This window comes from Typopeltis vanoorti, chromosome 18 (assembly GCF_054136105.1).
Source record: "Typopeltis vanoorti isolate ZY-2024b chromosome 18, IOZ_Tvanoo_1.0, whole genome shotgun sequence".
In the NCBI taxonomy this organism is placed as follows: Eukaryota; Metazoa; Arthropoda; class Arachnida; order Uropygi; family Thelyphonidae; genus Typopeltis; species Typopeltis vanoorti.
The window spans coordinates 10,204,130-10,326,025 of record NC_143566.1 but is presented as its reverse complement, the minus strand read 5'-3'; the positions used below and the strand labels follow the sequence as shown (position 1 = coordinate 10,326,025).

At 42.2% G+C, this 121,896-nt stretch overlaps 1 protein-coding gene across 4 annotated transcripts; it reads right to left on the bottom strand.

Annotated features, from left to right (window-relative positions):
* Window positions 1-1,361: 1,361 nt before the first annotated feature.
* Window positions 1,362-68,573, bottom strand: LOC150096485 (uncharacterized). 4 transcript variants are annotated; one of them, XM_090408223.1, is made up of 2 exons: window positions 68,400-68,573; window positions 1,362-3,364 (listed from the first exon to the last, which is right to left on the bottom strand). In XM_090408223.1, exon 2 carries the CDS (start codon window positions 3,110-3,112, stop codon window positions 2,258-2,260), a length of 855 nt encoding a protein of 284 aa, XP_090264349.1. In that variant the 5' UTR covers window positions 3,113-3,364; window positions 68,400-68,573; the 3' UTR covers window positions 1,362-2,257. The 4 variants fall into 4 exon arrangements, with proteins under 4 accessions (XP_090264349.1, XP_090264351.1, XP_090264350.1 ...); XM_090408225.1 differs by lacking the exon at window positions 68,400-68,573 and adding an exon at window positions 37,152-37,281; XM_090408224.1 differs by lacking the exon at window positions 68,400-68,573 and adding an exon at window positions 30,848-31,122 and having other exon boundaries at window positions 1,362-3,367.
* Window positions 68,574-121,896: the final 53,323 nt, after the last annotated feature.

Below are 121,896 nucleotides of genomic sequence, written 5' to 3'. Positions count from 1 at the left end.
CGGCCACAAGTTCCCTACGAAATGTCGGCAATGCATGACTAACTACGCGAAGTTAGATCCGGAATCTCCGATGCCCCTGCTTTGGCTGCCTGTGGGAGATACTCAGAAAACATCAACGAATTTCTTTCGCCCCCCCATCTGAACGTGGTAGCGAAATTAGACGCTTCACCATCTCAATAACTCAATTTTGTAGCGAGTCCACTTCTCGCAAATTTAAGAAAGTGTTTGAGGCTGTTTATTTCATTGCGGTTTATTTCGCTTGCACATGACACGACGCAACTGAATACGCGGGAACTTGTGCGGAACTCTGTTTAATAATAACCGCTTCGAATATTAATTAGAACTACTTCCCGTTGACCGCACACGTGACTAAATTCTCCCTCTGCAGTCCACGAAAACATTTCGCAGGAATTCTGGGAAGGCTGGTTGGGTGCCAGCAAAGCGTACGACGAATTCGCTCGGGAAACATTCATTTGCAAATTACGGAAGCTCATTCGGAATTACAATCGTGAAGCGTTTAAATCCGCTCGCAAGGACGAACGCCATTGTGAGGGGTGGAAAGCAACGACGGTTTGATTGATTCGCGAACTGCCGCGGAATTTTAATGGAAGCCGAATAATTAAGGCGACAAGATCGGAACCTGGAAAGGACACTCGGCTCGAAACTGTGGAATACAAAATTAATGGGAATAAACCGAAATCAGCGAGACAGAACAACGAGCGTAACATTACACCACCCCCTCACGCTGCTCCCTTCGCAATGCACCGATTTGCTCAGGGAGGATTTCGTAATTGTCGAGTTCTGAAGGCACGCGAATGCGAATTCATCGGCAATGCAGAAACACAAACTCATTAAGAAATCTTTCTGATCAAAATGGATGCTCGACTAAGCGATAAAAACATACCTGCGAAGCACACCGGTCGAATTCGTTTTTCTTTCACAAAATGGAGATTTCCGAAGCCACTAACTCGCCGACAATTTACGAATTAGGTTCATTGAGAACACACAAACGTTACGAACTCGCTGGCTTCCTCGATGAATGAAACTATCCGAGAACAGCCCGCTGTAGAGAAGCCTCGAACGAAGTTCTCGTTCGAGATTACTCTACACAGGTGGAAAAAAAAAAAAAAACGCTGAGGAGAGTAAAGAGACAAAATTCTTTAAACCATTTTTTCGTGCTTCCATTTCTTTCTCAGAGCAGCGTGTTAATCAAGCGAAACAGAAGAAATGCACAAATAAATGAAACTGTATAGAAAGGAGACCACAGTTGTGTTCTTGTGTATTTTTTCGTTTATTTATTGTAACCCCCCTTGAATATGCGTGTTGTCATCCAGCAGTGAGGGTGAACGAGACCACGCAGGTGCAAATATAATGGCTTTATTAATTACACGCACACACAGGCAGAAATATTACGCGGGCCACACACACAGTGACCCAAAATTCAACAACATTTTGCTTTACACAAAACTGCTTCACTGCATACATCTCGGGCGTGAAGTGTACACATTCGAGTCACAGGAATGTCGTTAAATGTCATGTTAAAGTCGAAATTAATGTGACTGAACCCCCCGCTGACTAGCCTTTCAGTGTTTGTCGCTCGCTTATCGCAAAACATATAGGGATTCGATTTATTACGTAAATTAATGTATCCTCTAACTAATTTCCCTCCGTACATATTCTGGCGTTTACTAGACGGTCTACCAAACACTCGACAAAGAGCGAGAAGGAATTTTAAAAAAATATAAGACAGCCGTCGCCTCAATTTAACGGTAGTTAGGAAATGAAAGTGTCATCTGAGCTGCCTTGTTCAAAGGGTAAGAAAAATGAACGGAACACAAGAACCGTTTGTCGTGTGGTTTATGGGGTGTAAATTCGTTTAAAAATAAAGATTTAAGTGTTAATCGTATAATTTATCACGTGAAAGTTAAGTGTGATTTTTTTTTCTATTGTAGAGGAATGGTAGCTGTTTCGAGCAACTTGCATTATTCGTCAGAGTATATCAGCAATGTCCTCACGGTTAATCAATGGACCTGCACCCATTTAACCACTTTGATTAAACCGTTCACCCAACTCCACAGTTTCTATTCACTTAACCAAAAAAAGAGGGAAATATTCTACAGTTCTACGGAGCGTTTATTTCGCTGGCAGCTGATTGGTTAATGAATTGGCAAGCGGCATTTGATTCCATTACAAGCAGGATTGGCCCCTAAAGTGTTGCCTACTCTCTATTTGAATATAGCAAAGGCAAAATCACAGATTAATTGGATTCGCTGTCATCCGGACTTCCTGACACCAAAGTGGCGAGGCTGTACAAGTGCTCCTTATCGTCCAAGGCCACGCTCGTCACGTGCTGAAACACGCACGGTTGGGAAATATCACACTTTTTCGGAAGTTTGACTTTGTCCTGCTTTTTCTTGCGACTTTTATTCTTTTTCTTTGGCGCCGACAAGCAAATATTCAGCGGGTCAGAGGTCAGCTGCTCCATCTGATCGTAAAACTCCATCGCGGCCGCTACATTATCGAAACTCAATCCGGCCATCCTCGTGTGGTCCATCGACAAGAACATCGTGTGGAAGGTGGCGTCCTGCACTTTGTAGCTGGTCAGATTGTCTATGACGTCGCGCCACAGGGGGAATCCGGTCCCTTTTTCCGCCAGCACCACTTGAAGCATGCGTTTGTTGCGCGCCCTCGTTTCTCCCTTGTCGAACAGCAGCACGGGGATTCCCGTCCGGGCCAAGTCCCACCTGCCCGGGGTGGAGTTCCCGTCCACTCGCGTGAAATACAAGTTGGCCAAACACTGACACACGAACACGGACGTTTTGTGACTCCCGAAGAAGGTTTCCACTTGGGAGATGTCCTGCTCCGTCAATTCGTCTTCATAGGCCTTTTTAGACGTGCTGTTCGTCATGAGAACGGAATCGTGCGACTGAGATGCCGATTTCAAGTTTTTGGTTTGTTCTATCAGTTGGCCGTAATGATCGCCATTTTGTACGACATGCAAGTCCAGTATTTTTGCGCCCGAAGAATAAACGATGTTGCGTTCGTTTAGTTTTCCATCGCAAGACTTGGAAAGGTTGTTGTTTTTGGTCAGCGGTTTCTCTAGCAACTCCATAATAAAAGTCACTTTAGCCGGTAGAGGGCAGCACTGCGTCGAGTTGAGGAACAGATGCAGAACGATGTTAAAGTATGACGGATATCGGTTGTGTCATCCTCTTTTTCGCCGCCATTCTTCTGCGATTCTTGTACATGACTTTGCCGTTGACATCGACTTAAAAGTAAATCCACAAGAGTCAAGAGTCCATCAGCTGTCCCGTCATCTTAATGGAAAAAGTAAAAGATGCTGGCGTCGTCTTCTTTGATAAACCTGCTTAGAAGTAAACAAAACTCTGAATTAGTTGAAATGCACTAAATGTTAAGCAATCTCTAATTCAAAAAATATAAACAAATCTGTTCAAAGCTTCGTTTGTCATCACAAATGATTAGCAGTTGTGACGACAGAGGGAGTGTCTGTCAGTTAAACTGTATTAAAGACAACAAAGCGTTCAACTCATAACAGACTTTGAATAGTTAGTTTATTATTAAATAATTAAAATCGTTATTTTGAGTTGTTGAGAAAGGTATTTGAGTCAGTTTTAAACTTTTTCTGTCGGTAAGTAAATCTGCGCAGCGTTACGGATTGCGTCTTGTGGCGAATGCACTTCGAGCGATGCAAAAGTAAAATTAAAACGAATTTTGTTTCATCATTTAAATCCTGCTGGAATTGGATTGCAAACTTGACCATATTTCAGTTGGAAGTAAAACTAAATATCTTTTTTTTTTCAGCTTTTCCCAGAATACTTTTATGGCTTTAAAAAATCTGATTTTTCACTACTAACTAAACAATAAAGATGATCAGAAGTAAGATTTGTCAGTAAGTAAGAAGCAGGTTAGGATTTCAGCACTCCTTTTCCAACTCGCAATATTTCTTTCTTTCTTTTCAGCCATTTTCTGTCCGCTGCTGGACGAAGGCCTCCTCCTCCAGTTCCTTCCACCTTTCTCTGTTCTTGGCAATGGTTGACCAATTTCCCCCAACAAACTTTGACAATTCATCACTCAACCTTCTTTTAGGACGGCCTCGTTTCCCTTCTTTTGGAATCCAGTTCGTTAGTATGGTGGTCCATCGCGCATCTTCCCTTCTGGATAGATGTCTGGCCCATTTCCATTTTAGTCTATAATGATGAAGAATGATGTCAGCGATGCGAGTCTGGCTTCTCATCCAGGTGTTTCGCTTCTTATCTTTTAATGCGATGCCTGCCACAACCTCTCCATTTTTCTTTGAGTTGTTGTTAGTTTATTTGCCAGTGCTTTGGTTAGAGCCCAAGTTTCACAACCATATGTGATGACTGGAAGTATACCCTGGTCAAATGTCTTCCTTTTTAAACAGAGTGGACATCATTGTTTCGAAAAATGTTTTTCAATTTTCTGAATGCACTCCAGGCAAGTTGAACTCTTCTATTTATTTCCTTTTGGAGTCCACAGTTTAGATCAACGAAACGACCTACGTATGTATATGAAGAGACTCTTTCCAAGAAATTGTTTTCTATTATTATGTTTTTTGGTGTTACAAAATGATTAAACATAATTTTAGTTTTTTCTGTTTATTTTTAGACCGACTTTCCCCTTTTATGATATAGGTCTTCTACCATTATATTTAGGTCTTCTGGAGTGTTTGCAAAAATTATATCTTAGGTGTGTTAAGTTTCTGTTATTAGTTTTTATGGCAAGGTTTGTCCAGTTTATATTATTAAATATTTCTTGAAGGACTGCTGTAAATATTTTGGAGTATCCTTGTCGGACACCTTTTTCGATTGATATTTTATTGGTACTCGTGTGAAGTTGGATTGTTGCTGTTGCAGTGTGGTATATTTCCAGGAGGAGGTCCATATATTCTCCAGGAATTCCCTGATTCTGGAGTGCTTTCATTATTGAGTTATTTTTGATGGAATCGAATGCTTTTTCATAATCAATGAAGGCTAAACAGAGAGGCAATTGGTGTTCTTCTGCTTTTTCTATTATTTGTTTCACTGCATGAATTTGATCAATTGTGTTAAAGCCTTTACGGAATCCTGCTTGTTCTACTGGTTGATTTGAGTCTAGAAGAGGGGTTAACCTATTTGTTACTTTTGTGAGAATTTTCTACAGATTTTTACTCGCAATATAGGGTTAGTTAATGCATGCAGGAGTCTAAGAAAAGAAATTTGACTTAAAAATAATAATTAAAAAAAAAAAAACTGAAGTGCAGCGAGAACAGTCGTCTTCAAAGTTTTGCGGGGAACAAGCGTAAATGTTCAGGGCTCACAGTTTACACACGCGCAGGTGAAGCATGTGTAGTGAAGAGCGTCCTGAACGGAACGCATGCGACTGCTTTTAATTATCATTTTAATAAGGAAACGCAGTATTAGCTAATAATGCTTTTGAGCCATTTTCTGGCTAACAGAAATGCTACTTCTGTTAGCCAGAAAATGGTGGATGATTTTCATCGCCCGATGTGAGCCTGCATCACAGTGAACTGGAGGCCTGAAGCGGCTTGATAAAGTTCCATGTTGGATCTCTAGAGAACAACTTTGGAATCATTTGGGGAGGAAGATTAAGGGAATGAATTAATCCATACCAACAGCAATTCAGCTACTCACGCGATATTCAGCTGCACCCGATTATGGCCAATAAAGAACTGGAACGAATCCCAGCCACCCTAATATTCCACTATTTTTGAATGCACTCAAACGTTTCCGCTCATTGGCGATCCCCTCGCCACCGCCGTTTTAGTGAGGGTGTAAGTAATGTTAAAAAATATTTCGGCGAAGTGAATTAAAAACTCACAGAAGAAATGTGGGCCGCCTTCGAGGTAGATGATGCGAGAGATAACCCCCGTACACAATCGTAATCGATTTAGAAATCTCTCCAGAACAGAAGGGTAGCTTTGAAAACGATTACGACAGTGCGTTGTCGTATCAAGCAGCGTACAACAACGAAATCTCTCTGCGAATGTTTCGTAACACCCTAAATTATCGCTACTTCCTTTGGACGAAAGCTATGCGTGGGGGAGGGGAGGGGGGGTTCCCAAACGTAAAGCGACTGTTAGAACTGGAATTATAAAATTCCGTTAGTTCTCGGTGCAGATGAACGCGTGCGGCCTCCTGCAGACCTCCGCAGATTTATCAGCCGGTGGTAACACTCGCTGAAATTAAAATTGTAATTGCGCGTCGCTTAAGGAAGTTCGGGGGTCCTTTCTAAGCCGTCGGGTTCCACTTGGAAAGCGAGTTTTCTTTTTAAGATCTCCTTTCAGGCTTGCAGCAACGAACGGGGCTTTCACCTACTTCTTAAAGCGTTAAGCCACGCGGAAGAAATGAACCTCTGCTAAGGGGTCACTTACGTAATTACACGTTTCTTGGAACTCCGTCGAATTGTTTCTTTTGTTCCTCTGATGATCAACTGGGGAAAAAAAAATGAAAAAAATGAAAAGTAATGATAAACTGGAAACTGTCCGATTTCTCACCCTGCCTCGGTGGTCATCTGGCTGACGATTAGAGCGCCACCTTGTGAGCTAAACGTTTAATACTTTTGTTTAGAGAAATAATTCTCATGACGAGAAGCCGCTGCGAACCAAACGACAAACTCATTCTGAGTTAAAATCCGGCTTTCCGATCATTGCAGAATGAAAACAGGCGGTTCGTCATAAACTGCATATCGCGGAGTGTTCCACGAGGCGAAAAATAACGGAGACGCGATAAAAAATTAAAATAGGTTTCGGTGTGCTTTGCATGCTAATTGCGATGCGGTGCAATCGTATTTTTGAGCAAAAGCGGTGATGCAGCTCGTGTCGTCGCTTGAATTTTAATAAGCCAGCGCTTGCCGCATGCAGATTTTTTTTTTGTGTGTGTGTGTGTTCCTCGCCCCTACGAAATGTAGCCAAGCGATTCTATTTTAGAGCTGGGAGTAGATTGGACCAGAGAACCCTCTGTACACATCAAACACAGTCTTTCGATTTTTTTTTTTTTCTGCGCCATTTCTAGAGGCCTTTTAGCAGGCTCGCAGTCTCACGTGACTGACCGCCCATCTCTTGAAAATATTCACAAAAAATCGCGTGTCCACGACAAGGATTCGAACCCGCGACTTGCAGTCAGAAGAGAGATGCCGTGCGCTAGCTGTCTTCGCCGTCCATTGCTGGGCCTTCGTCACTAGGTGCTTGCGAATGGAGAGGACAAACTGCGTTCACAAAGCCGAAAAGTGTGGACAGGAGACGGGCCTCTCTCTTGGTGGATGCTTGGAGGACGGTACGTTGGCGAATCATTCACCTCTCATTTCATCCTCTTGTTTTCCTCACCAAAAATTAAAGGTAATGCGGCTAAATGTGGTCTTACTGCGGATCACCAAAAAATCCCTCGAAAACAAACAAAAATTAAAAATAACAAAACCGAAACCATCACTAATACTTCTCAAAAAAGTGTTTTCCCCTCACACTTCACGGCCTTAACAATATTACGCAGGTTGATCAAAATTAAAGTATCCTGTTAAAAGCCTTTGGAGCGCCACCTAGTGAACCAAATGCTACGAAAGTTTGCAGGAATACATTGTACGGCATGCGGAAGCGATATATGGTGGTGGTGGGGGGGGGGGGGATTAGTGCCAAAATTCACCACGAAGGGGGCGTTGCAAACACCAATGTATTGAATTTGGATATCACGCAACTCGGCAGTTACAAAAAGGATTTAAAAAAGGTGGACTACGCAAAATCCACACGCAGTCCAATTTTCACACAAAGTTTCTGTCTGGTGTGGGTTTACAGCTTCGTTTATCACCGAAGCATCCTTCTTTGAGGTCAGTCGAGTCCTGTGACCTGCTCAGTTCCTGCCCAGAGGTATTGCGATATGATGTGCTACAGCAGCGCCCGTGATGGATTCATGCATTTTCATTCAAGATGGGATCCTCCACACATCGATCGATCCGCATAAGAGGTTCTTCGAGAACATCTCACGGAAGCCAGAGCGATCAGCCGTGCATTTCCACTTCATGGCCGCCTCGTTTACCCAATTTGACCCCTTGTGACTTTTAGCTGTGGGGATTTCTTAAAGTCAGGTATTATTGAGATCATCCTGATAACTCGCCAGCGCTGAAACAGCATAACGCAGCACGTGTGCAACATCAGTCCCGACCAGCTGCGTTGAGCGATTGAACACAATTTGAGGCACAACCAGGAAGGTCAGCACATTGAACAGTACAGCCCGTAAATGTATAACGGAAGTGAATGAAAGTGTGTTACTTATGCTTGTGTTGCTTTTCTCCTTACACACACACACACAAAAAAAATTACTCTAGCTACATTCGGTACAATAAACAGCACCCCTGTTGGTGAAATTTGGACTAATGCTTTTTCCCAGATTTCACTTCCGCATGACACGCAATGAACTTTCGCAGCATTTGGATCCCTGAGTGGTGCTCCAAAAGGCCTTAAACATGGATACTTTAATTTTGATCATCCCGTAAATCTTTTGCTCCACAATCACCCGAACCAGACTCCTTATTCCTTGAGCTGGCAACCTCAACTGCTGTCCAAAGTAACACGTGTGTGTTCATTAGGCCTAACATCCAATCTCACAGAATTGCAGACCATTAATCTCGTCCCCAGGTTGTCTGCTCTTGCTGAAAATGTCCTCGTCGCACTTCGCTGCATTCACTTGCTGCCTCTGTCGCTGTTCAAATTCTGAAAAGTACTGTGACCGCTTCCGCTAACGATTTCTATAAAGCGTGCTTTTCTGCAGTTTGGGTGGAGATTCCAAGACATTTGCTGTTAGCAGCGACTGACACAAACAGTCCGTCTGTCGACCACAATTATCTTTTCTAAACATACTGTAGACATTCTCCTTTCGTTAATTCCACCGTAACTTCGTCCAACGTTCTTTTACCACAGAAAACCCTTCACTCAGCCATTCTTGTGTCTTATACAACGAAGCGAAGCTGGATGACCTCAGCGACTTCTGCCCCTCCTTCTCATGGTCTGATTACTGTTACTGTTCGCAAATTTCTATTCCCTGCTTGGACCGAATGACAGCACGTGTTAATTAAGGCCCTCATTCCGCTACCCGTACCTCGGATCCTGTGTGAATGAGGTGCAAAAAGGTAACCGAGCTTGTCACGCGTGGTTCGAGATCAAAACTCAACTTCAAAGTGCAGCAAAAGAAAAGAAACAAAACCTCTCAAGAACAAATTTAAATCAGATTTTGAAATGCAGAAACTTCGCTTCCAATGGCATTCGAGCCGTCCGGCCCTCACTGTGGCCATTGAGTGCAACCTTTTCATGGTTCAGCCTTTTACCATCCTGATGCACGATAACTCAAGATGAGGACAGCTTGCCAGCATCACCCGTTGGTGATTATCAGCATAGATTCCGCCACTCTGTCTGCAGCTAATCGATTCATCCCCACCTACCTTTGGACACCAGCTAACTATGGAATGATCTTAAGAACTCATGTGGTCGCTTTTGATATCTCTACGGATCCTGAAAAGTACCACTATTATCTTGTTCTCCACAATTATCTTTCTTTTTCAAATTCTCTAGCTCATGACGGTACACTCCACCCCTCTTCTTGATTTCAGTGTCCCTTCGTTAGAATCTTCAAGAAGTTCTGTCATCAAAGCCTTAAACTCTGATCTCCTTCCTACTTTTCAGTGGCTCGAGGATGACCTTGGGAACTTAAATGCTATTCAAACACACGCTTGTCTACTTTCTGCCAAGAAATAGTTCCCCGCACTTCCTTTAGCTTGAGGACGACCAGCCTGTCTTTTCCACCCACTACAGGGTGAACGCCTCTCTCACTGCGGGAGGGTTAGGTCTACTTCCCCATGGTGACCCAGTCCATCTTGGAGAGTGTTTATTCACTTGGATGAACGAATGTATGAAGGTGGAATACAATCACCAACATCCATGCCCACGGCGGGATTTGAACCTGCAGCCTCTTGGCTAGAAAGCGGATACGCTAATCACTCGGCCAATCAGGCGCGCTTCTTAATCTTACTTTTCATAAAAATAACTAAACACGAGGAATGTTCCAAAGTCATTCGCTAAATATTAGTATTAATTTTGATGCACGAAGAAATGGTGCATTGAAACCTTCCCAAAATACTTGACGCTGCCTGCAGAAGGAAAATGCAATTACCGATAATCTCCTCTCTCTCTCTCTCTCTTTCTTTCTCTCTCAGAATCATTCTGCCAAAGAAGTTTCGTTTGTGTTTCCTGAACGGCGTTCTTCCAACTCGCTATTACAATCATCCGCGGTTGCCTTTCAACTTAGGGAAAGTGATGGCCTCGAGTCCGTCATTCTTCCCCACCGACACTGCAACGCGGAAAATTCAGGAGCTTAACCGTGGAACGCTTTAAAATACTCGACATTCTGTGCGCATGGTGATCAGAAAATCGCCACAGCAACAGGAAATGCGATGCCAACCTCTGTGCTTAGTATGAACTCATCGTCCACCCCAACGCGATTTCCTCGTTTTCTGCTCTTCGCCGATAACAACGGACTTCATAAGCACCCAACGGCGCCTTTCGTAAGAGGGGAATGAAGGACTTTCCCCTGTTACGTCTGCTAAAAGTTCTTCCAGAAGAAGCAACGTCAGCCACGAACCCTGCGATTCTCTTTCGTCTCCCGCATTCTCTTTTCTCCCGACTCCGAGGAAAAATTCCGATATATCGCATACGGTTGGGTGCTCTTAAAATACCGGGATTCGTTAAGCTTGATGAGGGCAAAGTACGAATGGAACAGTCACAACGAGACTCAAGTTCACATTTATGAAAACGTTTCTAAGCAATTTTAGTAGCCGCGAGGCGATTTGGTTTTGAAAGTTGACACAACGGAGAAGGCGGTCGTTCTGAAGCCATTTGAGGGGAAATCGAACCCATTTCTTTAAGGAAAAAACACTTCGCTAAACACCAGCTGCTTAAAGCTGAAAACCGCAAAAAAAAAAAAAAGTCTTTGAACAGCGAAGTGTTTGTTTTTATTTTGACCTTGGTGAACTCGTCTACACTTCGCTCTTTCCCTACGACCCGCATCGGACTCCAATACCAAAAGAAGAGATCGACACAGGAATTCGTAATGCGGTATTAGCGTCGAACCGCATCCAGAAATAATCGCCACGCTGACACTGGGTCAGCGTTGCTTCCAGAACGCACTTCCTCTCTCGAGAAGCCGCAAAGAATTCGCATTCACGAGGCTCGACGGGCGGATTACTTTCAATTCGATTCGTCACAGGAGAATTGAACTTCAAGTAAACAAAAACGTTGAACTCTCTTGTAAGTCGGATAGATGACGAGCGCGTCTCTAATGTACGTTTGAGGGGGCGACTTACCCGGCCAGCGAGGATTATTTTTCTTGAAGTTTCTTCCCACGTCTTTCCCAGCTCGTTCTGCGATCGCAGACGTGATTGGAAGATTTCTTCGCGTCTTTTCCCTCATCACAAACAAAATCGTTTCGAAAGCATTCCGTCTGCAAACAACGCCGTGTGAGTCGCCATAATAGCGCGAGCTTATCTTTTGTTAGCGCGAGAAGAATCCCCGACAATAAACCTGTTTTCGCTGCCGGCGACCGCAGAAGTGAGTGGGTGGAAGTTCGTTGGTCTCTCGCGATTTGCAAAAGTCCCTGAGCGTCGTCTGGCTCGAGAAGTGCACGCGAAAGGCGAGACTGAAAAATGCAATCGAAATACGATTCTCGCGCGATTTTAAAAAGGGCAAAAACAGCTTTTCCCTTGTTCCGAAGGGGGGGTTTGCCTTATCTAACAAAATCCGAAGATAAAAAGGAAAACACAGCGGCAGCAGGTGGTTAGGCAAACACGGCAGCTTGCGCACCTTATCTCGGATGTGTGTCTACTTCTATACGCCCACTCACCCACCCACTCCACCCGACACAAAAACACGAGCGCCGTGACTCCAAACAAGTGCTTGGTTGCCACGGTGGCTGAGATTACTGGACGGTATCGAACTCCCCGAAGTAGCGCGAGAAAATGAAAGTGGTTGCCTAATACGGCAACCCACCCATTATGCTGGAGCCGCATTTTCCACTTCACGTGTTCTCGCAGTATTTATTGTCGAGTGTTGATCTTCCTTCGAACTTCTTTAAGGCTGCTTCTAATGAGGGAGGGAAAAAAAAAACGCGATCGTGGACGCAAAGGAATGGAGAAGATTCAAAATGGCAATAATAGACGAAAGCGCTCCTACCAGTATTTTGGTTTTTAAATTATTATTTCAAATGAGAAACACGATTGCGAATTGCGTGGCGTAAACAGAAAGTGTTGTCGATTCAAAATCAAATAAAACAAAACTTTGATAAATAAAAACAAAATGAGAATCGGATGGCGGAGGTTCACAACAAAGCGAGAAGTTGAGGCGAAGGCCAAGCGTGCTGCTGCTGCAGGAGACAGAAATCCGGGATGAGAAAAAGTCTTCTACGAAGTGCATCCGTCCGCACAGGGGTGTCAAGAGTGACAAAGCGAAAGGAAACGAACTCCCACGAATTATGAATCGCGGACCGCTTCGTCACTATTTGCCTTCGTTCATTGATGCCAAGGACGACCCTTCGCCAACAGGTACGAATGGCCGAGCAGACGAAAGAGCCCAAAAAAGGGTTCCGTCTTTAACTCGTGCTTTTGCAACACTCAGAGGTCGGAAATTTATTGCTCGTTTGTGTTTTGTTGGTGCCGAGCTCGGTAAAACGGATTACTGTGCGAGTGAGATGGGAGGCGTTTCAGGGAACTCCCCGTTTCATTTTGATCTTTGCTGCGTCATCAGTTTCGACAGCGACGTAAGGAAGCAAGTTCGTATTTTCCTTTAACTGATTCTTACGTTAAAGGATCTACTAGCGAAAAGGGGACCGTCTGCAATTACCCCTCCTTAGTTCAGTGGGTTTCGGAGATGGCCTGGAAAGACCTCGGCCGGAATCCCCCCCCCCACCCTTAGTATTAGAAGAACATCTATCAAGGCTTTCAAAACGAATGCGAGGCAGTCGGCCATACACAGGGCATAGCGGGGTTTTCCTTCCTAAAAAGCGAGGTTTTTAGCCTGCAAAATGTGACCGGAGGAAAGCAGACAACCTTCATCCGCTCTGCAGTGCAGAAGGGTTAATCGGAACATTCAGCTTCACAGAAGCGAGTTCTTTAGCCACGACAGGCTTTGAGCCTAAAAGGGAAAAAAATTAAACGAGCAACTGTGACGAAAACTGAGTCCTCCGGTTTGTCTATTTTGTTTCGAAAAACCAACCGGCCCAGCCAGCTCACCCTTCACCTGAAAATGCAGTCCGAGGTAAAAGGAATTCGAACCCGAGTTATTCTAAACGAAGCGTTAGGTTCAGATGCTGACGGTTGTCCTTCGGTCAGGTCAGTTGGCTTTACTGAATTGATATCGTCGAATTTGGGCGCCTCCCCCACCCACGTCCCTCACCAGGCTTCGAAGAGTGAGCGAAATGCACGTGCCACAGTCGCCTTCATCATGCAGAAGGATTTAATTCTAAAATGCGTTTAATTAATTAGGAGGAGGGAAGTCCTCATCCGCTCACGGCGTGCATTTCAGTAGGTCAAGGCGACTCTCACGAGAGGGAGGACTGTGCTGCTTTGGAAATGGAAAAAATCGTATTTTTATAACACTGGCGTTGGTGAAGGGCGATACAGTTGCATAATAATAATAATAATAAATAGTTATTATTATCATAACTGCATCGGAATGATGTGCGAAATTATCCAAAAAAGTGAAACGGGATCTGGTGATTAAAAGATTGGACGAAATTCTTTCCCGAAGCCGATTTAACTTAAGCAGCCAACGGATTCCTGAAAAAATGTATTTGCCGATGGAAACAAGCGAATTGTTGTTCGTTGTAATTCGTCGAAATTAACTTCTTTCCAAATTCCAGCACAGCGCAGTCGTTGCTGTATTGAAAGTGTTTTCTCTTTTAAACCGAAACAGATTCGAAGTTCTGAATTAAATGCGCGTCCTCGTTGCGAACGTGAACTCAGTTTTCGAAAATTGTTGGAGAAAATGAGTTTTACAGAAATTAAAATTTTGAACGACAGTTCAGGATGACGACTGAATGGGGTTATTGCGAATGAACTCTGAAAACACACCCTCGAGTTAAAATGAAAAAGGAGCGTGCGATGCTGCAGAAAAGTGACCTACTTCACGAGCCATTTCGTCTGGCGCGGTGAATTCCTTTTCGAGGATTTCTGCGGGTCAGAATCGTGAACTTCAATGCACTGACTTACTGACCTCACTAATGTGAGGCCACGAGAACCGCTACAAACGGATTCGGGTCAAGGCGTTGCGCGAATCGAGGATGTGCTCGAAATGTTAGAAAACTTTGTCGCGTAAGTTCGCTGCATCTCGTTTGAAATGCGACATCGCAGATTTGTCAGCATCACGCACGAAGCACCGTCTCCTTGACCCACACTGCGTTGCACCCCGTGCACTAGGGATGCCATCTCTCCCTCCATTCCAAGTGTGGTTCGCCCTCTTACTTCTCAAGAACCCCAAAGAAATCTTTGATCTTTGGCGCGGGGTGATCTGACAGCACGCTTTCTCTCGAGATTATAAAGCGAGAGTAAAGCCATTACTTATATGGGTTAGTGCGAGTTGTTTAGTCTCCATCCTTCTCTCTCTCCTGGCGCGTTGCCAGTTTCGTGTCAGGATTAAGTAAGAAGGAAAAAATCGCCGAAGGAAAGAAAGAAAGAGTCGATTGCGTAAAATGCGAGTTTGTTATTTGAAGCGACATCCTGTTGCAGCTGCAGTGCGGATACTCAAAGTTCTTACTTGCTTGTCCGTGTACGGTTATGTGCAATACACGGGATTAATCCGGCGTTCTTGCGTTACACCCCAGCCCTTAACAGCTTGTCAAATACCTGTGCAATGAATGAAAAATGGCGGACAACATATTCGTGTAATCTGTCGAATTTGAACTTTCATTTTCTGATATTTCCGGTCGTTTACGGTTCGAGTTTAAAACTTCTTTTAAAACAAAAATGAAAATTAAGTCGAGAAAATTTCCACGTCTTAATTTCCGCTAGTCTTACGAACTGCAGAGAAATTTGCGAAGATTAAACTGAACGTGTGACAAACCCCGCAGCCTGCGTCAAACGCGTTTGTTGTTAATAATGAAGAAAGCAACTGCTGTAAGTGATCCACGGAATATTTTAATTAAATCATCGGAAGGGTCGAAATTTAAGCCGTGATTGATTGGAAATCACAAACTTCGCTATGCAAAACGTGAGGAAGAAATGACTGAAGTATTCAATTGTATAGTACGAAATTATAATACTTTTTCAAAAAATGATATCTGCATTAAAAACTTATTTTGTAACCACGATTTAAAAAAAAAATGTCGGGAGAAGCGACGGATCTCGCAGTTCTTGAATGCTTGTAAAGAAACGCGCAGTTTCATTACATGGCGCATAATTCACATTCAAACTATTTCGCATTTTTATTCCGAATCAGGTTGCATTTCGGATGACCCCACAATTCTTTTAAAAACCAGATTTCAGTGTAATCATTTCTGAAACTTTCAAAATGGCAACCTTTTTGTAATTAGGGCGGCGTTAGTGAAGGCCGCTTCTGCAGTGTTTGAATGCCAGAGGATCACGTGACGCTTTTAAAATGAAATAAACATAAAATCGAATTTTATGTGAAGTCATCGAAAAGAATTGTCGGAGTTTAAAAACAACAGTTTGGCACTTTTTTGTACTCTGCTGGTATATTTTTCTGTCTTTCTCTGCTACTAACGTGCAGTCTCTTATTAAGACACAATAACAAGGAGGGTCGTTGAGGAAGTTCCTTTTTAGCAGTTTGAAATAAGACTTCTGCGTAGAAAGCCATTTAAAAGAATAAAAGTCACAAAAATATCGCAAAAATCATATTTTAATTGACATCCGTTTCCTCTTTTGCTGTAACGAAGTACTGCGCGTTTGAACTTGTGACGGAGAAAAAACGCGTTTGTTTACATTAATACAAAAATGCAATCGCCATCCGGGGATTTTTTTTTCTTTTAATTAAAAAATTGGTTCCAATCATTAAAATCTTTTATTGTGAAACTTGTTCTTCTGATAAAGAAATTTAGGAATTATGCAGAAGCACTTTAAAAAAGATGTGAATGGCTAAGGAAGATTTCGAAATATTTCTCAAGTTGAATGGCTTGCAAAATCAAGTGAAGGAAGAAGATGAAAACTGAAAGGAGGGTTCGCAGCTTGTTTAGGAATATCGGACCGCCAGGGTTTCGTACACCACAAAGGAGCCTCTAATTACTCGGTATGAATTAAGGGGAGAGAGAGAGAGATCAATTTGCAGATGGGTGGCGGATAAACAAATTTCAGAATAGTTTGAATGCAACACGAAATGGCGTTTAAAGATCATTTCGCTTTGAGGTCGGCGCACGACTCGACTTAAAATTACATCTCCAGACGGAGAAAGAAGTCCGTCTGGCAGAGTCCCAACCAGAAATACTCGAAAAGCTGGACAATAATTGCACGTGCGATATTAATGAAGCCCAGTGCTCGAAGCGGCTGCTCATTTGCATACGCGCTTCCCATCAACTATTGAGGTCAGTAAGTGGACACGAGCAATTCGCGTAAACAGTCATGCGATTTATGAACGCAACGACGACAAGATAATAATAATTTGTTCGATTAACGGCATACCCTTTAAAATCCACGGGACACGAACATAATAACCAACTCGAGAGATGAAACTTTGCTAACGTCGAAGTGATGAAGGGGAAAAAAACGATGGAATCGAAATACGTCGCAGTGAATGGAACTTCGCCCGATTACTGATTGTCGCCTTTATCAAGTTCGAGACATGAGTAATTGGACGGTGTTCGTGTAAATACGGTGTATGACGTTATACGTTTGTTGAGGTCGCCCTCAAAGATAAGATACAAGTTTTTAAACAAATTCATGAGATCACTTCTCCGATGCTTTCGACTGCGCTGTTTAAACGCAGAAATGGGGGAAACGAAACTGCAGAGAAAGGGCAGTCGAGCGCTATTAAAAATGACTGACGCAGATCGTCCTTTCGTTGCCATGGCGAAATCAATGGGTGCACCACAGAAACCCGCATTGAGCAACCACAAACAGATAACAGAGAGCCAATAAATAAATAAGCAAAATCGCCAGCCAGAGAATTACGGAGAGGATTTTTTTTTTTTTTTGCGCAATGCGGACGAGCAATTAACGAAATGAAATTAAAGGAGTTCTGGCAAGTCCCTCCCGCATCTAAATGCAGTCATTGCTAAGCTCGGAGCAGCACGTACCTGACATTGGCAGTGACATAACATCCGGCGCCTGCGGTTTCGAGGCGTAAACGCGTGTGAGTCACTTGCGTTTTGTCATGGTGACCCTGAGTAAGAAACTGCGTGATTTCTTGGCCGCTACTTTCAAGGTCGCTACCAGTCGACAATATCAATTCTTTTTAAGGGCAATTCCGAGAGCAGTTCTGCGTGTTTCTTCCTACGGTCTTCGGCGGATCCGAAAAAATGAAATGATCGGGAAAGATCCGACAATCACCCCAAAGTTCCCATAACTCTTCGCAGCAGTTGAACCGTTTCTGGCTTCAGATTGAATGCGCGTAGGCCACTTAACGTAGATGGTTTATTTATAGTCCTTGGACGGGCAATTCGCCTTTAATTTGGACCCAAACAGTCAGAGAATTCGCAGAATTTCAGCAGGAATCCAAAACATGAAATCTTAATTTTTCAACCAAATCCATTATTTGCATTCGAAATGGCAGACAGGATTGGGTGGAAGTAGATGTCCCGTGCAACAAGCCATGGCCAACGTGTAATTATGTTTGTTAACTGCGTGCATTCTCTGGCAAGTTTGCCTGATTTTGCGGAAGCGGAAACCCACCTTCCCACCTGCCGAGACCTTCGCTCGAAAAGCCACTTCAAAGGTTCCTACAGAACAATGCGGTTCTGCTGCGTTGGTTGTTCGTGCTACACGGGATGGAAACGTTGGTTTTTCCATCCGAAGGACGATGTAGCGATCTCTCTCCCACTGCGCTCCTGTCGAATGGAGCGTAACTAACGGCTGTCTTCGCATCTAAAAAAATATATAAAAAAAAAAGCACTTAAACAAGAACGGAATAAAACGCGATGAACAACCGATGGAGATATTTGAAACAGCAAACAGCTTTGGCGAACTCTAATGCACGACTTGACGAACAGCTAATAAACCACGTAAGAAACGAAGGACCACCTCCTCGTCCTCGCCATCATTATTTACAAATGTCCGCTCCATCTTCCGAACATGACTAACACGGTGTTGCATTTCATTTTCCAGCGTGGGGTCGACGACCTAAAGTTGAAAACTGCCACTTGGATTTTCTATTAATCATCGGGGTCAGATTGTCCCCGGCAAGGAGAGAAGCTGAAAGCCATTACGACAGAATTAAGAGGAGTTATTCGCATTATGTTGACGGCGTCACTTCTTGTGAGAAAATGCTTTTTCACTTCTTAATTGTGAAACTTTTGAACGGATGAGTTCGTCCGGAAATGAAACCGCACCTGCCCCACTGGCATCGTGCAGTCGCTATCCGGGTTCATTGTGATTTTTTAAGTATTTGGCAGTCCCCGCGTTTCTTTGTCTTTGCACATGCGCAGTCTACAGCCATTCTCAACACTGTTACGATAAAAAAAATATGAATAAATAAATGATCCTGCTTTATGTTGGAAATTATTTAACGAACATTTTTTTCTTTCAGAAAATCTTTGGACTTCAAAACTACCGTTTCAAAGCATCGAACTCGTTGTGCGCGACGTGCAGTACAAAACCGAAGACTTTTCCAAAACGGAAATCCTGTCAATCGCTTGCCAGCCTGTTGGGCCGGTGGTCAGAGGGGCATCCGCTCTCCCAAACAGACCGTAAGTTACAATCCCGCCGTGGTGATGAACATTTTATGAATGTCATCAGGCGGGAGATGAATTTCCACAAGTGGCGCGAGACCATCACCCTCTCCAGCAACTTCACTTTAAACCTTTAATGACGAAAAGGGATTTTTTTTTAATCGTGAATTTCAATGATGATTTCCTACAGTGAATTCCGGAGATCTTCTCGTCGGTGTTTCTCTTTTCGGAGTTGACTCATGTTAGAGGAATGACAGAGCGAAGGATTGTCAAGGCAGCAAACGGCAGGGCGCAGGAATGATCGCCTTTTTTTTTTTTTTTTTTTTAAGCCACAGCAGAGCGATGGTCTGGCAATGGGAGATGAAATCCACCTCCTACCTACCAAATTCGCCAACGCGCATGCCCACAGGGAGATTCGAACTCCCATAGTCCACTGGTGTGAGCGCCGAGAATCTTCATTCGACCGGCATAAAATTAAATAAAAAAACAAAGCAAAACAAATTTTTACAGAATGCAACGTGACCCTTTTTATGGTTGTTTTAAGGTTTCAACGGTTCCGCAGGCCAGCAGCTAAATACGATGAGGGAATGAACTTGACAGTAACGAATCAGGAGGATTCCCGATCGGCTGCTGCTAAACCCTGCCGCCACTTAACTTGGCCAGTTCGCGTCAGAGGGAGTCCAAGTACGGTGTTATAAGGAGGGGGGATGTCGAGAGCATGCGTGAATATGAGACTGGGTTCCTTCTGTGAGAGAGGAGTGTGTTTTGCGTGTCCCTCACTTCCCATTACATGCCCCTATTCTTTTCTCCTCCTCCCCAAATGCAATGAAGAACTTAATGAAACATACTTTTCATGGGGATCACAAAACATCCCCATAAAAAAGGATCAAAAACAAAACAACAAAAATCTAACGAAAGAAATGAAAAAAGCCAAACAATAAAATCCAACTTACATTAATAATTCTTCAAAAAAAAAGTTTCCGCTTTAGGGAAATCCACGGCTTCGACAGCAATGTAAATGATGCGCACCATTAGCACGTGCAGTCATCCAACCCAGACTCATTATTCCTAACTGAACCACAGACCTCAATAACCGCTGTTCATCTCAACCGCCCGACCTACACCATAGTACACAGTTCCTTTCGCCACAAAAGAACCCCCCCCCTGCCCCAGTTTGATCTGCATTGACTCAAAACTTTCCAAGAAAACCACGTAAACACAAAAAATGTCTTCACCGCTCACCAAATTACTTTTGACGGTCTCTTACATTCTTATTTTCTGCATTCGAAATACTCCAATAGTGAGGTCATCTTCCTTAGAAATTTCAATGTCCATCCACAAACCATACTGGCTTCCTCTTCTAGTTCCAATGATGAAGAAGACAAGGATACACCGAATATTCGCCATGAGCTAATTCAGATAGTCTGCCTACGTAACAGACAACCTACTATTCTGTTAACGTTGACCGCTTTTTAACAAGCTCCCGTTCGAATACACCGACGAAGTACTGTTATCAGCCAGGCTGATAACAGTATACTCTCTCTCTCTCTCTCTCTCTCATTTGGCGAACAATGAAGTGCCCAATCATCAGAAGCCTCGAGACCCTTCGTAACAAATGCCTTAAATTCGAATTTCCTTGCCAAACTTCCATGAGGCGAAGGCAACATTTCAAACTTCTGTGCCATCAAACTCGGTGCTGTCTCATCTCGCGCAAGAAATGTCACCAGTTTCCCTAACTTCGATAATATCCAGATATCTAAACGTGATCAACTCCTTTCTTGGGCTGATCCACCCCTCCAGCCTTTCCTGGGACAAACACATCTTCGCCATAACTCCTGCAGTTGTCAAAATGCTTTTCCTCTCGAGGCGTACTTCTCCCCTATACAACAGTTGATGCTGTACAATCCCAAATCCGTGAAACGGTGCTTGCTCGCTCATCTGGGATGGTGCACCCGAATCATCTTTAAGATGGCTTGATGCTATTCAACAAGGGCAATCACTTTAACTGATGACCCCTCCTCGCATAGATTCACTCCAACCTCTCTCTCTCACACACGCTCAGTTTCTTCCTTATGCTGTTCAAAAGTGCTGTCATGGTAACCCTCTGCTTTTAATGCGAGTTTACAGTTCTTTACAACAGCCTCATTTAGTCTTCCCCAAAAGACTTTCCCAAAAGCTGCTCAAAAAATTCGTGTTCTTACATTCCTATTTTGTTCTTACCCTCGTGGCGCTGATGTGCTTTAGATCTTGCGAACTTTAGTGCGTGGGTCAAAACTTGTAAAAAATGCGACCCAGTGAGACGCTCTTCTGAAAATCTCCAGAGAAGATTGCAACTGAAATCTGGAAAGATGTCTGAAGCATCGTTAGGACTAGTAAAAAGATGATTAGAAAGGATGGTTCAAAAAGAAAGAATCACCGGGTCGAGGCAAGGATTCCTCTTTTCCCTGTATCAAAAATCTGCTGAATTCGTGTCCAAACCTCACAAGAACCACGAAACGCCCCTGAAAATTCTATGACGCCATCAGTTTGATTTTATCGCATAAGAAAAAGATGTGCGAGTCCCTTTACTTCTGTTTTCTTAGAAATTCTTGATTCACTTAATGAAAAAATTAAAGTTATCGTTGGTTTCGCCAGTAACATTTTGCGAAAAGGATCAAAACTCGCATTTAAAGTGGGTGGAACGGCGGTAGACACGCAGAACACAACTCGCATCATAACTCTCCGTCCGCGAAAACTTCCAGTACCCTTCAGCTACCTCAGCGGTCATTGGCTTCCCTTCACAGACCTCCCTTTGAACCACTCGCTTTGCATTTTCTTGGAAATCTGCCTACTCGCGCTCAGCAAGGGAAAAGAAAAGACAAGACAGGGCTGTCAACAGCGTAACCAGCACACTTTCAGGATCTAAACTGTTCTTTTAACAGTTGAAGAGTTGAATGTTGTTTTATGTTTCTTTGGCATCGGAAAAATTTGTCTTGTCTCTGAGCACAAGAAGAGAAAAAGGATCAAATGCAATGAGTATTTATTGTCGACTGCACCACTTACGAACTCCTTAGAGCATATTTCCAGGTGCACAGAAATGTGAAAAAAAATTATAATCCAAGCGAGTTTGCACAGGCAAAAGAAATGACAAAATGTGCTTCATTTTGTCCAAAAATCGCATCGTATCTTGAGTTACTTTCCGAGAGGGAAAAAACAAAACTAAAATAAAACTACTTCGCTTTATGTCTTGCACAGGACGTCAAACACTAGAAAACTTCAATGGACTCAGCTTCGAAAGAAGAGAGAGAGCGAAAGAAAGACTTTTTGTCTATCCAGAAAAACAAAAAGGTATTTTATGAATTCAGAAACGAAGAGATTGCCCTGAAGTAAGAGGGAGGAGAGCTGCTCGTGCTCGCAAGTTACTGGAGAACATACAATTTGCAAACTTCGTGAAACTCAATCAGTCGTTTAAGATTTTTAAACATTTATCCCGAAGACACGATTAGGAAATGTGAAGACGCTTAATAGGATCCAAAAGAAAGAAGAAATCTGTTACCTTTGGAGGGTTGAGTTCTAACTGGTTAAGAAGGAAGCAGCACACTACGACGCCATTTTTACTCGAATGAAGCACGCACAAAACGCGGGGATGTTAAACGTGGAGAATCGGGTTCTTCTCCTCGGAAGAGCAAACGTGGAACTGTTTCAAGTCGCTTCGGACCCACCAAGAAAACAGGGTGTTTGTTGTTTGACGTCAGATTATGAACCCATCATCCGCCTGAAGACAAACATCGTTGACTGCAGCGGGATTCGAACCCGTGATCAGTCATCTGACAGAAAAAGCATTGCCCACTCGGTCAACCAATTGAATTAGCAGCAGTCAAGAAGCGTCGTCATTGCGGTTGTTCGGAAATAAGCCAAAAGCAACCGAGCTACGTGTTTATGTTTATGTGTGGCCACGTGACCTTAAGAACAACAAAACCATCCACCAAACATTGAGTGATGGCAAATGAATCACTTTGTGGGAAGCAAAAAAATCTTTCTTTCAGTTCCTCCTGCACGCAATGACCCTTTTTAAAACTGTACAAGGGTTGACAGCAGTAATGCGACGAACAAAAACAGGAAGCATTTAAAAAAGGAGTCTGCTACGGCTAGATGAACGAAGACGGGACCAAGAAAACTTTGCTTAGGATTTAGTCAAAGCTAAGTCGTTTGCATTTAGAAGGAAGTAGGTGAAGCACAACAACCCTGAGCTCCACCAACCTTGTTATGCTTTGGAGGGGGGGGGGGGGGAGGATCCAGTACACGAGAGGTTAATCAACGTATAATTCATTAGACCATTTATTCTTAAACTTCAGATATCTGCGTACCCCTTCTTAAATTTTCATTACTACCAAGTACCCCCTAATTAATTAATTTTAAAAAAAATTAATTCATTAATTAAAAATTAAATTAATTTTAAAAATTAATTAATTGAAGTTAATAAATTAAATTAAAAAATTAATTAATTGAAGTTAATAAATTAATTTAAAATATTAATTAAAATTAAATATCAATTTTATTTGAATTTATATGTTCATGTAAAAAAAATATGATATATTTATAAATTTTGGTTCTCTAGAGATGTCAGACGACACACTCTGATCAAATTCATTTGATCCAGATGCAATAGCAACGTTTTCTTGTTGCTTATTTGTTTGCTATATTGCTCTCTTTTGGGGGTTTTATAAATCTAATCTTTAACCAATGATCCATACGTAAGAATTTGAAAGCTAAAAAAATACTGTATTTACTCGAATATAACTCTAATTTTTTTCCCAAAATTAAAAAATCGTGTTGCGAGATACGTGCGGGAATTTTCGGAAACTAAAGTTTTCAGAAAAAAAAAATGAAAATGATGCGACTTACCAAGAAGCTCCTACTCGCTATCGCTACTTTTGGCATCGAGAACAGTTTCTTTGTGTGCATCGTCAAAGTCATCTATCCAAATAGGGTCATCTTATTTCCCATTATTTCAAGCAAAAATTACCAGTCATTTACAAGACTTGAGATACGGAGAGCAGCGAAGAACTGCATATGATTGGTGCGGTATTAACAAAAGATCGCGCGAACCGAAGACAAATTAGCATTTCAACAGTTGAGTTGAAATGCTAATTCCCTTCAACCGAATTCCATAATATCTGAAACACATTCACTAAATATTTCTTAGTTTTAACACGTTAACGACGGGGATGGTGTCAAGCAAAACCCTATTTTCCACTGGCAACATATGGTTTGGTCTATACAGAAGTTTCTGTTGGAGAGGGGATGTGATTCATTCGTTAGTGCTGCCGTTTTATCTCGGTTGTCTCTAATTGCACTGTTTGTTGAAAAATATAATGACTCCTTTAATTATGCATAGCCGAAAATTGCCACGTACCCCCAACGACCTTTCGCGTACCCCAGGGATACGTGTACCACACTTCGAGAAACACTGCATTAGACCGTGGATGGATCGGGTGATGAGTTTACTAGCATTGGATTTGAAAAACTAAAGATTCCATGCTTTAAGAAAACCCACAAGTGGGAAGACTTGCAAACAGCAGCAGCAGAAGAAATAAATTAATAGAAATTTTTTTCTGTGAGTTTGAAGTTGGACTGTGCACTGATTAAAAAGTTGCTGACGTGATTTAACATTAACATCTCTCTCTCTCTCTCTCTTCAGCATATGAAGAAAGAGGGGGGGGGGGAGAATCGGATGTTAGAGCGTTCCCTCGAGTGTTTTCCAAAAGTAAAACTGGGAGAAAATATGCGTTTCTCATGAGAAAGGATTCAGTTTACAAGCACCAAAATTAAAGCACTTGGAAAATTATGCGTAGACAGGACTGGAAAAATGACAATCTGGAAATTTTCCTGATTTATATAGCACAAGGTTTGTTCGATGAAAGAGAGGAGTGCGGGGGGGTCATTAGTAAAACTCTGTACTGGATTTGCAATCAACTACGGAAGGTTGTTGAAATACAGAATGAAGCGAGCGAAAGAACAGAACATTGTGGAACGCCATCGGCATTCGCAATGTTTGAGGATCCACAGTCCATCCGCTATCACACGTGATGTGCGTTTAGAGAGAAAGATGGCATCCAAGTTGCAGAAATCAGAAGATAAACGTGCCAGACTCAATCTTGGATCGGGTTTGCCCTTTGGGATGTCGAATGCAACCAGCTGAAGTTCCTCGATATTTTCTATGGCACTGGTCCTTAGGGGAAGGAAGGTCCCTTGTCGTTAATTGGTGACAGAATCCATTTGGCGAGGGTTCGTTAGTCGAGATGCTTCGTGGAATTAAGTTGCTGATGGCTTTCTGCATTGCTAATCCTTCCTTCTAAAGGAAGGACTGCAGTGAGAATTGAACAGTACTTAGATGGCGAAAATTTGTCGCTCTACGTTGGAATTGGACGAACGTCACCAGTGAGAAAGAGATTTTGAGTGGTTAGTGGTTAAACGTGCTGAGAGTTTTGTTACATTTCTGGTAGGCTTGTGGACACTAGTGCATGATTCGTTAGCGACGCAAGCGTCTCGGAATCAAAGCGACCGTTGAAAACGAAACCCAAATTTGCTCACATCTCAAATTTCCAAGAAACATGACCTCATGACCTCACTATTTGAAAAGTTCAGAATGGCGTTGGTGGTATCAGAAGAGCGACAAATGACTGATGGAATGAATGTCCATCCCTGATCGACAGTTGTGGATACATGACGACAGAATTAGTTCGGAGCGTAAATTGAGGTTCTCTAAAGAAATCTACCCAAATATGAAGACAGCTGGCAGAACGACATTGAGAAATGACTGCCGACAATCATGAACATCACTGCGACACCATCCCTCTCACAAAAAAGTGCACCCAAAACTGTTGCTTGATTTAAGAAAATGTCTGGTCAAATTGCAATTTTATTTTTTGCACTTTTGACCCTGAAAATGGTCCCATTGATACGAAATTGAGAGGAATACGCGTTGCAGCAGCCCTACGAGCAGATAGAGGCAAAAAATAATATAACGAAGATGGAGAGAGAGAGAGAGAGAGAGAGAGAGAGAGTTGAAAAACAAATATCGGGGACAAGTTGGATAACTTGTCCAAGATGAATAATTAAATTAAGTAAATGCAAGTTGTAGAAGTTAACGGAGGAGACGGTGGTGTCTTTAGAAGCAGCGAGCAATAACGACGCATTCCTAGCGAAAAAATAAAACCGTAAAAGATAGCAAAAGGGCCCCGCAGAGTGAAAATTGTTCACAGTAAGGCGACGCAAAAGGTGCGATGAGTTCAAAGGAGCAGTTTTGAGTGTTTGAACCCCGCCGTAGGCACGGATGTTTGAGAGTGTCTTTATGGGATAAGCGTTTTTCGTAGCCTAATGAGAGATCACCCCTTCGTGTTGGAGGCCTGAAGTGGCTTGAAAAAATTTCCACGTTCGGTCTCCAGAGGGCACGGTTTCTGGCTTATTTAACTCTTGGCCCAACGACGTTGTAAACCTGCAGCAAGCGAAATTCGCCACTCCCACGAAAAACCAGACGACTGCTTCCACCGAAACGCAAATGGCAGCGCAATTCCCTCGTCATCAATTATGTGTTGGAGCTTCGCTACGTTAATCCGCTTGGCGATTTTAAACATTCACTTCTTGATCTGCGAGGGACGTGGCCTGTAAAGGACAAATTCATTTGCGAATAAAATCATCTCCTAATTCCGAGTGGATGATGCTCGTTCGATGTTTACTGCTTACGAGAATCGCATCAGCGAGTAGATGAAAGCCCTCATTTATTTACTCCGGAGTAGCCATTTGGGAAATGTTTTTACGTGGAAACATCTATAAATGTGATTTATAGATGTTTCGTTTCGTGACATGCAACACCCACAAGGTCACAGCGGGAAGGCTTAATTTCAGACATTAAAAATGAAAGGAACCCTGGTTGACTCAACGTGTGTCTGTCTGTTATTAGCACATCAATACGTAAATATCAGAATCAGCATTTGTTTGTATCGAAGTGCGTTTTATTATTTATTTCACTGCAGCGCTTATTTTTTACTTTGGAATAAAAATTTAAAGTACTTCACTAGTTTAGCTAAACTATAAAAAAGCAAAATAACTTCATCGGTGTTGGATACGAATCGGTGAAACCACGTGACAATCCTTCGGAAGCCAAACAGGTTTTTAATGTCCCATATTGTACAACGGGCACACAGCTTCAGTGCACCAGCTGTCGTCACCATGCTACGCGCTTACTGTTCTGAAATGGTTTACTTTTAAAGCGTTTTGTTCTCACTTCGTTTCATTCTGATACTCTCTCTCTCTTCGTTAATAATGGCGCTCGAGTTTGCATTGTGACCTCGAGTTTGGGGTTATATTTGGGCGTCACAATTGCAGATTTGCACTTACGAAACTGATGTCGAAATCGTAATGGAGTTTGGCATACGCCTTTCGAGGGGAGGTTTTTTTGTTTGTTTGTGGTGTTGTGTGTCTTCTGTGAAATGCATTAAGCGTCGCTTCGTGATTTCTTCGGATGTGTTCACAGCTTAAAGTAATTCTACGCTGCAATAAGCAAAAACTACAGAAAAACCGCACGAGCACATTTTTTCTCCCCTTTGACCTAATAACTGAACTGAGCTGGGCCAGCACATGCAGGCCTCAGAACGCATTGATCGCCCTCGTTAATGAACAGCTGGGGCTGCTCGCGAAACACGAGACACATCATCGCAATGAATTAGCAAAAACGAAGCTCGAAGATGCAAATCTTAAAACTGAATGCAAAGAAATCGTTAAAAGTGCGTCTCTTACGTGAGAAGGCGATCGCCAGGACATCACTTGATTCAATGCAGGCCGAAATCTTTCTGCAACAAGAAGCGCTCCCAGCGACCATCCACACGGAAAGTTTCTTCTTAGGTCACAGTAACGTTGCGAACGTGTCCACGTACATTTGTCGATGTGCACTTCAGGCTCGCTTCTCTCGTTCACGGCGACGCACGCAATCACTTCTAGAAATCCTTAAGAATAATAAATTAAGTGGGACGATAAACCGGGACAAAAGCAGCGCAGAAAACCGTCCCGGAAACGAACTGTTTTCGCTGACTAATTTCTTCTTCTGCGACTGTCACAATAAAACATCCTAGAAACAAACGTTTCCTGTGACGTCACAAATTCTAATAATTCCGCAATTTTCCTACTTCCTCTTGATTCATTTCACTCGTCTGCTCTCATTAAACGTCCCCAATGGCGACGGAACATTTTCATGCAAATAAGGATATCGTTAAAAGCGCATCCGACGTGCAACGAGGCCTTTACGCAAGCATTTCATTTGCTATTCCACCCTATAAAGCGTCCATAGGCCCTTCGGGGAACGCTGTTTTTTTTTTCTACTAATATCGAAATGTTGCATCCTTCTTTTGATGGCAGCAACAACAGGTTGCTGCTGTTAAGTTTAGCCCGCCCTTCACAAGTCAAAATAAGATTTCCGTTCACTGCGTTGTTATATCGTGTCGAATCAACACTCATGACTCGACTGACCTTCGCGTTTCTCCTTTTATGTGCATGGTTTAGTAAAGCACCTGCTCGCTCCTGTTAAAAGAAGAGAAAAAAAAACTGGTTTTGTAGCGTTTAATTTAGTTGAAGATTTTGGAGGTGCAATTTGTGAGTGCAAAGTGGAAAACGAAAAAAAAATGAACTCCTTTGAATATTTTAAGTAATGTTTTAGCTGCTTGCGAAAACTGGAACAAATCGCCAACGAGGGAAAAAATAAACGCCAAAATGAAAAAAAAAAAAAAAATCGTATGAAAGGGTTCCTGAAAACGGAGACTATTTTCCTTCGCACCACTTTGCTAAGAACACGCGGTGACCTGTCAACGGCAGTGGTTTGCGCACTGCTAGCCTCATTATCCTCGCTGAACTGGGACAAACAAGGAGCTGCAAATCGGATTGAGAACCAATTTTGAACTTCGGAAAATCATTCAATTGTTTGTACGCAACGCGAACACTAATTTCAAAATCCTCTGCTTTACATCACGTGTTTTTGTGCTTTGATTTCAATTCTACGTTTACTTCGTTATTATACTCGCTTCGTCCACGAAATTCTTTCGCATCTTTTAATGCTCCTTTGGAAACTAATTTACAGAAAATTTGATTTTTTATAATTAAGTGCCATCCTTCAAATGATTTCGTACTGTCTCCATAGCAACGGAAATACTTTCAAAACAGAATTTCCGGTTGCGAACTTAATAAAATGCTGTTCTACTGGTGGTTTGTTGGATTGCGATTTTTCCGGAACAGTACGGCAGGCTGTTCGCTTGTTTATTTTATTTTTTCTTCTGCAATTCATGGCCGCTGGCTAGGGAAGTGGGACATCACAGTTATACAGGGGAGTTCCCAGTGAAGGCCAACCACAACAGCATCGCCCAAAGACTCGGAGATTGGTCAGCTGGTTCCTACACGGTCACTATTGTGCGAGTTTAAGGTTGACCTTTGTGTGCGCTGAACTGGGCCCTCTGTTTAAGCTCTTTTCGGGAAAACAATGCGGAATCGCATTTCCAACTTCGAAGGCGTTTGCTGTTTGATGGGAGAACATTCAAAGTTCGCTTTTATGGCGTCATTAATGCCGTTTTATTTTTACGGTAATGACGGGGTGAAGAGAGGAATGAAGTGACGCACCGGTGCTGTTAATACAGACGTAGTTAGTTACAGGAAATTTATTATCATAATGGATTTGGCCCTCGCGCTTTTGTTACGTTGAAAAACGAGAAATATTAACCTCAGGTCGGTCCTACCTTTCGATAATTAATTTCTGTTGTGTGCGATTATTTCCCACGTGAAACTGCTTCATGCGCAGCGCAGCCAGACAATAACAAAGCTGCAGCGAAGAAGACGGGACACAAAAAGCAGCTTCGAGGACAACCAGAATTATCCCGAACTTAAAAGTGGGATTTACTTGGCACTGCAGTGGGCAAAGGGGTCTTTCTGTAACTCGGGGATCAAAGTCCTGGTGAAACACACAGATAAGCAAGAGTGAAAGCTTGCGGCGATAAGAGGAAGGACGACCAACACCCTTGTCGGCGTGTGATGGAGAAAGAACCCTTTGGAGAGCTTCGTGAGAATGAAGGGAATAACGAAAAGAACAACCAGAATTATCTTTGAACGCATTCCCACGCGATCTTTGAACTAAGCAGTCATCGAAATTATAAACGAACTATTCTCAATTATCACCTCGTCATTCCGTCCTCCGCGGGATCTCTTACAGGTCGCGCGTCTAATAGCACAGTCGGTTAGAGTGGAACTTTAACTGCGGGTGTTATCGCTTGTGGCGCGGATAAACACTTGGGGGGGGGGTGTCCAACAAGAGGATCCTGCTCATCGAGAACAGCTCCTGTTCCGCACGCCATCAAATGGGCTGATTTCGGTTCTGTTCGATGTTCGCTTAACGTTTCTTGATTCGTCATGCGGGTGTTTGATTTATCGCAGAATGACTCACGAGCAGGAAATGCCCGCGTGCTCTATCAGCAACGCCGGTTTCGCTCGTGGCAACAAACACCTGCTAATTTATAAGATCTCCAACTATTACGGTTGTTATTACTAACACTATTACAGAGGCTTCTTAATGCCGTCTTAAGAATTCCTGCCAGAAACTTCTCTCCTTATGCATCCCCTCCTCTCTTAAACCTTCGTCCAGCAAGCGGCGTATTTCTTTTCTCTTTCTTTCTATTTCTTTCCCCTATTCTCAGTAACCCCCCCCCTGATTTTTCTAATTAGAAAAGTCCAGCAATAACCGAGCGGCTGTTATTAACCCGAGGATCTATCACCGCTTTCCGACTGTCGACAGGACCGCGAAGAGCCGTTTCTCACGTGCATAAAAAACTCGCGAATTCGAAGGATCAGTAAGAGAAAGTTCGTCTCCCCACACTCAACAAACACCGATAGAGTGAGCACGACGCTAGTTGCGAACCGAGGCTACTTACCTGTTCAGTAACTGGCGAAGTCCTCGTGGATCAACAAGTAGCAAACTCCAGACGCTGTGGTCGGAGCGCGTGCACTTCACTACACACACACACACACACACACCAGCTTTATCCCGACTGCACGGTCGAATCTTCTGAAGTATAATTCATAACGAGTCGTCGTTTGTAAAACCGCGCGACACTTTCACATTCTCACCTTACGAGTTGTCTGGCGAGCACCGAGTATACCTCGCAGCCACCCACACTGACAACTAACGCCACTCCGCAGACCGAGCGCGTCGGGGCAGCGGAAGAGTTCGAAGCAAGCAACCAGTCGCTTGTGACGCAAGGTTTGAACCCGTCATCCATGTACAGGTTGGAGCGTGTGTGTGTGCGCGCGCGCGCGCTCGCTGATGCCGAGAGAGAGAGACAACCCAACTACACGAACGCAGTGCAGCGTTGCACGTGAGCAGATGTTTTGCGGTTTTCCTTCGTTAGGAAGGTCGGAAGTGCCAGCGAGGATAAGAAAGCACGCAGGAAGGACTTACTCCGGACAAAGTTCGATCAGATGCGCGGGCAGGTGCTTGAAACCGACACTTGAAGCCGAGCGATCCAGGGCGAACAGGGTTTGGTGCAGCCCCTCTTCAAAAGTAAGCGAACGTCCCCAGCAAAGTGCTTTGGTGCAGTTTTAGCGAGCGAGCAATTTCTCGATTTTCAAATTCCGCCACATGTTGGCAAACAGCAACAACTCACACGACTGGTTTTAGGGGTCAGGAACTTGGAATGCTCTTGCGACAGAACTCGGTCGACTAATACCCACAATCCACGCTGGAAAGGGATGCATTCATCGGCAAAATGAAGATATAAAATAAAAGGCGGGGCGACATCCGAAACCTTTAAAGTGAAGTTCGACGAGTTTGCCCCTCAACGGCACTCCGTGGGGTGATTTGAAAACTTTGCTTTTCATTGGTCGATTTGTGAACAGTTCGCACCGCACAGTGTTAACGGGCGAACTCTGTGCGGTGGGGTAAGAAAACGTGACCTTATCCTTCCTGGAGTTGCCCTTTAGCAGATTTATAACGCGCAGCATGTTTTGCCCTCCGTCTACACGCGCTACAGCCATGCTGAGGTTTAAAAAACGCTGACGAGTGAAAGGAACCCTCGTCATTAGAAAACGCGAGGTTTTCTAATGACGAGTTTCTCTCGTTGCTGTTTTTATTTGAGCAGATTCCCCCGAAGAAAGATTGCGACACCTTAGTAACCCCAGCGAATTTTTCACATTTATTTTTTACGAGAGGGAGAGCGCTGCTCTAGGGACGAAACGTGAAAGTTTCTGAAGCCACTTCAGGCCTCCAGTAAGCAGGGCCGTGAAACACATCTCCCGCAAACATCCCTGCCTAAGGAGGGATTCGAGCCTGCGGGTCGGAGAGCAGATGCGCTAATCCCTCGGTCAACCAGCTTCATTTCGCTTTATCTGTCCGAATGCAACCCCCGGTGACCTGACGGGCAGCTTCGGAAATTGCGGTTCAGTTTAGATTTCTTGAGCAGTCGAAGAAGTTGCAGGAATTTCTTCCCGTTTCAGAGCGGGTTCACTTTTGTTGTTTGCTACCCGAAGACCCTCGAATGATCGGCTCGGAGGAATTTGATTCGCGCCGAAGGGAAGAGAGTTTCGGAAGAAGAAGGCGAAGATTGATATCCAAATGAACCGCCGGCCCAGTGTGACGATCGTTACACGTGGAAGCGCTAATAATAATTTTATTAGGGGGGGGGGGGTTCTCCTCAAACGAAATGGTTGCTGGGGTAGCTTTCTTAGGGAATGGGTGCGGAATCTTGTTGCCCTCCTTTTTAATTAATATTATTCCATGTCTGCAGAATACTACACGTGTGTGTGTGTGTGTTCAGGAGCTGGTTTGCTTGTTTTGAAGGAAGTTTTCTTCTTCCGAAAACTCGAGTTTGCGTGGGAAGGAGAAACCACTTCCTTGCGAAACCTGCTCGTTCATCAAAAAGTCCTGATGCTATGGATAGGATTCGAACCCAGGTTTTTCCTACCGAAGGCTCCGTCGAAACCAACTGAGATGGGGAGGCTCGGTTATTCTCATTGAGTTACGCTCTTTTCTGAGGAACGAGCATTTCTCAAACGGCGTCACAGACTGTGACGTCATTCACTTTCAGAACTTCACGAAGTGTCAGAAACACATTTTATGTTCGCAATGTCGGCCATCCTGTTTCTCGCATCCTCCGGAAGCATTTCCAGGGATGATCGTTTCACTTTCTCTCACTTTTTACGTCCGTGACGTCATTTCCCTGACAGCGTGTTTCTGGTTCAGGAAGTCTCTGAGTGTCTTTGTTTAGGGGATTACGGCTTCCGGATTAGATAGGGGGAGGGGGGTCCGTGTTTTGGGATGCCGTATGTCAAGCGCAGAGAGTATGAGAGGAAACGAGCATATACGAAGGGCCCCATCCTCGGAAATTAAGGAAACTGAGCCCGCTGCTCTTGTGCTTGCCCGTCGAACGTGAAATGCCATTTTAGAAGCAGCCCACGTCTTCTTACAGCAACAACCCTCTTTGCTAATCGCAGAAAGAATTTTTTTGGAAGAAAAAAAGCACTTTTTTTCTTCCAAAAAATTGCCAGCTGCTAAATCACGAAACCGATCGTGATTTAGCAGCAGTGGACCAGGCGCTCCCCTGGTCCACGGTAGCCGCTAGAACGCAACCAAAATTGATTCTCAAACGCCGCACTCGATTAAGTTTGTTTCGGCCACTGCATTAGAGCGCGCGCGGCATCTTGGCATCTCTCGAAAGCAAACAGAAAGAAGGCAAAACGCAGGTGGAGAAGCTCTGAATCTTCACAGTTAGGCTTGGAATATCCACGTGATCTTTCGCTTCTTTATGCTTTCTGACTGTGAACGCTGTTATCGGGCCACTTTTCTTCTGGTGCGGAGAATGCTAAAAAAAAAATGAACTCCTTTTAAATCCAGCTGTTTAGAGTGAAGCGCTCTCTTACAAATCCGCAGCGGTGATTTGTTCAGCACGTGCGACTGCGACATTCGTTTTATCACCTGATTTCAACCGCATAGCTTTGTGTTCTTCTTTCTCTCCTCTGCTAATCTACATCAACGCACGCCCCCAATCTTTCGGCTGCGCCATCGCTCGGGGCAAAACGTGAACGCTTCTTAAACGCCGCAGAACGTTTAAAAGAATCCCTCTCACACCAATCGCAGATGTCGACGACAAATTACTCGGGTGGGTCATTTTTGATAATCGAAGTGCCGGCCTGGCGATTCCAGCGATTGGCGTAGCCCCTCTGGATTCACAAGGTCAAGGGTTTTTGAAACTCGCCCCATGGGGAAGGATGTTTAGGGCGGGGGATGAATTTCGCTTGCATCGCCCGCTATTAGCCGAGGGTCGTACATTTTCCAGGTTTTGTTCTCTCGAGAAGGGTTTGATTACATAACCCCCTCGCCATTAACACTAATAGTGAATCGTACACCAGGACCTGTTTTCGGTGGATTCGCTGGGGAAAAACCTTTCGCGCTGTGTGATAAACAAACCGACGTTGATCTTCACGCGGGATTCCCTTCGAGAGGTGTTTTTACGTGAATTTCTGCACAGGAAGAAACGAAGTCGACCTGAGGAATTACTCTCGTTAATTCTATCATAAGATGGCTTAAATTCTCTTCATCTTAAATTGGTAGTCACAAAGCTTTTTGCCTTATCGACCACCACCCTCCTACTGTTCTTCGTGTTGACAAATTTGCGAAACTTGCATCGCACTGCGGAATAAAACTTATTTTCTTCTTTTTTTCCCCTTTAATCAGTTGGAAGGTCTTCTGTTTGCAGCACTTCGGTTCTCTTCTTAATCAGCAGCACTCCTCAGCGGGAAGAGGACCCCCTGTAATTCGGATCATTTTTCTCCTCCGAACAGATAGCGTGCGAGGAGGCAACACGTGTGGAATCCTTTTCGTTTCCGGTGCTCATTCGTAATGCCTCGCCAACTGTTAGACTCGTGGAGTCGAGACCGTTTTCTGCCGAGCTGATGTGCGAAGAGTCTCGAATGAACTTTCACATGCACGCGCGACATTCGTTTAGTTTCTTACGCTCTGCCGTAATGCGTTTTAGTGCGTTAAACCAGCAGGGCTGGTCTCCGAGCGGCTCTCAAGTTCAACGTCCGTTAAAGAACATACGAAAGCAAAGTTCGTCCGAATGGTCCCTCCCAGTCCAGAAATTTGACATTCGCGTCGGTGATGTTCGATGGCTTTGTCGTGCAATGCTCCTTCTGTATAACCAGAATTTCGTCTTCGGTTGGGAATATTTCTTTCTCCTCTAAACCCAACAATTTTCGGCTTTCTCAGGATTGTGGCAAAGATTAAAAATATCTTAGCAACGCTGCAATCACTCGAAGGAATAAAGAAACTAACTGCAGTTCATTCATCGACTGCGATGTCGGTTAATTATAATTCAAATAAATAATAATAAAAACTAAACCAGAACGCGCACTGGACTTTCATAACAACAACAAAAGTAGGTCGCAGGCAGAACTAAGTTCAGCACAGACGAGGGCTTTACAAAGAGCTCAACCATGTCTTGCATAACACATTCGTGTCACTCTCCTGACATATATTAGGCCGATGATCGATGGCGGTAGCGTCACAATTATTCCCTGAACCTTCGAGGCATACTCTAAGTTCGCGGAGGTAGTCACCCCTGACTGGCATCGGGGCAAATGACTTGGCACTTATTCAGTTCTCGAGCTCGAGATAAACCCCGTGGAACACCTTGATTGGATACGGAATCTATAAATATGACCTGCGTGTGTTGTTTCAACAACCTAACGTTCGCGGACATTTCTTTTCCAGGTAAACTTCAGTCCGTACTTGTTGGCTATTTGCGCATTCAGTTGTGAAGAATTCTGTTGGCTTACGTTGCTTGCGCATGCGCGTACACACTTACACACACACACACACACACACACAATTGCAGTGTGCTGAACCTTTGCCTTGCGTTGTAAGACCGCTATCACCAGCGCCAGTTTTCGTGGCAGTTGACAAGCGCAGTTCCGGACCATGATTGGGGGCACTTCGTCTGCGGTTCAGACGAGGAAACCCCACCACAAAAGAAAACTACGTGAAAATAAGCGTTTGAAGAAACGTTGTGTGTGTGTGGGTCGGGAGGGGGGATGAGAAGTGTATTCGTCACCGAGAACCACAGTTGCTTTAGAATGCCGAAGAGGACGAATCTCTATCCCGTGGACGCAAAACAATCAACAGCAAAAGGATCGCATTCTCAAAGTTGAACCCCATTCGGTAACCCTTGGGGGAAAGAAAGGGAGTTTTATTGCAGTCCGACAGTATGTTACGATGACTTCTTCTTCGACCGCCTCAAGTGAATGCCACGAACCGTGTCATTAACCTTAAATGTTGTTCGCTATGGCCGTGGCTGCGACCCCGGTTAAAACTGCAGCCTCTGTATTCCAGAAAGGATTAAGATCCGCTGAAGTGCAACGGCACACTCCCGCCTATAAAAGGAAAGGACAATAAAAATTCAAAAAACAAAACGAACGCCTGTTTTCACCCTTACGATTACGGCGTACTGCGAATCAAATTGTAATTTGATTCGCAGTACGAACCATTATCCGGCCTAATTGCGTTAAGAGGTCATGCGGCGATATACTCCAGTTTTCAGAATAAAACAGAAAAGGAAATAATCTCCTCGTGACTCCCATTCAGAACCCTCGTGCAGCGAACTACTTAAACCGCAAATGCGAGAATCGGTGGCAAAAAGCGGGATGTTGCGTCGACTGAGGAGATTTTCTGTAAAACTCATGAAACAAGTCGAGTGACACCGTGAAGTACCGTGACGGATCATTAAAGCGATAACCCACACGGCGAAATAAATTGTCAAAAGTCATTTTTAGTTGGAGGTGAATTAGCCGGTCTCGTGTGGAGGTTGAAGGGTTTTTTTTTAATCCCAAAACAGAGAAATCCGCCAAAGAACACACGCACTTAACACCTAGTGCACAACCTCATAAGCATTATTCAATATCCTTTAATTCCAATCTGCCTCGTGTGCGAAACTTCAGAGAACGACGTTGTCTAGTTACGACCTGAAAAAACTGCTTCTCTGATTACAAGGTAAGATTTACGAAATGGCGAAGGAAAAGCTTGAAAGCGACAAAACAATAAGAAATTCAGTAAAATCAGCAATATAAATGAAACAGTAAATGCACGCACCCACACGCAGTCGATGCATGTCAAAAGACACATTTTGTTAAAAACTTCGTTTCGTTTAGATTATTAAAAATTAACCTGAATAAACCCGCACTTACCTGCGGCAACGAAAACATGAAAGTTCAACTTGGGAATTAATTGACGGACATTTTTGCAGGTTGATTGAAATATGCGATAAAGGGGAAGTCAGTTTAAATAACCGATTAGTTACGGAAACGAGCAATCTTGGTATGAATGTTGATAATACGCGATGCCACAAATATGCATGGAAAAAACAATGGAGCGCAAAAAAAAAAAAAAAACAATCAACTTAAATCCACGTGCATTTTATGATCCAAGCATAGCGTATTCTAGATGGCGTATTTCAAAATAAATAAATAAATAATATTTACTCATATTTAACAGTAAGATTGTTTTGAACACAATCAGAGATTGAACCAATAAAAAAGACTGATTACATATCAGCTGGGTGAATTGTGCAACGCTTGCGGTGTGGTACGAAAGGGACCGAGTAATAAACCCACTGAGCGAACAACGACAGCAGATAAGAACCGACAAAAATTTAAATGATTAAAATTTAAGTGCCGCAATAAAAATTCAAGTGCAGTTAAAAAAACCTTCAGAAAAGGCAATAAAAATAACGGAGAATTCATTGCTAACACGAAATATTAAATGTGAAAGAGTGAATGAATTAAAAGAAGCAAACTATTATGCAACAGCACCTGCGAACTTCTCGTAGCTCTGTCTTTATCGAACTCATATTCAAAATTAAAAATCATTTGCCATCAACAACAGCATTGACTTATTGTAAAATATGTGGAACTTTTATTAATGAAAGTAATAAATCAGATCTGTCAGTTCAGACCTTCACGAAATATTAAACTGGGCTCATTAAAATTAACGCGAAATCAAACTTTCACAGAAATAAATCCAAATTTAACTCCAACTTTGCGAATATCATTCCAGTAGGCATATTGGATCTAAGTACGTGAATAAGCAGCCTGCAGGTCTCGTCGGCCAAGTGGTTGGCGGATCCGCTCTCCAACCAACAGGCTCCAATCCCGTTGTTGTTATCGTATGAGGTCCCCCCCCCCCAATTTTCTTCATCAGTTCCTTAGGACTAGTTGAGATTGTGCTCTCCAATGAGGGACTTCTAAGTAAGTATTTTTCACTGCGGATCCGTGTGTGTGTGCTCACGGGGCCGGTTTGCCTGGTCTGACGGACGAAAAACTCAAGTTTCCGCCTGAAAAACCCCCCACCTCCTTATAAGACCGGCTAACTCACCTTTAGTCGAAAGAGACCAGATAAAGGTTTCTTACGTCAACGGGAATCGAACCCAGGTCTTTCCGACCAAAGGGCTTCGTCTATAGCGACTGAGCTGTGTGGCCCTGCTCGAATCCCAGCATAAGCAGGAGAGCAATCCTTCATCCCTCGTGGGGTGTGGAAGAAATCGCCTCGTTTAATGAGAAGCCTGAAATGACGAAAAAGCTCCGTTTTTGATATTTCCGATTCTGTTAAAAATAAATAATGTTGGTGAAGAAATCGTCCGCCCTTCCAGGATACGAAAGGTTCGTAACGATCCATGGGTGGAAGTCACAGACGGGGGAAAAATGGTATAAGATTCCGATCTTAATGTCTCCAGTGCGTTAAATTGCGCAGGAGAGAAAAGAACCCCGTATGACTAAATCATCTCGTTTGTGGGGTAGCCACGTTTTGTAAAGCCTTTGGTGGGTCTGTAAAACTGGCGGTTGCCCATCTTATGCTCCCAAGTGACCTTCCTCTTTTTTCTCGGCTTTCAACAGGGGGCGTTATTGGCTGAACTGCTTTGGTTTAACCGTTTCGCTTTACGCGATACTTTCAAAGTCAACTGCGAGGAATCGCTCGAAGTTTACTTTGGGTACGAGTTAGGTGAATGGCGTGTTCGTCTACTGAGCCAAAGAAAATGTTCCACCCCCAGCAAATGTAGCACGCAAGCCTCGACCTCTTTGTCAAGTGATTTGGAAGAAAATCAGAAGAAAGGAAAAATCAAGTTGTCAAATGAGAAGCAATTCTTTAAGAAAACTTAAATCATCCGAAAAATAAATTACGAAAGAATCAAAATGGCTGCTAAGGGACTATCATTTAATGCAATCCCTCCTCTTTGAGACATTGACACTTTCCCTTCCACGGCACACACTTAACCATAAAAAGAAAAGACAGAAAAGCACAAAACTTTAGCTGGAAAATCAGCTTATTTCAATGCTTATTTTAGCTTCGATGAAGATTGCAGTTGTTAAGGGAGTTTGTGCGATGAATTCCCTTTTGTGCTCAGCACTCCCCCTCATTTCTCCACGAATTGTAAAATGAGTTAACGCACTTTTAACGGGATATTTTTCTTAAATAAATACATTTGTTTATCACGAGAAGTCATTTTAGAGGCATCTTCCCTAGAAGAGGGTGGCACCATTTAGAGATTCTGCCTGAGTGGAAGCTCTCTCTCTCTCTCTCTCTCTCTCTCTCCTTGTAGCACATTTTCGCTTGCAAACGGAAGCACCGCTAGAGGGGGAGGGCACATCATCTTATGAATATTAATCTCTCTTAACTTTATTTAAAAATACACTCACAAAGAAAAAGTGCATCCATGGCGTTATTTAACTAAGGAATATTTGCACAATAAGAAAGAAGATTCTTAAGGTGCGTATCGAGCAGGCCATATTATGTTGCTCGGATCAGTGACTCGCAGTAAGCGGAGACATTTCTTATGAGGGAATTTATACAAAGTGGGAGGAATTATCTTCGTGCACTTTTAACTAATTTAAAGAAAACTTCAAGAAGATCATTTGGTTTCAAAGGCACGAGACGAGATCCGGAACATTCCTTAGATATGGAAGAGAATTTAAAGCTCGTCAGTTCGGAGTTGCTTCCAGATTATTACGATCGCGGCTTGACTGTTCCTACTTCGAGACTTCGCAGTACAGGGGGGGGGACATTACTTAGGAAGTCCGATTAAAGTTCAAGGAGGTCCATTTTTAGTTCTGGGGTTTCCAAAGATGCGAGGAATGAGGCCAAATGGACGCTGAAAATGATGAAGATGAGCTGATCATCCACGAATGGAAGAACTTGCTTTGAAGTGATGGAAATGGTTCCTGGGGGTCTTAATTTAAACTGGTTCCTCATTCGATTTTTAAAAAGGGTGTCTTCTATAGAAAATAAGTAAATAATAAAAATCCACATTTCCCATTTAGTCAAAGAAATTCACGTCATTTTCTCTAAAAAGGAACGTGGAATTGAAAGTCAGTTTTAAGTTTAAGAAAAAACACTTCCATAAAAACACACTTCCAGATTCAAGAAAAAGAATGAATCGCATTCATTCATGCGAGATTTTTTCCTATCAATTACTTTTCTGGAACTTTTTCCCGAGAAGTGTTACGCAGATCTACAAATTGAAGCTAAAATCCGGTTTGAGAGTTCTTTGTGAGCAACCCCCTCATTTCGAGGAGGAAAGAGGGACAACTCGAGAAGCATCGACGTGTCCTTCCTGCAGGGCAATGCAAGGACGGAATTAAAATATCATTTGAACCCTAGAAGAATCATCCCGCAGCTAAATTTTTATAGGTACAACAAGTTTTTTTTTTTCGGGGAAATACAATTTAATTTTTGTTACTTCAGTGCCCCTTATTCTTCTGTGATTTCCCAATTTTTTTTTAAAAAAAGATTTCATTTGAAAAGTTCTTCTCAATCAACCAAAGATATCCCATCGTGTTCCATCTGCAGGCACTCGCCAGATAGGAAAATCTACGGACCCAAGCGATTGGTTGAGCCCTAACATGAAAAGATTCGTCCCTGGCTTCATTCGTAGCGTTTTGCTCTACGAATGAAGCCAGGGACGAACAAAGTTTATCGCTCTGAAATTAACGACTATTTCTTAGTCAGAACTAAAATCTTACTTCGAACCACTCCTTGGAATTCAGATTCAACTTTGGTATCTTAGATTTCGGAGGAGAAATCCTTCTTTCTTCTTTTCAATGAGCGAAGCGAGTTTCATTGCTCAGAGCCCCGTCATCCCCTCCCTCCCATTACTGGTGCGTCTCAAAAGTAGCATGCGTTTGGTCTCTACACCGGGGAGAGATTTTCTTATTTTCTAACTCCCCCTTCCCCGACGATCGTAAATTGCCGCACGTTATTTAATATTTCGTACATTGGAATGGCGGTAAAAAAAAAATAATTCTTTAAGAAATGTCTATAAATATACATACTTATGTCTTCGCCCAGGAAAAGTTACACGAGCGTTTAATACCGTGTGACTAGGAGATATATATGTGTGTGTGTGTGTTTGTGTTTTTTTGCATCATTCGGGAACCCTGCTCTAAAGACTAAACGTGCAACTCTTTTCAAGCCATCAGTGGTCCAATAAAGTGGCGGGGGGGGAGAGCAGGTTGCGCACCGAATGAAGGATACCAACATAATACCAAATATCTTGGTGGATAAGATTTGATTCGAATCTGCTACTTTTCGGTCAAGCCACGCGATCAACCAGGCCCGCGTTTAAGGATCTTAAGCAACGTACGAAACATTCTATTCAAAGTTCTTTGAAATATGGTTGAACGTTGCAACTAATGGGAGGGGGTCTGAGGAAGAAGGGATCTTTCGCACACCACTCGAGTCAGATTGAGCTGAGCTTTATTTTTCTAAATGGACATTCAGAAAAAAATGCCAGAAGTAACTCGATTCCAAACGTGGTGAGTCAGCAGAGGAGGACAGAATGAAGAAAAAAGATGCGTTGGGTTCCTCTCCCTCGATATTTTCAAAGTGCTCCACTTATTTCATTAACGTTCACTCTGAATCGAGTAAAAGTGCGAACTTCTGCTACGCAGCCGAGAACCGTCGTAATAGCACGTCGAATTTTGGCAGTCATGACCCTCGTAATAAAAGCAGTCAATGACTCGTTACAGCAATTCCTTGTTTTCTATTTTGAGGAAAGAAATCCGGTCTAATATTGCAGCGAGTTTTGTTTTGCGACAACCTCACTCGTCACCCAACTAGAACCACCGTAACCGGCATCCTCTATTCTCGAACAGAATTCGAACTCCAACTCAGCATTCTGCTAGAATTACAAGGAATGCTTTAATGTTGCGTGTTCGTTGGTACGAGTTTCGAAATCAACGGAGACACGACGCACTTGGGACGTAATCAACCGGACTCTTACCGCAGATGATCGCTGAATACAAGAATCCCATCAGAGCGAAATGTCGGTCTACTGTAATCCCTGTTGCGAGTTGAATGTCATCAGTCCGCTAGTTTATTCGTCAGAAAGTATTCACCGCCGGACTCATCTCGTGAGAATATTAAAAGCAATCGCGAAAGAGCACTTCGAAATCACAGCATCAAAGTTCTCCTCAGCAATTTCTGGTCAGATCGCGTCGCTCGACCAACCCTGACTTAATCTGCAAAACAGTTGGTTCACACACTCATGAAAGCGGCCCTCAAGAACTCAGACGATAGGGTGAAATGAGGAAGGAGGGGTGAGTGCATGTAGGCTTCTTCCGATTTAATTTCTAGCTCGCATGATTTGTACTCCTCCCCTTGATCTACAAAATCTTCCCGTTTCAAAAATGAAGGGGTTTCCCTAATTAGGCAGAAGGGATGGGAGAAAACAAGTGGGTCGCGTCCGCTAAGACCACTCTCTAGGTCTCATAACTGAATCGATTTCGATCAGCTATTTGTCGACCGTTTTACCTACTTCATTAAAAAAAAATAAATAAATAAATAAGCGTTGTCTCCTAAACACCATCTCATACAAAGAGAAAAACAAAAACAAGAAACTGAGACTGCAAGAAGTTAACTGCTGTTTAGAAGCTGTGCTTGGTTGCTGACAATGTAACACAACCTTGTAAAAGTCTATTTCTAGTCATTTTTAATCTGTGTTAATGATCTGCGCAACTTCTGTCCTTTGCTGATAACCCCGTTTTGATTTACAACGAAGTTCATGTCGACGCATCGAAAGACCACATAAATCAGGATATGACAGAATAAAAACAAATGGTTTCATATCAGCGATCTCGAAATAAAATAAATGTCACATTTAGATAAGACTAAATGTACGTACTTCAGCTTAACAAATAAGTTACATCACAATCTATCAATCAATAAAATGTCACGAGCTAAATTGTGATGGCAAACAAGTATGTCATTGCAGATAAAAAAATTAAAAAAAAACGCCTCGATAAGATCCTAGAGATCCAAATATCGACAGGAACTTGAAGTGATATATTTTTGTGATGTTTTTGAAAAACAAACAAGTATAAATCATCAACAGAATCCGTCGTGTTAAAAATGATCAGCGGAGCATTTTGAAATGCCTCTTCTACTCGCGGGTAAATTCCTCACTCCAGTATGGCGTCACTTGCTGGGGTGAAGATTACAATAATCCACTGCCCCTGAAAAGAATCGAAAAACAAAACAATAAAAGCGATTCTCACATCCTATCCAGCTTCGTACTGCACCAAAGAATGGTATCCCATCCTGGATGTCTTAGCAACCACATTAAGAATGTCCTCGTGTAGAATGCGGAATACAATCTGCTGTGGGAGAAACTTGCTGGCAGTACCGAAAGACAACAGAAAGAAATCCCACAAAACCTTTAACGGAAGAGCTGCTAATTACCGACGTCTTCTTCTGATTACGTGGTTAAAAAAAGATCGAGGAAGTGCAGTTGGAAATTAAATGGCGTTGAAGAAGGTTTAAAGCAAACCAAATATTGATGTCAGCAGATGATGCAGTGATCACGTACCTAAAGCTACACACAATCAAATGATTTTGTATTTAATAATCTGATAATTATGTTCTATCAACTAACGTATACAGACAAGTAAATTCTATACGTTCTTCTATGTAGCCACCCCTCAATGTGTTTGTATTCTTTTAGTAATTAATACGGCAATCGGCCTTGATTACACATTTGTATTGGCGTTTATTCTTGCAAATGTTGCCATTTGAATCAGCGTACTGTGCTGTGTTGTATTTCATGCCGCCTTATGTTGTCATTTATTTTGTATCATACAATACTGAAACTTTTATCTGGTGTGTCTCAGCTTGTACAGGATGTGTCGCATTTGTACTACGTGTTAACGTTAAGAAATTGAATTCAGTTCAAAAATAATTCGAGCGACGCCATAACAGCACCCATAAAAACAGAACTCGATTCGTGTGAACAGAGCGTCAGCTTCTGAAGAGCAGCCTCCTCCTGTTTCCCAGCGCTTGGCTTAATTTTAACGCATGCGATGCTTTTCATGAAATAATTTAAGTAATAAATGAAATACAAAAAGAAAAACAAAACTTCAGTAATTGATTCATTTTTGTTCGCATCTGAGCTTCTGTTGCTGCTTTTCTTCGAAATACCTTCTGACAAATTTAGCAAAATCGTCATCACGCGTTTTTTCTCTCACTGAGTCTCCAATTAAGAGCTCAGCAATCGAAGAATTGCTCAAAATGCTACGATAAAAGTGATGACCTCTGAGTTCCCCATCTTTCTGTCGCTATATATACGTTTATGATGCAACAACCCGAGGCACGAACAAAACGAATTCAACTCCCCCCCTCCTCTCTCTCTCTCTCTCACACACACACACACACACACACAGAAGTTGCGATATTCTTCAGCTATGGATCCCGACGCTCAACGGGCCATTTTCTAAGTGGCCCACAGATGAAGCAATTCTCAACTCTCAGAAAGAAAAGTAATTTATAGCAGCGGCACAAAACTAGCGTTTCGATGGGCGATTTTTCAAACCGCTTTTTACGGTGGTGCTGAGTGGAGACCCTCCAGCTGGAGATCGAAGTGAAACGAGTGCGAGCCTTCAAGACATAAAAGCATCAGACCTGATGCAAAGAGGATTAGAATGTGCACAACGGAAAGGGATATTTGTAAAGAGGGACTGGGGGGAGGCATGTGCATCCGATTCATAATCTGGCGCCACCAACACAAAACCGGTTTGTAATCAGATTTAGCGGCCCAACTTCGAAAAGCGCTCGAAGCTATCGTGAACTGTTCAGCCCATCGATGTGCGAGTTTTATTATCTGCCTATCGAAACATGGCGACACCGATGAGTGCAGTTCCCTCGGTGAAATTCGGTTAAATCTCCGCCTTCGTATAAAGCACAGCACAGTTCGCTGAGTGGGCGGGTGGTCTCGGTGATGCCATAATGCGTAGGCCGCAACCAGGTTTTATGAAGAAGTCGTTTTTCGAGATTTTAACTATTAAGAGCAGGTCGAGCCCATTAATCGAACTGGCATCACGTTGAAGATGCAAGTCTCAATGGCCCTTTCTGTGTTATTTTTGGATGGAAGCTGATGTTTTGTTTGTTTTTTCAGCTTCATCCAAGAGACACGTGAAGAGAAATTTCACCTTCTCAAAGCGCAATATTTCACACCCCGAAATTTGTAGCCCTTCATGTGACCGAGGAATATCAAACACATCGTGGAACCATTCTAACCACGCTTTTCCGCAGAAATAACAAAACAGCTTCTCTCTGAAACTGGAATTTCATATCCGGACATCATCTAGAATCCATTCCCAGAGAAGATAAAAATAAAACAAAAGGAGAGGTTGAGCTGCACCATTCTTGTTGCGTGTAGGATTGAAATCTACGCAGCCCTGCTGGAGTGTCACGCACGACAAGGTCTAGAGGTGTCCCAGAAATGTCAAGCGAAATCAGAAACGACTTATTAATATCAGTGGCTGACAGAGGGAGTGACTACGAGAATCTTGTCAATTAATAGACAGGACACTTCTTACTCCAAAGGCAGTGCAATACAACAGTGAGTTAAAGCCGAATAAATCGACATGCGCCATACGACAAAATTCCGTCAATGATGGGTTATATCTGTTGATGATCTCGGTCAGCTTTAAATAAACGGCTACGAGAGCAGTGGTTGCAGGAGAAGAAAATTTGTCGAAGAAGAAGAAAATTTGTCGACAAACTTCACACACACACTCGGCTGATCAGCGCTGAGAACGGAGCCAGGGTGCAGGGACAGCAGCAGCGCGAATCGACGAATGCATCCTGACAGATGTTTGGCAAAACTGCGGATTTGCAGGCACGGTAGTAGTGGCGTGTGATGGCGCTTGAAATTACGTGCGCTTGTAACAACCTATCTGAATATTGTTGCCGACCAGAAAGATTTTGATACACTATCCCAAATATGACAAAGTATTCCACAAATCGGAGCCTTCGCAGCTCAGTCGGTATAGACAAAAGCCCTTTGGTCGGAAAGACCTCGGTTCGATTTCGGTCCAAGACGTAAGAAACCTTTATCTGGTCTCATACGGGGGTAGGGAGATTGCACCCGAAAACTGGGGTTTTACGTGCCCCGGCCCCGTGAACATACGCATCTATAGACATAGGCACGCCGAGGGGGCGTAGGGCTAACCACGTTATCCTCGAGTTACGGTTGCGAAGTCCACAGCTAAGAACCGTAAGGTTCGTGGAAGCTTAAGAAAATTCCATGGGTCGGAACAATTTGGGATTTTTATGCTGTTAGAAGTTTTGCAGATGAGAAGTGGCACCTTGAGTGGAAAAGAGCATCGACTGTTTTAGAAGTTATCGCTGAGATATGTGTGTGTCAGGTGGTGTGTAGGTTAGCAGAAGATTAGGAATGTGATCCTTTGAAGATCTGGGTATTCTTTCTTGTGAGAAATAAGACGGAGCTGTGGGTTGGTAGCCTCGAAATTCAGAAAGTTATCCTCCTTCTCTCCACCGGAGAACAGCAAGGAGAGAAAGCACAGTTTATGGTTGTGAACTTATGCCATTGGTTCTGAAGCGTGGAATATTTAAAAACTAATGAGGTTTATCAGATGACCAGGAGGAACGGAGCGCGCTCACATCCGCAAATCTGTAGGTAGGATTTGAGATTAACTAAAAGAGGGGTGTTTATCTTTAGGAGGACAGAGCCCTCGAGAACTTCAACATCGTATGTTTGGGTGATCGTTATGAGTTTCGTCTGATGCAACTAAGGCGATGAGGCCAGTATAATTATATCGATTAATTTCGCGTGATTTCCTGACCCAGTTGTTCCTGTTTTTCGAAATTTTCGTCTCGAAAGCCTGCCATGTCCATACGGGACCGGCTAAATCCCCTTAAGCTAAAAAGGTATTTTAAAAGGCCCTTCGCGTCCTATTCAAAATATTGCTATGGAAATCTAGAGAGAGAGAGAGAGAGAGAGAGAGAGAGAGAGAGAGCCATCTATCACGATATGTGGTGAACAAACAGAAAAATCTGAATACCAGGCAGTCGTAAAGGGTACAAGACTGACATTGGGTATGCATAGCAGTATACCTCTGTGCGGACTTGATCAAATGCATGGGAAGTGGTAAGAGGAGCTCACACAAGTTTCTACGAATCTCTCCGTGATTTGTTTTCAGAAGTGGATGATGTAGGCAAGGAAAGAAGCCCATTTTAGTGGTTGCTGATTGATTGGTGGGCTTCCAGGTGGTGAAGAAGTTGACTCAGTCAAAATTCATGAAATGTCTTTCTGTAAAAAGACCAGCGAGACTTGAACCGGATTATTTCTAGTAATAGCAAAGAGACCATTTGTCTGTATCGTTCGACGACGCAGGAATCTTAGAAGAAGAAGAAAAAGAACCACGCCAGAGGATCAACTTTGTCACATTTGAAGAAGCGGAAGCAGAGAAGGTTTGAGCCTTGACGAGGACCAAATGGACACAAATGACCTCCGTACATTTTCCACATTTCACCCTTTCAATGGTCGACTCATCGAATATTTATTTTATTTTTGAATCTTGACACACTTAGTAAAAGGTGAGGAGAACGGATTTTGAAACCAATGAAGTCCACAATTCAGCTGTTAATAATTCGATCAGATTAAGGTTCGTAGCGGAAGAATGAAACTACCCCCTACGTTGGTTGGTCAAGCAATAACATTCTCCCTCTTCAACTGCATATTTGAATCCCACAGTGGATGTGAATGTTTTTTGAATATCTTTAGGTGGTGGGCGATTATCAGTGCACAGTGTAAGGTCATCATCCCCCCTCATTTAAGGCTTGAAGTGATTTGAAAGGAGCCTCCGTAGCTCTCAGTTAGCTTCTTCCACGATACCCTCGGTTAACACCACGTGGGGACGAAAATACCAACCACGACGTGAAGAACTTTTTTTTTTTTTTTAAGATTTCTTCCATTCAAAATTATTTATTTATTGAATTTATTCATAAAATGTATTGAGTTATCATCATATTACCTTATCATTTGCATATTATTACATCTCATTCATCTAAATTTTCTTTCAAAATGATAAAATTGCAAAACAATGACATATTATGTATAATATAACCCAAGAGCATCAGCTCATCCGGGTTACAAGAAGTGGAACCAATGCACAGCATAAATAGCACCCAAAATATTGACAATATATTTACAGAATAATATATATAGAGAGAAAATTGAATTTCAGTAATTACTGAACTTTAGTTTTCTATAATATTGTAGTAATTAAATATTTTCCAGTGGCTAATATTTCTTGGTATAAATTGGTTAATTACTTTTTAAACAACTATTCTAAACAAATTTTGAATATTTTTATGAAAATTTAGGTACTGTCTAATCAGATTTTTGTATGTGTTTATGATGTTTTCCTTCCATATTAAGACTTGTATACCAGCCACTAGTGACCAGATCAAGATCAAGATAAGATAAGGATTCGTGATGTGATTGGCTGTTCATTTGATGGCGTCATTGTGTGTGACGTCATGAGTGTGTAATGTTTGGAATTTCCCTGGGGGCATATGTGTCAGTGACGTCAGTTCTTGTGTTTAGGTTTGCGTGTGGAATTATGGGTGAATGGTAGAGATAAGGATTCCTGTTGTGATTGGTGAGGCACTTCTGACCAGATCAAGATTAAGATAACATAAGGAATCTTGTCGTGGGTGGGTGGGTGTTATTATCAGATGAAGATAAGTGATGTCATTTGTTATTTGTAAATAAGTGACGTTATTGTTTTGAATGGAAAGGAAGATATATTAGTGGATAAGAAATCGTGTCGTGATTGGTGGGACACTTCTGACCAGAACAAGATCAAGATAAGATAAGGAATCTTGACGTAATTGTTAGTTGTAAATAAGTGACGTTATTGTTTTGAATGGAAAAGAAAGATATATTAGTGATAAACATTCATGTCCTGATTGGTGGGACACTATGAACCAAACAGGAGTAGGATGAAAGGGGAAGCGATGTCAGTGTCCTGGATGTGTGTTGTTATGAGTTGTAGATAAGTAAATGGTTTGCATATGGCATTATGGGTGATGGATAGTGATAAGATAAATTTTGGAATTTTGCTGGGGCCCCTTCTATCAGGGAAATCATGTGGTGTGTTGGGTTCGCATCCTGAATTGTGGGTGTTTTTAGAGATAAACTATCATGACGGTTTGTGTTTGGAAATTTCTGGGGACCATGTCTCTGTGACATCACATGGTGTATTGATTTGCCTATGGAATTGTGGGCGATGTTTTTGAGATAAGATATCTCGGAATTTTCCCAGGGTGACAAACATCCGTCATTGTCATCAAGTTTTATGTTTGGTTGTCTATAGATGACTGTACTAATTTTCCAATAGATTTTGGGATATTTATTTCCTGTTAAAGGGTGGGAACTCTTAGAGTAGAGACGTGATGGCGGCAGTGATTAGGCTTTTCTGAATAATTTAATTATATGCTAGTGTCCCTCAAACACACAACACACACACACACACACACACACATTAGACATGAAAAGTCGCTAATATATCCATGTTGATACTCTAATATGTACCCTATGATTATTCTTATGAAAAAAAAAACTATTCAGTATTAGAATTAGGCTTACAAAAACGTACGAGCAGTGATTATTGAAATTAAAATTATCAATTGTTATGTACAAGTTAAAAAAATTAATTTACCTTTCTTTCCAGAATGGGAATATCTTGGTACTAGCTACGTTTTCTGAATATTCCAAATTGTTGACTTTTAACATATATTCACCACACAGAACACAAGTCTGAAAATGCAGTTGACTTTTTTGTTATAGGTTACTGGGGCTAACATATATTCACAGCACAAAAACACACACAACATAGCAGTTGAAAGATATTTCTGTAATTAACCAGAAAGGCTAGTTGACTACTTAATTAAGATTACTATCCGATTGGTTCTCTGTATTAATTCTTTCCCACAGTTGCTCATGCTGTTTTCCCAAGTTTGGTGGTAAAGTCTATGCGCCGTTTTGTTTAGGGTAAGTGTTATTTCCGGTTTCGAATTCAGAGTGCTGTTAGAGGATGGAATTCTGACAAGTGAAATGATTTTTTTTTCAAATTGATTGGTTATTTTTCTATTTTACTTTTAAAACTCAGTTTAACTACATATTCTAATAGAATAACTGAGCAAAATTAATAAATAAATAAAATGGATATGAATTTATTTTCCAACACTAGATTTCTCATTAAGTCTTATCTTAAAGATATCTCTCTTATCCGGTCGCCAATTTTGTTGTAAGTAGGTGAGAAATCCTGTGTTTAGGTTGGAACTCTTCGTTCCCGTGAGAAATTATTGCTGTAGTAAATTAATGCTTACATTTATGTTTTTTTTAACCAATATGGCTATTAATTTCGCCATCGATTTCTTGTGCTCTTAACCTATTTCTGTAACTGAAATTTATTTATTTATTATTTCTTTAGCATTAGTAATTTTAAGTAACGGATATGAGACAAACAAGGTTTTGAACTCCCCACAGTGTTTTCGTTTAGAAACTTCTTTTGCCAGCACCACAAATAAATAGTTATTTCTTATTATTTCAAATGAATATTAGCTCTGTAATATATATACTTTGTTAATTTCTATGTTACCTTTTATATGACTGTAATATTATTAACAAATTGTATTTACTGAATCTAACATACAGAAATTAAATAAAGTGAAAAAGACAGTATTTTTTTTTCTTATTTGTCTGATTTCACATTTGCACTGATGTTCATAGTGTGTGATTTGCCACTGTTCTTACGTGTAATTCATGAGATTTATCTCCATGTAACATTTCAAAACAAGTTGAACTATGGTTTTTACATAGTTCAACTATGTAAAACTCATTTCCGTGAGTCCCAATTGACTGTTGTCCTCTCAGCCCAACATTTATTTCACAGTAGATGTGTTTATATACATATATATAAAATTTATATATATATATATAAACACAATTATTATATTAGATATTCCTTCCAATACAAATAAATAATTATTGATTCTTATTTCAAATGAAAACTAGCTCAGAAAGAAATAAAGCAAAATTGTAAAGGAAAAAAAAATGTTTACCCTCAAATAAATATTTATGATCACAGCAAACAAAAAATTCATCAGCTTTTTCAAAGTTTTGAAATTCATGCAAATATTGTTTTCATCATTTGGAATCATTTAAATGAAGAACGGGTCTGGCTATTAAGTTCGTTAATGTTTTTTTATTTTTCTCTTCCAATGGCGAGTATTATTTGATATATGCATGTTGAATTCACTTCTTATCTGCATACTACAATACCTTTTTATTTTTTTGTCACTTTTCAGGTGAAATATTCTCCACTAAAATTCTGCCTACTAATTTAATACCCATTTCCTTTTGCTTCCAAGAGTTGACACAGTTTCACTGAGTGGATTTTCAAAAAAAAAGTCTCTGGTTAGTTTGTGGCATGAAATTTCACAAGGAAAAAAAATGTTATAGTCTTACTTAAATTTGTATAACACATCAACGACACCCAATTTGTTCATTTAAATTTACACATTTTATTTGATTGAAATATTATTTACAAATTGTATTTACTGAATTTTACATACAGAAAATAAATAAAGTGAAAAATACAATCTATTTTTTTGTTCCTTAATCTTCTTATTGTTAAATTTGCACTTTTGTTCAACAGTTCTTCCCATACTTGTGGAATTGCCATCATGTGGTTTTTGACAATGTGACTCTCATCTGAAAGTTAATTTTTAATTTGGTGATCGTTGGGAATTTATTACTGTAGATTAAGGGTTGCATATTTATTTTTTGTTTATTTATTTATTTATTTTCTGAGAATTATTAAAAGCACAGAATCTTTCGTTATGTTTCTAAAAAGCATTTAAAATTACACGTTATGTTTTCACGTTTTGGGCAGCCAATTTCATTTAAATCAAGAACAGGCCTTCCTATTAACATCACTAATGTTTTTGATTTTTCTCTTCTTTGGCAAGTAATATTTGATATTTGCATGTTGATTCTATCATCCAATTTCTTAGTTTGTCCAAAGATAGTGAACCAATTTCCCACTTCAGCTGATGGTTATATTTTATTAACCAAGAATTCTGTTTTTTTAACTCTTTCAAGTAATTCTTTCCAAATACAAGGTGATTTTGTCACTGCATATCTTACACTAATTCCATCAGAAATACAAATTTCTTTAGGAAATAAATTTGAAGTCTTATTTAAAAGAATTTGACAATCAATTATTCCAACGATAATTGAAAATTCGTACTTTTCACCCAATGTCGATTTTTCATATTCGTTTTCCTTCATGCTTCTTCTTAGATTACTTCATATGGCACCATAAATAAATAGTTATTCATTATTATTATTTCACTGATTATTAGCTCTGATCTTATATTTTATATTAACTTTCTGTTACAAAATTCTAAACAATTAGAACTTTTCACAAAGAAACTTTCAAAGAATTTGTGGCTCACCCATTATTTATAATTTACCGGACACAAAGCGCCACAACACAAAACAGCAGCTGCAGTGGATGAACGATTACTTTAAGTCCAAAGTCACTCAACTCTATGGTTTTTTTCTTATAGTACTGTTTACCTTTACCATCCCCAACCCTGACCGTTCCTTCAACAATGAACCTTTTGCACAGATGACTCAACGACATGCTTTCGCATACTGTTGGATATACTGTTGGTGTGCTTTTATCTTACTTTGTGTAGGGAAAGGTAAAATTTGTATATCTGTTATCTGGAGAGTACAAATATTTTTTCTATACCACACTTAAGAGTTTAAGTCATGTTTTGGGGTTAATTATCTCTGTAAAACAACCAAATTCTAACAGTTCGGATTTTCGATTATGTGAACGAATTGTTTTCAGATAACTCAAACAATGTCAATAGGTAGCATTAGACAATTTCTAAAATAATCAATTACATGGATATCAGTTTTCAATACTTTTTTCCCCTCATTCCTCACATTAATTTCAGAGTAGTGATTTTTTACAACAATTAAACAGAATGCATTAAGGTATAAAGTTATGGATTTAGATATCAAATTCTAATCAGAATTTGATATTTCTTACAAATTAATTTTATTAATTTTTATTGCTAATTAATTTTTATTAATTAAGTTTACAAATGCATATTTAATTTTGCTGAAATACAAGTATATTCACTGAGAAAAAATCGAAAATTTAATTACCTAAAAATATTTCACGATATTTAGTTTACACTGTTAACATTTTCCAAAGAGTTCAATGAATAAAAGTTTTGTTACTCACTGTTTCTTGGTTACATTACATCAAAATAGCTGGTCACACAAAAGTTTTTAAAGCAGATACCATGCTAATCACACCTCCATACATTTGATATTGTGTCAGTCTGGAAATGACACCATGCCTCCCTAACCATTCTGTGTATTCTTTTGTCACCAAATATACACAAACAGTTTTCGTAAAATGTTTGTAAATGTCCCAAAATAAAGAATCTTTATCGAATTGGATAAAATCTTTAAAGTCTAATTTTCCCCCTGATACAAATAGCTGGTAATTCAGTTTCCAAAAATAGAAAATGATTATTAATGTTGTATATTTTTGGTGAAAATCTGTCAGCCTCTTCACAACTAATAGAAAAACTTTACTTCCATCAGCTTCTGTATCATCAAGTATTAGTTCCCCATTTTGGCATTTCAGAATATAACACTCACCGAGGTCCATTTCGTAGTCAACTCTTCTTTGCAAGTAGCCAAGGATATCAGACCACTTCCTGGTTAACTTTTCCCAAGTGGTCCTGGATAAATACATCACAATGTACATATCTTCTAAAATCATGACAGGTTTCAATCCTTTCAGAGCTATATGAAGAGTTTTGTCTCGGTGCTATTTTCCTGAAGAAAGAAAATTTCAATGACTTTTGTGGCTCACCCATTATTTTACTTTACTTTCCTGGATACAAAACATCACAACACAATACGATACCTGCACTAGATGAACGAATTGCAAAGACACTTGACTCATTTGTTTTTCCTTACAGTACTGTTTACCTGACCCTTAACCCTGACCGTTCCTTACAAACTGAAACTTTTGTGCAGATGATTCATGGACATGTTTCTACATGCTGTTGGATATGATGTTGGTGTGAGATTATCTTACTTTGAGACATCATAGGGCAAATTTTATCTCTGTGGCTCGAAGGGTATTCTATATTATTTGTCCTTATTATGCTAAGTATTTTATCCTCAAAAAGTGTTTTTGATGTTAGACCATGTGACTATTTCTCTCACTCATATGTCCGAAATTGTTGAGAGGGGGGAAAAATAGCATTAGGTGGTGGAAGTGAAAAGGTCATCAAGAGGGTGACAGAGGTCTTTCCTGCAATGCTCCCCCACCTCACACCCTAACACCACCATCCCCCTATCCTCCCCGTCTCCTCCAGAAGATGTCTGCTCAGGCTAGTGGAGAAGAGCGAGCTTCTCATTTGCGAATATCTTTTAGTGATGTCACCTCCAACTGATACTGATAACTTTGGAGGAAAAAAAACCCTCTGACTGATACTAATAAATGCAGAGTGAAAAAAAGGAAAGAAACGCTTCCCTGCAATGCTCCGCCCCACCACATACTCTAACCCCTCATCCCTCTCTCCTCCAGAAAATGTCTGCTCAGCCTAGTGGAGATGAGCGAGCTCCTCATTAGCAGATATCTTTTAGTGATGTCACCTCCAACTGATACTGATAACTTTGGAAGGAAAAAAAAAACGCGTTTTTTTTTTTCATCATTTACCTACGTACAACAAAATTCTCACTCACCTATGTACAACGAAATTGGCGACCGGATAAGAGAGAAATCTACACTGTTGAAAAATAAATTCACATACATTTTATTTATTTATTAATTTTGCTCAGTAATTCTGTTAGAATATGTAGTTAAACTGAATTTTAAAAGTAAAATAGAAAAATAACCAATCAATTTGAAAAAAAAATCATTTCACTTGTCAGAATTCCATCCTCTAACAGCACTCTGAATTCGAAACCGGAAATAGCACTTACCCTAAACAAAACGGCACAGAGACTTTCCCACCAAGCTTTGGAAAACATAGCATGAGCAACTGTGGGAAAGAATTAATACAGAGAACCAATCGGATAGTAATCTAAATTAAGTAGTCAACTAGCCTTTCTGGTTAATTACAGAAATATCTTTCAACTGCTATGTTTTGTGTGTTTTTGTGCTGTGAATATATGTTAGCCACAGTAACCTATAATGAAAAAGTCAACTGCATTTTCAGACTTGTGTTTGTGTTCTGTGTGGTGAATATATGTTAATAATCAACAATTCGGAATATTCAGAAAACGTAGATAGTTCCAAGATGTTTCCATTCTGGAAAGAAAGGTAAGTTAATTTTTTTTAACTTGTACATAACAATTGATAAATTTAATTTCAATAATCACTGCTCGTATGTTTTTGTAAGCCTAATTCTAATACTGAATAGTTTTTTTTTTCATAAGAATAATCATAGGGTACATATTAGAGTATCAACATGGATATATTAGCGACTTTTCATGTCTAATGTGTGTGTGTGTGTGTGTGTGTGTGTTGTGTGTTTGAGGGACACTAGCATATAATTAAATTATTCAGAAAAGCCTAATCACTGCCGCCATCACGTCTCTACTCTAAGAGTTCCCACCCTTTAACAGGAAAGAAATACCCCAAAATGTATTGGAAAATTAGTACAGTCATCTATAGACAACCAAACACAAAACTTGATGACAATGACAGATGTTTGTCACCCTGGGAAAATTCCGAGATATCTTATCTCAAAAACATCGCCCACAATTCCATAGGCAAATCAATACACCATGTGATGTCACAGAGACATGTTCCCCAGAAATTTCCAAACACAAAACGTCATGATAGTTTATCTCTAAATACAACCCACAATGCGAGACGCGAACCCAACACACCACATGATTTCCCTGACAGAAGGGGGAGCACAAAATTCCAAAATTTATCTTATCACTATCCATCACCCATAATGCCATACGCAAACCATTTACTTATCTACAACTCATAACAACACACATCCAGGACACTGACGTCGCTTCCCCTTTCATCCTACCCCTATTTGGTTCATAGTGTCCCACCAATCAAGACAAGAATGCTTCTCCACTAATGATCAATATAAGATAAGGAATCGTGTCATGGGTGGGTGTTGTTTTCAGATGTAGATAAGTGACGTCATTTGTTATTTGTAAATAAGTGACGTTATTGTTTTGAATGAAAAGGACGATATATTAGGGATAAGGATTCATGTCGTGATTGGTGGACACTTCTGACCAGATCAAGATAAGGTAAGGAATCGTGACGTGAATGTTTGTAATTATCAGATGTAGATAAGTGATGTTATTTGTAAATAAGTGACGTCATTTGTAAATAAGTGACGTTATTGTTTTGAATGGAAAAGGGAGATGTAGTCTTTAGGAAAAGTAGCATCCTGTAAATATGTAGTTGTCTAAGTGGAATTATGTCTAATACGGTATATTTAGCGTTCACTTCAGTGTCTCTATATTTAATGTTGTTTAAAATGCGTATTAATTTATTTTGTAAAGAGATTAATGGTGTCAGTGTGGTATGATACTTTCCTCCCCAGCTTAGCATACCGTACTCTACAACAGATTTTATCCAGACGAAATAGAATGCTCTTAGCATTGTCAGAGTTAAGAATCTCTTTAACAAGAAGACTCGAAATAGCATAAATCGTACTTTGTTGCATACTTCGGTAATATGTAGTTTCCAGCTTAAGTTGCTGTCTATTTTTAAATCCTAGGTAGGTTAGAGTATTCTCGTTTTCTATCTCCATACAATTTCAATTTAGATTACTTTTACAGTTACGTAGGAATATATGGATGGAAAAATTGGCTTTACTGTTAGGTGTATTTTTGAATCTAAAAATGATAAATTTTGTTTTACCAGCATTCGGAGTGAGTTTGTTCACACGAGACCAATTTGTCGCTATTTGCAAATCTGTGTTCGCATTTTGCATTTCATTTACAGAATTTGCAGTGAATATCAATGTGCTAACATCTGCAAACGTGTTTGCTTTACTTGATAACTGAATGTCTCACAAGTTGTTGATGTAAATTATAAATAGCCCAAGCACAGAACCTTGAGTAACACCACATTTTACCTGAACGAAATTGCTGTAACTTTTGTTGATTTTTACTGCTTGTGATCTAGACGGTAAATGACTATTAAACCAGTCACGTGCACAGCCTGTAATTCCTATTTTCTCCAGTTTTTTTTCTTCTTTTTTTTTAATGAAATATCGTGGGGCACCGTGTCAAAAGCTTTCGGCAGGTGTAGAAAGACTGCTAAAGTTAGTGTGTTGGTCTTGTGATGAATAAATCAAGTTTGTGAAATTTAACAGCGCGTGCTTCGTGTTTAGTTTCTGTCTAATCCCATAGTGGTTCTTAGAGAAGGTTTTTTTTTCTAAAAAAGTTACTAATCTATTTTTTCTAATTTCTCCAATATTTTGGGGGAAAAAACGGGAGTAGGGAGATTGGCCTGTAGTGTTTAAGATCATTTTCGCATCCTTTTTTAAATATCGGTATCACCACAGCTTTCTTAAATTCTGTTGGAAACACACCAGTCATCACAGGGGCGCACCAGTAGTGTCCGGCGCCTGTGCGCAAAACTTTAGTTGGCGTCCCTATACCCCTTCCCCCAATAAAAAATCACTTTATACAAACGTATCAGTGAGTTAAAATGAAATAAGAAATATATTAATTATAAGTTTATTGAACAAAAAGCAGAAATTACAAAAAAAAATGTATAGAAAACAATAAACATACAAGAAGGCTAAAAACAACAAAAATAATTTGGAAAAAAAAGAAAAAAGTAAATAAATAATAAGATAAATAAATAATAGTAACTGACAAGTATATGAAACAGGAACATATTAAACATTATTGGGTAAAGAAATAGTTAAATAAATATTTAAACAGAAAGAAAAATCACTTAGTGAATTGAACTTTTCTAGCTTTATTAATGAAAATTCTCGAATAAAATCATGTATATCAAGTTGATCCAAAATATCTGACTCTGTTGATATAACGGCAAGATTTGAAAGTGTCTTGTACCATTGTGGAGCTCAAGTAGTTTTTAATAATTTTAAGTTTAGAAAAGGACCGTTCCGCAGATGCTACAGATGCCGGTAATGACAAAAGAATCGAAGAGCAATTCTAAAGTTTGGATAAACTGTGATTAAGCCGTTTGAATAAATATACTGAATTATCTGATATTTATATCGTTTTTAAAATTAGAAATAAATGGTTGACAGTGTAAGATTTCTTCCCATAAATCATCTGCGACAATGTCTGAATGATTCTCGTGTGTTAATTTTTGTCGTAACTTTTTACAACAAGATAATAAATATTCTTTGTTTCGTGAAGTACTTAACAAATACAAAACCTGAAATGAATTCTTTTAATAAAGTAAATCTTTCCTGCAAAGATTGTAATGTTTGATCAATTATGCAGAGAAAAAAAAAATACTCTAAATGAAATTTCAGGATCTACTATATTTTCATTTTCATGTTCGTAATCCAATTGTGTTGTCTTTTTACGTCGCCTTAGTGGTCTACGACTACAAAATACAGATTCTGCGTCAAATTTTGCTGCAATTAATTTTGAGCTTTCTACAATTTCTTCGAAAGTTTCATCGGTCCTATGATCATTTAAAAATTGATTTAGATCATTCGATGCATCTAAAGCAAGTTAGAGATTCATAGATGAAGACTGCAGTATTTGCTGACAAATTCACTTTATTTAAAATACCAAATCTTTGGCGGCTTCACTCTCCTGGCGCCTGTGTGCGTCGCACACATTGCACATATGGCCGGCGCGGCCCTGAGTCATCAGCTAGACTGAAGATAGTCATCAAAGGCGCTATCAGATATTCCTGGCACTTCCGCACAATTCTGACATTCATACTATCGTGTCCAGGAACAGAAGAGTTTTTAATTTTCATTAAAATATTTTTGATTTCATCCTCACAAGCAGGAAAAAAGTACTTGAACTCTCATTTATTTCTTTTAAGTCCGCAATTTCTGAAGGAGGTTTTTTAATAATGCAGCGATGGATTATTAGGACTATTTACAAGTTTTCATTGGCTGTTACGAAATAATTATTAAATCTGTCTGCTAACGTTCTTTCACTGTTTTAATCTGTATGATTGCTGTCCTCATTTCTAAGTCTTGGTTCTCGGATATTTCCCAGAATATCGTTTACGAATTTCCATTGTTTTTTCGCACTCCCTTCACATTTCAAAAATTCGTTACGGTAATACTCGTTTTTTCTTTTTCCTAGGGTTTTTCATTTGCGGGTGAATTAGGCGGTGAATTTTCATCCTGCAACAATGCAAACGAGCTAGGAAAACACGCGCAATTTATATACACATTATAAGAATAGGGCTAACCACTGCATTTTAGAATTATGCTCATGAAATCTAATGATGCGTGGAATGTTTCGGACGCTTAAGGGCCACTGATGATGACGATGCACGTTGGTCTCGAGAGCAAGGTTGTGGATTATTTAACCATCAGTCCATTCGATACTAAATGTGTTGCTGGTTTTGTGGATGAGATCGATGTGAAAAAGGAAACGGAAAAGAAGAAGATAAATGGCATTCTTTCGCGAAAAGGATGTGGTGCCAAAGGATGTAGGAAATAAAACTTGTACGAGGTTACGATGCGATTGAGAAAGGACAAGAGGATGAGGAGAGTGGTCAGGATTATTTTCTGTTGTGATGGCTAAGTCAACAAGTTTTATCATTAGATCGATTCGTCACAATGTAATATTAACCTTCGGTGTTTCTTCCGGATTAATCAGTGAAATTGAGGGGGGGGGAGAAAAGTTACTTTCTGCAGGGAACATTAAAGTCACCGAGGAAAATGACCTCACGTTTGGACAAGGGGAGTGCGGAAAGTCGAACTTCAAAGATAAGAGGTTGGAATGACTACCAGGATTTAGGAGGGCGACAAAAAATAATAAATAAATGCAAACATAAAAAAAAAAGTTCATTTGAGATATTGTAGGCTCTCTTCTGGCTTGCTTGGAATTTGGATCGCACGGATAGGCATGAGCCACCCTTCCGACAGGTCTGTTAAGTGGTGGCGCTCATTATTTGCGCGTGTAAGTCACCGATATTGGGGAAGCGGATGTGAACGTGTTTTGTTTGTTGGTTTTTGTGTTTTTTTTCTGAACGAGTTTTTTAATAATGCGGCGATATTGTATTTGTTTCTACGTGAATCCCAACCACGAAAGGTCGTGAACCCTATTCAAAGCTTGCAGCGAGATGACTAAGGTCGATTGGCCGAGCAGACAAACTAGCCATTTGGCCAAGCACTCTTGCATTCTGTTTTTCTTCCGGAGGGCCGGAGAAGAGTTGAATTGGAGGACGCCGCTCGCCACAGAAGAGCAGCCACGCTTCCCAGAGAGCACCCCGTCTCCTTTCATAACATTCCAAATGCTTAAACGGTCTCACTCACAATGCACAGAAGAAGAAAGGAAACGCAAAAGAGGGAATTAGTACTCCCAGAACCCGACGTGGCATCAGCACTTCAGTCCTCCCCGGAGCAAGCCGGTGAAAGTCGTGCGTATTCATCGAAAGCGCTGTTGTTTGTTGCTTGAGAAAAGTGCGCGAAATAAAAGTAATCACAAACTCCGTGCAATACTCGGATTTGAATTCGTTTTCTTTGCTGTTGCCTCATTTATTTATTTTCTGTCGTTTTAGAACTGCTGGCTTCGAATTCTCCCGTTGAACTCTAAGGTCATTCATTGTGAGTACTCCCCATCGTTTTTCGAATCTTTTCAGATTCGCTCGCCTGCCGAAAACGTGTCGTAATCCGATTTGCTGCGTTGCAAGAAGAAGCACGAGATAACTCGACGATAATTCTACGGATATCGAGCGACCAAAATCATTCTCCGAACTGGAAGCGGCATCTTAAAAGGGCAGTGCCAAACTGAAATACGGAACACTTCAAGACATCGCAAGAGGTCGGCTTTTAATGTCCTTCGGGAGTTATCACCTCGTCATGCATTTAAATGAAAATGAAACGCACTGTGAGGTCGCTGCTACCATTTGCACACACACACACACACGCCAGAAAACGCCCCGCGAATCGGCAGCGCTAATCTGATGCGGAAACAACCAATTTCAAAATACTGGAGTTGCTGCATGTCGCGACGTCGTCAGTTTTATCCCCTCCTCCCCATTACACTGTGTTCATTTCGGTTCTTCTGGAAGTATGCCAGCTGTTCGGGTGAGGGGGGGGGAGGCACGGGATTTCTTGATTACACTCGACTGCGGACGAATTGGAAAACGAAAAATGACGATCTCAGTTATTTGTTGGAATCCACTGCAATAAACACGAATGCATTTTGTAGGTTAATCGCCGTTCGGTTTCCTCTCTCATCATTACACCAGTTTCGACCTCTTTTTCACTATCTCTCTCTCTCTTTAACAAAACATCTGATTAAACATTACAAGACTCGCTTTCTAATAAAATACAGCAAAGGAGTTGCTTGCCCACGAAGTCGCCATCTTTTGATGAAGGAAAAAGGGTTGAATTAGTGGCGAGGGGTTGCTCGATTTCGTCACCATGAGAACAGTGTAGTCATGGAACATAACAAACAGGATTTGATTCAAGCCCCCTCCCCCCCCCCCGAGGAGTAATTCATTTTACATCTCTAGAACCAGCCTGTCCTGAGCATTTCACCAAATTGTGGTCTAAAATTGTGATTTCCACTGGACTGACGTCAGACATGGGTGAGATTTCCGTTTCATTCGGGAATTGTAAGAACATAACCCCCCAGGGATCTAAAAGATAAAATCGAGTGCTGTGAGTTGTGCAGCGATTAATTGTAGAAGGTAAATGATTCCGAATCAGCTCTTTTAGAGCAGCAGAGATCGGCAACCTCGTTTGGCTGAAGAGCCACATTGGTGAAAATACCATTCGGTCGAATATTCAGAGGGGCACACCCGAAAAACAAAAGGCCGCAATATCAGAAATAAGAGCGGGATGTTTCCAACTTGAAACAGATTAAAGGAATGTGTACCCGTAAATAAAGGAAATAATATTTAATCTATTTCCAGTCTTAAGAAAAAAAATAGAAATAGGCTATCCTCAGTAGTCCTTTGAATTGAAAAATAAAAAAAAAATCGAGCCAAACTCTGAGAAGCCGCAAAAAATTGGCAGACCTTCGTTTCAGAGGATTAAACAAAGAAAGACGCGTCGCTGATTAGGGAGAGAGCAACGCGCAGAATTGAAGGATAACAAGAACTAGCAGGAGAGAGAGAGATGTGTGTGTGTGTGTGTGTGCGCGCGCTTAAAAAGATGCTTTTGAGCAACACAGACTCACATGCAACAAGCCTCCTCTCCACCGTAATGGAGAGGCGGCTTGATTACTTCAGCGAGGCACGAGAAACAACCAATACTCAGTGGCACGAAGAAGACTCGCAGCAGCGAAGCGAAGTGAAGAGTGGGGAGGATCAGCCTCGAGAGGACGCGATTGCTGTTTACTCTGGAGCAGCGTCTTGTTCTGGCGGAATGAACTAAACCGTCAGGTCAAAGGGCACGAAGAGTGAAATTGACCAGATGAAAACTAGGAATGCGTGCGGGTCTAATTTGTGAAAAGTACAAATGTCCTCGTGTCACGAGCATTACCTGCATTGAGGGCAATGTGTGAGGGCCCCGCGGCATGACATGCAGTTAAAGAAATGTCACCATCGCATGACAACGTTTCACCTTCTATTTGGGTTTGTACGACTTTCGCACGAACGATCGTTTATTTCGGTACGCCGAGAAACAACTGAATGGTTACAAATGGGTGGTTCCGAATGAGGGGGGGGGGATGGTTTTAGCAATTTGTTGAAGATTTAAAGAAAAATCTCTGGAGATGCTTCAAAAGCAATCCCACAAATTAATTAAAGTGAGCCGCGAAGAATTCGACACTCGACGGACTGAACGCTGTTTATGCCAAATCCTACCCGGAATGCCGTCTCCGAAGCAACCTGACGACAGAGCTTCTTACAACTTGGGGGTGGGAAAGAGGACGGGGCGAAAGTGAAATGGAGATTGCTGTGCGAGACAACAACAGCAGCTCCGCATTAGTGGGGGGATTCCGAAGGGAGATAAGAAATACGCATCGGAGTCGTTTGAACGCCATCTCGTAAGATATGCGAAAGAAAATATTTTCGAATCGATGACTGACAGAATAACGAGGAAGTCGATTCCGCTTCTCTTTTGGGGAAATGTCTGAAATCTTCGCGTCGACAACTCTCTGGTATGTTATCCCACCATCTAACTCTCTCTCTCTCTCTCTCTCTCTCTCTCTCTCTCTCTCTCTCTCTCTCTCTCTCTCCACCAACTTCGTAGGGAATGCCGAAGAAAGAAAGAGAGAGATGAAATGTATATGATCCGCAGAATTTTTGGAGTAGGAATTCCCCGTGAATGTTTTTAATTCATTAAAGACTTAAATTATTTTCTCATTTGCCTTCATAAATCAATCTCGTAAACCACGTGATATTAAGAGTGGGTAATCACCAATCAAAATTCAACACTTGCTGAGTTTTGAATATTTTTTAAATATTATTTTTAGAGCATCATCTTGCAACTGATGGCGCTCCTAAAAAGAATATGAAACATTTCTGCTCCCCTAATACCAGTAAACGTGTGTTTACCTTAAAGGAAATGTGTTATGACCATTTGGTTTAGTGACGTCATCAACAGCTGTGGCATGTCGCAACGTCAGGTGTCTTCCACTCCAATTCCCAGCTTGCGAAAGTGGCCGCACGGTGTTCATGGAATTCACTGAACGAAAATAACATTTTCATCGAGGAATCGGCGTATTTACTGGCATTCGACGAACCGTAATAACCGAGGTAATATATTAACACCACGGGTGGCCAACAAATCGGAATTTGTCGAATGAGAGTTGCGTTCGAATAATTCAGCAGATGCAAGGTGCTAAGCAGATTGCAAAACGACTTCCCTATTTGGAGTTCACGCAAGGGTTCCTCGCAAACCGAAAATAATAATATTTTATCGGCGGTTTGTGAGCGCCATTCCCGCCACGAAACAATCACGTGTAAAACAAACGAGTCTGCACCATTGGCACAAACGTTGATGACGTAAATAGAATTGAAAATCGAACACACACAAAAAACGAATAAAAAACAAGACGATGTGCTCAAGAAGAAATAAAAGATGCGACTGCACGTGCCAGCGATGCTCTTTTATGGCTACGATGCAAAATACCCCTGTGATGCTCGAATTCGCCACTACAAGGTAACACTTTCATTAGAATACAGTAATCCCTCGATTAATGCGCCCCCGATTAGTGCGTTTTCGATTAGTGCTTCATTTTTTTCTATACCCAAATTCGATTAGTGCGCCTCTATACATCTTAAAAACGAATGTTACAGATTTGAAAAATTTTCGATCTCTACATTTTTATGGCTAACTATTTCAAAAAATCACTCACCAGAATGAAATAATTTAGTTACCGATTTGAAACATTTTACAAAGTTATTTTTCAATGGCATACTACACGACTTCCACACTTTGTTCCAAATTTACCGCTAAAATTTATGTCGTCTGCTAATTACACAGCATTACGATGACGATATCTCGTGCAATTGTTTTCCTTACATTTTTATTTAAATTATTTTCCTAACCTCTAATCACGAGTAAAAGAATTAGTGAGCAAAAATGTGGAAGTGTGAAAATGATTCGAAAAGTAATCTCGTTGGAAGAAAAACTTGAAATAATAAAGAAAATGAACAAGGCGAGTCCAGAGCAAAGATAGGACAAGAACACAAAAATGGGTCAATCAACTGCTGAATTCAAGGAGAAAGGTGAGGCTGCTTCAAGTTCATCACGCATGCACTCGAAATCAAGTATTAATTAGAGAGACTTCGTTTTACATGGATCGAAGATTGTAACCAAAAACGGATCCCGCTAAACACTGGCCTTGTTAAATCAAAAGCATTGAACTTCTTTGCAACCTTGAAAGAAAGAGCTATCAGTGATGGTAAAGAAGAAGAATTCCACTTTAGTGCTGGGTGATTTGAGCGTTTGAAAAAGAGAAACAGCCTACATAATGTTCTAATCAAAGGCGAAGCTGCAAGTGCAGATAAGGAGATACCCAGAGATTTTGAAGAAAATTGTGTAAGAAGGGGACTATTGTGATCAACAAATATGTAATGTCAATGAAACCGGCCTTTTTGGAAGTGAACGCCTTCCACGACTTTTCTGGCCAAATCAGAGAAATCTCAGCCTGGTGATAAAGTCGCAAAGTCGAATGAAATTACTGCGAGCCGTTTGGAAGCACATTCTTCCACATTGTGCAATTATGATTTTAGAGACGTTTTAAATGAATTTAAGTTAACTAAATCTCATTCTGAGAAGTTGAGTGATTCCAACCTGCTAAATTTAGATGCACAGCGGGAAGATCCCGAAGAATATGAAGAAAATTTAACCACTGATAGTCAGCCAAAAGAGATTTCACAGAAACAATTTGAAAATATCTTTCGTACAAGCGAAGTTTTTAAGCAGCAATGCCTCGAGGCTGACCTTGATGAAGAGAGAAGCGGCGAAATTTGCAGAAGAGGCAACAGCAGGGCCATACCGTCAGTTGTATGAAAAAAAAGAAACAAAATGCCCGCCAAACTACGCTAGCTCAATTCTTTGTTAAGAAGTAGAATAATAAATTAACCAGCGTGCTAAGCCGTCAGTGCTTGTCGTAATAACAGCCCCGAACGAAGACTTTCTTTAATTATGTGTTTTCGGGTTATTACGTTTTGTCATCTGATTGTCCGTAATTGCCCTTCGGGCATTAGAATTGTGCGCACTCGTGGGATAAACTCTTTGGTGCGTGTCATCGATGCGAGCTGATGAGTCGCGTCAGGTAAATCTCATTAACGGTGGCGACGAAATCAACGTTGGCGAACGCCAAAAGAAACATCTGCGGATGGAGAGCGACCGCTGCTGTTCATCGCAAATGAAAAGGGGGCGTTCGTTTTAAGGTGCACCCCCTGTTCGCCATTTTGAGATCAAGTCAGGTTTGCTGTAAATGCAAAATTGTCGTCGGAGAAGTTGCTTTTTCTCCACTTTAAAAGCCTGCCGCAGTGCGTGCGTGTGTTCTGCCAAAGCATCGTCTTCTACCTTCCTCTGCGTATGATCATTGCTCATCCTTCCACTCTTCGTTGCATTGTTCACCATATTCTCTCTCTCTCTCAAACCTTCTTTCTTCGTATCTCATTAGCTTCTTCAATGATATTCTTAGAATTATTTTCTCTTTATTCCCTGATGGTGTTTCAACTCCTTGCAGCTCTTCTTTAAGATTGACATTCTCCTTTTAAGAACAGACATTCTTTCCTACCGTTTCTTGTCAAAGATACTTAAATTCCTTTCCCCGCTTCCTCCTTGCAGTACTCCGTTTTCGACTGCATTTTTCGCATCAGCTCTTCGTTCCTCTCCGCAGTGCGTTCTTCCAACATCGATCTGACTGCTGTCCTATCGAGTTGACACTTCCCATAACTCCACGTTCTTGTAAAAGTTTTCCTCTCTTTAACGCATTGCCATCTACGCGCTGTGATGATTAACCTCAGCTTCTTACACTTCTTTCACCTTAAGACGTGCAGATGCTATTTTCATTTATTTATTTACTGGTTCAGATATTTTGGAGCGAGTGTTTCTAATTTCCTTCGGACTTAATGCTGCCACGGAAACGCCTTGATATAATGGAAACTGGCGGACCTTGATCTCGTCCTAAACGCAACTAATCGCAGGTTAAAGGTCAGAGTGCATAAATTAGGCGTGAATTCAGATCCACACTTCGGTTGCTGCATTACTGAACTCGCCCTTCGTCCGCTGGGAGGGTTTTGCCGTGCAGCCCCGTCGTGATAAGACAATGCTGCATCTTTCTGACAAAAGGAATAAATCCGTGCGCGGAAGGGTTAGGCGGAACTCGCGAACTAACCGGAGACGAAAAGCAGTCGGATGATGCAAACCGCAATACTCGGGGGAGGGGGGGGGAGACTTTTTTCAAGAGCGAATGGGGTCACACTCTTGGGAATGTTTCCTGTTCAGATTAAGAAAAAGCGCGCGCATGTGTAATGCTCGGTATAAATCCTCTTACGAGTGCGGCTATTGTGTCGCCTCCGAGCGAAAGTAGGACATCCGCATGGCCGTAATTGACGTCTTTTCCGAAACTTATGCAGAAGGGCAAAAGTTAGAAATACGGAAAACGTTTGTTTGCGCTGTCGGAGAAAGAAAGAAAGATGAACTGTCTGTCAGTCTCTCGTTCTTTCTCAGTGTGTGAAAAACAGCGGAGGCTTATTCTGCACGGAAAATGCAGAGGAGGGTTTTCCCTGCAAAAGGAACTGCACACACCCACCAAATTGTTGACCAACGATCATTTTTTTTATCCTTGCACTTAAAATATTCAAAATAAATTCTGTTCTTTCTGCCGCGATCCGCTGGAAAAAAGATTTTTCGATTCCATTTTTACATTACTCTATTTCGGAAGTCAAATAAACGTCAATTCTTTCAAGTGAAATTTGCAATCCGCGTGATTTTACTTTTCTTCGTAAACGGGAAAAATGTGTAAAACTGCTGATATGCAAATTTTGGGGAAATATGAAATGTATCAAGTTTAAATGTCGACAAGTTGACGTCAGATTTGCTTCTAACCATCGCAAATAAATATCGTAAGGTGTTCTGCACAGTTTCACGCTCGCACATCCTTCCTCGAAGCAGAGGCCCAAAGATTAACGAAAGTTTTGCCAAGAAGCATCTGCCAATCACCTTTGACTCCTAGCAGGTGGCAACAAAAGCCGAAGTCTTATAGGTCTGTTGACACATATTTCTATGTAGCGAAGAAATGACGTACAAGACAAAGAAACATCCAAGAAAAGCAAAGTTGAACCATTTTCTTAAGTATAGCTGTTTATCGGCTCGGGTGCCAAGCGGTTTTAAGCAGAAGTTTTGTGCTTACAACATTTAAGAGACGGAAATGATTCTTCAGCTGTACTTACTGCTTGTGGCTGCTCCTCTTCGTTCTCCTTTCTTTCACTGCGGCCGCTCCTTAAACCACTTCGACCACTGAACTGAGCTCAACCAAAGTCCAGCACATCGCATCAGCAGCGATGAGTCATCGAGAAGGCTGCGTGGACGACGTCCTCTTTTGCTGCAGAAGCGATATGAATCAGCACAGCGCCTGAATGACGGACGGAATGACGAAGCTAGTCAAGGAGGAGGGGGGGGGGGATGCAGGATGGAGAAGAAAAGCGGAAGGGCAAAGAAGAATGGGTGGAGAGGGGCTAATGGGTCGAGTGGCGAACATTTAACCGAAGGAAACTTCGCCATCCCAATAATTTTTCTTCCAGAAAACTGCAAGGTTACGACTCCCCCCCCCTCTGCGTCGGAACATTTCAAGAGCCAAAAGAAATGGCAGCGAGTGATGTTGGAACTAAGATTTTGTTCCTTTTCTTCTCATTAGAGGATTTAAGAAAGAAATTGAGATTGCGAAACACTTCGTTTTTTTTTTTTTAATTTGTGCTTCGATCCTCTTAAGCGCGATTTAAAGGCAGAACCAATAAAATCGAAATGTTACGACGAATTTTATTTCACTTAAATCGCGAGAATAATTCTCTTCATTCAAATGGAAGTTTTCGTTTCCTAAAATGGTGATCGCCGAAATGCCCTTCAACAGGCAGAAAGAAATAATTGTGAGATCACGGAGTTTACGTAATATCGACATCCCGCCTCAATGAACGAGTGTTTTTAACTTAAGAGCCCGATTTGCGCTTCTTGCGTCAATTATGACGTCATTGTGATCTCATTGATATTCAAGCGAGTGCTCCTCGCTGTTCATTCGGATCGCGCCGTTTTCTTTTTCTTTTTGTCAATCGTTTCGGAATTTCTCCATGCAGAATTTACATTCATTCCTTGAACCTTTTTTTTTCCCGTGTGTTTCGAAAGCCAAGCGCAAAAAATAAAGAAGGCACAACACAAAAGAAAAAAAACAACTCGCATCACGTCTTTCTTAGCAACGTCAATAATGCGCTTCTTTCAGAAGATTTTGATAGCGAACCCACCCACACGCTCTCGCCTGGACGGGGAATATTAAGCAGCACGTTAAGCAGAATGGGAGCGACAACAAAATCCTCGTCGCGTAATCTGCACCCGCTCGTAAATATTTACGGACAACACGAGAGAAAACAAAATTTTTCCAGCGAGCAGAAATAAGAAGTCTCAACTTTTCTTGGCTTTCGTAACTTCCCCCTTCGATTTATTGCTTAAGTACAAAGTCTTAAGTACTTTCTCGGCATTCGTCGCTTTGTGTCAACACGCAAATTGCCCGTTTACGAATGGCGGCACTGTGGCCACGGGTGCCGAGGAAAGCAAAAAACAACGCGAGAGAACGAAAGGAAAAGAAAAGAAGAGATTCCAGCCATTATCCCCTCGCCCATATAAAGCGGTGTTCCCGGTGTGTCCCACTTCTATTCATCCCGCCTCTCTCCAGCGGAAGTGCGCCAAATAAGCAGGATGCGTTGGAATGTGCTTTCAATAGAAAATCAGATAGGAAAAAGTGAGAAGCGGAGATTGTCGGAAGTAGCTATTACATAAGAACTGCTGCTATTACTTGTAATCTGAAGAGGGGAGTGCAGCAAGAGGAGTAGGGCACGTACAGAACTCAACTTCAGACACAAAGACAGTAATTGTACATCAACGCGTGAGGTATTTCAAGGAGAAAACAAAATCTGTACTTCTATGAAACAAGAAGTGGCCATTAGCTTTGACGAATGGTGCATTTCATGAACATCCCCCACTCCTAGAAGAACTTATGTTGGGGTGAGAAAAAGGAGATCTACCCATTAACACACATAACTGGAATAAACTTCCATTTGTAGTCGTGACAAAATAAAATTATGTATGTTTTATGGGAAGCTCACTCGTGAAAGATTCTGACGTAAATTTCTACGACAGGTGAGCCAACAGGTAATCCAGAAACTCGTCTGCAGAGAACCGACGTCAAAATATTTTTCAAGTCACGTCGCTCGCCCAATAAGCAACGTGATAGTTTGTACCGAAATTCTTCTTCCAGCTGAAAACATTTTCAAACGGCCAACCTTGGGTGGGATTCAAATCCACGATCTGTTAGTGGGAGAGCAGTAAAGTAAATCCACTAGGCCAACCCAGACTGGAAAAGTCTTCGAATATTCCACGATTACTTAAATACAAGCTTCTCTTCTTTTAGAACAGTGTGGTTGGGCTTATAATACATCTCATGCTGCATTGTTTGTCGCACAGAATAACCAGAGCCGCGTTCAGGGCTGAGGCAGAAGGTCTTGTTCGAGAAGTATATTACAGTCTCCCTAAAAAAAGTCAGCGTTACTGTGTACGAGAAATACTGAAGGCATAGGATTAATCTTAGAAGGAGAGTTTAGAATTTTACATAAGCACATGGAATATTCGGAGTCCACAGATGGGTACTCCTGATATTGTGCATAAAGAGATGGAGAGGTATAATGACATCCTAGAAATTACAGAGATATCTGGTGTCAGGGCACCAGATGGATTTCATCCTGGCTCTCCAGAGATGGACGACAATCATCTCTGATGTGCATACTTGTCCAGGAGCTGACTGGTACTGACCATCAGCTATTGAAAGCCAAAGTAAGACTAAGACTCCGAAAACTTCTACGTCAGGCACATCCTACTAGACTGGATGTTAGCGTAATTCCCAGTGGGTTCACAGAAAAAACTTCAACACGACTGGATGATCATTTGTGAGGCTTGTGAGTGGACTTCACCAGAAATGCTTTGGGAAAGAGCCAAGGTGATAATACAGGATACAGCCAAGAAGTATCTCAACCCAATAAGAAGACCAACTGCCCCTTGGATATCAGATTCAACATGGGAACTAATCAAAAGAAGGCGGTTAGAAAAACAAAGAGACACAGGGACTGAAGAATATAAGAAATTACATGGAGAAGTCAAAATAGCCATCAGGCAGGACAACGAAACGCTTTCTACTAATAAATGTGAAGCGATAGAGTTTCAGATTCGTGACCTAAAGCACAAGTTTAACAAAAATTGTACGTCATTAGAGACAGAAATGGAGCATCACTAACAGAATAATCGAAAAGAGGTGGAGAGAATACTGTGAGGAACTGTACAGTAGAGTAGATAAAAAGATTTGGAAGCACCCTTCACTAGGAAAATTTCGATTTGGAACCTCCTCCACTTAAACATGAAGTTGAAAGAGCAGCTTAGCAGCAATAAGGCCCAGGTGCAGATGGAAGCCCAGCAGGGTTAATTAAGACCACAGCACAGGGGATGGAGGGGTAAGAGTGTTTCATAGATTGATTACAAGGACACAGCGGACATGATCATGGCCTAGAGACTGGAAGAAGTCGGTTTTCATTCCACTACTTAAGAAAGGTGATATGAAAGCTTGCAAGAACTGTAGAACTATTAGTTTAATAATAATATTATTCTTCTTATTATTATTATTCCTGATACTTCCAAGGAGTTCGAAGACTCATCGCGGGAGGACACCTACAACTGTCTCAACCACTACACCGAACCTGTACTACGAATCAACTCCATCAACGCCATCTACCGCCCACCTCCACCATCACAACTAGTATTTTTGTCTGTAAATTGCGTGTGTTCTGAAGGTCCGATTTTTCTATATGCGGGATGAAAAACCCGAGTTTCCGGGAGAAAAACCCTGCTAATATCTCATGCAAGCAAAATTTTTTGAAGATCATGCTAAATACGATTGAGGCCAAAGTTGAGGCAGAGATGCCTGAGGAACAAGCAGGTTTTAGGAAAGGTAAGGGCACCAGAGATCAGATCAGATCCTTTGCCTTAGACAGATTATAGAAAAATATAAAAAGACTTTGGACTCTATCTGGTAATGTATTCCTTAGACAACTCTAAAGCTTTTGAGTGTTCAGCATGTGAAACTGTGAGAAGTAATGAAAAGAAGAGGTTTCCTCAACACACTTTTTGATACACAACTTGTACAGGGAGCAAGAAGCCACGGGAAGAACAGGTGTTGGATTGAATGACTAGCTTCAAGTGGGAAAAGGAGTTAGATAAGGATGTTTACTTTCTCCTCACTTGTTAAGAATATATGCAAAGGACATCATGCGTGAAGCATGGAATGAGCTCAAGACAAGAATTAGCATAGATGGTATATTGATCACTAATCTGAGCTATTCTGATGATAGAGTACTCCTCTGTAATGACACGGAAGAACCAGGACAATTTCTTGATAAAGTAAACAAGATGAGTAATAACAGAGGGCTTCAACTCAATCCTAGCAAGACAAAGATTATGGTTCTCAAAGGAAATACAAACAGGGAAGCTCTTGAGAAGCAAGTGTACCTTAATGGAGAAAGAATTGAGGAAGTCAGCAAGTTTGAGTACCTGGGATCCATTACCGATGGGAAGAATTGCTGTTCAGAAGACGTCAGAAGAAGATTGAGAATGGCTAAAACAACAGTCAGAGACATGTCTAAAGTCTGGAAGGATGGATCTGTCTCCATGGGAACAAAGTTGAGGATTTTGGATGCAGTTGGTTTCCCAACAGCGGCTTATGGATGCGAGACTTGGAACCTAAAGAAGTCAAATAAGAAAAGGATAGCTGCTTTTGAAATAATGGTGCTACAGAAAGCTGTTGAGGAAATCATATACTGAAAGGCGTACAAATGAATGGGTGTTAGAAAATATCAGTAGAACTTTAAGGCTCCTTAAGGATATTGACAGAAGAAAGTTAAAATATTTTGGACACATTGAAAGAATGGAAGGAGGACTTCTCAGAACGATAATCGAAGGTAAAGTTCGTGGAAAAGAGGCAGGAGTAGACCATCAATGAGAAGGATGGATGGCGTGTGTGGATTGACTGAGATTAAGAGAGTTGAAGCCTCCAATAATTCATGCAACACGACCACCTGGTGAGAACTGGTGTGGCACATCACCGGGAGGGGGGTTATAGAAGCGTACGTAGCATTTTGTCGTGATCCATGAGCAGTAGCGCACTTAGAATTTAATCTTGGGGGAGTTGAGTAGACGATTTAAGAATACACACTACGCATCGCATACGATGTTTTTCTGGTGTTTGTTCCTTTTCTTTGGGACAGGGCCCTCCCTCCCCTCTAGGTGCTCCACTGTCCATGAGTGTTCACCTCTGCTTATGCATACTGAATTATTAAAATACTGGAATGATGGCAGTGAGGCGATCCTATGATGAGGGAGTCATTGGGGTTGTTGTGCATTTTTAGGGGTGAGAAAGACTGAGAAGAAACGGGAGGATTTTCTTTCAGACTGCAAAAAGGGTTCCGTTGGTTGTATCCTAAAATAATCAACTGAACGAACGAAGAAATTAATTTCCAATCAACAGTGTTTGTCTGCTGTACGGGAATCGTGTCACACTAACAGTTGAATTACCCCCCCCCCCTTAAAAGCTGTATACGAACTATTCTTCTTTCGATACGAATATAAGAATTCGTATATCCTTCTTTCATTCTCTGTGCTGAAAAGTGCCCTTCTTGCTTCTGCGTGCGAAAAGGTCCCTTTATCGAACATTTCGAAAGGGCGACGACAGATTTACTTGGTTCGAACCAGCTGCAGACAAAGCAACTAAGGATGGAAAACCAATTTGTCGCTTAATATGTTGTCATACTGATCTGTTCGGTTTGTTGGGTGAAAACACACACACAAAAAAAAAAGTAAAATTTCCGAAAGGCAAAACCCAATCCCAAACCGTATGAGACCGGTTAATTCGCCTTCATTTGAAAAACCCAGAGAAATGATGCTACTGTCGTCCCAGGAGGGATATCCAAACCCACAGAGAAAGTATTGCCATTCGGTAGAAAAGGTCTGGGTTGTCATCCCTTTATTTCATAATCGGACAATCCACACCACCAGGTGGAATTCGTATCGCAGCGAAGGGATGTGCTCTGCCGGACTTCGAAAAGGCATGACTGTGAAACGGCCAAGAGTGTAGGTCGTTTCGCCGAGTGCTGCATCTTAGGTGCTCCAAGAGGAGAAGAAAACAGTCGCTCAACATGTGCTCGCACATCATCAATGGTCTTAGAGAATGCAGGATTTCCAGTCCTGTTTTCGTCCATCAGAACAGGCATACCGGCCTCTGAACACACAGATCTCCAGCTAAAAAATACTTGCCCTTAAAGGGTGCAACAAAGGAGTGGCGTGTCGACTGCATTAATTCGTCGGACCCCTAATCAGGGGACTATCCTTCCTAAGGGACGGATGGGTTGTTCCTTCTGTGGGGAACAGCCACGTGAATGCACTGGCCAGTCGAAATATTATAAAAACCGTCCTAACAGGTCAGTCCCCCCCCCCCTTGTTCCCATTACAACGTTCAAAGCTCCTATAAAGTGCATGCATCGCTGGCAACAAGGGGGGGGGGGGAACTGACCTGTTAGGACGGTTTTTATAATATTTCGACTGGCCAGTGCATTTACGTGGCTGTTCCCCACAGAGGCTGCTCCCAGAGCGCTCCGAAAGTTTGTTACCACGCGAGGAACGAAGTGAAGAGGATGCGGAGTAGCTCTTGGGGCGCCGAATTCGAGAAATGAACGAGAGAAAGAAGGAACTCACATCCAGTGACATTTTATGTGCGAGGGACGATTTACGCATTCGCTGAAAGAGAAGCGCGTGGGACAATGAAAAAGAAATAAAATAAAACAAAAAGCCCCACTTAACGAAGGGCGTGACTGGAAATGATGAGGGGACACGTTCCCTGCTTACGAACGAAACTTGAAATGTTATTCATCGAACGGAAAAGGATCCATTGCGTCGTTCTGTCCTTTCGCTGTGATTCAGAACCCCACGGCACATGCAAAGAAATGTAATTAATGCTCACAAGTGGGGGGTGGAGAAATACTGGGATGAAGTGGGAATGGTTTTCAGTCTTTCAAGTACTTTTCTTGCTTATCTCTGTCGGCAGTGAAGAAGGGTTTTTAATTCTTTTTTTTAACGAAACAAGATCTCAAGTAGCTGAATACTAATAAACGCAAAAAGAATTGGGCGTGTAGAGGACTCGATCAATAAAACAGTTAACAGTGGCGAGGTCATTCTTAATACAAAAGATGTCATGAAAATCTGCTTAAATCAAAGCAAAGTCATCGAGAAGAAAGTGACGATCTTACGCGAGCGAATTCGTGTATGATCTCGCTACGCGATGAAACTCGCAAAGCGAACTGCTGATGCTCGATGGGCGTTTGAGCAAGCAAAAGAAGACTTCGGCGCCTTCTTTCAGCGTTGCTTTCGCCACACTTAATAAAGGTGGCTGCTGACATTCCGGTTATTACATGCTTCGTTGTCTTCCCGACTGCTGATCGGACTCAACAAAAGAAATCTGGGGCAGCGGAGTGGGCGCACGAGAATCAATTTACAAAAAAAAAAAAAAAAGCATCGAATTAAATGGGACTGTCCTTTAAATCGCAAAAGTTCTTCGTTCGGATTTGCGACACTCTTCTTGCACTAAACTGTAGCCGTTCCAGTAAAAGCAATCGACGGCTGCGATGCGATCAAAAACCTACGAACAAATGTTCCCGCTGTTCGAAACTGCTAATCGAGGGATTAATTTGAATATTTTCCGTTTGGATGTTTGCAATGTGGGCGGAATGTTTGTCAGGGAAAATTATGGCTCGTGATGGGTCCGTCGTTCTGTCCTTTTCATCGGCACGAAGAGATTAATTGCAGTAAAATGCGAGATTATCTCCCAGAAGGATAAAATACTGAAGGGGTTGATCCAATCCCTCATGACGAATAAACAAGGCAGCGAAAAGGAGATTAAATGAAAAGAAAAAAAAAAAAGCCGCGACGGGACATTCTTAATGGCCCATCCCCCCCCCCGTCTCTCTCTCTCTCTCTCACTTACGGAATTCAATGGGTCCATTTAATCGACACATAAACGGAGAAGCACATTTCGTCAACTGTTTGGCTGCGAAGAAACCGTTCAAGGTTGAGTTCGGCTGTTTCTGGGCATCGTTCACTCACAGGTCACTAACGAGCAGGCTCAGAGAAGGGGGGGGGGGGTGGAGTCGCAAGAACTTTAAAAATGCGCTTTAAGTGGTGCACGAGGTCACCGCGGGGATGGTCGTACATGGAAGCTCCTAATAGCCGCCGGTGAATACGGTCCGCGCTTTCTTGATCTCTTGGAAGTATCGACTTCCAAGTACTGCTCCGCACCGTTTATTTTGACAATTGCGACTACATTGACGACATTCCGTTTCGCCCTCTCTTTACGCAGGAGAAATCCGAGGCTGGACTGCATTCTTAAGTGCATTGCGGCAATTTTAAGCAATAGCCTTTGACCCCCTACGGTAGAGTGCTCAAGAGACGCATGCGAGCCATTCCAACTCATCTTGCCTCGGACCTCACCGTCACTTGTTCTTCCAAAGGAATGTGCCGACGGTCTAGATCGGAGAAGATTCGTAAAGCAAGCGGAAGGGCGGGGAGAGAGATCTAACTGTGCATTTTTGCGTTCTCATCTGCAGTGCGCTTAACATTTGAGCGAACGTTTGTCCCTGAAGTTCCGTCACCTTGCACGGTAAGCCTGCTGATTTTTACATTACGAACCGAATCGACGGCTACTCCTTTCTGTATTAATGAGCATCCCAATCGTAACGAGCGGGGAAACTGTCTGTTCGTGTGTACATTCCAAGAAGTCTGGAGATTCTGATCAGGAATTGTGCCACGTTTATTTGCTGGCATCCCTCGTGCTGGATGCACACCAAGCTCACATTTCTTAATAAAACGCTTTAAGAACCGAAGAAATAAAGCTCGAGCAATTGAAAGCAGAAACCTCCCACGTAACGAAGCGCAAAAAACAAATAAAAAAGAAGCGAACTCGAAAACAAAGGAGCGAGATTTATTCTTAAAATGTTAAGGAGGTTAAATGACCGCAATTGTACTTTCCGGAAATACACGGCGTAGCAACAATGGGATTTAATATCAGAATACGAGATTGCGGTATTCCCACAGCAGAACTTGCCGCCACCACAAAAGGACACAAACAAAAAGGCCACAATAAAAATCTCACTACTTACGTGAGATACGATCCAAACAATGAGAACCACCTAATAAACGCAAAAGCCCCCTCTATACTACTCTCTCCCTCATGGCAATTAAATAAAATAAATTACCCACACGACTCTCCAACCAACCAAACGCTCCGACACTCTCGAACCAGTCAAACTCCTCCGACAGCTCATCTTAATGCATCCTTTCATTAAACCACGCAGCAAGCTCACAGTGGGTTAAGTCTGATAACGTTTTAAAACGAAACGCCAGCACCCCGTCATGTTGCTGGCTGTAACAGCCTTTAATGTTCCTTTTTTTTTTTTTTTTCATCTCCTTTAAAATTTGAGTTTGTTAACTCACTTTTTCGTCATTGGTATTTATTCTTGTTTTTTGGCAATCTGAAAAGTATCCCTACGCTCAAATTCTCCGTCCTTTCGACACCTCCAAATAACGAACCATCTCGGCCCGATCCAGTCCTAGAGGGATCATTCTTACCTTCAAATAACACACACGTTCGAAGTAATACATCTTATTTGTTATAATCCCATGTTCTTAGCATCTCTGTAACTCCGTTGGATGAAATAAAAACCGGGCAGCTCCATCGCCAAAAACAGCTTCGCTTTCTCCGTTTGATATGCAGCAGAGGGGCATCGTGATTTTCAGAATTTCAAGTATTACATGCATGTTAGCTTTTCCCCGCAAATTGGATGCCACACCTCGTATTCCACAGCTGCACATCAATTGGGAATCTTCCATCGAGACAGGGGACAGTTCTGTCGCACGGATGTTGCAGAATGGATTTGCTCAATTTAATTATTCAAAAATATCTCATCAAACCCTCCTCAGAATGAATTTATAATAAAGGTCAAGAAGGGAGGGATGAACTTAGGTTAAATCCTTTTCGACGTTAACGAACACGCAGCACTCATGATAATAATAAAAAAACAGATTTTCTCCCCTCTGGTGTGTTGTGCTTTGGAATTCCAGGGACAAGCTAGGAAGGGAAAGTAATGCTATTCCGTTGCCACGTGATACCCCCTCGTAACGCAAACAATCCTGCAGCCTTGTATTACTATTTATGTTATGGCGTCCCATCCCATGATTCTTCGTACACGATGACGTAATCAGCGTCCTCGTGTTCAGTTAGGTCACGATGTCGCACTTTATTGCTAATATTTCAGGAAGGAAGAGCGACTGAACTGACACGACCAGGAACCTTCGTCGTATTTATTTATTCATAAACGTGCAACAACGTATTTGCGCAGCAGATGATCTAAGGATTATTGATAATCAATAACCATCAAATATCCGTGCCCACGCGGATTAAAAAAAAAAAGCCTTCTGTTGCATCACCAACTTCCTTCGTTTGCAGTTGATTCCAGAAAGAGCAGAAGCACGCGGGATAGTTTCATATCCGCTGATGCGCAGGATATGGGTGCGCCGTTAGGAGATCCCAAACCGAGGCGGCCGGGGGGGTGGTAGAGTGGAAACAGGGTTGGTCAAAAACGCCTCCTCGTAGAAAATGAAGAGCGTAAACAGCACGTCTCAAAGAGAATTAAATATTAAAATGCGAAGAAAGAAAAGCGTTGATTCAATGGAAGTGGTGGAGACGCTTTCCAGGATCCACCTGAAAGAAATATTTACAGAAGAAGCCCCTCGGAGACATCGCAAGGGATGGCAGTCAAGAAAACTGTTACGCGTTTGTTTAATATTCCCTCTCTCTCTCTCTCTGCGTGTGTGTGTCGCTAGTAAATATTCGCGCGCATTAACTGAAGCTGGCCGTTCATCATTTGCTGTGCAAACACCGACAAGTTTATTTATTTTAAACTCATCTCGCATTCGTTGAAATCGCATCGGAATGAAGTTTCGAAAGGCGCGGAACAGAAATCCTTTATTTGAAAACAAAGGCCGAGCAAAATGATCGTTTCGTAATTACGGAGTTCAGCGGAGGTTTCAACATAAAAAGAAACAAAATCGAATTCGCTCATCTTCCTCTGCCGTGTCGTGCTAATCTGTTGCGACCTTCGTTGTCGTGGAGGGTCAAGATGGCCACTTCGTGAAGTAATCTTTGCCGACACAAATAATGAAATGGAACTGCAACACCTATCGTGTTGATTTCCACCGCGTGCTCATTAAGCATCCCGCCTCGCATTTACCGCTATTTCTAAGCTGTTTCAGGAAGCGAAGCGGAAAGGGTGTTCGCTCGTGTGAATGGCGGTGCCTAGCACGTCTCCCAGTTTCCTGGTCAATTAAAAGGCATTCGGGAGGGTTCTTCTTCCCCGCTGACATCGCATTCCGATCGAATCAGTTAACTCACCAGATGTCATCTGCTAAATCGACTGCCTTTTATCGAAAGCCTTAGAAAACAATGCGCTTCTTCCTCTTCTTCCCCGAGATTATCGCAGAGATCAGCTGCCGTGTGCACGCTGTTGTCACTCCTTCCGAACAAAACGATGAACCGCTAATTTGTCATTCGACTCCGCACCGCTTGACCGATTGTTTGTTGCCTGCTTACAAAAACAACAAAGCGGCCAACGTGGCTTGTCACGCATTGTTATCGGGACAACAAGGAACGCTGATACGTCTCTGAACATTGAACTCAGCGCAATCGTGATGCGAACTTCTTAAGGCTGTTTGGAAATCATTCTTCTTGATGTGTGCCTAAGATAAGAAAGACATACTTTGTTTTGTGTTCCTTATGGAACGCTTTTTCGATGACGCCCTTACCGTGGAAAGACCTGGGTTCAGATCCCACCTAGAAATGAAAAAACTTCATCTGTGCTTTCAGCTAAAGGCGGGTTAGGCAGTCTCATGCGGATTTGGTAGGATTTCACCTCCTAGAAACTCGGGATTTCACCCCGCAACCAGGAGAGGAACAGGCCATTGATGCAGAAAATGCATGATTAGGTAAAGAATTGTGTGATTAGTGAGCACCCTTTAATGGGTCAGACTCGATGTCCTGCCACAGCCAAAGAACTTCCTTAGATCATCCGATGCCCTGCTCCAGATCCCGACCTCTTCAGGCCTCCAAACCAAAGTGTCCTCTCGTCCGTCCATCCAAGCCGCGAAATATCCCTTCCGATGCACGTGCCGTAAGTAAAAACACAGAACAGCACTTGTTCTGGATGAAGTATTCGTATTTACAGGGGTCATAATGCGGCGCACTCAGAAAACAAACTGAACCCAGCACGAGCGCTCCTGCTTTGTGGTTGTCGTTCGCCGATGTTTTTCGCTCGAAAGGGCTCTCCGCGCACCCTTGGAGGCTTGCAGCCGTAATGTAAACCACGCTAAGCCTCGGTGACAGTTCTACTGATCGATGGTTGCTGCTAACCTGCACTGGAGTCGACTTGACTCAAACGGCTCATCAGGAAGAAACCACGAGGAACAGAGGGGATGGAAGCTTTCGGTTGATCAAGCGGAACAGATTACGGTGACAGAAGACGGGACTACGATTTCGCTGAAAATCCGACTGATATTTAGCTCGAGTCACTAAGGAGATAAACCGACCTTGGAACGCACACGCATGCGTAAAATGCACAACTCGCGAGAGGATAGAAGATCATCGAGTGCTGATGAGCTTTGCACGAGGATGTTCGTGGCGCGATTCAAATTCGAATGCAACAGGAACGCGCAAATTTTCAGGAAGAAACCCCTTTCTTGCTCTTTCGTATGCACCTTCAGCCTTGCCTTGTTCCGCCAGTCCACCTTCCCTTCGAGCGTCACGAGTGGAAGGCGTTTTCTTCTTTTTTCTTTCATCGCGATCACTCGACCCTACCTCACCGCCGCTTATAGCAAGCGGCGATATCCCACCTTCATGCATTTTACGACTAAAACCAGCTCCCGTGAAAGATAATTTGCGGGAAGGGCGCTTTGCGGTAGACATTCGAGTCGCGCAGAACCTCGAAACCCACTTCTCGGCAAAACTCCACCCTAGCAACAAGAAGGCAGCGGGTGGGCGTCGGAGCTGTTCAAACACTAAAAGGGCCAGTCATGAAATATCGTGCCGCACGTTGACTGTCTGCTGGTAATGCCCCCCCCCCCCCCCAACACACGAGCCACCAGGTCAAGTTGCAGCAAGTTGTTTATCAGGCCGCTAGGAGGAGCTGCCTGCGAATGTGCGCAGATAATTATTAGCTCACTTGTAGGGGTTGCTGCTTGAGGACTGCGAAAAGCAGAACCCTCTCTGTTGTTGAGATTCGCTAGCGGAGGAGATATGCGGACACATTCTCTGTCCTTACCGTTCTACGGCTGTGACATATCAAGAACCGGAATCAGTCGGCACAAATATGGCTGACATTAGAACGAAGTGCCGTTTTCATCAGAAACTTATGACAACGGAGATAACGAATACCGAATAACCCGATTCTGCTGTTTGTGATGCCAGCGCGAAGGTGAAAACCAAGCTGTCCAATGCGGGACAAAACGGCAGCAACTCATTCGTTTGTAGGAATGCAAAACGCACGCGCGGAATCGCATTTCTTTAATTAGATTTTACGTGCTTGAGACGATCCGTTTCTTTTAAAACAATCAATTATAATAAGTCGAACTGAAATCTTAATAACAAAAAAAAATGCCTAATCATCATCATCATCATCATCAAATTCCTGCCATGTACCCTCAAGGGGTGTACAGGATATGACAGTACTACATGAAAAAATTACATCATTACTAACTTCCTATCTACAATTTTCCTCCAAATCAGTCTGTTACTTGTCAAGACTCCAACATTATCAGATCTTATATTTCTATCGTCTAAGGCACTTTGTACCGTATCAATCCACCTATATCTTGGTCTTCCTCTGGGTCGTTTTCCTGCCAACCTGGGAGAGAACACTTGTTTTGCTAATCTTTCCTCTCCCATTCTGTTTAAGTGACCATACCCCCTGAGATTAGCTCTGCTAACGCATTCCTGGATGCTGACAATGTCAAGTTCTTTCCTAATATCCTCGTTTTTAATATGATATTGCCATTGATGCCATCTGTTCACGCCTATAATCTTTCTCAGGACTCTCATATCCGCGGTCTGTAGTCTTTGGTCAAGTGTTTTACTTCTGACCCAGCTCTCAGATCCATAAGTTAAAACTGGTTTGAACACTGTCTTATATACAGCTAATTTAATGTTCCGACTAATTTCTCTCTTATTCCATATGAATTTATTCAATTGACTTCCCAACATACCAGCTTTGTTGATTCTGTTGTCTATTTCTATATTTAATTTACCATTTTCAGTAAAAATCATTCCTAAGTAGCTGAAATGTTTTACTTGTTCCACAGGTTCTCCATTCACAACACAGTTGACATTTTCAATGATTCTACCTATTTTCATTGTCTTTGTCTTTTTATTGCTGACCTTCATACCATATCTATTACAACAGCTATTCAATTTAGTCAGCGAATCTTGCAGACTTGTAGCGGATTTATTTAGAAGTATAACATCATCTGCATAAAGCAAAGAGCTGACATTAACATCTCCAATTTTGATATCATGTTTAATACCACTTTCCTTCATAATGTGATCCATATAGATAATGAATAACAGAGGGGGATAATGTACATACTTATCTCACAACAGATTTAACATTAAACCATCTTCCTGTACTTCCTTCAATTCTAACTGCTGACTTACATCTCAAATAAAGACTAAGTATTGCTTGATATAATGCCCCACTGACACCACATAACTGTAGCGTATTGAATAGCTTCTCTCTTGGCACCTTGTCATATGCCTTTTCCAAATCGACAAAACTTAAATACAGATCTTTGTTATATTCCCATGCTTTCTCTACTATTTGTCGTAAAGTGAAGATCTGATGCTGACAGCCTCTATTTGACCTGAATCCAGCTTGTTCTTCACCAAGCTTTTCTTCCACAATTCTTCTCAACCCTTTCTCAAGTATACTTGCATAGATCTTACCAGGAACACTCAGTTGGGAAATACCTCTGTAATTCTCACATTCAGTTTTATTTCCCTTTTTATATATGGGTACTATGAGAGCTCTACTCCAATCATCGGGAATTCGTCCCTCTGTCCAGGCTTTCTGAACTATGCAGTGCAGCCACTGTAAGACTTTTATACCACCAAATTTCAGCATTTCTGGTCAAATATCATCTACTCTTGCTGCCTTTCCACATTTCAAGCCTTTGATGGCTTTTTCTACTTAAAGTATGGATATGTATTCTTGACTGCATGCCTGGTCAGTGTTTTTTACCACTGTGCTGTTATCACTGCTTGTTTCATTTAGAAAATTTTCAAAGTAATTACTCCATACTTCAAGGATATCTTTTTCTCCCGTTTTCATGTCACCTTTATCATCTCTAACTCCTTTACAGCACTCTTTCCTCCATTCCTAAGTGTCTTCAACAACCTACAGAATATCTTGCCACCCTGTTGATATTTATTTTCTGTGTTCTTGCTAAAGTCCTCCCATGACTTTTGTTTTACACGGTGTTTCGCTTTCTTACTTTTGTCTCTGTATTCTCTAAGAGCAAAATCTGACTTATTTGCCACGAACTTTTGATATGCTTTTTGCCTTCACTGCCTGTTTAATTTCCTTTGTCCACCATGGAGTTCTAATTTTTCTATCCTTGCAGACAACTTCACCACATGCCTCTCTAGCTGAATCAATCAGGGTTTTCTTCAAGGCTTGCCACTGAATCTCCAAGGTTTGGTTCATGTTCTCAAACTCTTTCATTTTTTTTTCAATAATCTTTCTGTATTTTAGTCTACAGTTCACATCTGAGGGCTGCTCAACTTTTATTCGTTTTAAAACTTTCTTACATGTTATTCTTTTCAATACGAAATTCAATTTTATCCTGCTCAAGACTAAATAGTGATCACTTCCAATTTCAAATCCTCTGTACACTCTGGTGTCCTGCACCAGGAAGAAAACATCACTGTCAACAATAACACAGTCAATGAGACTTTTCTTATTCCTAGCCTCTTCTCTCCATGTGAATTTGTGCACATTTTTATGTTGGAACATGGTGTTAGTAATAACCAGTCCATGTCCTGAGCAGAAACCCAACAGATATTTGCCATTATTATTAGCTTTGCTCTTTTCTCCAAATTTTCCCAATTTATTTTTGTATGTCTGATAATCACTTCCTACTCTGCTATTTAAATCCCCAACAAGGACCAACTTTTCCTTTTTCATTGTATCAGTTGCTTTCTCTAAAGACTCAAAAAAATTCCTCCACTTCTACCTTAGTAGAACCTTCTGTGGGACCATAGGCACAAACAAGTCTCATTGTCCAGTTCTGATATTTGCCGACATCACTCTACTTGAGACTGACTGCCATTCAAGAAGATTAGCCTCGTATTTTGTGTTCAATACTATGGGTACTCCTTCTTTTCCTTGATTGTCATTGCCTGAATATAACATTTTGTATTTATTGCTCAGAAAGATCTCACCAGTTTTTGCCTTTTTTGTTTCGGTCACCCCTATTATGTCGATCTGGTACTTATCTAATTCCTCAGCTAGTTCCATTTCTTTGCCATTCAGGCTTCTTATGTTGATAGTACCGATCTTTAACTCTGGTGATGTTGAGTTGGGGTGTGTTTTCAGATTTGTCATTTTCTAAACCAAAATAGAAAATGATGCCTAATCATGAAGACCTCTATTAAGCGGGACAGGGTGGCCTCAAAGCTGGGGACAAAATATTTACGAAAGTAAACTTAACTGTGGTCCGCGAGGTTTGCCGAGTGGCTTTGCGCTTCGCAACCATATGCCTGGGAAAGGAGTGTCCTGGGTTCGATTCCCATCGCCGACGTGAGAAGCTTAAGGATTTTTCTCAGTCATAGCCAAGTTAGCCGGTCTTGGGTGTGGACTGAAGGTTTTTTCTCCTCAGTTTATCTGGGGTTTTTCCTCCTGCAAGCAGGCAAACCTGCCCCGTGAACACACGCAGCTACAGACATAGGACACACCGGGAGCTATAGGGTTAGCACCTTATTCTCGGGACGGATACGCCTTAGGAGGGCTAAAGTTAGCTCCGTAACAGGCCACTAGGCCTAATATCTGAAGGGAAGAAGAACTTAATTGTGGCGAGCTTTAGGGGAGGGGAATGAAGTGCTCAATGAATGCAAAGCCAAAGTTCGAGGGTAATTCACTCAGTTAGACAGAGGGGGCGGGGAAGAAAATCAGCAGCAATAGAGGGGGAGAGCACTGTGTTTCGACTGAACCATCATAAATCAATTATAAAGTTCTCCTCCCCCCCCCCCACACACACACCAGGGCCGTCGCCAGATTAGCTCGCGCCCTGCGGCAAACAATTAAATATCGCCCCTGACGGATTATAAGACAAAAATGTAAGAAAATCTCCAATTGCTATTTTGTTTTTATTACAAGAGAAACATTAATGCAAAACAATTACATAATAATATTAGTTAAATGTTTGCTCTACGGGGATATCGCACAATAAAACTGTTTTAGGCTCTTCTAAATTTAAATTAGAATTTCGATAGAGGCGGATATAGATGCCAGACCAACCAATCTTTCTTGGGTCATTACCGTTCGCAAATAATTTTCAATCAGTTTAACTTGGAAACACTTCTTTCCGCACTTGCTACGCTAACAGGAATTGTTTGCGTAGCGACGGCGCCTACCGCAATATGGCTGAACGAGCGCCCTTATTAAGTCGCGCCATGAGGCAGGCTGCCTCTGTGGTATACCCTGTCGACGGTACTGGTGAATCCCCTACCATTACTTGTCACGTGATTGCAAGACAACTATCGTATTAGTTGTCAGCAATGAAACCAATTTAGGGTGCTGAAAAGACCATAAACCGATCCCCCAACATCACTTGCACATTTATCACCTTACTGGAAGTTCTTAAGTGCCTCCCCCCCCCCCTCCAGTGGTTTCCAGCGGTGGGCAGAGGGTGTGTTATTGATATTCTGGTGTCATACGGAGAACCGTGATAACTTTTTATTTGAATGCCAATGGAGTGCCTCCGATAACACGCCAACCTCCCATCCGCGTATATGTCCATCCTTAGCACGGTTTATGACGACTCGAATGGGTGAAAGTGCGACAGCGCAGCTTCTTGGGAATTCTGAACGTTCTTGTTTGTGTCCAGGCGAAAAACAGTCCACAAAATCGGATGGACATCCCGACCAAACATGCCGCTAACACCCGCATTCAAACCTCCCTTCCAGCTTCCGCAGCTGCTCTCCCCCCACAACTGTTCGAGGAATGACGGGCCAGCAGTGAACCATCTCCGTTCCGGTGGATGGCAGCGAAAACCATCCCTTGTAAGCAAGAAACCTTTCACACGAAACTGCTTTCGTCACCACACAGCAGCAGACCACGACCGGTGGCGAAAGCCGAACTTTCGATTCGGTTCGACAGGAAACACCACCCTGCCTGAAACTTGGCACAAGTACCCCCTCGTTCAAATGGAACGCTTGCCTTAACCTGCGCAACGGAAGCTATTTCCGTTATTGCTGAAGAAATCGATGGAAGTGACACTTAGGAACAATTTCTCCACGTCCGTTTTCCTCCGTTAAAGGTTCGTCGTAACAAAGCATTTCTGCGCCACCACAAAAAGGGTTAAAAGACGGGCAGCGCTACCCAGAATGCCCTTTCTCTAAGAATATCGAGGACCCTTAGAAGTAAATGATCTATGGCTCACTTACTCCGAAGACTTTTCTAATTTCGCAGACCCTTTTAAAAGCCCTTTTAAATCGTCTCTGCCGGTTATTATTATCATCATTTTTTCGCAGAAGGTGACCGGACGAAGGAACGAAGTTCTTGTTGCATGACGGCCGACCCCAATTACTTTAGAAGGTCACTTCCGAACCTCAGTTGGCTAATCATCTACGGACTACGGATGCTGGGATTGCTTGATATGCTAGACAGGTCATGTGCACTAACGACAATGCAGTTTTCCTCACAAAATTTACGGTAAAAAAAAAAAAAATCAAAGTTCCAGTTAAAGCATTTGGTGTGACTGGAGGGATTCTGTTTCGTGATGAAGGTTTATATATACAAATCTTGATCATATATATATATATATATATATATACAGTATATGTGTATAACCAATGCCTTACACACACACACACACACACACACACACACACACACACATATATATATATATATATATATATATATATATATATATATATATATATATATATATATATATATTATATATATATATATATTTCGTATGGGGTGCAGGTAAGGATTGAAAAAAAAAAAAGAAATTTACTGATATTTTCTTGAAGAACTGGAGGTTAAAACTGTTCGGAAACAGATCATGAGAAGGCTGTTCCAGAAGCCTTTTCATGATGTGAAACGGTTTCGATGAGTTCGATAAAGGGATGGTGGACAGTTGCTGGTGCTCTTGTTTTAACAGCGACTGGAATAATGCTCTCCTCTGGACGGCATCAGGAATTTTTAGGGAGGTTTTAGATGCACCACCATCCCAAATATGCGAACAGCATTCTATGGGTGGGGATATTTGGTATTTATATAGGCTTACTAACTTGGGATAGGGGTGGGGGAGGTGAGGTGTAAAATAGCTTCTTGAGCTAAAAAAAGCCTATTGTTTTAGAGGCTGAGGAAGCTATCGATGTGATGTGCTCGTGCCAGGAGAGACTGGAGATGGTTATAACTCAGTCCATTCAGAGCGATCTGAACCTGTCTGGTGGTGTGTTTAATTACTGAGCATAAAGGAAGCTGAGCTGAGATGCCTTTTATGGGAGAAAAGGTAGCACTGCGGTTTGGTGTCATTGAAGGTCACTAGGATATCGTCGCCCCATCGAATAATGGTAGGGAGATCATGTGTAAGACATTGGTTATAAGGTGACCTCGAAGCTCGGAATGTCTGAGCCTGCACGGTTTGTCTAAAGAGTAGGAATGGAGCGTGCTGTCGTTCGCAAAGATGTGTGAAAGGATTAATGGCGATTGAGAAAAGGGGTTTATGAACAGGAGAAATAGGGTAGGTGGTGCGAGAACGGAGCCCTGAGGCAATCCTGCACTGGTGACGAAGCTCGAGTACAGATTGCAATGAACAGCCACAGGGAAAGCTGGCTATCCAATTACAGGAGGGTTTGCAAAGCAGGCCTCGATGCCAGGAGACCTCGTGGTACTTCGTCGAACTCCAGATCAGGCCTCAATTAAGAAAATGGTGACTCCATATGGGGCATAACAACAACATGAGAGAGAGAGAGAGAGAGAGAGAGAGAATGAACAACTCCTTCAAACAGCTATTCGAGTTTTTATTTGCATTTTCTCGACAGCGAAAAGTAATTTGAGTCAGCGTCCCTTACCGAATTCAAATTTAATAATAACAAACGATTTTTTTGTTTTCAAGCCAAAATCGGCTTGAAAGCACTCATCGCACAATCAAAATGATTGTTTTTTCCCCATATAATGTGGAAGCGTGTTTATGAGTGTGGGATGTACTGATCATTTTCAAATGGAGTTTTTTTTAAAAAAAAAATTTTATTAAAAAACAATCTTCCTCGGTTATAAATCTACATTTCGAAGGGAGCCTACGTACTTGGGGGAGAGCCCACTACTTCACTAGTCTCACGGGGGGGGGGAGTGAAAATCGTCCTAAACATATTCTCAAACAGCAGCCAATCAGCAGGGACGTTGTCCACTCTTCTTCTCGTGTCGGGTAATTTTATCTCCTCAGCATCTGAAGCTTTTCTTTGATGGTACTCTTTCTTTGGTGGTCTTTATCGGAATGTGCAGCTTGCAGTGTATTATTCGTTTAATTTGCTGAAATCGCCCTCTGGTATGCAATGCATCATTAACCTGAGATGCAGTTTAACGAAAATTGCGCGATGATCCTATTTAGTAAAATGCGCGGATAATCATTTTTGGCGCACTCCTTCAGAAGCTTTTAATGCCGCACAGTGGCGCTGTGGTCAATGGCCAGCACAGTCACCCGAATTGTTTTCCGTGCCTAAGCCATTTGTCACTTCTTAATAACTGTAGTTCACGTTGGCCACCCCTTTTCAAGTGGTATTGTTATGCTAACTGCCGCGTGCAAGATTATCAATCCTTTATCCCTCCCACGGGATTCCGGAGCGATGTTCCTGTAATCTGCTTGTCTTCGTGGCTGTAGCGGCCCCGTGTATTACTGGCTATGGCAAGGCCCGCCATCCCGAAACGTACACCCAGCGAATGAAAGGCATGTAGTGATGCATTTACCGCCGGCCGACACCATCAGCTATTGTGGTGAGCTCATGCGAGAGGACCTTTGACTCGCAATCAGGGACAAAACGTCAACAATAAAACTGGCGACTACCCTACCCACGATGACTGCTTCCTTTAGATTCTTTACACGAGTGTGTGTTCGCGAGTGAGAGCTGGGGAGGGAGGGGAGAACAGAGTTGACGACAAGCCATTGTTTAGGTGGGTGGTGCCACGAGAACTCCATCAAGCGTTGCTCAGCTGACGACACAACCGGTTTATTGTCGTCATCGCATTACCCTATTGAAGGTTACCTTGACTCAAGCGATGAGCTCCTTTTCTTAGCACCAGATGGCGTGGTTGTGCAGTGGTCAGCGACCCTGTTCGCACTTCCATTGCGTAGCTATAGTTCACCGAAAATGCATTTGTGAAGCTTTACAGCTTACGCAGTTTCTTTCATTCGTACCATCATTGCTGCACACGTGATTCACATGCGTTGTATCTAAAGCAGTGAGGATTCTTTTTTGGCACTAAAAGAAGCAGCGCAGAATGAGGAAGATGAATTCGATCGCCCAGTGCGAGACCACCAGCACCACCTTGCTTACTGGAGACTTCAGGTGGCCTCAAAAAATGTTTGACCTCGAGAGCGGGTTCCCAGATTATCTTACCTTTAGCCCACCCGTGCTATCGCTGTGGAGGTTTGCAACCTGTTGTAGGTGATTTGCTAAAAGAAAGCTCATCAGAAGCCCCCTTTTTTTAATACTTTGCGCTTGTACATTTTGCACGATGTGTGCATATTATCGTCACTTGAACCTATTGTGCGTAAAGGTCTGTGTGACTCCCTGGAAGTATCACATAATAATAATAAACAAGTAATAAGTAGCACTTTACAGAGTTAGTTATGAACAGCACATGATCTCACTGATGTCAGTCCGATACTAATTGCAGTTACAATTAGTTCACGTAAACCATTCAAAATAAAAGCGAAGTAAATCATTGAGAATAAAATAATTTATTCCGCAAAACAACTAATTTGTTCTGAATATACGTTGAGCGCAGTTTTTTTTTTTTAAATTCATTTTTTCAATGCATCATAAAATTGTCGAAGGACAACCACTTTATTTTATTATTATTACCGATTTTATCGTAAGCTTCCTATACTAGTACAAAATGTTGAAGAATCATAATATGCGTAACTTAAGAGCAACAGCTCGTCCAGGTTGCGATCTGCATAAAGTTACAAAAAGTTATGTAATGCATTTTCATTATATACACACGTGTACATTCATATAATGTACATATTACGCATTATTATGATATAATTACGCAATAAAATCGCAGGAGACATGTTAATATGTACAGGGAAAGTCACATAACAATTAATTGGGAACAAAATAAAACAAAGCAGTTAAATTTTACGTTTTACACACGAGACTGGATCTTTGAATACAAACATGCTAAAAACCAATAATTTATACAATTATTTTGAGCGGAGCTTCCTCATTTCTGTGGGAAAATAAATACTCTTTAGCATTTATAATATCTTAGGCCCTATGTCTACTAAGGAAAGCATCTTGTTTGATATTTACGCATTCGTCTTTTAAGAATAATAGTACCCTATAGGCGTATAAATATCTAAGGGGTAGTGTGTTTAGTATGGTGTATTTATTACACATTGCAGAATCCTCGTATTTGTTTCTAGTTAAGATTGAATTACTTTATTCTGAGTCGAGACCAAAGGTTTGAGAGTAGTGCGATAGATTCCTCCCCAACTTGATATGCCATATTGCATATTATGGCTTTGAATCCAGGCAGAATATAATATTTTTGATACAAAATAAATAACGGAAAAAACTCACGCACAAAGATTATTTAATAGTATAATTTTCGCCTGTGTTTTCACAGGCATCTTCATTACATTAAGCTCAAATTAAACACTAACTGACAATTCCAAAAAGCGCCACCTAAATAGCTGGTGTAAAATAACTAAAAAGGTCAATAACTTTCCTAAAAAAAAATAAATTAAGACAATAAAAAGTTAGGAAAGATTAGCTGATTTGTAAAGTACTATGTCCCATAAAGGGGACAGACGTAAGCCTTCGGATCTGTTTAAGTTAGGAGAATGAAGTAGAGTTTCACATATTTCTTTATAAAGAAACATGTGAAAATTATACTATTAAATAATCTTTCTACGTGAGTTTTTTCCGTTATTTATTTTGTATCGAAATGTGTACTCACGGTTTACCTCTTTTAAAACTTATATAATATTTTTAGCATATTTAAATTTAAGAATCTTTTTAGGTAGCAAAGCCTGTTTAGCATAATCCTTACTTTATTTCCGACATCGGTGATATGCGGTTTCCAGCTTAAACTACTATCAATTTTTAATCCCAAGTCAGTTATTACACTGACTTCAGATTATATCGAAATGTTCTGCACACCACCCTTCCGCCTGTTTTCCGAATGATGTGTTATGCGGAGTTAGTTTTGCGGATTCAAAGGCGAAGGACAGGAGAAGAGCGCCTCCCTCGAAGCCAAAATAACTTTCAGTTGAATAACTTAAAGAAGAGTTTTCAATCGTAAAAGGAATGTCCGTAAAAACACTCAAATAAATTAGTAAAAAAAAGTAAATCGTAAAAAGAGTCCTTACGCATCTCTCTCTCCGTGTGCATGGAGAGAGAGAGAGAGATACGTAAGGACTCTTTTTAAGGACACATACACGGACAGAGAGAGAGAAAAAGGAACCACGCCCTTCGGCGAAACTACTGAAGAGTTGTCAATCTTTTTCCGATTTTCTACGCCAGTTGTCACCTCCGTAGATAATCGGACGACTGTTTTTACTGAACAAGTAATTCTTTTCACGTACTGACGGGATTTGAACCAAGCTGTTTCAAACCCTGCTTTGTAGAACGCACATTCGTGGGCGGGGATCTCGTTAAAGTGAAAAAGGAACGGAGGGTAATCTCAATCCCCGTAACAAAATTAACAGTCCGAAGAGGTGGCTTTTATGCAGCGGTTCACGCCCTTCCCCTGCTGGTGTCTGCAGTTCGCTCTGCAACTGAGGATCTGGTGACGGCAAAGATGAAGATCGACGCTAAATTGAGGACCAAAAGGTGGCAAACCCAGAAAAAAATGCCCCCCCCCCCTGCTATTTAAAGCAGCAAGTCGGTCTTTTGGATATTTTCGGCTGAGTGAGTGGGTGGGTGAGTGGGTGTTTCCCCTTTCTAAGTATCCGAGAAGGAAGGGGAAAAAAACAAGGGAGGTTGTGTGAGAAATAAAGGCCGTCGTTGTCTGACGTAAACGGTGAACGAAAGCGAAATCTGTGATCGCCGTCGAGAGGAAGATCTCAAAAGGCCTCTGTGTTTTTTGAAAGGGCAGTTCAAGGCCGGGCAGTAGGAGGCGGAACGAGGCGACCCTTCTTGACGAAATAAGACGACGATGAAGTGCTGCTCAAGTCGGTCACCGCATCGCCGCTTTAGAAATTCTCAAGATGGCCTGCTACGTGTAACCCTTCCCTCACGGCTTCCTCGCTGATCACGTGCAGTAGTCGCAGATGGTCGCGTTCGGTGATTTATTACGGTGGCCAACCTGCAGTTGCACTTTCCTCTTCGCAGCATGTCGAAATCCGATGTTGCCGCGGATGCATTTCTTTAAGTGCGCATCCATGACGTCAGTCGGCGATGAAGTATCCACTCGATCTCGAAGGGCCCACCCAACACATCGCACAGAAGCGCCAGTATGGAGCGAAGTTGTCGCGAGTGTTTTTTTTTTCTTTCCCTAACTGGTGCATGCGTACAAAAGCGCCCTCTTTGTTCTATTTCGATTCAAACCGCCAACACTTTTCGGTCTTCTTCAGTTGCCGCCACTTCAGAGATGAGGTCGTACGAGGACCTTCCTCCGCTTAATTTGGAGCGCAGTTCAGTAATCTGCATCCACGGGACAGATGCAGCTAAGAATGATTTCCAACACATTCAGGAGATTCTCTCTCTCTCTCTCTCGGTGAGAGAGTGGATCTTATTGACACCACGCACAGTTTCGAACGAAATCAGCTTTATTTTCGGTCTTCTAACGTCGCTGCGGTTCAGACGAACAGGTCGATTTTTATTCTTCTGGATCGTTCGTTGACTGAAAGCTCGCTGTTCCAGTAGGGCCAACACCCATTTCCATTCTTCATGCAACCCCCAATACTACCAGAGTTCAGAGGTTATAAGTCTTTAGTTAAAAGTTACGCAAGCGCCATCTGTGGCAATAAAAGATCAACTGAGACTTCACAGTTTGAGTTGTTTGCAATCGGTGGCGAAGCGGCTGAAAGCTAAAGAGGTCGCTCTCGCGCGTTCTACTGGCCGGTTTACCTACTTTGCAGGATGGAAAACCCACACGTCCGGGAATAAAACTGTCTTAGCCTCCTTGCGAGATCGGCTCATTCGCCTTCCATCCAAAAGCCCTCAGAAAGGTTCTTTGAGCCGTAGACGGATTACGACGTTGTGACAGCCAAAGGGCATCGTCGATTCCGACTGAGCGGTCGAGGCACCCTTAAAACTTGGGGAAAGAAAGAAATGTTGTCCGCTCTCCTTGCAAGGTCAACTCTGAAACTATTTCGGCACTGGGTGTCGTTTAAGAACCGCAGCGTGCGGGTCACTAATTGCGAAAATCTTCACGGCGAAACTGCGGCAACAGCAAAGTGCACTGCGAAGACTGCGCAAGAAGGCGGGGTGCTGCTCATCGAATAAAATACGTCTGCACTGACAAACGCCGCACTCTGATTTCAGCACGGCAGGAACTTTCCGCCAGATTTAACAGTTTTTTTTTGTTTGTTTTTTAGGGGTCAGCAAGCACAGGTTTTCCGCTTTGAGGTCACCATGTAAGTAGCCGTGGCAACTCTCCTCGCTGTGCCATTAACTCCCATTATTTCATCGACGTTTTAAAACGGACATCTCGAGAACGAAAGAAAAACTCTCCTAAATCCGCTCTCCTTGGCGACGGCCTCTTTATTATAAACGCATCTTTTCCCGCTTCCTTTAAACACTTCTGCGACAGCGTTGTTATTCTGTCTCCGATGTGAACACGGAAAATATCGTAACAGTCGTTAGCAGACTGCTACTAATCAGACCGTGACTGTCCCGAATGCGTGCCGTTCGTGTCCGGTTTTATCGGTGCCAACTTGAGTCGTTGATTTCTGACAGCGAAATTAGGGGCGGAGTGAGTTCGCTTTCTTCCTCGAAGGGTCTTGAAGTCGGTGGCAAAGTCCGCTCATATCCGCCTGAGGTTGTTTATCGCTCAAAACAGCACGCGTGTGAATTGAATAAAATACGCGATTCTGCACTCGTTTATTTATTGTCACGTGACTGTTATAGCCAATGGAAGTCAGGAAAACCTCCTCGCCACGAAATATCAACATTTACATGAAAACAACAAACGCAGATCGTTTATTTGTACACCCTGGGCGCACTGTCTGCGTGATTCGTCCAACTGTTGAGAACAATCGCAGTTCAAACTGCGATTGTTCTCAACCCCCCTTTCGTACACGTCGGTGTACGAAACCCAACAAAGGAAAACATTAACCGCAGAACATACATACAAATACGTATTAGTTAGGCTTAGGAACGGGAGATGGCAGCAGGTGTCTGTCGTCTTCTTCAGCATGCTAACAGAAATGGCCACGTGCATGTCTACCAGAAGTCTCCATTCGCTGCGACTGCCAAGGAAAGAGAGAGAGAGGTTGCTCAATGATCTCCAAACTTTAGGCTAATTGAGTGCCGCTTTCTGCGGGTAGTGAGAAATGTTAAAAGGAATCAATGGTTTATTATAAGTTTAGAAAACAGCAGGACCGAGAGGCCCACTTGAAGTGACCGCCCCTTAAAGGGAAAATTAAGACTTCTTGATTAAAAGGTCTCCCCCATTATTCAATACGCATTTGGGAAACGAAACCGTTTCGGGCTCCCTCTGTTGAAAGTTTGGTCCCCGTTTCATCGTAAAGTGCATTTCAAACAGGACGACGCAAGGAGCGGAGGCGATTAATATTTTGCTCCGTAGATCATCACGACCTTGGATTAAAACTTTACGGATCCGTTTCGGTGGTTTGCTTGGCACTCGGCCAAGGAGCTTTCGAGGTTTCCACTCCGCATGCGTCACATTTGAAATGCTTTCGATGACGTATTTCTATTCCTTACATTAACTGAGGAGGTGAAGAAATGTATTTTATTTCTTTCGCTTAGCGGCACTGTTATTTCAGCACCATCATTGGCATTCTTCAATGCTGAAATTTGAACTGAGCGCCCTCTTTCGTCACCAAAATGAAATACTAACGAATTCTGAACACCACAAGTGCGTGGCGTGGCTTGGCTGAGGCGTCTTTGTTGGGTTTCGCCTTCACGCAAAAGCAAAGCCAATCATTTGCGTCCTGGTTAGCCAACGTACTCCCCCCCCCTCTCACCCACTCACCCAACACGCTGCGGGTTCCGACTCTGCCGTGGGGACGGATATTTGCGATTGTGTTTAGGAAGGAGATATCCTCATCCGAGACCACCATCCCACCCCCTGACTGGAGGCCAGAAGTGGCTCCGAAAGGTTCGCGTTTTTTCTTCAAAGCAGAAGACAGGTTGAGCGCGATTCGCGGGTGGACTCGCACAAGAAAGCGGTGAAATCAGAAATCCTCGCACAAGACAAGCTGTTGGAGGCAACGTTCGCGAATCTTACTGTGGACACAAACGAGTCACGTCACTCCAAGCTGGCGCAGGTTTCTTTCGCATCACGTGCGGTGTTGTCATTTTCGCTCTCATTTTGGGTGCGATATCAAAGGTTAAAATGCGCGTTGCTGTAGCGTGAAAGCGGTCGCCCGTAATGTTTCGAATTTAAGAAGCACGTTCAGTATTTGAAGCGCTTCAATTGCGCATCGCGCAGTGTTAGTCACCGCAGTAACGAGTCGGATTTCGATGAACCGCGCGATTTTTCCGAGTATCCTGCGTGAAAGCGAATATTTCGTCGGAGCCTCATTCGTGCGTTTGCCTTCGTAACAAATGTTGTTCGCACTCGGTCACAAGCCGTAGCCTGAATTCCTTTCAGCTGCTGTGTCATACAGGAAAGAGAGAAAGAGTAAAAAACGCGATCATTCCAGTGAGTGAGTGAGTGGGTGTAATGCTGGTCACGTGAATCATTTGATTTCCTTTTAAGCAGTTCTGATTTTCGTTGCTCGGCACGAGATCGCCAACTCGCTGGTTATAAAATTCTCTCATAAATGATCGATGTTCGATCCTTTGGGCCGAGTTAATTAATCTCCAGCCCACCCACGAAACGTTATAAACCTTTCGTGGTGGGGGGAGGGGGGATGAACATTAAAAAATAAAGTAAAGCGTCGTGATATGCCGTCGTGTTGATATCATCGCCTTAGACGGGGATTGAAGGTCATCCCGCTAACCCAGACCGTAATTTTCAGGTGCGCTTTTCAAAACGTCTATTCTTCTGTCTATCGTAGCTCATTTTGGCTGCGTGGATGGATAGATGGGGTGTAGGAACATTTCGTCTTTCGAAATGCCACAAAAACAATTTGGTTCAAGCGGGATTCCCTCGAGGATTGACTTCGGTGACAAGTTGCAAAGAGAGAGGCCGCCATTACTCCGCTCGGATTAGCGAAATTAAAATTAAACTTGACCAGAAATTAAATTCTTGCTCGAATCTTTTACTCAAGTGTAAGCAAACGATGTTCACGCGTGAAGCATCTTGAGGACTAAGCTGCTTGCTTGTGTGTAGAGGCTGATGACTTCACATTAACCTCCTTGGGATCCCTGAATGCACGCACACATCTTTGCACGTATACATTGCTGTGCATCATGGGGAAAAGCTGCTACTCAGACTGTTGTCGACCTTTATTGACGTTTCATCAGTGGGAGCTCGACCCGGGAAAATCCACATTTTCCACATCGAGTAGCCAAAAGGTGTCGCACCTTATTACTAAAATCCTCCGGACAAGGGTGTTCTGGTGGCGAAGACATTTCATGAGCAAACTTCGGTTGCAAAAGGATTAAAGTGGAAGACTTGAGCTTCTACGAAATGTTTTCAGGTGTCGAGGACAGATTTCGAATTAAAACGCGTCGTTTTTCGCAGGTGCGAAATGAGCGAAAATCCATCTGAAATAATTTGGTTCTGTCGCGAGAATTTCGTTGTTTGGGATCTGGACGACACTTTGACTGTTGAATTGTTTTAATTTGAATCGACCCTCGGAAGGATTACTTTAACGTCAGAATTTGACCCAAGCATTCCGAAATTTAAAACAAAAATCATGTTGCAGATGAAACCAATAAAGTGCGAGCTGTCTTTATTATTCGCGAGCCAAAACCGACCATAAAAAAAGCTTGATAAGTGGGGTTGATGCCAATGTGCCGAAAGGAATCTTTTCACGATTGGATTCGTTTACGGAATCATTCCGGAGCATTATTATAATTAGATGAATAGGTCGGAAATTGCTTTCGGTGCAGTAGACGCCTTCATGCCCCGGTGAAACACCAGCATCTTGCTAAGCTTCGAGTGAGTGAGAAGAGCGTGGCGAAGTGGTCGAAGCTGCGCTTGGAAGAAACCTCGTTGAACCCATCTTTCACTTTTTCATTTCATTCGTCGGATTTCTTGCTTCGAACTGGGAAATCGAATCCGCTCGTGCAATTAAAGTGGCCCAACGACAATACTCAAACCAGAGCCGGAAGTACACCAAGTCGAAATTTCGTCCTGGTGATTCTTGTCACGAGGGTACTCGAGCATTCTCGATGCCGTGACTATTGATTCCCAGAAGTTGACCCTTCTCGTACATCCGGTCAACATTCTCCTCCTTTGCTGTTATCAAGCGCGACTCAATGAAATCTCGGTGAAGAACGAGTTAACAGTGGCTTGTATCTTATTACGTCCTGACCGATCATCCCCTCCCCGTCTGTCTTAGCCATCCGTTTCTCGTCACGTCCCTTAAAATCACTCCTTTAAGCCCTCCGCTACTCCATTGCTAAAACCCACCCACTTAAGCCATGACACCAACAGGACTGCGCCCTCCTTCAGAGCAGGGGCACTGCCTGAATTTCAATTGAAAACAGGAACTAATTAGGGGAGAGAAGTGAGTCGAGTTGAGTTGAGGGTCGGATTTAAGGCCAAAGCAACTCGGACTGTGAAGCCACACAATAAAGTGGCTTCGTAGTCCGCTTTCCGGGAGTAAAACCTCCTGCACAAGACCGGCTAACTCACCTGTTGTTCGAATGGATGTACACTCGAAGCAACTAAGGTTAAAGGTCGAGGCCAGTAAAGTGCATGTCCACAGACCCCTCTTTGGCAGGGGGCAACAATTTCAAGTTGAATGGGTTTGAATCCAGTTTTGAACGAAGTCTTTCCGATGAAAAGGCAATATCGCGACTTCCTGACAATTGCGTCCTGAGGGGAGGGGAAGAAGGAGTAGAGCGGAGTGTGTCCAAAGAACGCCTGGTAAATTGGAACAAATATACAAAACCCACATTACTGAATTCTTTAAAAAGCCTTAACAAAATACTTCAAATCTGCAGCAGTTACTTTCCTTAGTTGTGTTACAACAAAAAAATCAAAACACGCGCTCTGCACGAGAAAAAAAGGCATGGAAGCCACGTGATCTTTGTATGAGAAATGGATGACTCATCCTCGGCATATTCCTAACATTAAAATAAATAATTCTCCGCAGAATTCGTTGTTTGCTAGAATCCCCGCAAATAACAATAAAATGCGTCGCTACTGCGAGTGCATCCTTCAAGGAAAGTTGCGAAATTTAACCACGAAATGTTCTTCGAAGATTTTCCACTTGGTTCGACTATAAACTTGGTTTAATCCTTCATCCGAGTGTAAGCAAACAAAGATTGCGCCTGAAGTATCTTCTGGACTGAGGCAACTCGTGGTAAAGGTGGTATGACTTCACATCACTTGCGTTAGTATCCTATAATGCTATGCACTATGGGAAGGGTCACTACCCAAACCGGTTTCGACCTTTATTGACGTCTCTTCAGTGAAAAACCTTCCATCGAGTTATCTCTATCCAATCCGGATAATTTAATAAGAAGGTGAGGCACCTTTTGTCAACTCGCAGAGGTAAATGGGACTTCTCCATTACTTCCACCTTAGTATCACCACCTCTGGGTCTGGCTCCCACTGAACAGACCTCAACAAAGGTCGAAACCGGTCTGGGTAGTGACCCTTCCCATAATGCATGGCATTATACATGTCCGCAGGGAGATGTGCTTTGCATTATGGGATACTAAGGCAATTGATGCGAAATCATACCACCTTTGCAACGAGTTGTCCCGGTGTTGCACCACCTTACCCCAGTCCTGAAGATCCTTTCAGGCGCAAACTTAGTTTGCTCACACTTGGATAAAGGATTAAACCTAATAAATAATAATTTACGAAATGTGCAGAATGACTTCGATTAAAATCCAAAAAAGCGATTGCGAGTGTCGCTCTCCGGACACGGAACCGGTCGTCTGATATATTCTGAGCGAAGCAAGTGCGCACTTCAGAGAATGCACTCGTTACGGGGACAGCTGACGAAGAGGGAGTTGTAAGCAATGTTTATTATTATGTAATCGACGCCTCGGGAGAGGCACACCTCATTCGTTGTAGATGTACGGCTGCTTTACGAAGGTCAACCCGTACGAACCACACAACAGCAGGATGCGACCATTCGAAGACGGGGAAAGATTCAATACCGATGCGAAGACTTCCAAATAAACGCGAGAAGATGAGCGATGAAAACGAATGCGCATCGGCATTACGACGGCCAGTTGTCCGCCCTCCGTCAGCATCGCCTGTTCCGAGTTCAAATAAATGACGATTGACTGTTGCTGCGACAACAGCGAAATAACCCAAACTCCATTTGCTTGCACCCGAACTTTTTTTTCGTTCTCGGTGATCGCTTTCCCTCTCTTCACAATAAAAAATGAACGGGAGCATGCGAAACCCAAGGGAGGAAGTTTGAAACCCCCAAAAATTCTTTGATTGATCGAGAAATTCGCTTTCTTCGATCGCCCTCGTTAAAATCTCAATCCACGCGTCGTTTTCTTATCGGCACCATCCGTGAAAGGTCGAATGCGATAACGCAGCCTTGTCGCCTGCACTGGGCGGGGATTTAACGCGGTGGAGACGAAGGCCATGGAAGTGAGCGCGTTTGATCGTCGAGTGCGTTTACCACTCGACTCTTCTGTTCTGCAGTTGAGAGACAGAGAATCGATTATGTTTTCGTACGAGGCCGGCCGACTATCTTCGGCAGATGGGGGGGGGGGGGGGGTTCTTCGAGTACTTCTGCTAAAGAGTATGCATCGGTGCGCCAAGAGGCTGCGCACTGCTGAATAAAAAAGCAAACGAAGGTCGTCGAGTTTCAACGTTGGTGGATCCTCTCAGTTCTCGGCTGGAAATCCCGTGCGAATGCGGCGTGGATTTCGGTGTGAAGATTACTTCGTCAAAGACCGACCTAACTGCAAACAGCGCGCTCGTTCGACGTGTGTGGAACGGAGCTGGCCGTGGTGTGGAGTGGAGGTTGCCAGAGAACGTTCCATTAGCAGCGTGGGGCGCATCGTCTGCTGTGGAGTGTTATCAAATGTGACGGGGGTGGGGTGGGGGAAGTGTTTGTTCATTCGCTGAAAATTTGGCCGAATGGTAAATTGGAGTTTGCGAAAAAATGAGGCGCTAGAAATACCTTGAAACGTCTTTTCTCAAGAGATCTTGCACCCCATTCTCTCCCATCTTGGACTTCTCACCGATTTCATTAATACTGTGACAGGGGATTGACCCAATCTCCGCGATCTGTAAACTGTTCTATCTGTTTGGGTGTTTTGGGAAACAAACAAACAAACAAAAAACCCACGGGTTCTTTCTATCGAGGAAAATCCTCTTATTTGCGTACAAACTGTTTAGAAAAAGCGACCACGTTATAAAAGTATGTACATATATATACATATATATATATATATATATATATATATATATATATTTTTTTTTTTTTTTATTCTGATTATACTGTATCATCATTTCTTACAGGATGCGATTTCGGGTATCGGAGAGTGCTGCCATCTATGAGACTATCAAAGAACTAATGTAATGGAACAGTTATTTTATTTCATCACAGTAATAAGTTACGTCTTTTAAATAAAATTTGAGTAGAAACGGATGTGTTTCGTGACAGAATTCATTAACAAATAAATTAGAAGTCTATCTGGCAGATTCTACACATTTTAACAGAGATCCGACATACTTTAATACTACTTCAGCATTGTCATTATAATTAATAATTATTATTATTGCTTTCATAATGCCTTATAGATTTGTATTAGTAATAGTTTAATAATAATTAATTGATCCATTTCATTCGTCCGCTGCAGAATTATTTCTCATCACTTTTCCAATCAAGATTCGCCGTCCGAACCACTTCGTCATCCTCTTTTAATAAGCACGCGCCGCAGAGAAGTCTTTGCGGTGTGGAATTTCCACTTTTATCTTTGCTCCGCAGTTAATAATGGCGGAGCTCTTTCGCTAAATGAAGCGAACGAAAATGCGTGCAGTGCGCATGACAAACAGTTCCGTGTGCGTTCAAAGGGCGTCGTAACGAGCGATGCCACTCCTTTTCAAGAGCCTGAAAATGTCGAACCTGCAAAACTTCTCGGTGAAGGAAAAAATTTTATCAAGAAATTGACGGAGGTCATTTCCCTTCGATTTGGAGTTCGTCATAAAAAGAGAAAAATGCTAAGGGAGGAGGGCGGGGGACTTAGCAATTGTGTTTTCGTGCTCCAATTACTCTCCCGACTTCACAGAGAGGGATCTCGTGGTCGATCCTTCCCACGCATGTTTCAAATGCTTCCGAACAAATTTCAAGCTGCTCCGTCATTCCGAAGGAATTTCAGGTGGCGATAAGCGAAATAACAAAAATCGCACTGGACGGGGAAACGTTGCTGTTGGGAGGAGAAAGTATGCGAACTCCCTTTTCCTGCCGAAGAGGCGTGAAAAAAAGGAGTTGCGAAGAGAGTGGAACGTGAATGCTTCAGAATAAGGAGACGAAGCGTCTTCTGCGCATGTGCGTTGATAAATAACCGATTGGCAATTTAATGTTTATTTTCGTAATCAAAACCTTTGAGAGACCCTCAGCGACTGCGCGAAACTCGAAGGTTATTTTAACACCCGTCAGTTTTTTTTTTTTTTTTTCAGTCGAGTTTGACGAACATTTTACGTAACTCCGATTATATTTTTTGGTAGGCGGCAACGAAAAACAGGATTCTTCGCTTTCAAATGATCTTGTTGCGCCTTTCTCTCTCTCTCTCTCTTTTGAGAGATTCACACTGATTTCTTCTTCATTCTATTACGGAGCTTCAGACCCCACAAAATGTTAAAAAAAAATTAAAAAAAACGAATTTAAAGATTTCCATTTCGGCAACCTCCGCAACTGTGTTCAAATCGCATCGACGGCGCTCACTTCATTTGGTGACAACTCATTAATTCACCGCATTTCTTTCCTTCCTGTTTCTCTTCTTAAGACGTTATTCAAAGGCAATCCCCGTAATCAGCCAAACAAGAAAAACCGCCCATCAAAATGCGGACCTAATTTCGATTAAAAACTCTCTCATAAGAAAACAAATCTTAATATTAAAAATTAGGTTTCTTAGGGGGGGGGGGGGGCATCTCTCAAAAGAACTTTTCCACACTGACATATTAGGCTTGTCTGTATCTACCCCTATCTTCACTATGCTTAGGCGATTTGTTGCTTTCCATCTAATCCAAATAGGCTTTCTCTCCTCCCCCCCTCCCCCATGTATGTTCTTCTTGAAACCGCCTGCAAGTTTGCTGTTGCGAAAATGCTTCTGAACAGTAAACTTTGCAGCATCTTCCCCGCAAATGATGTTCAAAATAAGCACCACAATCACGCAGAACGTTCGTGTTTGTGCTGAGTTAAAAAAAAAAAAAAACACATTTCGGTAATAATTCCCTCATACTCTCGAAACGCCAAAATGAAGTGAGCGCCAAGATTATTCCCCTTGGACATCCACTGAGCAAATGCGAATGTGACACTCATTACGTGAAACTCACTGACTGCCCTTTTTTTTTTTTTGTGTGTGTGTGTGGGGGGGTTCCTGTGAAGAACTTAGTTTAATGGAAGAAACTTTCCTGAGACCTGTTTGTCCCACGGTGGTCAAGAAAATGCCCTGCGATGCGCCGAAAGTTCTAATCCAATCTACAAAACCAAAATAATTTTAGGAACATTCGTACGACATTGGGGTTGAAATGCGCAGTCGGCTCGTCTCCGTCAAAGCGAAAGATTTTATGGCCCGATGAACGAAAGAAATATAATTGATGTAAGGCGTTGAAGTTGTCTTTAAACAGAAGTTCATCCTCAAGGGAAAAGGTCATCGCGTGCATTCTGGTTTATGAGATGGAAAACTTTGGCAAACCCGTACGAGACCAATTTACTCGTTATGTTGCAACGGAACACTCCTGTGGACGTGTAGATGCACGAGGATTTACGTCATCACAACATGTGGCACGCGTGTGTATGAAAGTCCGATGCGCTCACTTCTCAAGCCATCGTAAGAGCGAGAGTAGGCAGATGTACGGCTTCGGCTCACGGGATTACTCCTTCGTCCTCCGTTAAGCACTTTGTGCATTTCAAGTAATTTCGTTTCCCCTTTGCTTACGCAAAAAAGGCAAACCGCGTGCTTTCGATCGATGTCGAACTATAAGATAAGACAACCCTACCTTAAAGCGCAGGCTCTTATCGATCGGATCTAGATATTCGGCCTCCGTTAGGCGAACGCATCAGTTGATAACGTAAGACAGATGACAGTCGCGTGTTCCATATCTTTGGAACTTCCTTGAAAAAGAAACGAAAACATCTTCTCGTCTCGAACGAGCGAGCAAAACTTATCCACCCCGTTTGCCTTCTGTTTCGTAATGACGACTTCAATCGATTAATGATGACTCTGAGTAGGAAACACACCCAACGAGCGGCCATTCTTTATGGATACCTCAAAGATCAATCGGGGCATCTAAATTCATGCTTCGGCACACGCACGGGAGGCGAACATTGCAGCGTCATCCACCTTAAGGTGGATCACTTGCAGAAACCTCAGTGCGACAGCACGTTTAACAGCACTCGCGTAATGATCGCATACCCTTGTTGCTATTTAACTGACTGACGGAGTTGAGCTAAAGACGGTGAGGTTAAAAATAGGGGAAGAAGGGGTTTCAAATCCTCTTCGTGTGAAGCTCGAAGCAAACACGAATAAATAGATAAAAGCAAACATAATTAGAGAAGTTCTGCTGTCATTAAATTCGGTTTGAAAAAAAATTTCGCCAAGGCTTATAAGATTTCCTGCGCTTAGAAAAGTAGTTCCAAAGAACAAGCGATTCACACACGTAGCGGACGACTTTTGCTCTTTCGTGCGGAATGAGACCACGACCACGTTTGTTCTTGCAAGCGACCTGAAATGGTTTGGCAAAAATATAAACCCAAAGGTATGTTGTGCAAATGGCGTTTGCATCCACAGTGCTAGGCTGCCCGAAGAAAGACCATCCGATGCTTGTCGCCAACTAGAGGAACTTTTTTTCTCGGGTACCGCTCGAAGAGAAGTTCCCGAGTTAGTCGATGTATGGCACGGGCAAGCGAAATTTTCATCCAATAAACTCACTTACAGTATTTCCGTGAATAATATATAGTGTTGGGGAATGCCGTACTCTCCTCGTCGGGTGTAAATCAAAATCCCTAATAATATTTGGTCAGCTATTCTGTGATTGGCTAAGAGGGAGGCCAGCTGCTCCCTCCCTCTTTAAGAGTTAGTTGGAGAATAATACACACCGTAATAATACACATACCATGCTTAATGTGTAGGTCAGGGAATCCAAATTATTCCCTCAGTGTATCCATGATGCTAAAGGCCGGGGAAGGGGGCGTTGCACTCTTGAAAAACTCGCAGCAAGTTTTCACATTCCTGCTATCTGATGACGACTTGAATGGCCAGCACACCGTCACACGGCTGGCTTTCTAAACCCGATTCTGGTATAGAAATGCGTTTCTGTTTGGATCTGAAATAAAGCAGGAAACCCTTTTGGTTTCAGCAGCTCTTTTACCAAAATTTCGCAGAAGAAATCCCCCAACAAAACCCTCCCGTACACGTGGTCTGTCCACTGGTGGCAAACCTCTCTTTCGTTATCTCGAATTTTTTAATATCAGAGCGCGCACTCCTCCCGGGCGCGTGTTTTATTTTTCATTCGTTCTCATTTCCGATAAAAACGGAACCTAAAACAGCTTTTCTATTAACGCTATTTGTGCTTGCCTTCGCTTTCGCTCACGTTCTGTTTTCACTCGCCACGGTTTCAATTGAATCCTCGATTCATTTTACAAAGAGGGAAGACGCCATTCCACGTAAACTGTTCAGAAATCCCTCTTGGTTTCACCAATTGTTCCTCTGCTTTTAGGAGAAGTAGACTTCAAACTAACACCACCTTTCTTCTGCTTCCCCCCCCCCACTCTTGCAGAAGTTTCTTTCTTCTCTTGGTTAGCTGATTTGTCATCATTAACGACGCCTGCATTTGATGTTGAATCCTTTCTCGTCAATGTGCGTGAATTTCATGAATCCAAACCAGGAGTTTCTGATATTAAATCTCCGGCTTCAGACTTGTACAAAGAAGAAAATCGGAGATTCCGCGGGGGTGTATTCCTCCCGCATTTGCACTGCTGCGCAGATGCCTCTCTCGAAATCCAGATTTCATCTTGCAGGATGAAATCTTGTTTCAAACCATTTTGCGATTTGACGGACGCTCCTCGACCAAAGTGCATCCCCTCGAGTGGCTGCAGTTCGCCATCCATGCAAAGGCCGACTTCAGTCTCGCCAAACTTTTCCTCCTCGACTTCTCTCTCCGATTTTCTCGCAATGTGAATAAATCCCCCCACGGCCTGCGATTTCTGCCAACATCCCGTGCGCCGAGAAAAACGCTTCAGCCGTGTAATTTTCCGACAGTCGCGAATCATAAGCATCCCTTTAACTTCTGTTTACCTTATCGCGGTTGAAATGACGCTGCCGTAATATTATACTGACGAGAGGGATTGTTGTTATCGGCGCTTACGTTAACAGAGCGGGCGACAGACAGACAGCAACCTTCACGTAAACACCGAATAATGCGTCGGAGGCACATCAGCGCGAAGACGTTTACCAGCTGCGCATCGAATCGAAATTTGACTGCAAAACGGGGGGGGGGGGGGACAGGAATTCGAAGAATGTGACGCATCCGTCTTTATCATGTTTGATGTTAAGAAACAAACTCCAACGGTAACTGAGTGAGGGTTACACTCATTAAAAGGGGAGAAATCCCCCCCCCCCCCGAGAGGGCGATGGGCCGTAAAATTGATTCTTATTTGAACGCAGCAGAAGATTGGCGGCGTTGCCATCGTGCACACGCAACGAGGTTTTCATTAACCGCACCGCTCATTAAGGCTGACAAAGTCGATCACTTCGTCACTTTCGCGCTGTCTTCTTGCAAGAAACGTTTCTTGTAAAAGGGAATGACTTGTTGATGCGCGACGATCCTTCGTGCAGACGCATTTCTTCGCTTTTCTTAAGATTCTTCGCAGACACGTACTCATTCTTACGTACAAAGCGAGCGGATGGTGAAACAAACCGACGAACATTCTCAATCGAACGCAACACTCATCGAACACATCAACGCGAATGCGTAAGTGCTGAGCGGCAGGACTCGTTCGCATCAAAGTGATCGCGTGTACTCTTCCGCCAACAAGAAATAGTACGCAGCAAAGACATTTTGAGCGTCTCACGTAAGCTGATCTGTAAAGAAGTTACTTTTGTGTCACGAGGAAATGGGAAAAGTGAATTCAAAATTCCTTAACCGACCAAGATGAAGCGCGTGACTGTTTAACTGAGCTGGTCCGAAACAGGTCGGTTTGTGAGCTGAAAGACTTCGCAGTTGAAAAGCGCTTTAAGTTGACAGAGGATGCTCACGAGGTGTCTGTTGTAGGCGGTTCCATTCAATCTGCGATCGAAGGTTGAATATACGACCCTCCTGAGAAATGCGAGGTCTCACTTAATACGACGTGTCAGGGTGGTCGGAATGTATCGCTTCGCAGGGTCAAGTGGTCATCAGATATGTCAATACAAACACGCTTGAAACGTTACTCGCGCTAATTAGCGGAATAACAAACGCACTCTTCGACGTTTTTTTTTTTTTCTTTTTGTGGCGCAGAAGTTGAGTGGAAAATTCGTCTCGAAGACGATGATGCAGCGCATGTGGATCTCTCTCTCTCTACCTCCTTGACGCACTTTGTGATAAATCACCGCTCTCAAGAAACCTGCTCGTGCCGCGTCTCGCAATAAACAGTTCACCCCTCCGCTGTGTATTTTGTATGAGCTGTCAGAAACTCCTTCCACGCAGTCCGACGTGTGTTTGCTTTTTCGAAGCGAAGGTGCTGCAAATAAATCGCACTTCTCTGAACTGACCTCGCCCGCTACAAACCGGCTTCGTATGTTTTTGGCAAACTGACATCCGTCATAAATTTCTTTCTTTCTTTCTTTCTTTCTCTCTCTTCAATTACACGGCAGTAAGTCGGCCATTTTTCTCACGTCATTGGACGCGAATATCTCGGAAAGTAACAGAGATCACGCGAGAATTCTCGCCACGCTCACTCTGACGACGCTGGCAGCGAACAACGGAAAATCATCCCGAACACGCGCAGTCAATCTTCGATTAGGATTTAGCAGTCCGCTCTGAAATTCGATCCACTTTATTCCGTTTTGAGGATATTTCAACTTTTATGAACGCCTTTGTGCACTGAATGCAAACGGTGTTATTTGTTACTCTCGCGCGATTGAGTGACCCCTTAAATAACCACACTTGAACTGCTGCTGCTTCCGACGGAAGAGATTTGAACCCTGAATCAGTTTTCGTTCAAAGCGAGCATCTGATATTCAGGAAGACATTTCGGATCAGAGTCGATTTTAAACCTCAAGAAACGAGTTGTATCTCGTGTGCGTGTTTTCGTTCACTGTTCCCGTGTCAGTCCCGCCACGAAGTGTAACGAAATGCTTTGGAATTCACTTGCTTGTGCTACGATTTCACGGAGGATTAGCACGCGAGATAAGCCATTTATTTCGTCGCAACTTTCAAGTGTTAATCCGGGACTTTACTTTGAATTAAACGAATTCCTTGAAAGTAAAATAAATCAACGAAAGAATTAATCGGTAATGCCTTCGAATGGTCGTTTTTCTCCGGGTTGGCTCTTGTGGAGTACGACTTGTCTCTGGCATTGTTTTTACCGCAACCGCTTGGAAACCTTCCCAAGATCAATCTTAGACGTTCTTTGACAGCAAAAGTGGAACTCTTCTCTGCTGCGTGTGGTTGCGTGTCCACCTTTGATATCCGAAAACAAAAAATCGAGTCGTATCAACATTGAACTCTCTCCCCCTCCTCCTAATAACATTCCCTGGAGGTCCCAACTTTGAGACTGACGACGTACGGAGAAACAAGTACAACTATCCGACACGTCTGTCCACTCTTTCATTTCATCTTTTAATATAAACTTGAAAAGTGTTTTAATAAAAACACTTTTCAATTCTCATAAATCTTCAGGAAGTGCGGCCTGTTTTTTTCTCCAATTCAAGAGAGGAGAAAGTAACGTAAGTAAGGCAACAATTTCTTATTACACCTTATCTACAGCGACGATCCATTTACAAAAAATGTATTTATTAATTGTGGAAAAAATCGATCCTGTGGAACAGAACATCGTCAGGTTAAAGGTAAAAAAAAAAAACCCTCAAAAAGAGAAGATGAGCATTAACTATCCGATTCAAATTGTGGTGCAAATATTTGGCGGTCGTTCACGAAACGAGGCAGATTTGTGAGCAAGCAAAGAAAGGTTGGCTTTTGTGGATTACGATAAGATCCTCTGGGGTTATTTCTGAGGTAGCGTTTGAAAAACCATCCCAACCTTCGTGTTGAACTAGCGGAAAGAATTTTGCATTCCTGGTGACATCTTCTACCGTTTAGGGGAGAAACCAACGCAAATTTGTTTCGAATCACAAAACAGACTGAAATATTAGTTGAAAATTAATTTCCCCGCAGCAAAAACATCACCTGAACACTCACGCAAAAATGGGAACAACTTGGAAACAACACGCGATGGATTAGCGGAAAATAGGTGGCAGTTTGTGACAGTGAAATGTTTTCGTTTAGTGCGTCAGCTTCCATATCGGGACTAATCTTCTCTTTCAGTCGTTTCCGACCGGAGCTGACTTTGTCGGCATTGCCCACAAAGTATTCCTGGTGAGATTTTTACAGCGTAGTTCACCATTGCTTTCCTCAACCGGCCTACGGATGGGACGTATTCATGACCGTAATCCGTGTGTGTGTTCACGGGTCCGGTTTGCCTGTTCTGGTGGACGAAAAACTCAAGTTTCTAACTGAAAAACCCTCCACCTCCTTATGAGACCGGCTAACTCACCTTTAGTCAAAAGGGATCAGACAAAGGTTCCTCACGTCACTGACCAGAATCGAACCCAGGTCTTTCTGACCCAAGGGCTTCTATACCGACTGATCTACGGAGGCTCTCCATACTGGGAGACGGATAGGAATTCATTGGGATTAAGACGATGAAGAAACGCGTCCGAAGATTCCTTGAATTATCTTTCGAATGTAAAAGAGCTGCGGCGAAGTAAAATGGAATTTCGAGGGTAACAAAGAAAGATTTAGACAGTTGGATGCAGAATTTCAGAGACAGGCTAAGGAAGATGAAGAAAACTTGCAGGAAAACTGAAGATAAAAAAGAGGAGATCTGTTTATAAAGTAAAGGAAGTTAGAGGGAAGTTTAGCACAAGATCGGAAGTAGTGTGAAGTAATTCTTGAAACATTTTAACGCAAGAAGAAGAAAAATGGAATAAATAAATATGGAAAGAGTGTGAAGATGCAAGAAAGCTCTTCATACTGCACTCAATAATAACTCAACAATTCCATTGAAGAGCCAATGGAATTGTTGAGTTATTATTAACGAAGTAGTCAATATGTTGACAGAAATCTGGCAACAGATCTGGATTCAAATATAGCTGACCAGAAGACTCGAAAATATCAAATCTCATACCGATTGCTAAAAAGCCAAATGACAGAAATTGTGAGAATTGCAGAACTTTAATTTCACACGTTGAATTACGTTGAAAGTAAACTCCAAAAAAGTTGGAACCACATGGGAATAGAAAAATGCCAGAAGAACGGACGCGCTTTAGGAGTGACAGGAACCAGAGACCGAACATGACGTGGATTATGGAAAGAATTTTGAGGGAAAAAAGTATTCTTTTGTTTTATTGATTATAAGAAAGCATTGACTGTTGATCATAAGAGAGTGTGGAACGTGACGAGAGCAACATCGATACCAGATCAACGAATTCTCTTGATAAGAGAGCAGAATGACCGCCAAGAAGCTTCAAGTAAAAACAGTCTTCGGGGAACCGACAGCGTGTGAAAAAGAAGTAAGGCACGTTCAATTCTGTGGCCTTTTCTATTTAATGTTCATAGCGAATTTATTATGAGACTGACTGACTTAGATAAACATCTAACGGGAGGTAAGATTGGAGACAGAAACCAAATAAATAAATAAAGTGGATATGCAAATGCACAACCCCGTGCTAAGTTCCGGAGTGATTCTGTAAACTAAAAAAGGAATGATAGAAACGCAGTTTTGATTTAAGCATCCGCAAAACAAGAGCGGGGTTTCTGGCGATTTAAATGAATTTATGGCTGAAAGGATAAAAATAGAGGGGGTGGGGATTGGAAGTTGCGATTTATTGGGTGGGGTCGAAAGTAAGAAACGATAGTCAATGTGAAAATGAAATTAAAAGAAGGATGGCTTGAATCGTGGATATGAAGGAGACGGTTAAGAATCGCGTGGACTGCAAGAAAGACTAATCTTGAAAGTCTCGGAGATATTAAGACAAGGATGCTCTCGGCAGACAATCACTTCCAAACGTGCTTAATGTACATGTTGTGAGAGCCGACAAATCTTAGGAAAAGGCAGTTCTGTTGGGGGCAGGGGAAGAGGAGGGTTGGATGGACAACGTAAAGGAACGAACTTGAACTGACGATTGCTGAAAGTAAGAGACCGAGGGAGGTGAAGCGCCTTGGGACAAGATCGCCAAGAAACGACTGCACCGTATGACAGTTTGTATCTCAACACAGTCCCAATTAAGAATAGAAAGAAAAGAAAACACCGGATATCTTAAATATTACTTCGTCTCTGTTGGATACTTTTTCGCGTGCTTTCCAGTTGTTGATGCCAATTTAGCGAAGCAAATCAGTTGGGGTATTTCCGTACTTACAACCTCGCGGTTGTAAGTACGGAAATTCGTATATTATCAAGGAATATACGAATGAAGAAACATGTTTTTCTAATGAGTCTATTTTTATTTTTTATTTATTTATTTATTTTCACAGCATTGAGAATAAGTTTATTAGCACGTGTGTTTAACTTGGAGGTCGCAAAAATCGTTGATGTAAATTATAAAGAAAATGGCTCAAGCACGGAACTTATCGAACGCCGTCATTTAGCTGAAGGAAATTGAAATCGCTTTTGTTTATTTTATTATTATTACTTTTTTCTGATCGTGAGCTAGGCGTTCAATAGCTTGTAAACTACGAGTACCGCCTCTAACGTCTACAGTATTCAGCATTTTAAAAAACAGAATATCCTGGGAAACAACGTCAAAAGTTTCTGAATGCCTGCAAAGTCGTTTATGTTGATCTTGCGATGAATAAACCAAGTTTGCGAAGTTTAGCAGTGCGTGCTCACTGCTTACTAAGGCCAAAGTGGTTTCTACTAATTATTTTTTTCACCAAATTTTCAAATATTTTTGAAAAAAAAAAAAAAAAAGTCCGCGCAGTTAGCTTGTGGCTTTGCGCTGCGCAACCATATGCCTGGGGAAGGAGTGTCCTGGGTTCGATTCCCGTCGCCGAAGTGAGGAGCTTAAGGATCTTTCTCAGCCATAGCCAAGTGAGCCGGGCTTGGGAGTGGACTGCGAGGTATTTCCTCCCGCAAGCAGAAAAACCGGCCCTGTGAACGCACACGGATTACAGTCAGGAATACTTAAGGCCCAGCCTTCGTCAGCTATGCCGTCTCCGAGCCCGGATAAAATTAGGGGGGAATTGAGATGGTGCCGTACTTCCCCGTAAAAGGGGCCTCACGGCCGTTATATCATCATACGCTGTAATAATAATTTTGAAAAAGGAAAGAGTTCCGTCTGTAACTTTTAAGATCATTTTTGCAGCAAAATCTGTTGGGAACGTTCTTCATCAATGGCAAGTTAAAAATAGAAATTAAAGCACGTAATGGATGTGAGTGACATTCTCTCACGTGCTCATTTATACCATTGTGTTACGAAATCGAAGAATTTTTAGGCTTAATTACGATTCTATCGATTTCATTCTCGCAAGAAGGGAAGATTTGTACGGAATGTAGTTCTGGGATGAGTATGAAGCGAGATGGGCGATTCATCCTTCAGTACGGCCCAAGTTACCTTCACTGACAGTCATCACGAACATCGGCACTTCTGTAATAATCACGTTTTCGTAAGGGGAGGCTTCACGGGAGAAACAGAGCCAAGTGTCCCCCACAATAAGGGAAGGGGCCTTCCTCAGCAAGAGATTTTGCTTAAAGAGGCTTCTTGTACATTCGTACCATGGCTGGAATTAAATTGGCACGAGCGCGTTCTGCTTTTTTTAAATTTTTTTTATTTTGGTTTACCAGGTTAAAACAAAGAATTTTTGTTTCTACAAGTAGGTTTCTTGATACCCGAAAGAAATCTTCAAGTGCCCTTCGGAAGCATTTCATGTTCAGTTCAAAAATAGAAGCAAATGAATCGAAGAGCGCTTCGTGCTTGTTCGCACCACTCCTAAGTGTGCGTGTGGAGCAGAGGAACAAAACAGACGACGAAAGGAACTTCCCGCCCCGGATGAAAGCAAGCTGCGATTCACCAGTGAACAAATCGGAATTAAGAGTGACTGCGAACAACAAGCTCAAACTCGCTTCTTTCCAATTGTGCGTTCAAGCAAGCACGGTTACATCGTACCTTCGCTTAGCGGGAACAACGCTGCCATCACCCTGGAAGAAAACCTCGAAGCGGTGTCAGCGTTTTCCTTCCAGCGGAAAAAGCAGAGTGAAAAAAACCAAGCGCTACTAAAAGCCATCGTAGAAATCGGAATTCAAACACTCATTGGACGCCAGGTTGACCGCATGCGTCGATCCGTGCAGTCGACAAAAAAAACTCCGGAAAACCTTCCAAACCCGCTTCACAAGTGCACTTGGATTCTGTTCCTCACAGCTCCAACATTTCCATCTGCGAAATTCACCTTCTTCTGAACAAAACTCACCCTTCTTCTTCCATAAGAATGCCCATCTTGTTTTCCTCAATCACGCGCTCTTTGACTTCTCTCATCTCCGAGGTGACGTTGGTGCATCTGCCACCCACTCTGATCTTCGACGCCAGAATGTAATCACCTCAGAATCTTCCGATTTTGACCCTCTCGGGCTAGAAAACCTGGCGCTCCGTTCTCTTAAATGCATCTGCTCTCCTGATGCGCCCAACTATTCCGAATTCTTTGATTCCATAAATGTTGATTTCCTTCAGTCGAACTTCCTAAAAAGGAGGTCAAGTCCCTCGGGGATTTTAATGGTCACAATACCAGCTGGCTCTCCAACAACTACGGCGATCAAGCGGGTGGCGATGCTGAGAAATTTACTATCACCGATGATCTGACCTAAATTCTTCACATACCCACGACTGTTTTGCCGGAAAAGAGGGGGGGGGGGAAACTGTCCCTCGTGAAGTGCAGGACAATTTTCTTCGCTTTGGAATTGCTTCCATCGCTGCATCACAGCCATCCGATGGCATTTCGCCACACGCGCTGTATATGGTCGAGGTGTTTGGAATTAACGGCTGACGCAACTAAGGCTGTGAAGCGAACGCCTGGTAAGTGCGTGTGTTCTTCTGGCCAGTTTGCCTGTTTTGTCAGATAAAACACCCGAATTTCTGGACGGGAGAAATCCTCGCGGCAGAAATAATCACACTGGAAAAGAAAAATCTTCCTCTCTTTCTCTCTCTCTCTCTTTTACATACAATTAGTATTTTTCTTTTCAGACGCTTCCGATCTTCGTGGAAGGATGAAAGAGATTTAGGGAAAAAACTGCGTTCCTTATCCACTCCAGAAGGGGAAGACATTTTTTTTTCATCATCTAATAAAAAGAAGCGGCTGAAAGGTGTTCCTTTTTATTCCCTTCTTATTCCCTTTTTATTCCCTTCGCAGCTCAAACTCGAACACTTCGTTAAAATAAAATTAGCAAAACGCGACAAACTTTATAAAAAATATTTTTTATTATTTTCATTTATTTGTTTTTTGTCGACTGCAAGGAGATCTTTTCCAAGTCTGGTGAGCTCTCCTCCGAGAAAAGAAAAGCAGACTTAACCGAAGCTGTAATGCTCGAATAAGCTTGAAGTTTGAAACCGCATGAGAACAGAAAAAATCCTTGAAAACGCACCTTGACGAGATTCGAACTGACGAAACAGAGGCTTTCTCGAGATTTCACTATAGAGGGCGCCTCCCTCTAACTGCGTAATTCTGCAAGCACTTCTCGCAAAAGGTGCAAATGTTTGCACCTCCGTACTGAAGTTTCGGCATCATCAAAAACTCTTCCGGTCAACGGACAAACTAAAAGAGAATGAGATCAATCCCCTCACTCCTCGTTCGAAGCCAATTTGACAGTTTCTGGTATCACATTAGAAGGGGTAGGCGGATTGTGGTACCTTAATTCTCTTATCTGTTCATAATTGACCTTCGTCAATGAATTCCGATAAAATCATTCATTTTAAAATTGCACCCCCCCCCCGATTTCCATTTTTAAGTCGCACAATCAATATTTGGCGCGGAATATTAATAACGAAGCTGCTTCGATTCGATTTGTAACTGGCTGAAGAATTCTTCACGTAAAAACAGGAAGGGCGTATCGTGAGCTTTGTTGTTCTTCCGAGTGACGTCAAACAGCGAATAAAATGAAGACGTTTTCAAGGAATGTCTGCAGAAAAGTTATTGAAATTAATTCGGTCAATTCATTTCCTGCTTAATGCCTTTTATTCCCTAAGGGAGGAGGAGGAAAGCCCTTTCATCCCCAGTCGAACTTACTAAAGATGGGAGGGGAAGTCACTCCGCACCCATCGCTGCCACAAATCTATCAATAATTTCAAAGGTTTTCGGGAGCAGGACACGGCGGATAACTGCTGCCATCTTGTGGCACCTAACTCTAACACAATATACTGTTGCCTTAAACAATAAAATTTTAAGGTTGATTTTCTTGGTTAGAGTTAAAAACAGAAATTTTCCTTGAGAAAAAACCCGACTTTCCTATGCCAAGGAGAGAGTAACTCGTAAATATATATTTCCAAAAAAGGCCTCGAAGTTCTTCTATTGGAATCAAAAGTAGGACGGACTTTCCATGAGAGAAAACACCCTTTCCACTGGAACTCTGTTCAATAAACGGAAACATCCAATTCAGAAGGTAGATGGTGCATTTTCAAAACGAAATATCCACTTCACAGCAAGCGCACGATTTGGTTTATCGAATAAACAAAGTGTAGACCTGTAAAAAGTACGCAAAACCATACGACTGTTGCACAATTTTTAGATGCATAAAACTACACTGCTGAAAACAGTCATTGGATATCCCAATGGACAAGGTACATCGTGCCTCGTGTTTGACGCCGGTATAAACTGCAGGATTTAGGATGCTCCCAAGTCAGTGCTCAGCTGAAATGGTTGCGAGAAGGGAACTGACGGAGAGCGAAAGAGGCGTCGTGATAGGATACTTTGTTGCAGGCCTGTCTGTTCGGGAATTTGTCGACAAATCGGACCATTTCTGGTCAACAATCAGTGGCGCCATACCGAGATGGAAGCGCAGGGAGTCAACTGCAAATGCTACTAGCAGCGGACGACCGATCACACTCACGGAATTTAACAATAGATGGTACGAAGGTGCTCCTTAAAACCGTCATTCGTCGGCCGACACGTTGAATGCAGAGTTCCAAGCATCGACTGGAACACGAATCTGAGCAAAAACATTCGGAACGAGTCTCACAACGTGGTTGTCCATGGTGGGATCGCAATATGCGGGCTCCACATTACCCGAACCAACATGCAGCGACGTCTTCAGCGGTGAAACAGTGGGAGGTGGAAGCTTGGAAAGATGTGGCACGGAATCACGCTACACCCACCGTCTACCGAGCAGATGGACGGATGTGGCAGATGCCTGGTGAATGTCTCTTACTAGAGTGCGTAACCCCATGAAATTCGGAGGAGGGGAGTGATGATACGGCCCCGTTTTTCCTGGTTTAGACTCGGATCTCTGTTTGTGGTGTCACGAAAATTGAACTTCCGTAGGTATCTGAACATTTTGGACAATGCAACGCTTTCTGTTTTGTGGTGTTTCTACGGAACTGACCATTGTCTCTTTCAGCAGGACAATGCACCCTGTCATAAGACTGCTACTGCTGTAACTGCGCAGTTTGGGGACATGAACGGCACACCTGATTGGACTTCGCAGAGCGCTGATCTCAACCCCAGTGAAGATCTGTGAGATGAACTGGAGCGTCGGGTGAGGACAAGAGACGTCAGCTCCACAACAGTATATGACCTCATTTCAGGAAGAATGGTCCAAAATTCCCAACCGATCGCTGTCGCACACCTGTAGAAAGTGTGCCCCATAGGACTTCTGTAGTGAGTGCAGCGAAAGGAGATCCTGCATCTTATTAAGGGGTGGCTGTTTATTGGCATGGCTCTTTGCTTCTCATATTATGCTGTCCGTTGACTTCCTTCCAAGCAGTGTATAACAGGGTTTCCGCTAAGAGGTACGAGAAGGCCAATGACGGCGGGCATTCAATAAGAGGCACCAGAAGACGTCGTCAGGCAATGCATTACGATCCTTTGTGTGTGTGTGTGCACGCACTTTGGAATGTAACAGTCCACCCATTCCACGTGTGGAATGACTTGGCTACACTGCAATGACCGCGAACTTTTTGGGTTGGTCGCGAGGCTCCCAAATATGGTCTCGGTCTTCTGCACACGTGAATCAGTCAAATGGCGAATGCTCCTTCGCTACTGGACAGCCCGACAGCGTTGTGTTGACGGCGAGCAGCCATTTCGCAATGAAATCGTCGCACTCAGCAAAGTGCTTCTTCGTTCTGCGAAATCCCGAGTACGCCTTGGTGATTACGTCGCCAGCCCAATTCTGTCTAAGGTGAAGGGCCAAATAATCGACAGCGATGAGAACAATTGAATATTATAATTATTTTCTCTATTATAATTATTTCAGACATTTAATTCTATTACATGCACTTCCCTGCACGAAATGAGTTGAGTTTGTCTGCCATTCGCAGTTTTTTTTTTTTTTTTTTGGGCTGTTGCACTGCAAACTGGGCTGTTCGCAAAGAGCATGCGCACTGCAACGCATGTTTTCCAATATCCAAATTAAAATGCGTTAGGGTAATCAATTCTTAAAATAATGATATTTGCAAAGGGGTGGGAGGGAGAGGAAGCGTGGGACATTTTCGGCGGGCAGCAGGAAATGATATCATACCCCAAAAAAGAAGTCTCAGCGTTTGAGCAAAATAGTGCTTTGGCTACGGACGGCACATACCCCCAAACAGCCCAGTCCCCTTAGCGTTTTCGACAGATCCACCCAAGTTGTCGATCTATTCCAGTTGCGGGGTTTCGCGTCATGCCCTAATTATGCCTCTGGATTCTGACCTGAATTCGTAAGTTCCTTCGTTAAACTTGCGGTTTCGTTGCTACCCCATCGGGAGGTCGACAACTTTTCTTAATGGCGTCGAGGATCTGCTCCGACGTCACTGACGGCCACTTTCCACCGAGCACTTTGGGCCGTTGTTAAAAGCAGTTCAGTTCGCTTTGGGGATTTTCGAAATTAAAGATTTTTGAAGGAAAAAAAAATCGAAAATGAAACCGAAATCTGTTAAGGCTGAAGAATTGGCACAATGATGACATCTCACAACAGCGATGCTTGCGCGCAGCAATGCAAGTGATGACGGAACAGAAAAACGTTAGTAATGCTATAAATACACATTAAAGCTATAAAAACACTTGAAATATAACATCGGCACTTGAACAGTAATGCGGAGACGGATATGGTAAGAAAAAGACATGATAACAAACAGGAAAAGGAAATGTAGAGAGCGGTACGACGCGTAACCAAACGCCGTAGCCACACTAGTTACTAAAAAAAATAATAATTTAGACGATACATTATTAGATAATATAATCAATACTTACTGAAATAATTCCATAAGTGATGTACTATGGATTAAAATAAAAGTCAACATTATTTAGTCCGACGAGGTGTTCTCTCGATCTTTCTCTGAGATTTGATCTCATCCGGGAGTTTATTGAGGCTGTTTGTTGCTCGAAATGATTTTCGAAAAAGTCTTTGTTTGCTTTGAGAACTAGTTTCGGCCACAGCGTAAACCACTCTCCACATCAGCGGTTCCCAACTTGGGTTCCTGAATAAAATTAATTTCTGAGCGCCAACTAACTGTTTAAAATGAGCGAAAAATTTATTTAAATAAAGTTTCAAAAATGTCAATAAAATCCGTCGAGTCAAGGGGTGGATGAACGAATCGAATACGGTACTTGCATTCGATTCCCCCCCACCCCACCCCACCCCCACTAGTTGAGTCAAATCATCTGTAGCGAGGTGGAGCGCAGCGTACAAGAGGGTGTATCCGTCATAGATCGCTGGTGTTTGGGGCTGCACTCGTTTCGTGATCTGTTCTGCACTTCTCACGAAGTGGGCATCGCACGGATTATAACATCACGATTGCGTTTACCCGAAATTGAAAGATCAGGTCGGTTCGTTGGTTGAAAGAAGGAGTTTTAAAAAATTGTATCACGCAGTTCACACGTTTCTAGCGACAAGTAAAGGGGATCCTGACGAAAATAAGGCACTAACACCACTTGTGTGTCGGATGGATCGAGGAAAGTGTTCGTCAATACTAAAACACAGCCAAGTCGTTAAAAGCGTAAATGCGATCGAATTATTTATGACTCGTATTCACGACCACGGGAAATCCCGAGGCTTCCCCCCCCCCCCAGATGATGCGGTGTGTATATTATGCAATAAGATCTTATCAAACAGTTCGTTGGCAGCCCCAGCTAACTTGCGAAAAACCAGAGGAATAAGAAATACTTCAGAGTGTGAAGTCGAATTTATTCAAAAAGCCAGTTCTTGTTGGCTTCCGTTTATTATCCCATACTTGTGCGAAAGCGGATTTTCGCTCTCCACTGCGACAAAAACAAAATACTGAAGTAAGTTCGAGGCCACTCCTGATAGTAGAATTCAGCAGTCCACAATTAAACCAGATTTTGAAAGAATATTGAAAGGAAAGAAGAAGTTTAATCCTTCACGTTAATTAACAGTTTGAATTAATATTTATTTTTCCATTATTAATATATTTTTAAAAAATAAATTACAATTGATTTTTTTATTTATTTGTTTTATTTATAATCAGTAAAAATTGTCACGATTCTAAAATTTTTTATCAAAGCAAGTTGGGAACCGCTGGTCTACATTGTATACAGAAAAATGTGCAAAAATATTTCTTACATCTCGTATAAAATGCAATTATGTAGACGAAGGTCGTGTAATGGCAAACAGGTCACTAGTGGAATATACGAGGGGATCAGTAGTGGCTACGGCGCTGATTATTCTTGTTTTGTATTCGAATCGAAGGAAGCAGATTGTCGTAGTAATCTCGACCCCAACAAGTGATGCCATATTGCAGTGACCAAATTACCCAAGAAGAGCATCTTAAGGATGCTGCGTTTACAATTATTTTTAACGTAAAATATTCTGTTAACTACGAACCTCAACTTATTTGTTAAAATGAGATGTTCCGTTTCAGATTGCCATCGAAGTGGAGGCCCAAATACTTGACTGATTTTGTTTTTTGACTAAGCTGCAATTCCAATTTGGATATGAATAACTTTCGTTTTTAGGAGTGAACGACGATGCACAGTGGAACGCTTCGGATATATCCAGAAAAACGCTGCTCGGTTCATTCCTTTATAAACTGTTTTACGGAACTCCAATAGCGCTTTATCGGTATTGAATCCGGATCTGAACCCGTAATGATTAGGCGCATAAAAGGGTATGGAATTTTGGTAGAAATTTAATTTAATTTATTTTTATCAGGATTTCAGTAACCTTGAGATTGTAGATAAGATTGCTCTGGGTTTGTAGTTCCGTTTCTGTTACCTCCTTTAAAAGAATTATTCTTCATACGTGTAAAGAACTCACGTTTAATTATAATATGCAGCTTTTCGGCATTTATATGGTCCCTCACATCCCATTTTCCCCCTTTTTTAATCCAATTACTCCACCCTTTACCTCATCTCCATTTACCGCGTATAGATACATAGAATTCTTAATCCACGTACTTGATCCTGTCCGTAGGATCAAAATCACAACCGCCATAGATTGTAAAGTAGGAATTCACGTTGTGTTACTAACTATCATGCTAACTAACCCATTCTTTACTTTTATCTTTCATACAAGAAAGAAATTTCGTTAAAAGATGCTTTTCTTTCGTTCACTTCCTTTTTTCATTTAACTGTTCAGACATTGAATTGTAGGGATTCTTCCCCTGCTCACAATAGTTTTTCTTTTTGTCCTTATCATGTTTTAATTCGTTGGTGTGTTGATTGAGATTCTTTTCCGCAGTAACTCTTTTGTGATTTGCTGTCTGCATATCTAATCATTCTGAGGAATTTGATCATTTTTATGTAATTTTCAAATCTATTATAACTGGTGCTAACTTCGAATTTTCCGACTATAGTTCATCATATATATATATATATATATATATATATATATATATATATATATATATATATATATATACTAGGGGACTCCGCCGTCCCCCTGACGCCTACGGCGCCCAATCCCCCCGAGTTCCGGACTGGTAGGCCGGTTCTCCTTGAATTCTGATGACTCGAATTTTGAAGACTCGACACTCAGGCTAGCCCCTGAATTTCAAAACATTTCAAAAAACGTGACACGAAAACGTTACGAAAAAAGGCTTCTCGTTTTATATTACGGAGTAGATGTACAAGGAAAACATTCGCCATTTGTTCTTGATCTCTAAAATATTAATCCAACAAACATTTTTACATGATTGTCATCCACGACCTTGTAAATTCCGGAATAAATACGCACGAGATCTTTTCAAAT

What these genes read in the sequence shown, in the direction of transcription:
- LOC150096485 (XM_090408223.1), bottom strand. Translation starts at nt 3,112, where the DNA reads ATGGAGTTGCTAGAGAAACCGCTGACCAAAAACAACAACCTTTCCAAG.